Genomic DNA, 144,179 nt, shown 5'->3' on the forward strand with positions numbered 1-144,179 from the left:
CCTTTCCCCAGGTATCCCAAGTACACCAAGCACATGCATACATACAGATCACAACACCTAACTTAGGAACTGACCTGTGTGTATGTGTAGGTGGCTGGTATGTGTGTAAATTAGTGAATACACATATATACACATATATAGATATCGTGTGTGTGTGTGGGGGGGGGTATATGATTTAGTAATCCATGTATGTGTATTGGATGTGCAGGTGTTGGTAACTGGTAACTGATTCTGTCTAAATTTGGGGGGTGTAGCATGTATGGGTTTAAACTAGGGATAGGTGTGCATGAACCTCGAATAATTATTTTGAATGTGTGTGTATCTGAGCTGCTAGTGTGAGTGTATATGCCTAGTAGTGGTGTATGCACCTAGTAAGTGTATGTGTGCTTAATTTTTTATGTGTGCATGTGCAATTGTACACCACACCCTCCTGTCTAACAGCACAATATTGAGATCCTGAGCATTGGCCTGACCCCTCAGGGCAACAAGATTTGGTACTATTAAACAGAGAAAGACGAAACAGGAAGAGGGAGCTAATTTGGGGTCTGAAAGGAGATTCCTGGGGGATGACTCCACTATTAGAGAATGTTGAGACCTGGGAGAGTAGTAAAGAGGCTTGCTTCCTGATTTCCTCACACTGGAAAACTGAAGCTGGAGGATCACAAAGCAGAAACTGGTCCAAGACGGCCAAGGGCTAAGGAGCAGTTAAAGCCTTGCTCCCTGTGACCTGCCCAGGGCAGAGAATAAACAGTACAGACCTTAGAAAATAGTGCAGAATGGGGGTAGCTGGAGAAAGAGACTGAGAAAGAGCCCTGGTGTTGGTTAATCTGAATGTCAACATACGGTGTTTTAGTATTTTTTAAGACTCTAGATATGTAAGGTTTGACCTAGAAACTACTATGCAAAGCCTAAGCAAAAGTGAATGTTATGTGTCGAATGCCCATCTGCAATGATAAGGAGCAGACAGTCTTAGATAGAGGAAGCTTGAAAACAAAAAAACAGAATCAGAGGTACTGGAACAAAGGGCTCATTATAATACTAAAAATCACACCCCGAGGCGGGAAAGATATATGCTAATGGAACATATATGTACGTTAATGAGATACATAGCTAAAACACAGGTATAGAGACATGCTCAGTAAAGAACTCCTTGCATCACTCCTTTATAACCAATTAGCAAACAAGGATGCTTATGAAGATTCAACCTCTGGTATATAAGGGGCTCAGTATTGAATGTGCTTGTGCTTGTCTTGTGAAATTATTCCGCTTGCACCTTTTATTGCTAGCAATAAATCTTTTTTATACTTTCACCCCTGGTATCTTTATTGGCCTTTGCATACCGGGCACGAACCCAGACTTGAGCTGGGGCCTAACAGATACAGGGATGCACGGACTATGTGTAATCTTCAAAAAACATCTTGACACCCATCTTGCTGGGGTCATCTGATCCCAGTAGTCTTTCCTGCCCCTGTGCAGGGAGGCTGGAACTAATGATCTGTCAGGTCCCTTCCAGCCCCTAACAACTATGAAAGTATGAAACTATAGGTGTACTTTTACATTTTCTTCATATTTGCTCAAAATAGGCCATAGTCAACAGGGAGGATGGCATGTGTATGGGGGCAAGGAGAGGTGAGCAGATATGTCAGGGGGAGATGCATGAAATTGAAAGGGATTTCAAGGGTTTTGATGTAGGCAAATGCTAAATGGGAGAGCTTATAGCAGAAGCAGATGCATTTCGTTGGTTCCCCACATTTTTCCTTGGCTTTTGAATTCTGAACAGTACAAATTCCTGGCAGGAATCACAGGAAATAATGAAGGCAGATAGCAGGGAGACAAAATAATATAGACAGAATAAGGCTTGAGCTGCTGTGGGTGGAAAATGGAAGGGAGAAGTTCTCTACTTTAACATTTCACCTCCTCCCAACCTTCTTTCTCTGTGTTCAGAAAGTAACCACCACTGGCCTCTGTAGGCTTGAAATGAACTGTTTTAGCAGGGAGGGTATGCAAAATTGATTACTAATGCAGTTTTTAATTCCCTCCTCAACCCAGTTCTTTTCTAATGAACCAGGAGAAACTCCTGAGATGACTCCTGAGAGACTCCCTGTTTCAGCTATTCCCAATTTAGGCATGCTTTTTTGCCAAAACCCTAAACGTAGCAACATTTCTGCAGGGACCTTCAGCCTTGATTACCTTCATACTCTTTCTGTCACTGCTCACCCTAGGGTCCTCCAATATGTTGTCCCAAGTGTAACTAACAGAAAATTGTAGTTTCCAAATGAGTTTGGCCAGAGTCTTTAGGCTAGACATGGGAAAATCAGGCTGGGCAGGTCTAGTCTTGAGGTATGTAAGCCACCTGGATTAATAGATGAGAAGGTTTAAATCAGTTTTGTGCAACTGGAGTAACATAAAAAAGGGCTGATAACATCTGGTAAAGTAGAGTTAGAAGCATCATACTGGGAGAATAGTCAATACTGTGAGAGTAGAGTGAAACTAGCCAGAATTTTGAATTTCTTATAGTAATCAAAGTACCATTACACTTATTATTAACATTATATCCTCCACAATGGGAAGAATAGATCTATCCATCTACAAAGCAACACTGTGGCTAAGTATAGATAGTCAATAAGTCTGAGGCTGAATTGATTCAATCTTGGCAAGTTAGTCTAAGATTGAACCAATAAGCAAGTGAACAGATATTCACTTTTGATTCTGGAAATGCATCCACTTGCCTGAAGTAGCCCAGGCCAGAGACTGCGGAGGAGCGGGGGGTGCTAGAATATGCCTCCTTGCTTGGCCAGAGCAGACAACTTGGGCCAAGGCTATCCCACCCACCATGGGGGTGGGGGGGCTTGTGGGGGAAGTGCAAAGCATCCTGGGATGCTGGGGGACTATGAGTTATCTTGAATCTGGAGGGGATCTGGGACAGAATTTCAATAAACTGATTTAACCTGAATCAGTTAAGTCTAATACTACATCCATCCAGATTCATCTTAAACCAGTTTTGGCCACTTTGAAAGCAGTTTATATGCACTGTACTTCTGGCATTTTACATATTTGAAGCAGTTTCTGATCTGTTACACCAGTTTATGTTTAGTTTCTGTCCCTACCCTGCGAGTCTACACAGATACCAAATATGCCCATATTTTCCTCTACAGTCTGCACCATAATGCATTACCCTGTTTAATAGAGTGCTCTGTCACACAATTCTTTTCAATATTATCCCATTCCTCCTTCACTTTGGAAGGAGGAATTCTAGACTTCAAAAACTGCAGGATGGATTAAAGGCATTGATCTTTAAAAAGTCAATTTTATTATATAGTATTCCAACTTCAAATATGTGCTTCAGTTTCTCATATGTTGAAAAATCTTGATACCAAAATCTCAGGCTTATGAAATGGAGTTTTTATCTGGCAAGCTCTACTCCCAAATGGTTTACATTTCGATTTAGAAACTATAGATTTGAAGAAAGCTGTTCAAATCTGGTAAATTGGATTGTGCCATTCCATGCATTTCAGATATTATGCCTACAGCACAAAACACTTGGCAAGCGAATCAGACAAGTCTGCTGGAGAGAGCTTGGAAGCTCTTAGGAACTCCTCAATGAACTTCATCTGTTTTGTATTGAATCTACTCAGAGGCAGCAAAGAATAGTGAAGTGAGATTCCTAGGACTTGGGTATAAACAAGAAGATAATCTTAATTTATTATCTGAACCTCATGCAGAAACTAGAGTGAGAGAGTATCTCAAGAATACAGTAGGATGACAGCATGGATTTAACACATAGCTGGTCTAACATACTAAGTGTTAAGCAAAATTTTCCCTCCCGTTTAGAAATGTCATTACTTAGCTATATGAATGAGCGCTTGATCATTTATAGTAATAGCACATCACCAAAAAAGGGAAGACAAACTTGATATGATGAACAACACTTGATATAAAGTAAACCAATATGGTTTGAAATACACAAAATTAAAAAGCATATCCTTTGTTAAATGCAACCCAGAATTTCATGGTGATTTTCTTAGGAGAGAAAGTAAAATTTATTTAAATCCAGCATGCCACAATATGAACATAATTTGTAAATTATTTTTTTAAATTTAAAAGCCTTTTATTTGCTTTGTTTTATAAATATCCCAATGATCTCTCTCTCTCAGAAGTTTTCTACACAATTTGTAGTATAAAGTCTTTTAAAATAGCATATAGCAGAATTCTGAAAATGTAACATTCTATCACAAAAGTTATTTTTACTTGTTCATAGAGCATTTTCATTACTTTACTCTGATTTTTTTCATAGTGAAATAAATGAATTTTGAAAGCTAAAATAGACACTACCCAAAGAACGTGTTTTACAGTATAGAACATTTTACATACATTACATTTCCTACTATATAATTCCAGTACATGACATGATCAAAATGAGAAAAACAAACCAAAATCCTTAAATTAGCACACAACAGAAGAAAAGGCATGCATGCTAATTATGTGCTGTTTTTCAAGTGATTCTGTCACTGACGTTAATCTTGTTTTGTAGCATTCTACACAGTTTTAGATAAAATGTAAACATGCTTATTTCAGTGGTACATACTGCTACACAGTACACATGTTTTTGGACTCTAATATTTATACTGTACATTGGAGGAAGCTGGCACTCTTCAGCTGAGGTCATAGATTGTCATATCAATATGATATACATTTCCCATTTTGTAAGTTATGAATGTAATTTTACCAACATTTTACTGGTGATAAAGTCTAATGCATGGTGATTATTGCAAGAAATGCCAAATTGGTTTAACACATTCTGACAGATGGTTAGTAGGCAAATATTATTCAGTGAGTAATCTGACACACTGTGATCAGCATAATAATAGCACTTATCAATGCATTGTCAAAGCATCAATTTTTAGTGAATAAAAGTTAGAGTAGCAATGTTATTTGTCTTTTGATAAATGAGATGTCCTTTAGTATCTGCTAAAAAAATTAAGCAATAGTGTTGCAGTGCTACTGTTTGGACTCATATATTTTAAATTTGACTCACAGAATTTAATTTACTATGTTTCTCAAATGGATATATTTCCAGTCCTACAAATGCTATAGAGATGATCAGGATAAAATTTGGGGGCAGGAGGGAATGCAATTGCAAAAAGAACAAATTCTATGCTGCTCGGAATTTGTTTATATGACAAATTTAAATACTTTACTAATTATTCTTACTTGTGAATTTAGATATGAATTTCCTGCTACTGATTCTCTGTTGCCAGTGAATAGCTGTTAAAGATACTTTCTTTTACACAGTTATCTGTTGAAGAAAGATTTTTATATGTTGTATTATTTGCTTTTCATTTACTTTATAGTACATAAGCTTATTATTTTAATGTCACCATTGCTTCTGATATTGAAAGGAAAACAATGTATATTGAGACGTGTTCAGTGATTACCATAGCTGCTATTGCATTTTATAAATAACAAGTTAACTTTCATAGTGAACACAAACTATTTAAAGATATTATTGTACGAATGTGTATTGTGTAACAAAATACTGATTCATATTTTTCAAAAACCTCTGACTTTGCAGAGCAGAGAAAGTTAATTTTTGTGCTCAAACCATATAATGGCTTAGATCTGAGTCTTCTCTACAGTGGAGGACTGCTGAAATGTATATAGTTTTTATTGCATTCTGGAACTTGTTTCTTCTCCTCCTGTCACAGTTTTACAGAACTGTACTCAAGTTTTATTTCACCAGAAGTATCCATCATGGCAACTTCACTACAACAACACAGGCACCAGCTCTTCCAATATTGACAGGGACTTCCTAAATGGAAGAAACATTTTGTTTAGTTAACTTTATATAAACTATGATTCACAGATATAAAGCCAAGTAGTTTACTTTCTCTAAAAGCGATGTTTTTCTAGCAGATGGAAATTAATTAAAGAGTGTCTTTCTAAGACTCATGAGATATTTGCTACTAGCATGATTTTTTGCAGGGGTGACTGGTGCCTCCTGAGTTTCTGGGGCACACTGCAGACTGGAAGTGGCTGGCCCAGCAAATTGCAGACCATTGGCCAGAACACAGGTAAAGCTACCTCCACCCTCCAAGCAGGGGAGGCAGAGTGGGCCCAAACCTCAACTTCAGTTCTCATGGGCTGGCTGCACATGGCAGGGGGGCTCCATATCCCAACCCCTCCACCCTAGCTTCTTGATAGCTGTAGCCAGGAGCGGTAGCACAGGGCTGCCCCACCCAGCTTTTTGCTGTGCCAAGAACTGGGGCTGAGGGGGGGAATGAGCCCTCCCCCCCCCCAGGGGGCAGAACTGGCCAAGCCCAGTTTTGTCCCACCCCGAACTGTGAAACTGCATACAGCAAGCTGTGAGGGTGATTCATGGCAAGAGGGCTTCTTTTCCCACAGGGCCCAGTTCAAAGCATAGCAAAAAGCCAGGCCAGGCAGCCCTGAGCTGCAGCTCCTGAATGCAGCTTTCAAGAAGTGGGGATGAGAGAGAAGAGAGGCCCCCTGCCACACAGACCTGGCTTGCTTCTTCTCCTCCACTCCTGAGACCCTAGCCAAGCAGCTGGGAGGGGCGGGGCAGCAACACACACCAAATGGTGAATATCTGCCCAGTTCATTCCTGCTCTAACTTGTAGCACTTTAAGTAAGGTGCAATTGAGTGCTTCCACCAAGGGTTTTTTGAACGTCTGTACTTAGCCTTAACGTAACATCTGTTGGAGTAAAACAGCAGTTCTTAAGCTTTCTAGAATCAAGGCATGCCAGCTCACAGTTTTCACTTGCTTTTTGACTAAAGAAAAGTAATAGAGCAATTCTTTCTGAGTTCTTTGCTGAATCACCCTGGTTGAGGATCACTGCTGTAGAAAACAATAGTGAAAAAATTGAGTAGGCTTAAAAATCCATCCAGTAGAGGGTAGTGGTGACCAATATACAAATGAGGCAGAACAATATAGAATCCATGACAATTTCAGCATTTCAATCATTCTGAAAAAATCCATAAAATTGGATGGATTCCCTTATAACTTAATTTTGAGACAGAGAGCACTACATTGTGAATGAGCACTACATTGTCAGCTTTAGTTGCACTTCAATAGTAACTAACATATAAGGAGCAAATGATATTTATTGGATAACATTGCTCCTTATCTATTCACATTTAATCTGACTTTCATTGTTGTTGTAGGTCTCAAAACAACAGGAAATTTAGACTACAGGAAGTTAGGATTTCATAATGTTGTGTAGCAGACATGCGTAACATGTAGTTGTCTAAGAAAACTCAGCAGTAAATTACAATGTAACCAAACATTTAATGTGGCACCTTACCAGTCTCTGCAAAGTCTACAGTGAAATTGGATTGTTTTGTTTAATATTGATCAGATTGATCTCAGTAATAATCCTTTATGTTCAGTGGAACATATAATGTGGCAAAGGTCACCATAAGTTTGTCTAGAACCCAGGGCCAATGATAATTTATTTTTAATATTGAAAGTGAAAAAGTAAATGAGTTAACCTTTTGGTTTTACATATAAGAATAGCTCAGACACCATTAGAAACAAAGGGATAAGTGTCTTTGAAATGTGTTCCATTTGTCTTTAAAATAAAATAAAGCAGGTTAAGTTATGGTACAGCACCCTTATCAAAGTTGTCATTACTTTGGAAGTATGTCATGCCATAACTTAATAAATATTAGCATTTGTGGTCCCAGATCAGATAAAAACTGATTTTTAATGTCAATAGTTCTGAAATTTGTGATCTTATAACAACTGTTTTCAGGATAATTAGAGTATTTAATGTTTTATCCTCTCAATTACTCATGCACACATGCCACCTAAACACCATCCTAATGTCAGTTTTATCTGAGAATTAGCTAGTGATTATAAAGATATATGGTTATATTGCTATAACCAACACTCTATACTAACAAAATCAAGATAGTACAGTGTCTTGATACATTACAGAGAAAGTAAGTGAGAATTATTGTTCTATTTTTAATGTTTAATGTCTCTTTTTGCCTTGTGAATAATTAATTTAATGCCCAGCTTTTAATTTATTTACATGAAGTTACCTCTGTCCATTCATTGTTTTGTGCATCATATGACTCCACTGTGTCCAGATAAGTATGGCCATCATAGCCCCCTACTGCATATAGCTTGTCCCCGAGAGGACATATCCCAACAGCATCTCTTGGTACACTTAAAGGTGCTGCTGTGGTCCAGGCATCTGTTTTAGGATCATATCTACAATATTTTATAACAATAATGAAAAAATAATAATTAGAGTGAAGCAAGTCAGGATTACAACAATTTTAAAATCTAAATAACTCAGGTTAATTTCATGTGTGGTATTGTTCATCTATTCAGTCTACATTCATACAGACAGCAGTAGAAATAACATGATTAAATATGGTATTTAACCACTAGAGGACTCTTTAAGCACATTAAATATATATTCCCATTTTATGGCCATAGTTCTTCTATTCTTCTTTCAGGTTAGATAAATTTAATTCTTGTAATGCAATCCGAATATGAACAAAGTATCAACCAACAGTATTGCAACATTTATTTAATGAGATAAATGGTTGTTGATTTGAAGGTATAGCTTTATCCCTTTGCTCGTAATTTAGCTGCCTGCATTGTATCATGCCAAAGCTACATTTAAAATACATTTCAATGCATGAGTAAAACTTATCTTGTGTAATTATTAGTGACCTTTTGTAAGATGTAATATGTGGAAAACTTTACATTTTCAGTTCCCTGTTGGCCACAGCACAATAGATCAAGACAGTATCCTGAAGTTAACCTGGTCTAAATCTGAATGAATTCCACTGAATTTAGGAGATTAAGATGACTGAAAGCAGAATTTAACAATGACAAGCCCCATAACTATTTGCATGTTCATCAGTGTTTCACTTGCCTTTCCTAAAACAACACGGCAGAAGACTACAGCAGTAGCGTCTACACATTCTGCCACCAGTGCTTATTAAATAGCCAGATGAGTCATTGTCAAACAGGATGTCACGCTCTTTCCCCAGAGAATAAATGTACTCTCATCATCTGAGATCATACCACACATTAACATGATAAGGGCCAGCAGCAAGCAAAACAATATTATTATTCTTAAATAATAATGGTGTTTGCATTTTTCTGAGACACTGTCTGCATATTTTATCAGTACTTCATATGGAAATTATTTTCAATGATTCTTACATAAATCTACCCTTGTTTAATAAGAACTAATTTGGAAAGTTTTTTCCAAGAAATGTATATACGTCCAACAATTTACTGTCCTTCATGTATAGCTACAAAGAATAAAGCACTGAGGGTTTTAAGTGGAACTTTAAAAGTGCATAGTCACTTGTTAGGCTCCTGCATAGGAATAAAATTTATTTTTTAAAAATTCTTAATTAGGGAGAGCATAAGCTGAGTGGAGCAGGAAAATATATTGGGCTAAATCTTTTCTTTGGCAAAAAATGTATCTTCAGTGAAACATTTTCATTCATTTTGGTTCATTTGAGTTCATTTTGCTTTCACCATATTATACATGCTGCCAGAGAGGGCAAATCTAAAAAGAAATGTTTAATTTTGATAATTTTTGAAATTATATTACTTATTACTTATTTCACTTAAATTACATTTTAGTTTGAAAAAAATATTTTTGAAAAATATTAAAAGAAACTTAAAATACAAATTATTTTATGTCAAAACACATTAATTCATATAACATGAAACAAATGTATTGAAAGTTTTAGTTAAAACATCTAAAACATATTTTTCAGGTTTTTTGAGCATTCAGAGAACTGAGACATTAATTGTTCTCACTGCTGTAAAGTAAAATATGATCTTTTTTAACTAATATATTTCTAAAACTTTTTTTATTTTCTTTTGTTTTGTTTTTTTAGAAAAAAAATGAACTATATCTCTGTTGAATCTTATGCAAATAAATTAGGAGTTTCATCATAACACAAGGCACTCAATTTGCCTTCCAGAAAAAAAACACATCTATTAGTTGTTCAAATTGGTATGTTTAACCACTTCTTGGATACACAAACCAAGCCTTTCAGAGTCTGTTCAAGTTTTTTTTTTACATGACCCTCAAGGTTCAAGCAATTCCAATTAAATTAATCTATATTGTTTTATTCTGCTTAATAAATAAATAACTGAGATGACTGTTGGACCTTTTCACAATCTCGATTATTTACTTACCTTTGTAAAATGCATGCAAATTTCTAGACCTTATGACATGTAAGTTAGACTACCTTGCCTGGTTTTAAAATCCCTTACTTTTAACTAGCTACATCAGAGACCTACATTTTTCTAAGATTTACATAACATTTGGAACACACTTTGCAAATGTAATGTTTTTAGTTAAGATGTTTCCTTTGCAATATAAGCAAATTTATACTTCTGTTTCCACAGAGGATAAAAACATCCTTACCTTTCCACACAATCGGAAAGTCGAGAACAGTGGTTGGAAGCAGGTGCATCGTGACCTCCTACTGCATATAAAAATCCATTGTATGTTGCAACACCAACACCTCCTCTTCTCTTAGACATTGGAGCACACATACTCCACTTGTTAGTGTGAGGATCAAAACATTCCATGGATTTTAAGCAGGAACTGCCATCCCGTCCACCAACAGCATATAACCTATAATAACCCACATGAGGATAAACCAGAACTGTTAACATACACAGCTGCATGCATTATTTTAAGAGGGATTTTATTTGGTTAGTCTCATTTAAAGTACTTTAAAATGCTAGAAATTACTGAAATTTGGTATCTAACAATTATGCCATGTAATTCTTTTTGCTTAATTACTATCCTAAGCCATAAGAAGGGAAGGTTACCTTTTCAGTAATGTAAATAGTTTAAGCAGTAAAAAAAAAAAGAAAGGAAAATTAAAAATCCTTCTTCGTAAGTGAGCTATTCATGGAACATATCCTTAAAAAAACAGAACAGGAAATAATGGTGGGGTAGGGGCAAATTGCCAGTAGTGTTTCCATCAAGTAACATTTTTGCTTGTAGATGTTTGACATTTTAAACATAGCATTTGTTAAACAATTTTACTATGCTTTAATATTTAAAAGATTTTTAATGAACCAAATATTATATGAACAACATTTTTGACTCATCCTTGTCTCTGCTTGGGTTTGAAAGACCCTAAGGCTGATGATTTTTCAGGTACCAGCTGTGTCATCCATTCTGTTCAACATGTTGTGATAATATTGGGCAAACAGTGAGGCAGTTTATACTACTGTATCATTATTCTGTGTGAGTGACATGCTCATTTCTAGAGTCTGAATAATGCTAATAGCTGCCTGTCTTTCCAGTGCCTGAATAATGTTAGGACCTGAATCAAAGTAACCTGAAATTTAGTCCTGATTAGGCACCTATGTTGGAAATGGTGCTTGTCCCACAAATGAGCTTCTTCATAAGTCCTCAAGCCCTTATAGATCTTTGACTGATTTGAAGCAGTTGTGGTGGCATATGAGCTTAATATATCTCATGTAACATTTTTTATGTGAAACGTGTCAGTTATTTGTGCCCTTTTCACTTCAATATTGGACAGGTACCAGTGCTACTTGCTGAGTGCTCAGACACTACAGCTGGTACAGAGTACATCTGTATATTTTCTCAGTGGGGAACACCTGTCAAATTGCATCTGTATTCCAAAGACTGCATAAGTTTACTATATTATTTTGGAAACAGTTTGACTTGCTTATATTGGCGGCTTGTTTATACTGATAACTTGAACCTTGCATGAGGTTGCTACTATATATGAGATAGATCAAGATCTATTTCCCTGGCAAGTGAAAGCGGCATTAGTTATGGTTGAAACAGAAGATGAACATTTAATGAAATCCAACATTTAATGGATAGGTGTTGGTGGTAGATTATTTGTTTCTGGGGTGCACTTTGATTGGCATTTACACAGCTATGGTTTGGTTTTTGGTTTGTTTGGTTTTTAATTGGTGCATTGGATAAATCTCACCTTTTTATAATTATTTTGGACGTGTATATATCTAAATATATAAATACACATATATATTACATATATACAGAGAGATTCTAGGATCCATCCCCCCTCCCCCTGCAAGCCCCTTTATAACACAATATAAGACTATATGCTAAGAAACACGGTAGGCATAGTTTAAAAATAAGTGTAAGATGTGCCTTACTTCTCCAAGGAAAAGGCCAAGTATCCTATTATACATTGGTAGTGTTTATAGTAATTCTTTGGGCAAAATTGCTTCCTACCAAAATGCAAAATGTTTTTTGCTGATATCAGAAACCTGATGGTCAAAAATCTAATTTCAGTAGCGTGCTTAGCAAAAATACAGGTCTAGGGAAATGTTGGAAAAGAAAAAATATTACATGGAAGACTTTTGGTAAGCTGCAATGAAAGTAATCAAAGCAAACATGACCTCACCCTATTCCCTGTCATGCAGTAGATTACCTCACAAAACTAACAGACATAATTTAAATTTAGGGCTCAGTGAAAACAGGCAGCCTATTTCAGGAGTGCTCAAGGGCTTAGCTACATTAGGATGAATTTCCTCTTCAACAAAGCAATTTCCTGCATATCATTCTGGAAGACACTCTGAGGAGCTTTTGGTGAAGTTTATATTAAGGATGTTTGCAAGGTCTTTCCTCTGTAAGAGAATGGGAACTTGAATAGTTCCATTACTCTATTTTTGGTGTGTAAATATATGCATTAAACATGTTCAATGTCTAAGCACAGTAACTTAAATTGTGTGAAGTAATTTAATACCTGCAGGGATAAAGGCATTTAGCAGCTTTGTTTTCCAGTGTGTGGATGTAACCTATCCATGGGTCATAACTCAGTTGAATTTAGATCCACATAAATTAGCTTTGAAATAGGCAGCATGAAATAGGATTGTAAAACATGATATCAGTAAGATCATCTGTCCACACCCCATTTGAGCTCATACATGCCCCTCAAACAATCATGGTTGGAGGATTAGATAAGATGGTACGCTGACTCCAACAGCTCTGTCTAAGACAAGATGGGCCATTTCCCATTTCCATTCCATCTCAGATGTGAGGGAGAAGGAGAAATGAAGGTAAAAATGACCCTGTCCTGTACCAATGTAATATTCACTCTGTAGTGAAACGCAGACATTTATGAAATAGAATACCAAAGAAATTAGTGTGTAAGAGTGGGAAGAATGGCAATTTTAGTTCAAAATGTCTGGATAAAAATTCCAGTTCCATGCAAAGTTCTTGAGAATGTTAGTATCTCTGGAGAGAGATAATTAGCCCTGTTAGTTTGAAGTCAGGCAGAAGGCAGGGCAGGCTGGCACCTTAGGGCACTCTTACTTGTGTCCTGACACATTCTGATTAGAATGTGCCAGAGCAGATTTGATTTGAATCTGCTGAAGCGGTCCAATCAGAATGCTCCAGCATGCTGCAGCATCTCATGTATTCAGCATCCCACATTTCAAAATGGTGGCAGGGGTGCTTTAACTAAAGCTTGTCAAACAACAAGCTTGTTTGACAAGCTTTAGTTAAAGCACTGCAATTTTGAAATGCAGGACACTGAATACATGGGACACTTCCAGCATTTTAGTTAGAGCAGATCCCAGGAGTAGCTCTAATTCAAACACAACTGCTCCCCCCTGAAGCACATGTTTAGGCACCCGTAGAGACTAGCTCATTCAGCAAGTCTACAGCCCACTTCATTAGATGCTACCTCTGGAGAGTGCACATACCATATTTTATTTGAAAGATCCATGTCTAACATCACATGGAATTTAATTTGTCTATGTCAAATGAGAAAGGGGCAAAATAACCCCCTGGTAGGATTAGAAATTCTAGGGATAGTAGTTATTTCAAACTTGATACATAAAACTTTTCCTTCCCTTTCTTTGTATACAATATATTTCCTTTGTTTCTTGTTCTTCTTTTAATTTGGGACTTGCCAAAGCTGCAGTGTGTGTGTGTGTGTGTGTGTGCGCGCGCGCGCGCGCGCGTGTGTGTGCATGCGTGCGAGAGAGACCTCATGGTTATTTTTTTTTTTTTTGTAGACAGAGATTACTGTCAATTTGGAGGGGAAGGGGTTTATAGATGTTGTAATAGCAGTCTTTTGTTGATTTTAACCTGGAAACGGAAACTTTCTTTAAAAAGCTAAGAGATAAAAAGTCTAAAATGAGTGTTAAAATGTTAAGTTCTAAATTAACTGTAAAATTATTCTCAAATTATTGTAATGATAAATAAGTAAAACACCTTTAAAATATAATTTACACATTTAAGGAACATTTAAAAGAAGAAAATACCAGAAAACAAAATAAAGGGGTTTTTTTAAACCTTTTCTTAAGGGGAAAAATGATGAAGGATAGGAAATAATATATGAAAAATTACACTGCTGTCTGAGTAAAGAAAACACATAAACAAGAGCACTTTATCTTTTTGTTTTTACCTACTTGCTATTTAATGCTGCAACCCCTACTGTGCTTCTAGGAGTTGACATGCTAGCAACATAATTCCACTGCCGTGCCTGTGGATCCCATCTTTCTACTGTATTGAGATAACTCCATCCATCATGGCCTCCAACTGCATACATTGGTCCTTCAAGCATTGCTACACCTTGGAAAAAAATTAGAGATAAAGTTAATCTGATACTTACCTGCTAGCCAAAGGATCTGACACTGCATTCATTGCCAGTTTCATTTGCCTTTAAAAATTACTTAAGACTTTTCATAAGTACCTATGACTTTAAAATTACTTATGTCTTTAAAAGTTACTTATGATTTTTCATTTGCCTTTAAAAATTCCTCACACAAATAAAACTTCAGTTAATAATATCTGTATAAAAGCTGATATGTCACTGGGCAAAATGAAAATCATCTGCACAGAATACTCAATGAAAATACTGCATTTCTATAGTTCTGGGAAAAACACTACCTTTCAGCAGATTCTCAGAGGGAAAACAACTGTAACTCTTAGGCTTCCTGTCTCCATGATTGGTCCATTTTGGTCTTTGTTGACCTATGCAATATTGCTGCTGTTAATACTTATTAATGTATACATTAATAAGCTTCCAAGTTATAAAAAGCTCATGTTATTACTATTACATATTATGGGACAGGAAAATGTTTACTCAGTTACAAAAGAAGCTTTACCCCTTTTAGGAATAAGTTATCTTATAAATCTTTGAGGGTTTTTTGTTTATTTGTTTTTTGTTTTTGGTTCTTTTTTGGATTTTATTTTGCTAGGTATAATAACCAAAGCAAAAATTTTTAAAAGGAGAAAGAAAGGAAGAAAGAATTCCAATCTGGCTGCTAACATTATTTTTCTAGATCCATCTTTACAGGCCTAAATATAACATTCCAATTTAAGATTTTTCATAAGAGCTCACTCCATACAAATTGCACAAAAGCTAATAGAGCTTCAAATGCAATATAGCCTAGCAAATCAAGCTGATGTGGGTTGAGGAACCTAAGTTGTGGCATTTGTGTTGTTGTCGTTCCAATTATTTCCCCCTTCCTTTTAATTATTTGCACTATTACAATCTTACTAGGTTTCATTGAAATTAGAGAAGATAAAAACATTGACAGTGTTTAGAATATGAAAGGCTTAGCAGGAGCTGACAGTTAAAAAAAAGCCCTCAGTAAATCTCTATTAGATAACTATCAATACTAAGGTAAAAATTCTGTATGTTTATCGCAACATTAAAGATTAAAAAATCATAAAAAGTAAATTACCACCCTGACAAAGTAGTTAATTAGGTGATTCATGCACCTCAAGATAGAGATCTCAAATGAAAACCCCTTTTTATACTATGTGTATTATTTATTAAGCTACTTGGCCTGTCATATTAACTATCAGTAGCTACCTCTACATGGGCGCTTTTCTGTGGAGCTGACTAATTAGCTTTGCATTAAAGTGTCACTGTCTTCACGTACACCCATACTGGGGCACAGTAAATTAATTAATTGCTGTAGAATACTACTGTCCAGGACAAATGCTATCCTACAGCGGAGCAGACTGTGTCAAAATGCTCATGTAGATGGTGACCAGCTGACTGGGACATGAAGGTGCTACAGTGCGGGAGCTGCCTGTCAGCTAGTCCCGCACTGTAGCACCCTTGTGCCTCAGACAACCCCTCCACAGCACATTGAGCCAAGTTGAGACCCAGGCTGGCAGGCTGACCCCGAGCCCCCTGACAGCCCAAGGCTGCTCTGCCCCAGCTCAGTGTGCTGCTGGCCCTGGGGACACAAGTAGGTAAGTGCTGTGCCTGGGAGAAATAAACTCCGGCATGACTATGCTGGAGTTTATTTCTATGCGCTAATTGTACAAACTTTTTCTGGATCTGAAAAAACAAAACAACCAACATGCTATGCTTAAAACACTTCTGGTGTTTTCTGTCTTTTTATTTGTTTTTTGGTTTTTTATCAAGGACAAAAGACTTCTAAACTTTACAGTGTCTTTAAAACTCTTTTTTTTTTCTTCTGCAATTTCAGACCTAGCCTGCTTGTAGTTAACCTGATTTCTTAACTTCACTAAAATTATCAGCCTACAAACAATTAAAGTAAAGTTTTCCTGGGCAATAATCCCAGGGTGAGAGCAAATATTAAATTAACCCTGTCACCTTTCCCTAATTAGTTTATACCATGAGTTCAAAAGTTCTTAACTTTCACACATGCTACTGGGTATTGCATGTATAAAAGAAAAATAAACATTCATTTATACTAGTTTTTTTATTAATCAAACAGCATCTGTAACTCAATTAAATTACCAAATTGACTAAAATTATACTTTTAATAGCAATCCAGCACTTTATACTAATTTGTATCAACAATGGCTCTTGTCCTTGGACAACACGATTTTAACATTTAATATTTTGCCCCATTGGATAATAATAATGCTCCCATTGACTTCCTTGAGATAAGAATGTAACCCCTAATATGAGAATGATAACCCTCATGGTCTTTAATACCACTCTTTGCTTTTATAATTTTGACAAACTTGGAAAGAACCCAGAGGTGTGGTGTTAATACAGAGCACTTGGCATAAAAGTAATGCATGCCATAAAAACCTGGAGTGCTTATAATATGATCTCAGTAGCTTTTTATTTTTGTTGCATTAAAATAACCCACCTCTTCTTGAACACATCCCAGATTTCCTACAATGTTCCTGTTTTTAACAAAACACAAGCAAGCAGTCCATTTCATAAGAAGCATGCTACAAAGCAATCCAGAGAGAGATATATTCTGGTGTTTTAAACCCTACATATACTGTCCTCTCAAACTTAAATTTGTCTCTGTCTCATATTGTTCCAAAATGGGAGTATACATTTAGATGTTTACTGATTATTTCATACATTCTTTATTAAATGCATATGACGATTTACAGGGGAATCAAGTCCCAAAGATATTAAGCTATATCAGAGTTGTATCAATTTTTGTCAGAATGGCACAATAGATAAAGTAGTAGAATATTTGTTTAAATAAATTAAAAGGAGCGATGCAGTGGGTGTATTAAATGCACTATCTAAAGTAGATCCAGTTAGGTCTACTAAACCATAAAAAAATATATATTTTATTAATCATAATTAGTTACTAATCACTTGAAGCCCTAACTGAAGTCAATGGTACATGTAGGAGTTGAATAAGGAAGGTGAGATATTTCAAACTGGTTCCTTTAATACCAAATGGGATTCTAGAATTTCCTACTGATTTTTTATTTTGAAATATGTATATTCTTTTGCAAAATTTTAGTGCAAATTGGGTGATGTGGAAACAATTGAGGAAAACATTTAAGACAATAGGAAACTGGTTAGCTCTCAAAAATATCCCTCATAAACAATGCTTATAGTTTTGGGTACTATAAACATGTCAATTGACTTTTGCATTGATTTGAATATGGTACAAGGTATACATTACAAAGAAACCGTAACTCTTACCTAAGCCATGTCTGTGTGTTGACATTGGAGGCATTATAGTCCAAACTTTAGTAATTGGGTTGAAACATTCAACTGTATTAGAGGTTTTCAGACCATCTCGTCCTCCCACAATGTAGAGCTTGTTGTCAATTACTGCCACTCCAAACTGTAGCCGTCTACCATTCATGGTACCAATTTGTTCCCAACTGTTTGTCCTAAGATCATATTTCTCAATTGTTGTGGTTCCTGTTAAAAGCAAAATCACTTTGAAACTCTAAATAGATGAGGGCATGGTGCATTAATATATACTTTTTAGTAGATTGTCCATCCCAAAAGAACAGAAACTTTATTAAATTGAAAAACATTGAAAATGATGGCCAGTGGGTACATCTACACATTCATTAATGCACTGTAATTATGGAGCATTAAGTTTAGTGCCTGTAATGACAGGTACTAACTTAATGTGCCATAATCAGGGCTACTGCATATTAGCACAAATGGTCTTTTTGTGATTCTAATGCACAGTAGGCTAAATTTACTGCGCCTTAGCACATTAGCCTGGGTTTTGCCTACCGTGCTAATGTGGAATAGAATTAGTCTTTTGCGCTCAAAGTATCTCATGTAGATGTGCTCACTGATTCTTATAACCAATGCCTGCAATACTTGGGCTGCTGCTGTTATATCTAAGTAATAAATTGCATTAAATCAAATTAATATACTATTGTCATATATTGTCACTGACATAATATTGACACATAGATAGGCCATCTGTAAGTGTAAACTGAGTGCTTGGAAATAAGAATTGCTTGTAAACCTTTTGTAACTTTTAGAAGTTCTGCAGGCTTGTTATATTCATAGTTATAATGACATAATTATTGCCATAAAATATTTTCTTGATTTCCTTAGATAGATAGATAGATAGATAGATAGATAGATAGATAGATAGATAGATAGATCAGCATACTGTGGTGCGTTTTAATATTTGTGCTTCAAATATTACAAGCATACAAAAACTGGAACTAGAGCTCTGCCATTTGGAAAATGTGTGAGTGTCCACTCACAAAAGGGTTTGATACTTTTTAAAAATGTAGGCTATAGGGGGTTAAGTTTTGAAGAAGCACATAGTGGTTATGCTACTGATTATGCTGCTATACTCTTATGGCCTTGCAAGATGCAAGCCATATTCTCACTTATTTTTTCTTTTTACACTGAGTTTTTAATAATGCTATTACTGCAGGCTTCCTACTACTGGTAAGACTTTGACTCCCTGCCACTCAGAATTGGCACCTTTCAAAGCAATGGCTCCTGTTACCCAGCAGCTGTTGCTGCTTCTTTATGTGCTGATTTAGCACAGCAGAAAAGCTACTGGCCCACAGCCAAAGTAGTCAAGGAGCAATTGTTAATCACACCTATAACAAGCTCTAATGTACCTTTGGCAAGATTGGTAGGTTTCATTCACAGGCTCACAAGGACAACCAAAGGAGAAAATTAGAACTGGGCTTCTGTCTACCCCCAATAGGAGTTTGTAAAAACTGATAATTTTTATAGGTGAATCTAAATTGCCACCAAACTTGCAATTAGGGTATTGTTAAAAATAATCCTTATGAAACATTTTAAAAAGAAGGACTTTCTACCAGAGCCTGTTTGGAAAATCTTATTCAAAGATGCTGTGGGATCTGTGAAACTAAAATGACCAAGAATTTGAAAGCTGTATTTTAAATTATCTTTTCATCTTTCTGTATTTTGACTTGCCCCCTCTTTTAACTTGCAACATCATCCCTTTCTTACTTCTTAATAGTATTCCTTTCTCCTTTTTCCTCCTCATGTCCTCAATTACCATATCCTTTGGATTATTTTTTTCATCGTTCTATCCATTTTGTTCTTTTGTCTACAGTTCCTTCTTCTGAATACTCCCTATGCTCTTCATAATCAAAATGGGCTAGTTTTTGCTCCCAGCTCTTATTATAGTAAGAGATTGAAATAAATATCCAGCATACTAACTTAAAAAAACAGCTGAAAGCAATTGCATGTGTTAGAAGGGAGCCTAAGGGAGTCAGGGTCCCAGAATCCATTCAACTCCAGTAAGATTCAGATACATAAACACTTTAGAGCAGTAATTCTCATTCAGGGTGCCATGGCTTTGAGATCCTTCTAAGGGTCCCATGGGGTCCCATGCAAAGTTATCACTGTTAGGTGTGCAAACGTGATTTGCAAGAGAAACCCAGAGATTTAAAATAGAAATATATAGCATTAGAAACCATCAGACCTGCTGTAGTGTTTCTGAATTCTTCTCAAAAGAAGAATTGCTTTGCTATTTTTCTGGAGTCAAAAAATTAGTGAAAATTAAGAGCTGGCAGTTTCCAAGGCATGCCTGGAGTATAAAACCAAGGAACAGAACTACTTCTTTAGAGTAATGCAGCCCAGAACAGTTGTGTTCATTCTTTGATCTATTTCACATAATGATTTGGCTTCAAGATATCATCTGAGAGAAGAACTAACATGTTTTCCTAATATTCTTACTCTCTATTACATAAGGATATCCTTGCTATGAAGGTAGTTAATTCTACCCTTCTCCTGCCTCTAGTGCTGTTGTTGCACTTTACAATGATTATTTGGGTGTTGACTTAAATTTACAAATTCAGCATCAGCTCTGGGTGTGGTAAAGAATGGCAGTATGAGAGTTGGAGGTGAGGAAATGCTGTTCTTCCTAAATATCAAAAGGTGAAAGTTCAAACAAATGGCTCTTTTCCAAGGTAATAAGTGAAAAGTCATTAACGGGAAGTGCACATATCCATTGAAAAGTCCTTTCTTTTTATAGCCTCTATTTGGAAAATAAACAGGAACTTTTTTTTTTTTTAAATGGAAAACCAGTTTGTAAAATAAACTTCCAGTTCTTGGTAGCAGATGATAAACACATTTTCTTGCTACAGCCATAGAAGTTGCATTTTAGTTTAGATGCTAGTGATGTGTCAACATCTGTGTTTCACATTTAAGAAATAGTAGGGTGACCACTATTCCAGGCACTTCAGGAGGTACATATCAATCTTATTAAACATTTTGCTTACTATTGTTAACATTGGTTGTCATACATACATAATGAGGAAGTGAGGTAGAGAGCTATCTTATTTAACACTCTTTTAACCTAAAAATAGAATGGGTAACTATATTGAAATGCTATTAATATTCAACTCATACAGCACACTGCAGTCAAATCTAATGAGTTACTAGACTTGAAACTACTTATAACATTCCATCTTGTTTCTTATTTTCTCAGGAACAAGAGTTCTGTGAAGTAACCCCATAACATTTTAGAATAATCATATTTCCAGACTCATGCATACAGCAAGTGTGAAGTTAAACCAGGGGTGGGCAAAATGCACCTTGCAGGCTGGATCTGTCCTGCAAAGGGATTTTATCCTGTCCATGGCAGGTCCCTCACCCCAACCAGCCGAGTGTAGCGGACACCCTGAGCCGTGGCACGTGTGGCTGGTACTGCAGGGCTGGGGTGGCATGGTGGACAGACTCTGCTTTCCAGTAGCCCCAGCAGTGGCAGCTCCTTCTGGCTGCCTCTGCCAGTGTGTGTACTCTGCCCCCTTAATGGGTCTTCCCCCTTCCCTGTCTTAGCCCCAGCCCCACACTGTCATTGCCCTATGATCCTGACACTGACCCCATCCTCCTGTCCAACTCCCAGATGCTGCTTCCTACATGCCCACAGCTCCATCTCATCCCTCAGCTGAGCGCCCTGATCATGGGGGTCCTCGGCCACTTAAGAAGTTTTGGTGTGCTGTAGCTGGCTGGTGGGGAGTGGGAGTGCTGACCTGATGCGGGTGGGGATGACGCTGACCCAGCCTGAAACAGCTCATCCAAACTCCTTAATTGGCCCTCTGGCCCAAATAATTGTCCACCCCTGGGTTACTATGTTTCTTACTATATTAACTTTTCTGTTTTTAAAGTAATATAAGTTTTCATGAACCTGCATTTGGAACTTTTTTGGAAGTTTAAAAATTTTTCCTTTCATAACGCTATGAAATGACATTTCAACATACAATATATGGTAATCCAAAAAGGACAACCTGCAAACTGAGTTTCTTGCTCATATGTCTAGCATTGTGATTGAAAACTACTTCAGCTATAACAATCAAAATAATTAACCATGGAATACAGCTGTAACAGTCAGTCTCCAACTATAAATTTTATTTTCTTTCAGTCTTGAAAACTGAAATTTTGTTACAAGATCAGAAAAAACAGAGTGAATCTAATTGGAGATTTAATAATAGTTTATTATTAATCAGTAATTAAAGTTTGTTTATATTTAGAAAATGTACATTTTGGGGGGGAACAAAACCTATAACAAACAGTTGCAGAAATTTATCATTGTTGAGTTATACTTTTTCCTTTCCATATTTCAACCTTTTGGCTGGAACTGAAGTCTCAAATCTTCCAGTCTTTTTCCAAACAGAAAATACCATAATTTTCTTGTGACTTTTGCAGCCAAATTCAAAAACTCGAAATGTTTGCATACTCAGTGAACTGAATCTAAAGCCCAGACTTTGAGAAGTAAATTCCCTACTGAGGTATGGTCATAGGCATTATTGGCCAGTACTGTACCCAGGCCATTCCCCTATTCTCTACCTTCTCTTCCCCAACCCACCTCCACATGCAGCAGCTGCTGTAGCTTCCACTCTGACAGAGGGGTCAGCAAAGCAACAGCAGCAGCACATGGTATTGAAGCAGTGACGAGCGGGGTTGCTGTTGAGGAAGATGTCATTTTCTTTTTTTTCTGATGCTGACATGCATGTTGAGCAGCCAAAAGAACACCAATTTTGGGCAGAAAAAAAGCAGGTGACATCTCTCCCAGCACCATAAACTACATTTCACAGAATGCTTCTCACTTACTTGCACTCCTACACAGCAGTGGCTGCACTGCTCTCCCTATAGTTGGTAGATATTGTAGGAAGGTATGGGCTGCAGGAGGGGGATTGGAGAATGAGACACTCCTTTAGCTCCCTTCTTTTAGGCAGTGCCTAGGGTTTATGTCCTGCTCACTCACCCCTCCTTATAGCTACTGCTTTAGGTCTTCCTATTAGAAGGCAGAATGTGACAAATGGATTTTTTTAATTCTTACCATCCTTATCTTTCACTGTCTTTAATAAAAAGTTTAAAATAGTTACATAAATTCCTAATATTATATAATCTCCATGCACTGTCATGCTCATAAGGTAGCCAAACAAACCTCCATACTTGCCTTTAGTAGCATCCATGCCTCCCACAGCATAAAGTGAACCCACTGTAGACTTCCTTGGTTTAGTTCGGGGACTCTGCATCATGGATCTCCTTTCTGGTAGCAGATGATACTTCATAGCTTCCATTAGAAGTTTTTGACACTCAAGGTCATCCACAAACATGGGACTGTTTTCTAGATCTGCTAGTAACTGAGCAAAGACAAGTATTGATCTATATGCACCCAAGTTTTAAAAGGAGAGATGCAACTTGTTAACTAAAACAAAATTACAAATCCTAACCCTCAATTGGGGCCCATCTCTCTTTTTAATGTTGTCTTAGTCCAAATATATTACCTGACATAAAATATTGTAAATATAAGAAAAAAAAATTTTAAGATTATATTTTTATTTATGCATCATGATCAAGTTAAAATTGTGGGGTCAGTCTTACTCTTATTGAAATCAGTAGAGAGACTTGAACACAAATAGTAGCATGTTTTTAACACATGCTTTTATATTAATGCAAAAATGTCTATGCATTATACTAATACCCAGTTTGTTTATATAAGTTTCAAATCAAATATATGCAAGAGTAGTGGTTAATGTGGAACAATAAAACCTTGCCCTTTTTTTGTCACCACATACATTCCAAATAGTCCAGACCAGAGTGATTTGTGTTCCCACTCAAACTGTTTAAAAATTCATTGGATAAGAAGAAAAGAAAAAAAAAATCTATGATTCTGACCAGTTAGGAAGATTAGAGCAAACCAGAGAGAAGAAAATATTTGAGTTATAAACAACAGTAAGACAATGTGAAGTAACAGCTTAATAAGGCATTGCATATTGCATTGCAAGACATATTTGTCCATATATATATTTCATGTACAAATATGTACATATTTCAACAGAAACAAAATCTCACAGTACAAATATCAAGCTGCCACAGAATGTCAATTCACTTCAGAACTGTATGTCCATCACTAATTGTCATGTTGATGATGTGTCTGTTTCAATCTAAACAATGGGGGCACCTCCACAGACATGTTCAGATATGCATGGACATTTGGTTCCCCAGGTACAAGTAGCAGCAGTGAACCCTGTGCTGCCACTACTTATCCCCAGGGAACACCTGTGCCACGCATGCTTTGGTGCGTGACAAGTTGCCTCCCATGGGCTAGGGGAGGCTGGGGCCAGCACAGCCTCAGCAGCCTTACCTGGGGTCCTGTAAACTTCCTGGGGCTGCAGCTGTGGTGATTCTGCCAAGCGGAGCCTGGCTGGCAGTGGAGAGCAACTCCGGGCAGTCAGGCTCCGCTTTTTAGGAGTGCACACCAGCCGAGCGTGCGTTGCTACGTTTTTTTCCCCACAGTTTTTTTTTGACCCCTAGATAGCCAGTGGTCAAAAAAAAACATGGAAACAAAACTTGGTGCAGTGAATGCTTGGGCAGATGCCCTTGCAGTGCAGAGAACACTGGACTGTGTGGTATGTGGCACTGCAAATGTGTTTGCAGCACCACGTATCACATGACCACACTCATCTGGACACGCCCCACATGTGCTTTATTGCACAGTTGACTAATTTAGCTTTGCAGTAAAGGGTCACCATCTACAAATGCCAACAGCATTAGGGCACAGTAAATTAACTCCACCGTAAAATAGCACAGGTACAGTACTATCTTACGGTACAGTACTTAACTCCACCAAAACACACACGTAGAAGATGACAGGACTGGCTGAGGGACAAGAGTGCTAAATTGTGGGGGCTTCCTGCCACCTAGCCCTGCACTTTAGCAGCCTCTTGCCCCAGCCAGCTCTTCTACAGCCGACACCACTACCAGAGTCCAGGGCTGCTCTGCCTTGACTCATACTACTGAGGTCTCAGGCACATCTGTAGAGACCGAACCTGGGAGCAGATGACTCTGGCACAAACTGTCATATTTTATCATGTTGCCTTAATGGCATGTGTAGATGTGCCCAATGATGTACACAATTTTGTCAGTAACAAGGTGGATAAAACGATTTTCCCCATTGTCTGGTATACTCATGAAATTTAAGGGCAATAACAGTTGAGCTTGTTTTTAGTATTCCTGTTTCTAAGTTGCCCTGAAGTTCAATAAAACACTGTTTGCAGAGTTCTCAAGTTACTAGATGAGAAAAATACTATGAAGTAGAATAGTTCTCCCTGAATTTAAGTTAGCTACAGTTCGAATTTTTTTAATGGGCAATTTTGTAGCTAAAATAACAACCTTGGTATTATGCTTCCTTTTTATATTTATTTGTCTTTAATAGTCTTTCTAAAATAAATATTCGTTACTCAGCAATTCGCTAGTTCAGAACTAAATCTCCAGTTCAGAAAAATATATATTTAAACCTTGAATATTGTGAATTAAACATGTTTCTAAGGCCGTAGTGATTTAGATGTATTACCCTTTAATCATGTACTTCCAAGTACCTGTGGTGGAAGCAGTGGCAGTCTAATGTAAGAAAGGAGCATTCCTAGGTCTCGTTGCCTCTTCTGCAAATCATGTCTCACCCACATCATCAAAGCCTGGAATATAGCTTCTTCATCTGGAACATTGATGTCATCGCTAGATAAAAGCTTTGCAATTTCATTTCCAGGAAGTAAAAGAAATTCCTGATTCTTTATTACTTCTGTGAAGTGTTCCTAGAAAGAAAAATATTTCAATGAACTCATGGTTTTAATACATTGGTTCAGAACTTGAGCTATATTTATATAGATTATATTCCTCTTCTCTTATGGAGTCTGAGTAAATTATTTTTCATGATAACTAAGTCAATGTGACTCCTTAATTAGAACTGAACAGATAAGGCAACCTAGTGATCTTTAGGTGTAATATGTATAGGAATTGACTCAAAACAACTTTTAGAGGGAAGCAGTAGGAGAGGAAAGCCAACGAGGGGCTCAAGACAAACTGCCTTTGTCAAAAATCTTTTAGAGAATATGAAAAGCCTGATGATAGGAAACTGAGGCCCAGAAATAAGACTTTCTGGGTGCTGATATCCTGAAAGAAACAGAATTATAGGTGGTGATATTTACTTTGTCCCAAACAATGGATAAAAACACTAAATACTGTAATTGGATGGCGGGGGGGTACATAACTAGTCTAAAAGTGAGTTAGGCCCAGGGCTGGAGTGGTGTTGAAGGTTACAGTTTAAAGAATCTTCCTAAAAAGTGCTTGGTGTTATGACAGGGATAGTAATTTTTCACTTCCATGAGAACTCTCTATTTTTAACCTACTTGATAGTATGTTTTAAAGTTTATTTTAGTTTATATTAATAACAGGATTTTTCATTTAAAAAATTAAAATTCTGTATGTCCAAGTGTCACAGAGCACTGAGGTACCCTGCTCCCAAAGAGGGGAAACTGCTAGGGAGGAATCCCTAGCAGGGATTAAGGAGCCCAGCTGTGGGTTGCCAGGGCAACCAGAGAAGGTCAGCTGACCAGAAGGGGCAGGGCCTGGCTCCCTTATAAACCCTAGGGGCTAGGGTCAGAAGCAGTTTCCTGCCAGCAGCCATTGAGGAAGGAGCTCTCTGCCATGGAAGAGAGGAGATGCCTGCTGAAGAAGTGGTGCTTGACACTGCTGTGGGATGAAGAACCCTGGTAGGCTTGAGCGTGATTATAGCCGGGTGGCTTTTGTTTGTGTTATAGCTTAGGGGCTTGTGCTTGTGTTGCTATTTGCTACACCGGTGGTTTGGGTGAGGCTATCAGGGGTTGGAGGAGGCCTCATAGGGGACCCACAACAGAGTGAGGACCCCAGTGCCAGTAAGGGCGCAGCACTTGGGATGCACAGACCCCAGCCCCAGAGAGAGGGGCAGCTGAGAAGCCCCAGAGAGGGGGCGTTGCTGAGAAGCCCCAGTGCAGGCATGGTGCGCCCTGAGAGAGGGTGGCAGTATTGAGTAGCACCCTGAGAGGGGGCGGAAGCCCCAGAGAGGGGGGGCAGTTACTGAGGAGCCCCGGAGAGGGGGGCGGCGTGACTGAGGAGTCCCAGAGGACAAAAAGGGGCCAGATTGCAACCAGGCTGGGACATAACGTCTATTCCGTCGGCAAGGTATGGACTGTGGTGTAGGGGAGGAAATGGAGCTGCAGATAGTGCCCCCTGGCAGTGGGGCAGTACAAGGGCAGCCTCCTGCTAATTAACTCCAATTAATCAATTAACAACAAGGCATGGCAGGTGAGTAGGCGGGTGGTTGCCTCAGGAACAGGTGTGCGGGCCATGTTTAGGTTGACCCAGAGCGGATACCTGTTACACCAAGTTATACCCATTTTATAGACTGATAAATTTAAAGTTATACAAGATAGGCAGTCAGCAAAAATGTAGATTGAGGATTCAATGGCGGGGGGGGGGAGAGAGAGAGAACGGGGATGAATAGTAGAGAGGTACCTGGGGAGTCAGAGGTCAGGCAGATTATAATGTGTCGTAAATACAATGTCTATATTTAGTCCATGATTTTTAGTATCCAGGAGTTTGATGAAAGGGGTTAATGAAGTGATCTCCCCAATCTCTCAGTTCTAATCCTCAAAGGAAATTTACACAACACTTCCCAGAGACAAACCTATGAACTTCACTTCATCAACCTCCTGGATACTAAAAATCATGGACTAAATATAGACATTGAATTTATGACACATTATAATCTGCCTGACCTCTGACTCCCCAGGTACCGCTCTACTATTCATCCCCTTTCTCTCCCCCAACCCCCCAGCCTATCTCTCACCCATTGACTCCTCAATATACATCTTCACTGATTGCCAGTTTGTATACATACCAGACCAGCTGCTGGCTTCTTTACTTTTCATTCCATCCAGGAAGGACACACACCAACTGCTGCAATTTCCTTAGCCTGATGAAGGGTTTTTGAACCCAAAAGCTTGTTTAATTATTTTTTCCAACTATTTAAGTTGTTCTAATAAATGATATCAGATTCACCCAAAGAACCTTGCCTCAAATTATAAGAAATTTATAGTTTTCCATGTGTATATAAATGAATTATTAGGGGGCCCTCTTAAATTTGTGCCCACCACTACAACAGGGAAAGTGGTGGAAGAGAAAGCAGCCAGACAACCACACCATGCCCCCAGTATCTGTTCCTGTCTCCCTGCCACCTGTCTCTCCTGCCATTTGTCACCCCTCTTCCTCCCCACCCCGAGCTGCCTGCACCCATGACCACTTGCCCAACCTCTGCCTGCCACCTTCCCTCCCAGCTGTTTGCCCTACTCCATGCTTTTAAAGAGGTGAAGTTGATAATACTATCAAAAGAAATAACTGGGGAAGAAGGTTCCAGTCTCTTGGACTGGCTGGGAGTATAGCAGATTTTGGACTACTGTGCAAGTAATGATAATACAAGTAATATGCGGTTTCACTCCTGCCTTTATTTTAAATACCATATTCCATCTTTGCATTGTAAAAGAAGTTTAAATTGTTGCTAAACAAAATAGAGAGTTCTGCTGATCTGAAGCTTCACCTTCTGTCTGTCACCCATTTATTTTGCAAGAGCCAGTAAAATATTTGCATGCCTTCTTAACATTATTGTTTCAAGCACTTTGAATTCTTTATCTTACCATAGTATAAGTATGTGCCACCTTCAGGAGTTCTGTGCAACCCTGAGCATCTCCAAATGAACGAATCCCTAAGCAGTTTGAAGGATGGAGTTGCTTCATAAGAAAGTTGCAACACACCTCAATGACTTGTGACAGTTGTAGAAGACAAGCTGCAGCTAGCAAGCTTTCTATAGTGTCTTCCTTTAACTCTAATATACCTGTATGGTTGACATAAAGGAATTAATGAGTTTAATTCATTTGCCAGTTATTTCCTCACATAAATGTCTCTTTTTGCACTTTCTCTCAATAACTTTCCTCATCTGAAAGCTCACAAGAATAATAGGTGCTAAAATTCATAAACATTTGACCAGCTATGGATGCATGCATGCATGTGTATATACTGCACAGATAATGAGTTTGAATATTTATACTGGGCCTAATTTTATATTAGGCCTAATTCGGCTTTGAAAAGTGAAATAAGGAACAGAGAGGTAATGATCATAGATCTTTTTAAAATAAATACACAGATTTTTTTTTTTTTTAGACTTGTGCGCAACACACACACAACCTTGATAAACATCATTATTGAGGTTGCAAAGCCACATTCAAAAATTAGTAGAATTAAGGTTCCTTGGAAACTGGGACCTGTCTTATTTTGTTAGTATTTCTATGCAAACATCAACATGTTAAGTGATCTGCTAACACAAGAACCCTTCTAACATCTACTTTTACTTGCTTTTACCTTTTAAAGCACTAGCAGTCTAGCACCTGGGTAGGAACCACAGTTCTTCATCAGTTCCCATTCTGAAGCTAATGTTTGAAAAAAGGCATCTCATTCGAAACAAACCAGTTAGCAAGTGTTTGAGAGGGAGAGAATAGAGAATGGAGTGGCAGATTATAGTAATGGGGATTATGTAATAAAACAGAAAAGCTCACCTAAAACTGCAGATAACATTTGGCTGAGTGGGAGACAGCACATCTCCATACCAGAGTGCATACAAGGGCATTATTCTAGATGTAAATAAACTGTTATATTCTGGGAGAGTAATTTTCTATCCAAGGCACAGTCATGAGGAAAGAGACACATTACATGCACATTTAAAAGCTTGGACAGTTTGTGGGTTTGTTTGTTTTTTGGCTTCTGTGGTAGAGTGAGCTTTTATCTGGCTAGTACGGTTTGCCAAAGAGCCGGTATCTACAGCCTTCCAGAGTTTGTATATCCTGGAATTATGTGGATTTTTTTAAATTGGATTATACACTAGAGTAACAGATTTCCCTTTTACAGCATTTTCCCATGAACGTTTCAGAGCATCAGGGAAAGAATAATGTCACAGTTCTCTAGTCTGGTCTTTTTTAGCTGTTGACTATGGTCTCTAAGGTTTATACTAGAAGAAAATGTGGAGGTAGATGGGTATGGAGAATAGTGAAAGAGAATAATAGAATAGCAGGAAAACATGCAGTCACTGTCCTGCCATATTGATCATATATGTATTTTTATTTTTCCTCAGAATAAGAGTTAGTTCATTTTCTTAATTTATCATCTCTAGTTGATAGTGTGTTTCATGAATACATTTTCCCATGAACTATTTGTATATCTAAACCTTAATATAAAATGTGTGATGTGAAAAATTATTTGCACATATGACAATTTTTACCTCTTTACAGAAAAAAAAAAATATATATATATGGGAATTACCTGTATAAGCATAGTGCACCAGAGACTTTAGTGCATCTGGGTCTACCCCTTCCATTTTGATTTCTTCTTGTTTTGCTTCTCTCACATCATTAGTAAACATTGCCGCAAAATAATCAGATACAGCACTAAGAACCAACCTTGAAATGAAAGCATTTTAGGAAAATGTAAATTAGTTGATAATCTAAATAGAAAGCATGAAATTCAGTCCATTATATGATACATATGAGTGTGCAATAGGAATGCATTTTGTAAGACTAGAATATTTCATTGGTAGGGAATGAAGCTCAAAGGGTAATTAAGTAATCCAATTTTCTTTCAGAGTGCTTGGTTGTGCTGTTTTGCTTCACTGGTCTCTTTAAAGCTTGACTGTAGGAAGGGAGAAAATAAATGGATTTTACTGGTTCATCTTTGACTTTCTTTCTATTTACAATAGTGACTAAGAAGCTGTGATCACATTAGTTACCTTGGTTGATGCGCTAATTATTATAACTCTTCATTCATAACTAATCAGAGGCAACATAGGAGCATATATTATCTTAGCTTTTGGAAACATCAGGTTTTAAAGCCTCTAAAAAGCAAGAGGAATTCTACCTGTGAGCTGGAATCTTGTGTTCTCCAACAATGAGAAGAACATCGCACAGCTGTTTTTGCTGGAGATAGTTCTCCATTTTGCGGAATGTCTGTTCTGCATGGTTTGTAGATTGGAAGTATTCATCTGAGCCACCGGTGTTCATTACAGTTGGTGAACAGTTTGTTATTGAAATTCTGTAGAGAGAGAGAGAGAAAGAGAGAGTTGCTGGAGCATAATAGGACAGAATCCACTTTTCACTTGACCTTTAACTGAGTTACAGAAATTGCAGTATAACAGAAATTCTTAAAGAATATTGATCCAATAATACTAGACTTAAAGGGTCATTTCCCATTTCTTTTTGCTGGTTATACTGAAAGACTGAAGATTGTTTTACTCCTTACTTTAATGTAGTTTTCTAAGATAAGGAAACAAAAGCCATGATGGTTGATGGGTTGAGCACTGTATTGGGATTCAGGGGACCTGGGTTCTAATTTTTGCTCTGTAATGGCTAGCTGACAGTGGGAATAGGAATGTCATTCACCTCCCCATCCTTCAGTTTTTACATTCGTAAAACAGGGACCTCTTATAACAACTTTTTGAGATCTATTAATTAAAAATACAATGTAAGAGTAATGTTGTAGCTGTGATGTTCCAGAAATTGTGTGAAGCAAGATTTCTTAGGGTGATATCTTTTATTGGACCAACTGTAAGGCTGGGATAGAGTTATTCAAGCTTTTGAATACAAGGCATTCTTCATCAGGTCTAACCAGAACAAACCAAATGCAGCATTATTCTGTGTTCTTGTCAGACCTGATGAGAATGTCTAGCATTCAAAAACTTGTCTAACTCTATCCCAGCAATACAGTTGGTCCAATAAAAGCCATCAGCATAAGAAATCATTGATTCTTCTAAAAATACAATGTAAAACAGTATATCTAGCACCTAATTCTGCACTAAATTTAGTGGCTAGTTCCCCTGGCTTCTGTGGACCCAGAATCTGACAAGAAAGTGTATTTATTCTTGACCCCTTATTACCATTCAGAGGATTCTTGCTTCACTCTATATTGTATGCATGTGCTCACAACTTATATACTGTATGTATGCAGTACATTTATAGTGCGCACAAATTGATTCAAGTTTGTGGAACAGTCTTTTCACAAATACTTGCCTTTTCATTGAATGTATGGAGGAAAATCAATCCTTGCTGTAACACCTTTTAAATACAGTGGAGTTGCACCCATGATTAATTTGACTACTTAAGGACTAGTTGAAGAGGGGTAAATACCCAACCGTGACTGACATCTAGCATAATTCATTCACTGACCAATTTGCCATAGCTGCCGTAGTTGATTAAGAATGAAGTTCAACCATTTCCACTCTTTCCAATTTCAAATCCATCAGAAAATGAATTATCCCCAGTTCCAATCACTATACAGCTCTGTGTTTGACTGAACCTTATGTTATATATTTGATTGAATGCCTATCCATTCAATCAATCAATCCAAATGTGCTGTATTGTAAAGATAAAAATAAAAGACTGAACTCAGAAAGGAAGCATCAGATAAATAGTGATTCAAATCCCTTGCATTTCATGCATGAGAAAAAAATGACAAAAATGGTAGATTCAAATTGCTGCCAGAGGAGAAAATCATCTCTGAATACCTTCCTTTACCCTTTTAATGTTTTTTCTTTCAAGGGAGTGATCTTGTTTCAAGAATGGAGTAGAAATGGAATGATAGAAAGAAATTACAATTATACTTTGTGATTCTGATTCTTTGATCAAAGTGAGTTCAAGTGACAAGGAGAAAATTGTTGCCACGTTGAGTCCTTAAGAGGATCTTAGGTTTTGCTGGTATTCTGGTTTCTACTATTGTTATATTATTATGGGCAGCCTCAGCTTTCAATTAATCCACAGATTTTTAGATTTAATAGGTAAAGTTTTCTGTAATTATTCTGAGCCGGTGGTGGTAAATTTCTTATGCTTTGTAACAGTTTTTAATTTTAATCAAACTTGACATTTCCCATGATCTGTTTCTGCTTCTTCATTGGAGAAAGTGATGAAACATTGCTCTTATGCCTGTGGCAGGTCCCATGAGAGTATTACCAGGCAAGTGATACGCAGACTTCCAGCCTAGATATTTGCCTATTGAAGGAGAAATGTCTCCATCGCTTACAACCCTCTATAAATCTAGTTGGACATCTCGGGAGGAGACTTCTGGCTTTCATAAGAGGTGTGGGGGAAAATACAAAACATGTATACTAAAGAGATGGCAAAAAATCATAGATTACAAGGTTGAAAGGACCCTTTTATCATCTAGTCTACACTTAGATATAACAACCTATTTTTCAATATTCCCCTGAGTTAATTGCATGTTTGAACTAGAAGCATGTTGGGTCTTCTTGTGGGGGCAAAAACATCCAATCTCCTTTTAATAATTACTAGTGGTGACAAATATACCATTGCTAACTTAATGGCTTTAATGGCTAACTACTGTCAATGTTATAACAGTGTGCCTTATTTCTGGCTTGACATTATTTGGCTTCAGCTGTCAGCTGGTTTATCTTGTACACAGCTGTGAGAGAGAGACCTGAGCAAGTTGGGCAACCATGTTCTTTAAACTTAAGTGCTACTACAAAAATAAATTGTCATACTGGCAGTGGTTCTGAGATGTAAATGTTCCTCCTTTCTTTTTGATGACAACCCTTCTAACTTTCTCACTGCATGCTCATGATGGAACCTAATAAGTTAAATCCTATATTGGTAGTCAAATGCATAGTCATTTGCATTAAAGTCACTAAGAGTTTGTACTGTATATTCTTAGGGGCTAGAAGGGACCTTGTAGATCATCGGGTCCAGTCCCTCTTCACTAGGCAGGAAAACTCAACCGGTGGCAAGTGACCCCAGTGAGGTGACTGTCCCGGCTCCTTTTAAAGATTTTCAGGGTAGATGACTGCACCACCAATGGAGGGAGTTTATTCCACAGTCTGGACACCCTGACTGTGAAGGAGTTATTCCTGGAATTGAACCTGAAGTGGCCTTTCAGGAGTTTGTATCCATTGCTCCTGGTCTTCCCCAGGGGTGTCCTGGTGAACAGCTGTTCACTGAGTTCTTGATGTACTCCCCTGACGTAGAGGTAAGCAGCTACCAAGTCCCCCCTCAGCCTACTCTTCTATAGGCTGAAGAGGTCCAAGTCCCTCAGCCTTTCCGCATCTGGCTTGTCTTGTAAGTCCCTGATCATATGGGTGGCTTTTCTCTGGACCCTCAAGTTTTTCCACATCCTTGTTGATGTGCAGCACCCAAAACTGGATGTATTACTCAAGTTGCAGTCTCACCAGTGTGGAGTTCAGCGGGAGTATCACTTCCTTAGCTTTTCATGAGATGCAATGGATAATGCATACCCACAATGTGGCTTGCCCTGCTGGACACAGCATCGCACTGCCGACTCATGCTCATGCAATGGTCGATTGCTACCCCTAGTTCCCTTTTGGTCATGGCACAGGTCAAGTTGTTGCCATTGAGCTTGTAGGTATTATGGGAATTGTTTGCCCCCAAATGGAGCACCTTCAACTTCTGAGTGTTGAACTTCATCTGGTTCCAGTCCGCCCAACTCACCAGCCTCTCCAGGTCTGCCTGTATCTGCAATCTATCTTCTGGCATGACCATGCTACCCCATAACTTGGTGTCATGCACAAACTTAGCCAGTGACCTTTCCACCCCCACATCCAAATCATTGGACCAGTGCTTTTCAACATCTTTATCGAGCACAGAACCCTGAGAGATACCACTGACCACTTCTCACCAGGACGAAACAGATCCAATCCAGAGAGCTCTCTGGATTGTACCATGAATCCAGTTTTCCACCCACTGAACTGTTGAGCAGTTAAGCCCCCAATCTTCCAGTTTTTCCACAAGGATATTATGGGGTACTAGATCAAAAGCCATTTGGAAGACAAGGTATATAATGTCAACCTTTTCTCCCATGTCCAGGTGGCAAGACACCTGTTCATAGAAGTAGATGAGATCAGTAAGAGACGAACTACCCACAACAACGCCATGCTGGCTGTTGTTCAGAATCTTACCCTCAATGAGCATATCTCACATAGATTCTTTAATGTGTTTGGTTTTTGTTGTTGTTTTGTTTTTCAGGATTTTCCCTGAGATGGATGTTAGGCTGACTGACTTATAGTTGCCCGGGTCCTCCCTCTTTCCCTTCTTGAAGACGTTGACCCTCTTCCAATCCTCGGGGATCTCCCTGTGTGCCACAATTTCTGAAAGAGTTTTTCCAGGGGTTCTGCAATGACCTCAGCCAGCTCCATCAGCACTCTTGGGTGAAGTCCATCTGGTCCTGCTGACTTATAAATGTCTAGCTTTTCTAGTTGGTTTTGCACCAATTCAGCATCCACAGTGGGAAGGCTATCATTCCCACCATGCCCCCTGTGATCCTTATCTCGCATGTCTTTCCCCTTGGTCTGGTGAAATACTGAAGCGAAGTGGGCATTCGGGAGCTCAGTTTTTTGCGGGTTTTTTTGTTTTGTTTTGTTGTTTTTCCTGAGTGTCCGCTACCAACTGTCCCAAAGTGTTAAGCAACGGCCCCATGCTTCCATTCATTTTTCTTCTGCTCCCTACGTACCTAAAGAAGGACTTCTTACTGTCTTTGACTCCCTTGGCTAACTTAAACTCAGTCACCGCCTTAGCTTTCCTGATCACTTCCTACAAGTGCAGACCACTGTTGTATAGTCCTCCTTGAGGACTGTCTCTAGCTCCCATTCTGTGTACACCTCTTTCTTTTTCAAAAGGACCGCAATGTCCCTGTTGAGCCAAGAGGACTGGCCAGAACTTCTGCTACCTTTTGCTCTTGCTGGGAGTGGTTTTCTTTTGTGTTTTGAGGATCGTGTCTTTGAGGAACGACCATTCTTCATGCACCCCATTCGCCTTCTGTCCCTGTTCCTGCATTGCCCCCCACTACTAATTCCCTCAGTCTGTTGAAGTCAGCATTTTTGAAGTCCAGAACTTCAATCCTGCCAGTCGATTTGTCAACCTTGAGGCAGACGGTGAACCTAATTTGCTCATGGTTGCTGTCACCCAGGCTACCCTCAATGTTCAAGTCACACACCAGTTCATCTCCTTTCTCCTAAACCAAGTCTAGGAGAGCTGTACTTCTGGTTGGCCCTTGCACTTCCTGGGTTAGAAAGAGCTCCTCGATTACAGTTAAGAAGCTACATGACCAATCCAACCTAGCTGACTGTTCCTCCCAATCTGTCGGGGTGATTTGAAGTCGCCCATGACAACCAAGTCCCTTGCATGCGCGGCCTGTCTCAGTTTTTTGAGAGAACTGAAGATCAAGCTCCTCTCCTTGGTTTGGTGGCCTGTAGTAAATGCCCACAGTTAGGTTCTGGAATGGAATGTGTTAGCAGTATTGGAAGGGATAGGAGATTAATCAGTAGAGCATGACTTCTTATGTTGCATGACTCAGAATTAAAAAGAGAAAAATGTGTTAGTAGTTGCTTGTCTAGTCTTCTAGTATAAATATTCCACAGTAAAACAGAACCTACAGAAGGGGAATTTTCCTTTAAAGCGTCTTATTCATTTAATTGCATTACTTTTAAGTACACTCTTTCATACCATGTTTTAGAATTCCTTTCACTGCTTGGTTTTCAAGTATTATTAAAATACTTGTACCTGAAGACTACCAAGTCCCTTTAGTTATCTTTGCACCAAACTGTTATATATTCCATTCTTTCAATCTCTCTTCATAAATAAGTCCCTCCAGTTAGCCTCCTAATCATTTTTTGTTTTTCTTGTATTTTCAAGGGAAATCTTTGAATATGGTAAAACTTGTAGTTAAAATATGAAACTAAGAAAGTGTTACAAGGTTGTTGTTTTTTTTTTTTTTTTTCTCAAAATACTCTTATATTTCCATCTTACAATTATTTTAGAGTAGTATTAGTTATAATCTCTATAGAGTTTCTGAACTTAAATACAGCTAAAATGACACCACCAAGATATTGTTTTCCTGCTTGACCAAAATGACAGATTGTGTCCAAAATAGATTGTAAGTATTACAGTATTAGGACCTTGTAGAAATGTGATGTTGTATGGGCTGATGATCTATCAAAAATACCAAACTGTGGTGATCAGGGGTTTTTGTAATGATATTTTCATGTAGTTTGTATCTAAAGCTTAGCATAAGGATTTGACTTTTGAAATCAAGTATGAATGTTAGTTTAATATGCATTTATTTTCTGCTTTAATTTTGTTTGTTTTTGCTCTTGGTTTTTTTTTTTTGTTTTTTTTTTTTTTCTCTGACTGCTCATTGCTCTTCATTTTACTTAAAATTACACCATGAAATAGAACCAGATCAGGAAGCAATTAGACAAAAATCATATAATTCCAGACAAATTAGCTGACTAAATGTTTAGGAAACTAGCACATTGCACTATATTGAAAATTTGAATGAGAATATTAAAGACAGTAATTAATCTTCCTTTTTCATAGTAATGTGCAATATAAATCTACCCATGCTGTTGCCAGAATTGCATAGTTGGGCCAGTGGCAAATGGTCATAAAACCTAATGACTATATATCCTACTTGTCTTTGGAAATCTCTGTTCAGATTCTTTACCATTTAGCTGAGAATCAATCACATCCTAGCATGAAATAGAAATATGTTTATTAAAGGGTAGAAATTGGGTACAGAATAAAACTGTTACTTTAGAAAATTAATACACAAGAAATACATTATCCAAATTCTTCAATAGAATGAAGACCCTAAAGAAGATAGTCAGAAAAATATATCATGAGTTATTGGCCCTTAAATGCCCAAAGTTCATATGAATATTTTCTCAGTAAGTGATCAGAATCAAGGAAGGGTAATGACAAAATTGAATGATCTGTAATATTGCACATAGGGGTATTGGGTGGTATCTATTCATCCATCCTTTCATTTCAGGTGAATAATATTCAGAAAATGTCCAAGAGGCAAGGATTTTTGCGGGTGATATCTTTTATTGAACCAACTGCATAGTTTGGAGAGATTTAGATGAGCTTTAGGGCACAAAATATCTAAGAAATAAGCAGACACAGCTTGAGCTAATTATCGGATAAAACAATGGCATGTGTAAAATGTAAAGGACTCAAAACAAAACCCTGAATATTGTTTATTAGATTACAATTAATAAAGTGATGAATTCAGTATCTGAGTAACAAAAAAATCTTTCTGATTTTATAAAACATAGCTTTATTAGAGACAGAAAAATTGATTAACAGCAACATTTTTTCCTCATAATTTTTATCCACAATAACTTTTTTTTGTATGAAATATATAATGTTCATTATTTTTATCCAAAATACTAGTATTTGTCTTCATATATTAGAAAATAAAATAATTTATATATCCAGGCTGCACTTCTTTAGAGGGTCAACTACCCTGAGATGATGATTTTAAGAATTTATCTATCAGTCCTTTAATGATATCTAGGGTAGTAAACTGTCCTCTTAAGGGGGTTTTGTGTGTGGTCTGGGATGGGGGGGGGGGGTGCTTTACTTAGAGCAGCTTTGAGAGCCAATATAAAGAACCTGTAGCATCACATATATATTCAACATCCTGCACTTCAAAATGGTGGTGGAGCTGCTTTAACTAAAGGTCATTCAATGAGCTTTAGTTAAGGTGCCCGCACCACCATTTTGAAGTGTGGGGATTGATCAAGTCTGCTGCAGTGCATGCTAATTAGCATGCATTGCTACAAATGTCTGGTACGTGTATAGGTGCCTTTAATGGGGTGGAAGTTAAAGGCACCCTACTTCTCCAAAAAAGGAAAATTATAAACTTGTTGAGAACCTCAGTTTCTACCTATGATAATCCTACTAATGTATCTGTAGATTCAAAAGACTGACTAGATCCTAAGAAGCATCAAATTGCTCTATTTCTAAGTGAGATTTGTTTGTTTGTTTTGAAACATAGCTGGGTTTTCAAATAAAAGATTTTTACAATGGGTAAAATAATTTATTAATGATTGATACTATGATTTTACAAGAAACATGGTATGAAAAGATGATGTCTTCCTAGGTTTACCTTATATTCTTGCATAAAGTACACACTATTTCTCTGAAAAACAGCTACTGGACAGTCGAGTGCACATTATATTTGAGGAATGTGGTAAGAGCAGGTTCTGCTACTTACCAGGTGAATCCAAATGTAAAATCTGCAATTATATAGAGTGAGCAGAAAAGAAAACAGGCTTGACTCCCTGGCTGCTGCTAATCAATTCCTTCCTTTGTAGTAAGATACTTTTTTTTTTTTTTTTTTTGTTTCATTCTGCCTTTCAGCAACAAGGTATGTATTATTCTGGTGATATACATACATAAGAAAATATGGTATTTACTTCTATAAAAATGGCCAGAAGTAAAATGTGACTGCAGGCAACTTTGTTACACTCATCTCGGGAGGTACTCTGAGGGATTATAAATTGAAGTAGACTCTAACTCATGAGTGACTGGTGCCAATTTAGTCAGGGTGGTGTATGCCCCCCAGCAACCGTCGGCAACCAGGGGGGCAGCAACCCACAGCAAAACTTATCAACCAATGAGCAGCTGCACTGCTCCCAAAAGCGGCTGTGGCACTCCTGGAAGTGGCTGTGGCACTTCCAGAAGCAGCCACAGCCTACATCCAGGACTCTTGCTCCCTGGCTGGCACTCACAAGGAGAGCACCAGTGCTGCTGTTTGCCCTCCCCCCTCCCCCCCATCCATCGCCTGAGTAGGGAGTGCAGCCTGACAGGGGTGCACTGGCACTCTCAGGGGGTGCATGTGCACCCCCATACATCCCCCAAGTGTCACCATTGCTCTATTAGCAGTACTTATTAAATTTCAAGGTAGAATTCCCTTGATTCTTCTGTTTTTTATTTCCCACCATTTACATCAAATTTCATATGTAAATAAAAACAATATTTTAAAATATAAAAAATGCTTTGAATAGTATTACTTTAGAAATACTTTCTTTCCAACTTACAATTTAAAATAAAGAAAAATCTATTTTTATATTAATCATACAAAATAATCCTTTGTGAGATTCATTGTAAAGTTTTTTGTTTTGTCTCTTCCTTTATTCTCATATGTTTTGGAATTTTTCTACGTCCATTCCAGAGCTTTTAATACAAAATTTTTCAACAACTATTTTCACCAATCTGACTGCCATTTTAAATTCTTTCATTTTTTCCCTTCTCCTTTAAATAAATATAAAGCATGTAAGATTGGTTCTTGAAACACTGATTCAAATGTTCTATATGCTACTAAGAAATCCTATCTTATGTTGGTTCTTATGTTATGCTTATTACTATAATATCTAAATTTCTATGTAGGATGCATGTAAAACTCATCCAGTACAGTAAAAGTAAAAAAAGATTAATTCTTATAGCAGTTTCACAGAAGATATCCTTCAAGACAATAAAACAGCCATAGGGGTCATACATTTGTGTTTTGAAGCTATAACTTTCAAGCCGCAAGGTATCACAAAGGTTTTCAGAATCTGTCAGATATATGTTGTTCATTCCTGAGATTTTTTTTTCCCCTAAATAAATTATAAAGAAAAGTATTTGCTATGAAATAAAGCTGTATATATCTAGTTAAATAACTAGCCTGTACCCTTACTGTCATAACATAAACAATGCATATAATGGAAATTCAGACACATCCTTAACTGCAACCAGGTAGGTAGCATTACATTCTTCATCTTTTTAAGTAAAATGTTTCTAGAGAGTTCTAGAAACTATCCTGCTTTGTAACACGTCTTTTTGGTAGTTGGTATTAATGCTATACTAGCAGGTTTGCATTAAGAGTTAGCTCATTTTGAAGTGGTAACTAAAATCTGTTGAGTAGATGGAACAATAGAATGAAGAATGATATATATTTTTTTTTCTTACCATATCAAAAACACCAAAATACAGAGAACTCAGATTTTGATTTTTAGAAAGATTTTACTGATGAAAAGAAACTAGCATTAGGTATATGACTGAAAGATGCATTATTTTTTTCAGTTTAGAATATGGCTGATGAATGGTTAATCATCTATTCTATTTGTAATGAAAAGGATGGTATGTTTCTTGGAAAATATATTTATTTCCTTGGGAAGTTTGAGAGTTCAGCATAATTCCAACCTTATGAGGCAATCTTTGCTTAATTATCATGGGCATCCTTTATTAATAAAGATTCTACTAGTAGAAAAATACTCACTTTTATAGACCCTAGATTTTACAGGATGAGGTCTATACAACTATCTGTTATCTTTTACACTAAATCTCCTGAAAATCCTGTCCCTGCAAGTATCATTCCCCAAAATAATTATTTCAGACAGAATATGTTCTGAGCATGAGCCTTAATTGTTGTTTAAAGTATGATAAATTGTTCTTTTTAAAATGTCTGTGTTAAAATGTTTTAGCACTGAGTAGATACACACAGTGATAATTCTCTGCTGATTAACTTTCAACCAGAGTTTTCCACTGAATATTATGCTGATGGAATATTAATACTTTTGAAGAAATTTAGAAGTAGTATTTTTCTGCCTGAACATTTGCTTTATTCTTTTAATCTAAATAATGGTTTTAGCTAATCTGCCAATAAGTCACACAAGCACAAACATTTCTAATGCACTACAGGAAAATACTATTCTCTTGATTTATAAAATCTATTTTCAGGATTTCATGATTCCCTATCTTTAGGGAAAATTAGATAAAAATGATACATCTTGCATGTTCTGAGATGCACATATGCTGACCACTGTTTCTTGAGCTGGTTATTAGAAGCTACTTAGCAGGATTATCAAGGTAGCATGGAGTTTAGACAGGCTAATTTACCTTGCAAAGAAAAGTAAATTTGCTGACATGAAATTCTGTGCCACCACAGTTAAACTGCTTCTAGTACCAGCAGCTATTGATTTAATTTAATCAAACTATTTATTTTAGCAAACATTCTAGCTATGCCTAAATTCTAGTGAAATCACACAATTTACAATAACTGCCCTCTTGTGACATAATCTGATGAAGGAAGACTACCAACTATTTCATAGTAAATACCTCCAATTAAAAGGCTGCCTGCTGCTTTGCTACTGTCATGTTTAGCTCATAAATTAACATTTGAGTAAAATCCAGCATTGAAAAGCATCTTGTGAGTTTTCTGAAGAGCATTCATTTTATGGACAGTGTAAGTAAAATTTAAAGTACATTTAACCATGACACTTGCTCATACAAGTATGTGGTAAATTCAATACCTCATTTAGGAATTATGGTATTTAATATAAGATGAGGTTCCCCCCGATCTACCCCAATCAGCATGGGAGGGAGGAAGCCTCTCACCTTATATTCACATACAAAGAAAACTCATTTAATGCATTGCTTATCATTAAACTGCTGCCAAAAGTGTGATTATGCTCAGCAGTGGAAACCAACTATGAAACTGATTAACTATGCAGCCAGCCCTGTGCATGACTATGAAACACATGGCCCATATTTGGCAAACATACTGATGGGAACCTACCACAAGGATAGGCTAGTGCAGCCTATGTGAATACAATATATGATAATGCCTATTATGGGCAATCCCCCTCAGTGCTGACTTTTTCAAGTAGTGGTGAGCTACTACACTGAGTACATTTTGACTTTCTCTTCACTCCCACAGCTGAGCTATGTCATTTCTTTCCAATTTCCAATCATTCCAGTTTCTTCACCTGCCATAACTATCTGGTAGCATCACCAACTGGGGCCCTCAACATTTCACCCAGAATCCCTCTGCCACCACTCTCTCAGCCTGCTGCATATGATTAGTGTGGTCCCACTCTACATGAGGTGGAGCTGAACCAGCTTTCCCTGCACCTCACCTACTGATAATTTTTGGAGGAACCCAGGGCTCATGCAAAGAACACCCAAGTCATGAGTGGGGGCTAATTAGCATTTTTGAGGGGTGGGTGGAGGGGAGTATCTGGATTCCACATACATGCTGAGCAGTGCTGAGCTGTGGGGTCAGCATGGCTTGAAACACTGTCGACTCTACCAGGGCCCAGCCCAATGAACTATATGATAAATTGTGAGCCTTTTGGCTTTGGACTAATACCACACATAGTGGGTGCATTTACATGTGCCATTAAGGCAATGTGATGAAGTTCAATGCAGTTTGCACTAGAGTCAACTGCTCCCAGGTGTAGTGTCTGCACTTGTACCCAGGACCACAGCAGTTTGAGCTGGGGAGGAGCAGCCCCAGGATGGTGGCAGACTTGACGGATCAGCCCTGGGTTTCACATGATGGCATCAGGGGGTAGAGGGGCTGGCTTGGATACAAGAATGCTAAAGTGAATGGCTAAATGGCAGGCAGCTGCCACACCTTAACACCCTCATGCCCCAGCCAGCCCTGTCACCATCTACATGTGCATTTCAGCACACACAATCTGCCAAAGGATAGTATTGTCTATGATGGTACTGTAATTAACTGTGGTGGAGTTAATTAATTTACTGTGTCCTAATACCAGTGCACATGTAAATGGTAATGCTTTACTGTGAACTAATTAGTCAACTCCACAGTAAAGCACACACGTAGATGCACCCAGTTTGTACTACTTAAGTTGGTACGAGTGCTGCTTAAAAGTGTGTTTATCAAGACCCTGTACTAAAGCTTGAAGCAGTTTCAGAAAAAGTAAAACGCATCACTTCTAGATGCACTGAGTCTATGGGTACCTGCAATAATTTACCTGTGTGCAAATTACTAGAGCTATGTTTATTTCAAGGTCAGTGTTTTCATATTTGCCCTTCACTTCCATATGCTTAGGGAGAACAGGGCCTGACAGTAAGGAGTGGGGGAAGGGGATGTAGAGCAAAGAAGTTGCAGGGGGCAGAAAGGAAAGGGGCAGTAGCACTGTAGCAGTGATAGGGGCAAAAATTCAAAGTAAACCTTCAATACTTATGTTCTATACCTGGAAAATTATAGCAAATTCAATTTTTCATATATAGAGTCTAATTACTCGGGTCATCTTATAGTCAGGGTTGTCTTAAATTCTAGTAAGTATGGTAATAAGAGTTTGTGATGTGTAAAATCTTTGTCTTGCCAGGTTTCATATTACTGAACCATTGAAACTACTTATTGTCTCGCATGTTATTCTGGACTAATCCAGATTGATTGATCATATAATCATACAAAATAATCTTATGATGATTTTAGCTCCACAAAATAATCAGTAAAATGGAAGTTATTAGAAGGTGGCCACTGCATAGCAGTCTCACCTTTTTTGGTTTCATTAATAAAGTTATAACAAGGCACTTTAAAATCTATCCTTGCTTATGTGCTTCATAGTCTCAATTTTTCTTTTACCACAAGATATTTTAATATTTTAGTTTCAAACCTACCTACCTACCTATTTCACTTGTTACATTCCAACCATTATGCTATTGTTTCTTTCTAGCCATTTCAAATAAGGTATAAATTATGTGCTGTTTTCTGATTCAGTATATCTTCCAATAAAACTGAGTAGCTGTCCAAGATAACAAGTTATAGGGGTAGAGAAAAAAACATGAGTGCTACAAAACATCCTGTTCCAATAATCAAAATGCAGGTATCTCAAGGAAAGGAATAATCTTAAGAACATTTGATAAAATTCAAAATATTGTATGTAACGTTTTGGAGGCATGGACCATCGTTTCTTTTTCTTTTTACTGTACCTAGCATTCTTTAGTGTGCAGTATGCTATAAGCCAGTGCATGTATATCAACCCTTATTTATCCTTTAGTAGTCCCTTTGAAATTAATAGAACTAAGGTACTACACAGGGGGCATGCCTACACAAGATATTTACTGCACGGTACACTAATAAACTGTGAAGAAAATGTCTCACTGTCTTTAACCTATTTATGCTGGAATAAACTAATTTACTCTGCAGCAGGATAGTACTTGCATTTACAAGTACTATCTTGCTGCAGAGTAAAAAAACTCCACAGCAGTGCATGTGTAGATGCTGGAGAGGCTGGCTAGGGCACAAGGGTTCTTCAGTGCAGGGGCTGCCTGCCAGCTAACCCCACACTGAAGTTCCCTTGTGGCCCAGGCTTTCCCTCGGCAGCACATTGAGCTGTGGGGAGCAGTCCTGGGCTTGCAGGCTGACTGGGCCTCCCTACCAGCCCAGGGCTGCTCCAGTGTGCCTCCACACACTGAACATGAATAAGCTGTGGGGCTTATTGCTCTGCAATTAATTGTTCCCAGAAGCACATTCAAATGGCGTACCCAGGAGCAATAAACAGAGCAATAAACTCTGTAATGAATTCATGTGCAGTAATAGCACATGTAGACATACCCAAGATGAACAAGGGGGCAAATTTTGGTTCTGGAAACCACTCCCTCACTTCATTGATGGCTTAGAGTAACATATATGCAAATCTAAAAAAATAGAAGCTGGTTGCTCAGGTCAATAACAATGACTGAATATCTTCTAAAATGGGATCAGCAACCCCCTGGCATATGTGCCAAGCATGGCATGCGAGGCCAATTTGCTTGGCACGCCACAGCCATCCCCAGCTCTGGGTAGCTGCTGGAGCCCAGGCTGCTCCCAGCAGGGCTTGCAGTGTCCCAGCTGCCTGCTGGGATCAGCTCAGACTCTGCAACTGGCAGCAGCTACCCAGATCCAGGGCCGGCTGCAGCCAGGAGGCTCCAAACACCTGCACCGTTCTCTGGAGCCCTGGCATCAGCTCCGTACCAGCATGTGCACCCATGCATTGAAGCGGGCAGTGGAGGAGGGGCCTGAGGCAGCACAAGCCCAATCTCTCCCCTGCTCCCAGCACAGAGATGGTGACTGGGCTCTAGAGCCCAGCACAGCTGTTTGTAGCCAGTCTGGGCTCTGGACAGCTACAGCAAGCAGCGGGCAGGCTGCAAGCAGCTGCACTGGGATCCACAGCTCCAGCATCAGCTCTGTGCTGGTGATGACTGCACGGGTACCTCAGGGCAGAAAGCAGGACAGCACAGCCCACCCTGAGGCTTGTGGCCCCATGCCCACCACCCACTCCATGTGGGTGCACACACCAGTACAAAGCTGATGCCAGGGCTCCGGAGCCTTGCACAGCTGTTTGGAGCCTCCTGGCTGTAGCCAGCCCTGGCTCTAGGTAGCTGCTGCCAGCCACAGATCCCGGGCTGGGGGTCAAGGGCAGCAGGGCTGAGGGGCAGGGGCTTTGGCTGGGGGACAAGGGGCAGCAGGGCTGGGGGGTGGGGGTTTTGGCTGGGGGGCAGGGAATCCTGCTATGTACCCCCTGCCCTCATTTTGTTTTTCTGGCATGCTGGCACTCCAGCACCTTCCAAGGTAGGCATTGTGGGGGTTTTCAGCACTCTGACCAAAAAACGTTGCCTACCCCTGTTCTAAAATCTGCTGTCTCATAATCCCCACAGTACTCCCAAGGTATTTATTAATGGCATATTTTGCATCTCTTTTGTCATAAAATGTTTGTAATAAACTGAAGGATAAATAAAACAGTCCAAGTAAGATAATGGGAGTGTGGCATTCAGTGTTGTGATTAAAAGAAATAAAAAGTAACTCAAGACAAAATATTCTGCTATTTCCCAGTCCTTTGTCCTTTAAATAGACTTATCATTAATCAGTGATATATTCTGTCTTCCTCTACCTTTAGAAAACTGTTACACATTAGAAAACTGTTACATATTTGTATTTAATTCTCACCATTTTGTGTGCTGTTGTTATGTGGCACATAGCATTGTGCTCACACCTCATGCTTCATATGTGCACTTCCTAAACATCACCTCCAAAGTTGGCTGAACTTGTGTGTTCATCATTTATTCTCTGCTTTCATAAAAACACTTCCAGAACAAAGCTGTCTTTAATTTTTTAATGACACTAGTACTGAAGTAAATCATCAGTGGAAAAGCCAGTATGCAAAATAAATTTATCCAAAATCAGAAGCACAATATTTCTTAAACTTTTGATACCCAGGGCACACTTTTTTTTTATTTCCCCCCCCCCCCCCCCGGATTAAGATTGGTGGCACACTTTGCTCTTACATGCAGAAAGGGGAGCAGGGAAAAGTGGCAGTAGTGGTACAAATGCAATTTGTAGATGTCCATTCCTGGGTCATTTTTTACATGTGCTCCAGGGGTGGAGGGGTTCTTTAATTAGAACCTCTCTAATTAAAGTACCCACTGTGTCTTGTGTATCAGCATTCCCATGCTTCCAAATCAAAGCTTTAACTAAAGCTCATCAAAGTGTTCATTAATTATCACACTCCAGGAGACTTGATTAATCTAAACTTCCACTTTAAGTGTCTATGATCAAAATTTTGATATTCAGAATCCATGCCTTTATATGTCACCTTAATTGTGGTAACACTTAAAGTCCCTATATGCCTAACTTTACAACACTGAAGTTCATTAAACATATAAAATATCTGATTCTGTCAATGGCCATAATCACTTCTGCATTTATAATGCTGAGCAAACCTGAACACTACCAGAATCTATGAACTAGGCATTTCTCCCTATATATCATCTAAGAGACGTGTTGTAATATGCATGCTGAAAACATATCTGACAGATCAGTCTGAAGGCAGAGGATTGGATTCAGTGACAGAGGAGGCATCTTCAGGTATTATTTTCTTATTTTACAATTCAAATTCCTATGCATAACATTCTGTAAAATGGGTATGGACTGATGCTTAATGTTTCTTTCTACTAGAAATATTTTCAGGTCACCATTTGTGCTTCTAAGTGACCTTCCTGGAGTCAGTGGGAACATCTACATTAGATGTTTACTGTAGAGGTGCCTAAGCCACAGTAAGCTAATTAACTCTGCTATAGGGGAATACTTGTAAATACAAGTAGAGTTCTTTAATATGCAGCAGAGTTCTTCAATATACAGCAGTGCACATGTAGACACTGACAGGGCTGGCTGGGACGCAAGGGTTCTTCAGTGTGGGGGCTGCCTGATAGCTATCCCCACACTGGACACCCTTGTGCCCCAGCCATCCCTTTGGCAGAATGTTGATCTGTGTCAGAACAGCCCCAGGCTGGCAGGCTGACCCCCAGGAACCCTGCCAGCTGGGGCTTCTCTAACCCGGCTAAATGTGCCATCGTCTCAGAAGTAATAAACTGGAGTTCATTGTTGTGCATTAATTTCATGTGTAGACATGTCCAGTGTAACACAGAGTGATATATCTTATCTTGATCCCATTCAGAAGATTTTATTTAGACTGTAAAAGTTATATGCCTACTTAATTTAGGAGTAAATAGCAGTAACATCTTTTCATAGAATCAAATAAAATTTGGGTTGCAAGGGACCTCAGGAGGTTATCTAGTTCAACCCCTGCTTAAAGCAGGAACATCAGCTATATCATCCCAGCCAAGGATTTGATCAGCCAGGTCTTAAAAACCTCTAAGGATAGAGATTCCATAACATCTCTGGGTGACCTGTTCCAGTACTTTACTACTCCCCTAGTGAGAAAGTTTTACCTAACATCTAACCTAAACTTCCCTTGCTGCAATGTGAGACCATTGCTCCTTGTTCTGTCATCTGCCACCAGCAAGAACAGTCTAGCTCCATCCTCTTTGGAACCACCTTTCAGAAATCACCTAGAAGTTGAAAGTTGCTATTCAATCCTCCCTCAGTCTTCTCTTCTCCGGACTAAATAGGCCTCATTTCCACAATGATGTGTCACTGGGGGAGGGCCCCTCGGGATGACAGTAGCCCACCCCACTGAGCTCCTAAATTTTGGCCTCCAACAGCACCTCAGACAGCCCAGGCCAGTACCTGCATCAACAGCTCGTCACCTCAGCCCTAGCCATGGCACACAGTCAGCCATGTCACTGCCGGTTGCCAGCAATGCTAGCTGCTTCATGGGGGAGAGAGGGGTCCTGCCCAGGCACCTGCATGCTGACCAGAGTATCTGACCAGAGCTGCATGCCATTTACCACTAGCCAGGACTGAGTGGACTCACTGACCATGCCACCAATGCATGGTAAGCCCCACACTAGGGGGAGGGCCCCCACTCCCTGCCTGGCCTAGCTGCATGCCCCAGCCTCTGGGTTCCCCCCACATAGCATTCAGGGAGGTGGAAGATGGTGCAAAATTTTATTGATCAGTCTGTACCCCCAGAGCTAGGTGGGCATGGGCCTCTCGCATATCAAGGAATGCATTGATGCCAGCAACAATGTCTTCCTTAGCTGTGGGGAACAGGGACATGTAGAACAGCCATAGGTAGCCCTCCAGGCAGCAGAAGAGGCTGCAGGGTAGCCCAGGCTTGTCCCCCTTCACCATCAAAGCTCAGGGTCCCATGCCAAGTACACAGGTTTGCATGGGGCACCATGGCAATCAACAGCAGCAGGGCATAGTGGTTCAGGCACCCCTCAGTCCATGCAAATAGCTCCTTGTGCAGTGCCTATGACATGCAAAGCAGGGGAACACTTGGGGTACAGTGCTGGGGGTGGGGGCTGACCCTGGGGAACCTCCCCAGAGAGGCTTCTTGTTGGGAAGGTGGGGGCATGGGCAGCTCGTCCCAGTATCCAGGCACCATTAGCTGGGTGGCAGCACAGGAGACCAGTGGGCCTGCAGGAGGAGAGGGGGTAGCAGAGTCTGGAGCCATGACAGCAGGTGCTGCCAGAAGCCTAGTCTATACTGCCCTGGGAACAGGGTGAGAGAAGCAGGCACCTTGCAGGCAGCACCCAGTGGCCCACCTGCCTCTGGGGAGTGAGTAGGCAGCCCAGGGCCTGCCCACCCAACTTACCATGGTCCCTGGGTAGTCATGCATGCCTGACCTCTGATCTGAGGCTGGACACTGCATGGACCCTGGTACAGAGCATCTTATCTCAGAAATGGTGCAAACTCTCACAAACAATTTCTTTCTCATGGCTCTGCAAGCCCTGCAGCTACATATATGGGAGAGGCCACAGTTGGCAGCCAGGATGGAGCTTCAGGGTCACCCCCATCCACAGCTTTGGCCCTGAGGATGCATCAGCTTGACCAGAGAACACAGGACAGGACCCTCCTCCTGGAACAGCTGTTGATGGCTTTGGAGGACTATCTTGCAGATGCACAGATCTGGTGGGCAAAGGACATGGCCTGCCGAGACAGGTTGCACGCTAAGGACTTCACCTGCAAGGAGGCATGGGACCAGAGGGAGGAGGTGTGGGACTGGATGGACCAGGACTTATAGGCACAACACCTGGCCCTGGAGCATGAGGAGGTGGAGGCCCTGTAGGTGAAGAATGTGGTCCTGAGAAGGGCAGTGCAGACCACAAAGGGTGCCCATCAGGTGCTGTACACCATTCTGGCCCTGGCAAATGCCTTCGTGCTACCCACTGCCTGGACCCTGACCCTATCTGCACCTGTCCCCTGGCAGCCATCTGCTACTCAGCAGCAGGCCCCATAGGTCTGGGTGGAGATTCAATGCCACCTCCACCACCCAGGAGCCCCACCCCAGTTCTCACCCCAGGTCCCCCACCACCCAGGCCCCCTACTCACCCCAGATCCATGTAGGCACAGAGACAGAGCTGCCTGCAGCAGGACCAGGACCACATGCTGGCCCTGGACACTGGCTGCTGGAGGGGGAGCCACCCATACCAGGGGACCACCAGTCACTGTTACACTGGGGTGAGCCCCCTGCCTGCCGGACTCACCATGGCATGTGCACCCATAGGGGAATAGCCAGAGGCCAGGGTGCTGGCCACCTGTCCTGGGGTTCTACCCCCTAGGTGTTCCCACCCCATGGCCCCCACCCTAAGACAGCACACACACAACCTTGTAAATAGTTTTCAAGGAGAAAAGGGTGTTTTATTGGTGGGTGGGTGGTGGAGGTGTTCTGTTGCTGGGGGAAGGGGAAATGGGGAGGGGAGCTCTGTTTGTTGGGGAGGGAAGGAGATGGGCGCCTGTTTGATGTGAGGGGAATAAAAATTGTTGTTCTTCTGAGATGTATCTGCAGTGAGTGTGGTGCTGAGGGTGGTGGTGTCTATGGGCAGCTATCCAGGCAGTCTATGCTGATTGGTGGAGAGGGGTGGAGCTGCATAACAGACAGCCTGCATTGCCAATCAGTGGTGAAGAGTGGCGATACCAGCCACCTTGAGCTCCCCTATGCATTGGCAGCCTCCCCTTTCCTCCCTGGCAGGCTGTGAGGCCAGGCCACAGCACCATGAAGACTGCTGGCTCCCTCAAGGGAACCAACATTTTATTTTCCATAAGTTTTTTTTTTTGTGGGCAATGCTGGATTTCATCTTTTCTATGAAATCACAATTTTGGTAGGTCTCTATCGCTAATTGATGTGATTTCTTTTTTATTTAGCTTTATTGAAAGAATATAAGCTTCCTTGTGGTTGCCACTTTTATGTATTTGTTTTTTTTTCACTACATATTGTATTCACAAACATAATAGAATGCTAATGTTAAAAATGTATTAGAAAAAATAAATTATGTATGTCTCTTCATTAGAATTGTGGTGATATGACTTTGCTGTACAATGGACACATCTGTGCTCTGATCTTTTGTACATTGTATGAAATACCCATTATTTGCAGAGGAACTGGAGAACAAATGATACAGATATAAGTTAAGTGGAGGTTAAGGAAATTACATAATAGGAAAAGTCTGCAATTTTCTGATCTCATCATGTCTGCACTGCCACATTTACCCACCAACTGGCCCTATCCTTTTCATGGGGTTAGTACTAATGGTGATGAAGACTAAGAGAATAGTCATTGAAACTGGTGTCATTCTTTGTCCAAAACAGTAGGAAAGTCATATATTAAAAAGAACATTCTTCGTCCAAGAAGTAATTTACATAAGTGATTACTCCCTGTCTGTCATGACCACATACTGTCTATTATAAGGATTATGGTGGAATTTATTATAATAATTTATAATAATAATTCCACTATTCCAGCTCTCTTGCAATCTATTTGTGGATAAAAGATTTAATATTTATGTTAATGAATAAAGCACACTGAGAACTGGTCATGGACAGGACTGGGTGAAGTAAATATTTGATAGAACAAATTTTGTACTCTGGATGCAGAAAAAAATAGGGGCAAATGCTCTATTTTGATACCAAAAGAGAGAGCCTACAGTTGGCAGTATCTATATACCGTAACATCTGTAATTATGTGTTTAGTACTTAAGCATTCAATATTTTATACAGCTTTTAAATAAAATTCATATGTATGAGAATAGTAAAAATATTTTATTACTGAAAATTACTACTAAAGCATTACACTCTTATTCACTACAATTGCCTAATCCTTTGTAATACTACAATGGATCTGGTAACATTAGAGAATAATAATCATACACAAAAATATAATGATGAATGCATTTCTTTGGTGCACAGCTTATACTGAAGCGTAAGTTTTGTTAGCAAAGAGCTACTTAATATTTGCAGAATAACCATGGGGTGTGAGCCATGAGGAACAAATATTTCTCAGAGTTGCAGACAAAAGGAAGTGGTGATCTGTCAATAAAGGTATGTGTAAAAGAACTGGCAGGGTGTATGCATGGAGAGGTATAAATAAGAATCCTGGTGGTATACATATAACTTTATATGTGGGCACAGAGATTATAAAGTGTTTAGCTGGGTATTCATATTAAAATAATCTAAAATTAATCCGCATGTGGAGCCAACCTTTTGGCAGTCGAACTCAGGCTTATTCAAATATTTTTTCTGAAGGTGGAAAATTAAACACGGGTAACTGTGTCCCATTTGCTTTTTCAGCACAAGTATATCAAGAGAACAAGATTAGTTTCTGTTTAGCTTATACTGCACTCTCCATTCCTATGTGATGTGGAAATTTCATCCTATTTGAGGTCACTAAGAACATCTGAATAACATATGATAGAATAAAGTGGCATACTTAACCTAATGGTTTAGACATCTCCTTATGTTGTTCTAGAGCCACTGGGTTGGCAGAGCCAACACAAAGGACGTTAATACAGCTGCCATTGTAGAATACCTGGGTTGACATCCCCATTGGAGACATTTTTCAGCAGTTGTGGAGTGAGAGGTGGAGGCTTTTGCCATACAGATACTGGTTGCCTCACCACCAAAATTCTATGTCAAGATCCCTGCTCTGGATGTTTTTTTGGCTGTAGGCCAAGCAATGGGAGCATGGTCAACACACAGAGATTATGCCACTGCCAATCACCCTGCTGCCAGAGGTGGGCTGTCCAGCCCACAAAAAAGCCCCATGATTTGGATCCAACCCAACAACTCAAATGAGCTGGACAGGCCTGTTCTATAATATTCCATTGTCATTGCACAGGATGATGTTTCTGTAGTACATTAAGAGGACCCCAGACTTTGGACTTTTGCAAGGCAAACCACAATACAAACAAAGAAACAAACAAAAACAAAACACAAACAGAAACTTTCTTCTCCTTTAATATTGTGATCTTAACTTTTCCATAATGTTTAAAATATGTTCCTAAATGATGTGACTTCTATCTTTGAAAAAGACAGCAAAGTAGTAATAGTGGTGGTGGTTGTAGTAGCAGTATTCCCAATCTTTTCTCCAAACAAAGAAGGAAAAAGTTACCAATTTTGCAGCTTAATGAATAGAAAAGATTACCATAGTTTGTTTTTTCTATGAAAGTAAATCCCCCATTCTTTATCAGGGGTGTGTGTGTGTGTGTGTGTGTGTGTGTGTGTGTATATATATATATAAAATGGGCATGTTTGGTGAACTTTTTCTTTCTCATTGTTTTAAATCTTGGTACTATGTAATGGGGAATCCTTGTCCTGTTGCTGGAGGAGGACTATGAAGCAAACAGAACTGGTGAAAGTCTTTAAAAAAGGGTCTTTGTAGACTGGGGCAAAGGCAGCTGCAGTAGCCAGTAACTCTGCCCAGCACTGGCCATAGGGGAGGGCAAACCAGACAACTGGACAACTACCAAGGGCCCCACACTTTAAGGGGCCCCAAAATTGTACAACTTTTTTTGCGAGAAAGTGTCTCTATTTGCATTTTAACACTCAGCTATTTATCTAATTCCCCAAAAGAATATTTAAAAGATCCATGATACATAAATCATCCAAATTAACCCTCTAAGGGGCCCCAAATGGCTCTCTTGCCCAGGACCCCAACAGCCCTAAGGCCACCACTGCTCTTCTCTAGGGTGTGGTTGTATGCTGTGGAGGTAGCAGCTACAGGGCAGGCATGTGCCAGGGCTCTGCTTAATAAGCATCCCCTGTGCTCAGGCTAGATAATAGGCTGAGCTAACTGGGAGGTTCAGGGCTTATAAACAGGCTTGCCCTCTACCTGGAGGGTAGTCTAGCCTGGGATTAGGAACAGGTAGGGCTCCCCAGGCAGGCCACAGGGGTACCCAGAAGCAAAAGGTGAACCTTGGTAAGGACAGAGAGGAGTTGTTTGTTTCTATTTTGGACTTTTTTGGGGGGGAGGTGGCTTTTTCCTTTTCCCCTTCAGGGATAAAGGATTTTTTTTTTTTTGAGTGCCCAGTGATGCAGTATTTTTCTGTTTGTTGAAAGTGCTTGCTTACAATTTTTGCTGCTGTTTGCCTAGAGGACTGGAAGCCACTGTGAGAGGACATGGAAATCACATTGCAGGTTCCTTAAAGTACCCTGCAAAAATTCACCCCTTGTGGGAAGGGGGGCATACACAGAGAGAGAGGGATTTAACCAAAGCCCCATCATGGAACCTCATTCCCAGCTGTCTTGCTGCTTCTGAAGACCCAAGGCTAGTAGGCCTAGGCCTGAAGGGGTAAAGTAAAACAGACCCAGCACAGAAGGTCAGGGCCTGGACAATTATAAAAGGAGGAAGCCAAGTGACCCAAAGGAAACCACACTCTAAGGTTTGGGACACCTCCATTAAGTCATGGTTCCATTAAGGCATGGCAGGAAAGATAGGGTGGTAGTTTGGAAGAGCTAGATAGTGGAGACAGGCTAGGCAGCTACAGTGAGTTTATGACCTCCCATCAGGGCTAGTCATACCACATAGTGATAAAGACTTAGCCAAATCCTTAAATACTTCCTTAATTCTTTATAGGCAACAAAGAACCAAGTTAATTGGGAACAATCTAAGAATACAGCACTTTTCAAAATAGGTTAAACTATATCTGTAGTATTTTTTAATGGAATTCTTTGTTTTATACAGGAAATATAAGGAAAATACCATAGTAAGATTAATAACAGTAGTAAATGATTTTACATTGTTTTTTTCTGTTTGTGAGACTGGTTATTATAATATAGAATAGATTAGTATAGTATGATGGCACAGGTTATTGATACCTGACTTGTGTAGTGCATAATCGTATGGCAAATGAACATACTGAATCCATTAAAGGATTCAGTAGCCTTCCAAAGGTGGAGATTCTATAACTTATTCCAATGCTTAACAAACCTCATAGTAAAAAAGTTCTTCCTAATATCTGACAAATTCCACTTGGTACAATTTAAGATTGTTATTTCTTCTCCTATTTCCTGAAACAAAAAAACAATTATCAGATTCCCCTTCAGTCTTCTCTTCTCCAGAAAAATAATCCTAGTTCTTCCAACCTTTTCCTGTAAATCGTGTTTGCTAGACCTCTAATCCCTTTTGTTTCTCTTCATTGGAATCTTTCTAATTTATTTACATGTTTCTTGAAATGTAGTCCCCAAAACTGGACAGAATACTCCAATACGCCTGTAGGATCCTTTCTACCATTTCCCAATGCTTGTTATAGTCTGCTTTTCTGAAGTCCAGTTTATTTATTCTGCTTTCATAGATTCATAGATGTTAGGGTCGGAAGGGACCTCAATAGATCATCGAGTCTGACCCCCTGCATAGGCAGGAAAGAGTGCTGGGTCTAGATGACCCCAGCTAGATACTTATCTAACCTCCTCTTGAAGACCCCCAGGGTAGGGGAGAGCACCACCTCCCTTGGGAGCCCGTTCCAGACCTTGGCCACTCGAACTGTGAAGAAGTTCTCCCTAATGTCCAATCTAAATCTGCTCTCTGCTAGCTTGTGGCCATTATTTCTTGTAACCCCTGGGGGCGCCTTGGTGAATAAAAACTCACCAATTCCCTTCTGTGCCCCCGTGATGAACTTATAGGCAGCCACAAGGTCGCCTCTCAACCTTCTCTTGCGGAGGCTGAAAAGGTCCAGTTTCTCTAGTCTCTCCTCGTAGGGCTTGGTCTGCAGGCCCTTAACCATACAAGTGGCCCTTCTCTGGACTCTCTCCAGGTTATCCGCATCCCTCTTGAATTGCGGCGCCCAGAATTGCACGCAGTACTCCAACTGCAGTCTGACCAGCGCCCGATAGAAGGGAAGTATCACCTCCTTGGACCTATTCGTCATGCATCTGCTGATGCACGATAAAGTGCCATTGGCTTTTCTGATGGCTTCTCATGTTCATCTCGGAGTCTGCTAGGACTCCAAGATCCCTTTCCACTTCCCTACCACCCAGCAGGTCATTCCCTAGGCTGTAGGTGTGCTGGACATTTTTCCTCCCTAGGTGCAGCACTTTGCATTTCTCCTTGTTGAACTGCATTCTGTTGTTTTCTGCCCACTTGTCCAACCTGTCCAGGTCGGACTGCAGCTGTTCCCTGCCCTCCGGCGTGTCTACTTCTCCCCATAGCTTTGTGTCATCTGCAAACTTGGACAGAGTACACTTCACTCCCTTGTCCAAGTAGCTGATGAAGACATTAAAGAGTATCGGTCCAAGGACCGAACCCTGCGGGACCCCACTGCCCACACCCTTCCAGGTCAAAACCGACCCTTCCACCACGACTCTCTGGGTGCGACCCTCCAGCCAATTCGCCACCCACCGGACTGTGTAGTCATCCACGTCACAGCCTCTTAATTTGTTCACCAGTATGGGGTGGGATAACGTATCGAAGGCCTTCCTGAAGTCTAAGTATACGACATCCATCCCTCCTCTTGTGTCCAGGCATTTCGTAACCTGGTCATAAAAAGAGACTAGCTTAGTCAGGCATGATCTGCCTGCTACGAACCCGTGCTGGTTTCCCCTCAGCATAATTTGTCCTGTCGGGCTCTCGCAAATGTGAGCCTTGATAATTTTTCAAAGATTTTCCCAAGGATGGAGGTGAGACTGACTGGCCTATAGTTGCCTGGGTCCTCCTTCCTCCCCTTCTTGAAGATGGGGACCACATTGGCCCTTTTCCAGTCCTCCGGGACTTTGCCCGTGCGCCACAAGCATTCAAATATTCCTGCCAGTGGGTCTGCAATGATGTCGGCCAGTGCCTTCAGCACCCTTGGATGGAGCTCATCCGGGCCTGCCAACTTAAAGGCATCCAGTTCTTCCAAGTGACTCTGCACCATCTCAGGGTCTACGCATGGTAGTCTGGCACCTTGCTGCTGCCTCTCTACAGCCCCAGTGAGAGACTTGTCGTGCCCCTTACTTAGGAACACTGAGGGGAAAAAACTCGTTAAGGAGTTCAGCCTTGTCCCTCCTGTCCGTCACCAATTGTTTCTGCCCATTTAGCAGGGGTCCTATTCCTCCCTGGGCCTTCCTTTTACTCCCTATATATCTAAAAAACAATTTCTTGTTGTCCTTTACTTGGGATGCCATCCTCAGCTCCATGGTAGCTTTGGCCCGTCTAACTGCCTCCCTACAAGCATGAGCAGAGGAGGTATATTCATCTTTGGTGATCCCTCCCTGTTTCCAGTTTTTATGTGCTCCCCTTTTGGCCCTTAGGCTGCCCTGGATTTCTCTGGTCAGCCAAGGAAGCCTCCTGGCCCCTTTCCCTCTTTTTCCTCGCATCGGGATTGTCTCGCTTTGTGCCCGAAGGATCATTTCCTTAAGGCACAGCCACCCTTCTTCGACTCCCATCACTTCAAAACTCCTACTCTGCAGTGCGTCCTTGACTAATCGCCTGAGTTCATTGAAATCAGCTTTCCTAAAGTCTAGCACTTTCAACTTACTAGTTACCTTACCCACTCGACGTCTTATGGTGTATTCTATTATTAGGTGATCACTGTCCCCCAGATGGCTACCGATCTGTAGGTCCACTACCATGTCATCCCCTGTTGCCAATACCAGATCCAGTATGGCATTCCCCCTAGTGGGACCGTGTACCTCCTGTGTCAGGTGGAAGTCCTGTACACAGGTTAGAAACCTGCGTGAACGGTGGGACTTTGCCGCCTGCGTGTCCCAGCAGATGTCTGGGTAGTTTAGGTCCCCCATAACTACCTCCTCTTTAGCTTTTATGGTCTCTGAGAGCTGCCTCAGGAGCCCCGAATCTATTTCTTCCCCTTGGTGTGGGGGTCTGTAGCAGACCCCTACCACCAAATCCCTTTCTCCTTGCCCCCCATGTAGCCTAACCCACAATCCTTCTACTTCCTCATCCTTTGATTCCGTCTTGATGAGGGTCGATGTATATTGCTCATTGACATAGAGCGCAACCCCTCCCCCTTTTTTCTCCACCCTGTCCTTTATGTACAATCTATAGCCCTCAATATGTACCGCCCAGTCGTGGAATGAATCCCACCAGGTTTCCGTTAGCCCTACTAAGTCATAGGTGTTTTGTGCAAGCAGGAGCACTTGTTCATCCTGCTTCCTCCCCTTCCTTTTCCCTAGGATCTTTAACTCTTTCATTTTATTGTCACAGTCACCCAGTTTGCCTTCCATTTCATATTCTTCACCAATCCCAGCCTATTTGTGAACAGCAAATCAAGAAGAACTTTTATAGTTGGCTACTCCAGCACCTGTACCAAATGTTATCCCCAACACACTCCAAGAAAAGACCAAACTGCTTGAATTATCTTCCCAACAGATGTCACAGTAATTAAATTACCCTGTAAACATCAGGTCCTGTCATGTGGATACTTCAGTTAGTTGCTTGAAAAAAGCCTTATTCACCTCCTCCCATTGGTTTTGTGGTCTATAGCAGTGTTTCTCAATCCATGGGCCATGACCCAAAAGTGGGTCACAAAAATGTATGAAATTATCATGGACAAACATTAAAAATGGATCAACAAACTTTAAAAATGGATTCTCTTTTAGAAGAGAAAAACGTGGGGAACCACCACTTTTCCCCTGCAAGCTGGTGATGTTCCAGCCTGCAAGGGGCTGCTTGGGGCCTCCCTACCCCCCCCCATACACACAACCTGCCCCAGACACAGGAGTGGGGGGCTGGGGCCTGGGGACAGCAGGTCAGGAGTGACGGGCACTGGGTTGGGACTAGCCATCAATGTTACAAATGGGTCCTGGTACATAAAAGGTTGAGAACCACTGGTCTATAGCACACATCCACTTTGGCTTCACCCTCAAACCAGAAATTTTCAATGAGCCTACTTCCCACTTAATAGTGCACCTCAGAAGAAATGTCTGTCTTTTTTATATAAAAGCAACACCGCCTCCTTTTTTCTCCCTTCATGCCTTTCCTGAGCAAGTTATCCCCACCCATGACAGTACTCCAACCATGCAAACCTTCCCATCATGATTCTGTTATCCTAATGATATCATTCTTCTGTGATTGTACTTGGATTTCCAATTTTTCCTGCTTATTCCTCATGCTTCTTGCATTTGTATATAAATATGTTAGGGAACCAATTGTCCTTCTAACTTCCCTCAGTGAATACAGTTAAAGTTCACCATATGGCACCTTTCTTAACTTACACTCTGGTAACCATGCTATTTAACTTTATGGGCCTTTGCCTCTATATGCCATTGAAGCAAGCTGGAGTTTAGCAAGCCTAAATACAAAGATTGTAAATGTATAATTCTGTATATTGTCATTATTACAAACTCATAATTTATTATGAAAATCAAACTGGATTCTTTGCTTCTTGCACATCAATAATAAAGATTCATGTAGCAATTATCTCACTGATATACATTCAACCCAGTTAAGTCTGATGGATCTGAATTGGTGTAGTAGAATGAAATGTAGTTAACAGTTCTATTGACAACACATAAAAACAGGATCCGGTCCACTATTTATTTTTTTTTTTGGCTAGATTTAGCCCTGCAGTGTTAATTAGAGTAAAAAGTAATTTAAATATTTTTACACTTTCAAAAACTAGCACCCAGGCAAATATATAAGTAAACAAATATGACAATATAAACAAAAGGGAGCAGATCTGTTGAGCAAGAAGATATTCTTTTTATAGTCTGTTACAGAGAAGAACTGCATTTTAGTTTCATTCCAAAAATGTCAGATTATTAATACCAGAACACTGAAGATGGAAACTTAACTGAAAAAATGTTTATCAAAGACCTTAAATGCTACATAAATGTGTTACCAGAAGAAAGCCCATAGAAAAATGCTATGGAAGAATGATCATACTGTTAGATGTCTAATGTTAGGACAAGGAATAATTGAGGAAGCCTAGGGGAACAAATATTTGAATATAATGACCATAACATTCACTTTTCTTATGAGACCACCAATCTGATAAAATAAGAGCATAAAGGAACTTTTTCAAAAGTTCTTTTGTTAAAATGTAGGTTGAATTTTACTGAAATGATGTGTTAGGTGTCCAAAAGAAAATATCACAGTAAGAAGCCTCCTTTATAACAAAATTTTTTTTGAGTCTGTATCTTCAGTACTGATGAGTGCCTGAATAGTAGTACATAGATAAGTAGTCCTTAGATACATAGGGAGTAAAAGGAAGGCCCAGGGAGGAATAGGACCCCTGCTAAATGGGCAGAAGCAATTGGTGACAGATAGGCGGGACAAGGCTGAACTCCTCAACGAGTTCTTTGCCTCAGTGTTCCTAAGTGAGGGGCACGACAAGTCTCTCACTGGGGTTGTAGAGAGGCAGCAGCAAGGCGCCAGACTTCCATGCGTAGATCCTGAGGTGGTGCAGAGTCACTTGGAAGAACAGGATGCCTTTAAGTCGGCAGGCCCGGATGGGCTCCATCCCAGGGTGCTGAAGGCACTGGCCGACGTCATTGCAGAGCCACTGGCGGGAATATTCGAATGCTCGTGGCGCACAGGCCAAGTCCCGGAGGACTGGAAAAGGGCTAACGTAGTCCCCATTTTCAAAAAGGGGAGGAAGGAGGACCCGGGCAACTATAGGCCGGTCAGTCTCACCTCCATCCTTGGTAAAGTATTTGAAAAAATTATCAAGGCTCACATTTGTGAGAGCCCGGCAGGACAAATTATGCTGAGGGGAAACCAGCATGGCTTTGTGGCGGGCAGATCGTGCCTGACCAACCTAGTCTCTTTCTATGACCAGGTTACGAAACGCCTGGACACAGGAGGAGGGGTGGATGTCGTATACCTGGACTTCAGGAAGGCCTTCGATACGGTATCCCACCCCATACTGGTGAACAAATTAAGAGGTTGTGATGTGGATGACTGCACAGTCCGGTGGGTGGCGAATTGACTAGAGGGTCGCACCCAAAGAGTCGTGGTAGATGGGTTGGTCTCGACCTGGAAGGGTGTGGGCAGTGGGGTCCCGCAGGGTTCGGTCCTTGGACCGATACTCTTTAATGTCTTCATCAGCGACTTGGACATGGGAGTGAAATGTACTCTGTCCAAGTTTGCAGATGACACAAAGCTATGGGGAGAAGTGGACACGCCAGAGGCAGGGAACAGCTGCAGGCAGACCTGGATAGGCTGGACAAGTGGGCAGAAAACAACAGGATGCAGTTCAACAAGGAGAAATGCAAAGTGCTGCACCTAGGGAGGAAAAATGTCCAGCACACCTACAGCCTAGGGAATGACCTGCTGGGTGGCACAGAGGTGGAAAGGGATCTTGGAGTCCTAGTGGACTCCAAGATGAACATGAGCCGGCAGTGTGACGAAGCCATCAGAAAAGCCAATGGCACTTTATCGTGCATCAGCAGATGCATGACGAATAGGTCCAGGGAGGTGATACTTCCCCTCTATAGGGCGTTGGTCAGACTGCAGTTGGAGTACTGCGTGCAATTCTGGGCGCCACACTTCAAGAAGGATGCGGATAACCTGGAGAGGGTACAGCGAAGGGCCACTCGTATGGTCAAGGGCCTGCAGACCAAGCCCTACGAGGAGAGACTAGAGAAACTGGACCTTTTCAGCCTCCGCAAGAGAAGGTTGAGAGGCGACCTTGTGGCTGCCTATAAGTTCATCACGGGGGCACAGAAGGGAATTGGTGAGGATTTATTCACCAAGGCGCCCCCGGGGGTTACAAGAAACAATGGCCACAAGCTAGCAGAGAGCAGATTTAGACTGGACATTAGGAAGAACTTCTTCACAGTTCGAGTGGCCAAGGTCTGGAACGGGCTCCCAAGGGAGGTGGTGCTCTCCCCTACCCTGGGGGTCTTCAAGAGAAGATTAGATGAGTATCTAGCTGGGGTCATCTAGACCCAGCACTCTTTCCTGCTTATGCAGGGGGTCGGACTTGATGATCTATTGAGGTCCCTTCCGACCCTAACATCTATGAATCTATGAATCTACGAGGAGAGAGCTTGATTACCTTTAGATATTTTCAATGTCTTTAAACATATTTTTGTATCCTTAAACTTCAATTATACTCTATGCGTTATTTAGATTTTATGGTTCCTGGTACAATGTTACTTTACCATGCCTTGAAATTGTAAAATTTCTCAGTCATTTGACCTACTCAGTTTATTTTTATTCTTATAATTTTATCACATTTGATTATGATGATGATATTTTCATACTTTCTTGGTTTTTGAAATATTTGTTGTTGGAGGTTTCTATTTGCTATGTTTCAGTTTGTGTAATTTCAGTTTAATTGAGTGCATCTACATGTGCAAATGCTCCTGGGTGGGCTTACTCTAGAATAATTTATTCAGCAGTTGCGGAGCTGGGACTGGGAGATAAGACTCTCCCAACCTGGCTTCATGGTCATAGAGGACTCTCATGTATCATGATCACAGAGTGGAGGCTGGGAGCTCCCTGCTGCTGAGGCAGGGGGACATTGTCCCTGCCCAGGCTCTGGTGATGGAGCCTGCACCAGAAGCAAGCAGTTCCCGGAGGCAGGAAGCAATCTCCTGTCCCCTGCTGCCCAACTGACCAGGAGCAAATTTGCTCCTGGTCAGCCATCTATATGTGCTGTACTGTGCAGTAATAACTCCTGAGTCAATATTCTACTTGTATTTACAAGTAGCAAATTTATTTGCAATTAAAGCAAACTACTGCACAGTGTCTGCATGTATAGACTGCGATGCTTACTGTGCAGTAATTTGCTCTAATCTCAAGTAAAGCATCTCATATGTATGTGCCCACTGAATAGAAAATGTATTCACCTCTGATATTGCTATTTTATATTTTAGCATATCTAGTTTTCCTACATAACACTAGAATGTAAAAAATCAGTAATTAGAACTTCTGTTACAAATTTTAAGAACAGAAATACCCCTGTAGATCAAAATTAATGTGACTTCTGCATGATTTCTGGCAATATATTATGCTGGACATGCAGAAAGAATGATAAAATATGAGATCTGCAGCTTAATGATGCCACAACTCTATTAGATTAACTCATCTAGAAATTATTCAGTGATAATACTTACAGTGCAAACAAGCCATGGCAGAACCCAGCTCAGGTTCAGACAGCTTAATGTTAACCACCTACACCTGAGTTGGGTCTTGTGTATGCAGGCATTCACTACTTTCCAGGAGGTGTGGGCAACTGAATTCAATCAGTCAGGAAGGAGAGGAACTATTGGGATCAAGATGGAGCTGGCAGATCTGGGGGAAGTTGGTGGGTCTGATGGGAGTTGGAATGTCCAGGGGGGTGAGGTTATCCAAGAGGGTAAGTGGGAGGACGGTGTGCAGGAATGGTCAAGTCAGGATCAACAGAGGTTAAAACAGCACAGCGCAGGCTGTAGCTAGAGCCTGGGCTTTCCCAGCCACAGGGCTGTGCTGTAAATGCATTCACTAGTCCAGGTTAACCCTTGCTATATAGGGTTAACCCTTTTCTGATCTCAAGTTACTTGATCTCTGAGGTGAACCAATTTTACATTGGGCATGTCATTTTTAGGGTGACCTAAACCCTGTGGATGCTTGTACACTGGGGCATTTAGATTGCACTAACCAACAGGGATTCAGCTGAGAGCGTTTCATGATATATGAAGTTTATACCATTATAATATGAGCTGCAGAAAACCTTGCTTAATGCATCACGGTATAGCGACATCTAATCTCAGCTGAGACCCTTAATGAAATTTTTACATAAAACAATACCAAAACAAGTGATGTGGTAATCAGTTAAACAGGGGAGATAAGAGGGAAGAGATGGCACTTCAGAAAGAAGAGGTATTATATACAGAATGTTGTGATTGCCCATGGTAATTGGAAATCTTTGTTTCCATAGAAACAATGGCACCCAGAAATAACATGTGATGTTGATGTATGATACCACACTCACCTTATTTGCCTGATAGCAGAACATGGTAGAGGGATTCAGAAGAAGAAAAAAAATTGAGAAATCAAGAAATAGTGGAAAGATATGGCTAAAGGGTGAAACAGAACAATATAATATACAATTTATTAAAAACTTTTTACATTTGTTCTGCAGTTGAAAATAGTTTGAATGGAAGAGGATGCAAACAGGAGAGAGGTGTAGAATAGGCAAAGGGAACAAGATAAAAGAAATGGAGGAGGGAGTGGAAAAGAAGGAGCAAAACAAAGACAATGAGGGGATGTGGGGTTGGAGGAAGATGCACAACAATTTACCGTTTTGACATATTTCCGAGAAAATACAAGGACAAGATCTTTATCATCTGCAACCTCTATGTTCCCTGGGAATCTGTGGACAACTTCGGAAAGTGGACTCAACTGTGAGTCCATCACAAGATGCAATTCTGCTATTTGGGGGGAGTAGTTCCTCCTCTTCCTAATCTATGGACCCAAAATAAAGTGCATTCTCTCTCCAAAAAAAAATTATCCGACCTTTCACCACTGTAGGCATGAAAAAGCATCTTACTAATAGTAGTTAGAACAGGATTGCTTAGTGAGTGATCATTTGGTTGATGAATGTATGTTGGAGCCCCTCTACATATGCAAATAAAGGCATGAAGGGATCCACACAATCATGTTTACACAATCATGATCCATGCAACCATGTCTCCTCCCATGCCATGCATGCATGTCAGGTGTGATTGTGGGATTAGATCCCATAATACCTTATTGATGGTGCAGGGGGAGCCAGATGCCAAGCTCACCTTGCACAGGCAAGAAGCAGCACATTCCTGTGGCTGGGAGCCTCTTCAGCTGAGGGGATCATGGCCATAGGAAGCACCATGCACCCTTCTAGATGGGAGATTACAGGAGCTATAGTTTCCCAGACCCATGGGCATGTGATATGTGCCCACAGTTGGGAGACTGCAGCAGCTTGGGGACTCTGGGTCCCAGCAGCTGTGAGGTGCTGCCAAGATACAGAATCCACAGTTGTTGGACACTGTGGGGCTGAGAGACCCCTCAGCTGTGGGATTCCCATCCCTGGCTGTGCATGGTGCATCTTTGTAGCTGGGAGCCTGGTCAGTTGATGGGGCTTTCAGCCACAGGGAAGACCCTACTACATGTGCAAATTAAAACTGGATAGCAACTAGCTATAAAGTTAGTACACCTTTTATGGTGTAATAGGTACTTGCATGCATAGCTGGTCCCAGGTCTTGCACAATTAACCAACTGATTGTGCAATACCTATGACCCGTAGAGGGTGCCTGAGAATGAATGTGTGGAATAGGGAAATATATAGCAGTAGTTCAATGGTCATAGCCACAGTACATGGGTAATAAAACAAAGTGGAAAAGTATCTAGTTTCAACATTTTTAAGTAGGACATGACAAGTATAGTCTTTTCCTCCCCAACAAACTTGATGTCCTGCAGTAAGACAACAGTAGCTATAAAGTTAAGTATAATGGCAGTCATTAAATTTGTCTCTCTTCCTGACCATTCCATCAGGACAGGAGAGGAAATCATCTATTTTTAAGGTTTGGGTACATGAATGTGGCTAAATATAAAACCCTTTCTTGTGAAACATAGAATAGTGAAGATTTAAAATGCCCTACAGCTCCTTAATCCTGTTAGAACTCTCTCAAAAATGCTCTTTCACCTCCTTGTCCCTGAGAGCTGTCAATTATATGTTCAAGAATATATCTGTTATAAAGTTTAGGTCCCTGATTCAGGAAAAAAGGGTGAGTAGCATTTATATGAAGGGCCTCATGGAAAACAGTGAATAATCATAAAAGTTTGCATTCAATAGTAAACACTTTTTTTAGTATATTATTAATTAGGTGAGTCAGTCCCAGTCAGAAGTACCATTCCTAATTTCTAGCATTATAACTAGTGAGAGAGACTGGTTAAAGGTACAGCTGGGCAACGTATTTGTTACAAAGTGGATATCTGATGAACTCAGATCTTTTTGTTATTGTTCTGAATATATCATGATTTCTATACATGCATGTATTATTTGTATATGACAATTACCTCTGTTAGGGTGACAATAATTTGGATTTTGGGGAGCACTGGATTTGCAGATGAATACAAAGGCATTTTCCTGTGTCTCAGCAGAGCTGCAGGTCACTAGGCAGGATGATATATTAAGACTCACCTTGCAAATGCTTAGGCAAGCAGTTTTCTAACAAGGTCATAGTGTTAGAGCCCATTGTGTAAGAAGAATAAGATGCAGTCCACCAGCTGTCATCAGGAGACAAAGCAGAAGCAAGACCTTGGAGATGGTACTGAAGTCAGCAAGGACCAGAAGGAACCGGTGATTGACCAAGAGAACCTGAGTTCATGGCCTCACGCAGGGGTTTAGGTTTGTTTACATTTCATTCCATCCAGGAAGAGCACACACCAACTGCTGCAGCTTCCTTAGCCTGACGAAGGGTTTTTGAACCCGAAAGCTTGCTTAATAACTATTCTCCAATCATTTGGGTTGGTCTAATAAAAGATATCAAATTCACCCAAGGAACCTTGTCTGGCCTTACGCATGCGCTCTTCATAGAGAGACATGTAAATGAAGGAAACGCATAGGAAATTCCATGCTAATGAAGTAAACAGTAAACAAGGAGGAGCTTGAGATGGGAGGAGAAATGGGTAGAACCCAAGGAGGGACATAGGTGGAGTAAATGTTAATATGTATAAACCAAGGTATATAAATGTAAAGAGAACTAATGTTCAGGGCAGGTCCCCAGTTTGCTGTTTTTTTGGGACCTTTGCCCAAAGCTGTCTCCATTCTAAATAAAGCTGTTGAGAGCAATGTGTACAAGTAGCATTTTCTCCTTGCTTGCTCTGGCTAATAAGTACCAGGATCTATGAGTAATTGGATCGTTGTCTCCCTAGTCATTGGGCACCGCATGAAGTCAGGGTCTAACAACTTCTTTGTAAAATTCACATAATAGGATTGATTTTCAACTGTTGATTTTTGGTTTTAACAATTATTTATGGTGTGTAGTTACTCGAAGCTAAGTCACCTGATAATATTTTTGCTTCCTGCATAGACAACTAGCTCTAGACAGGAAAAGAATGAATAAGGAATGATAAATAATAAACAATACTTTCATGGTCATAATTTTCTCTAATGAGCAATCCATTCTAGGCATATTTTTAAAACATTTACAGTTTATATTTTTATTAAACTCATAGCCAACAAATATCCATAAACAATAAGATCCTACAAATAATAGCAAAGCAGTTTCAGAAACATATTTTTAGGATCTCTTTTTTATTATTTTACCAGCTCTAGTTGATTATAATTTATTATTTATCATTTTTAAAACTCTTCAATAAGTTAAATGATAACTACTAGGCTACCTCTTCATAAGGAAAATTGGTTAAAATGATTTTTTTTTTTATTCCTGAAGAACCTGAAATGTGTAGTCAGGATGGATTACTGAACAGCATAGCTAGAGACAAAAATTACACATAAAATGCTATAAGTGATTGGAAACCAGTTCAAATCTGTAGCACAACAGAAATTTAGTAGCTATTAACCACTTTCAAAATGGCTGAAACTGGTCAAAATCTACCTGGATGGATGTAGTATCAGACTTCATTGATTTAGGTTTAGTTTATTGGTTAATTGGTTTATTGAAGTTCTGTCCCAGATCCCCTCCAGATTCAATTTTAACTCACAGTCCTGCATGGCATACCAGGATGCTTTGCACCTCCCTCAAAAACCTGCCCAAAGAGGGTAAGCCGGCTAGCCTTGTCCCAAGCTGTCTGCTCCAGCAAAGCAGGGAGGTGTGTTCTAATGCCCCCCAGCTCCTGGCCTGGGCCACTGCAGGCACGTGGCTGCATTTCTGGAATCAAAAGTGAATGTCCATTCACTTGCTTATTGGTTCATTCTATGCAGCTTAGACTAACCTACAAAGATTGAATCAATTCAGCCTCAGGCTTTTTGACTGTCTATACTTTACCCACTTCTTTCAATTTAAATATACTCTTGCATACTAATCCATCACATACATTTATTCACAATCAAGTTAAACTCCTTCTTTATTCCATTCACCCTTTACAAAATAAATGACTCCTACTAATTTGAAAAAGTGAGCAGTTAATTATATATCTAATGAGAATTCAGAATCTAATATGAATTTGAAAAAAAAAGCCTTAGAGCATGTTGTTAGTATTTATGTAAATACATATCTGCCATCTAATTTTTTTATGGGTAACCTGTAAGTATTTATGAGGAAGAAAGAGTAAATATTTATTGCAATGAATTAGTTATAACAAATAATTTGATCACCAAAGAAGTAATGTAAATTAATGTTAACTAGTTGAGACTGAATATTTCTCAATTCAAAATACTTTAAAAAGACCACAGTTGTAGTTTACCCATTCCAAAATGTGAAGCACAGGATTAAAAGTACAGAACAACAGTTATGGACTAGCAGGCAGTACTTGCATCAAAGTCCTGGCTGTATAAAATTTGAACAAGTTCAGTGAACTCTGATAACACATTGCTAAAGAAATAGTAAATTCCAAGAATTAGGCACAGTGGACAGGATAGCCTGCTGGGTTATATATCTACTATCCTGAATTAGCCGGAAATCATTTACCCCAAGAATTCCCAAAATTGTCACTTTTAAACCTTGCATGCAACAGCCAGAAAAATTCTTCCTGAGACCAAATTACTGATTTTAATGAAGGTGGACAAGACCATTTAGCTACCAGTCTCTGAGTTTTCTAAATATCAGTAGAGCACTAGCACACTCCAGTCACAAACACTCATACTTGACTGTGTTCCATGTCCAAATACATATGATGATGGTAGAAGATTTGAAAAATGTCTCTTAGTGCCTACAGGGGTGTAGGTTGTAGCCGTGTTGGTCTAAGGACATGTGCTCTTAGTGCCTACTACATTGCATCAATTAAATCTAGCTGCTTTAGGTAGCACATGAGCATGAACAGACCACCTAAGATCTAAAAATTCAGTATACATTTTTGTGCCAGCCGTAAAATAATTTTTTCTGCATTAAATTACCTTAGAAGGATGACATAGCAATATCCAATTACAAGTTCCAGGAAGAATTACTTGCTACAGCTGAGTATTTTAATGAATATCTTCAAAACTGATTTTTTCAAAAGGAAGTTAAATCCTGGCTAAGTCTCTGATTACTAGAGTGTCTTTAAATCAGGAGCATCATAAGATTATTGTGTGTTTCAAGCAGTTGATTATCTAATAGATTTTTTTGGATATTAGGCATTTTTATTTTGTAGTTTTTCATTCGTATCAGGTAATATAAAAAGTTAGCTTGGAAAATACATGTTTATTTCAAAGTTCAGTTCAGGTTGAATCATTTTAAATGTCCATAATGGAAAATCCTTTTTTCCAATATTATGATACATAATAAGTATCCTAAATATGCTGCTGTATTCTTATTATATATTTTTCTAGTTGTAATTATTTGCAAAATAATTACAGGTTCGAATCCAGATTCAGATGTTCTTAAAGTGTGTGAATGTAGTTGTGGGATTTTGATCTGGGCCCATCTCTGCTTGTAATGATACGAGGACAGCTCATGGAAAACCAGAAAGGCAAAAAATCCCTGTCAATATGTAACTAAACAAAATAGGATTTCTGTTAAATTTTGTGTAAAAATCCTCAGCTTTTCCTTCTCTGCCTAAAATAACCTCACAGACTAAGGTTATAAGAGTAGTAATATTCAAAGAAAGAAACATTTAAAAGCAGTTGATCCTTACTAACAGACGGTATTAATCAAAGTTCTCAGGACCTCGTTGTACAGTACTTTTGGGCAGCTCTTGGACTTTCTTAACCCCTGGACTGTCTGCACATTAACATCTGAAACTGGTTTTAAGCACTCATTATTGTCTCAAAGTGATGCCACTCCAGGGCAGGATTATCTCTTATCCATGCTAGCCAGTTCATGTTAGGGCCTTGTTACATGTTGTACTTTGAACTGCACAAACGTTGATTAGTGTTAGTGCTAGCTTAGAGTTTGGAGCAATCACAGAATAATAGAACCATAGAAAGTTAGGGTTGGAAGTGACCTAAGGAGGTTATCTCATCCAACCCCCTGCTCAAATCAGGACCGGCCCCAACTAGATCATCCAAGCCAAAGTTTGTCTAGTCGGGTTTTGAAAACCTCCAAGGATGGAGCTTCCATCACCAAGCTGGGTAGCTTGTTCCACTGTTTTATTACCCACCCAATGAAAAATGTTTTCCTAGTATCTAATCTAAACTTCCCCTGCAGCAACTTGAGACCATTGTTCCTTGTTCTGTCATCTGCCACCAATCTAGCTCCCGCCTCTTTCAAACCACACTTCAGGTAGTTGAAGGCTGTTAAGTCCCCTCTGTCTCCTCTTCTCCAGACTAAATAAGCCCAGTTCCCTCGGCCTATCCTCATAAGTCTTGTCCCCCTGCTCCCTCACCATTTTTGCCACCCTTCACTGGACTCTCTCCAATTTGTCTACATCCTTTCTGTAGTGGGGGGTCCAAAACTGAACACAGGACTCCAGATATGGCCTCTCCAGTGCTGAATAGAGGGGAATAATCACTTCCCTTGACCTACTGGCAACACTCCTAACAATATAGCCCAATATGCCATTTGCCTTCTTGGCAACAAGGGCACACTGCTGGCTTATATTCAGCTTACTGTCCACTGTAACCCCCAGGTCCTTTTTTGCAGAGCTGCTGCCCAGCAAGTCAGCCCCCATCCTGTACTGGTGCATGGCATTGTTCTATCCTAAATGCAGGACTTTGCACTTGTCCTTCCTGAACCTCATGAGATTCCTTTTGTCTCAATCCTTCAATTTGTCTAGATCACTCTGAATCTTAGCCCTACGGTCCAGTGCATCTATTAGTGTCCCCCAGCTTGGTGTCATCTGCAAACTTGCTGAGTGTTCGCTCTTTGCCATCTTCTAGGTTGTTGATGAAGACATCAAACAAGACCAGCCCTAGGGCCAACCCCTGGGGCACTCCACTTGATACCAGCTGCCAACTAGACATTGAGCCATTGATTACTACTGATGTTTCAGCCAGTTTTCTCACCACCTTACAGTCCATTCATCCAGCCCATACTTCCTTAGCTTGCCTGCAAGAATGCTGTGGGACACTCTATCAAAAGCCTTGCTAAAATCAAGGTACACCACATCCATCAGTCTCCTTGCATCCACTGAGCCAGTCATCTCATCATACAAGGTAGTCAGATTGGTCAGGCATGACTTGCCCCTGGGGAACCCATGATGACTGTTCCTGATCACCTTCTTCTCCTCCAAGTGCTTAGAAATGGATTCCTTGAAGATCTGCTCCATCATTTTTCCAGGGACTGAGGTGAGGCTGACTGCTCTGTAGTTCCCTGAATCCTCCTTTTTCCCTTTCTTAAATATGGACACTATGTTTGTATTTTTCCAATCATCCAGGACCTCTCTTGTTAGCCGTGCATTTTCAAAGATGATTGCCAATGGCTCTGCAATCACATCAGCCAACTTCCTCAGCACCCTCAGGTGTATCCTATCCGGCCCCATGGACTTTTATACATCCAGCTTTTCTAAATAGTCTCTAACCTGTTCTTTCACCACTGAGGGCTTCTCACCTCCTCTCCACACTGTGCTGCCTGGTGCAGTAGTCTGGGAGCTGACCTTGCCTATGAAGACTGAGGCAAAAAAAGGCATTGAGCACTTCAGCCTTTTCTGCATCCTCTGTCACAAGATTGCCTCCCCCATTCAATTAGGGATCCACACTTTCCCTGATCCTCCTCTTGCTACCAACATACTTGTAGAAATCTTTCTTGCTACCCTTCACATCCCTTGCTATCTGCAACTCCAACTATGCTTTGACCTTCCTGATTTAATCCCTGCATGCCAGAGCGATGCTCTTATACTCATCCCTAGTTATTTGTGCAAGTTGTCACTTCTTATAAGCTTTGTTTTTGTGATTTAGGTTCCTGAAAAGTTCCATGCTAAGCCACCCAGACTTCTGCCTCACTTGCTTGTCTTCCTGTGCATTGAGATAAGTTTGTTCTAAGTAAGGCTTCTTTAAAATACAGCCAGCTATCCTGGACTCCTCTTCTCCTCAGTCTGGCTTCCCAGGGGATCCAGCCCATGAATCCCCTGAGTGAGTTGAAGTCTGCTTTTCTGAAGTCCAGGGTCTTTACTCTGCTCCTCTCCATCCTTCCTTTCCTCAGGATTCTGAATTCAATCATCTCGTGGTCACTGCTGCCCAAGTTGCCATCCAGTCAAACCTAGCATTCTAGAAACTTCCTCTAACTGCCCCTCCCCCCCCCCCCCCCCACACACACACCTTTACAGCTCTGACTTGTCATTAGAGTTCTGGTGAGCAGTGAGATCTCTTCCAGCCCTACTCTCCGATTCTCTATATTTCACCCATTCCTTGTCCACAAAGCAACAGTGTTCTAAATGGTGGGGAGGGAGACAGCAGAGTTCCTCAAGAGTGAGGCTGAGGGATTCAGCAGGGGGCTGTGTAGTGAGATTCCTGCCTGCCTGCCTCCAGGTTCCTGTTCCCAGTACCCGCGTGATCCAGGCTCACTGTCACACATCCAGGTGCATCTCCCAGGCACGTGCATCATAGAATCAGAAATGTAGAGAATTAGGGTTGGAAGGGACCTCAGGAGATCATCTAGTCCAACTCCCTGCTCAAAGCAGGACCATACCCAACTAGATCATCCCAGCCAAACCTCTGTCTAGCCAGAGCTTTAAAAACCCCACATATGGAGAATCCACAATATCTCAGTATCCTGTTCCAATGCTTTACTACCCTCCAAGTGAGAGAGTATTTCCTTATATATAACATAAACTTCCCTTGCTGAAACTTGAGACCATTGCTCCTTGTTCTGTATCTGCCACCACTGAGAACAGCTAGCTCCATCCTCTTTGGAACCCCCCTTCAGGTAGTTGAAGCTGCTATTAAATCCCCTCTCTGTCTCCTCTTCTTCAAAATTAATTATCCCATTTCCTTCAGCCTCTCCTCAGAAATCTTGTGTCCCAGGTCCCTAACCATTTTCATTGCCCTCTGCTGGACGTGGGGCACACTGTTTGCTTATATTCAGCTTCAGGAACTGTCCACTATAACCCCCAGATTCTTTTCTGCACAGCTGCTGTTTAGCTAGTTGGTTCCTCAGGCTGTTCCCAGTGCCTGGACAACTTCACCCTGAGGGGAGCTAAGCTGCTCCCTAGCCTCTTTGCCCCCTGGCAGCCCACCAGTACATGTGGTGAGTGGACAGACACCACTGGGGTGGGGAAGAGGCCCAGGCAGCAGCCCAAGGAAGCTAGTGGCAGTGGCAGCAGAGGCAACAGTATTGGGCAGGGACTCAGGGCCAGAGTTGGCAGCTGCAGTGGTGGTAGCTGGTTCAACCAGCTCCACCCAAGTTGGCTTCACTCCACAGTTAGGAGCAAAGTCCACCCACAGCCAGGTTCTATGTCTACACAGGCAGTAGCAGACCCCTGTGTCCACAGCCTGGATCCACCCATAGCCACCCCTTCCCTGGGAGCAGGCTGCCCCATCACCTCACAGCAGGTACTACCAGCTCTCTCCATGCTACATGTGGATCAGGTGCAAAGAGAAGGTGCTGCTGAAACCACAGGGTTGGAGCTCAGGGTTTGTGGGAGCCTAGCCAGGTCTGGGGCCTCTCTGGGCCTGAACATGCTCTCCTCTTCTCCCCAGGGCTTGATAGGGGGGTGGGGCATGGGGTCCAGCAGTGGCCACCCACACAGACAGGCTCAGTGCTGGTAGGGAAAGGTACCCCAAACTGCCATTCCTGAACCAGGGGATGGAGGCAGGTGAAAATAGAAAAGCTGCTGCTTCAGTCTCTGAGCCATTACACTGAGCAGCTGGGGGTGTAAGAGCCCAAAGAACAGGAGGGTGCGAGAGTGGCCACTGGATCCTGGGATACTAGTGGATTTCAACTTGAATGGCACATCTGTGGAGAGTGGTTACATGTTAATAGAACAGAATCTGGGTTGTGCAGATGAGAGAGAATTCTGCCTTGGAGTGGCATAACTTTGAGCTACACAACAAGTGTTTTAAGATATCTAAAGGTATTAACATGCAGACAAATCCAGGAGCTAAGAGCTCCAGGAGATGCCCAAAATTAACATGTAATAAGGTCCTTACACCAAGGTGTAGCCTGCCCACTCTCCCCTTCCCTTGCTGGCCCAGGTCAGGCCCACTGCCCCCCTTCACCCTTCTCAGCACCACAGATCCCCACTGATTGCTCCCCTCTCCACCCTCTGGTTACTTGTGCCTGCTTGCCCTGTCTGTGGTGGGGGACCAGGCAGGAAAGGGCTAATCTGTCTACCCAGCCACCATAGCTCTCTGAGCAGGCTCCGCTCTGAGAAAAGCTCTCTGCCCAGAGAAGAGCAGCAGCCCAGCAGAGGACTAACCCTTCCCTGTCTGATTCCCTGGAACAGACAGCCAGACAGATAGAAGTAGGTTGGGTTGGGGGGGAGGGGGAACTACGGGAGCCCTGGGGGCAGGGAGCAGGGGAGAAGCCCTGAATGGGAGGGAGGTATTCTTACCTTTCAGTCCTCCAGGCCCCTGCTGGGCTGAAATGTGACTTCAGACTTGAACTAGCACTAAGAGCCTTGTAACATGTTACATTGGTTGTATCTCCATGAGACGCTGACTGCACAGTCATTTAGTACTTGTATAAAATGGAGTAACTATGTAGCTGCACTGAGGAACAGCTTTTTCATCCAGTTGACTGCACAATAGCTCATGACTACTGTGCATCAGTGTCACGTCATGCTTCCTGCCATGCAATGCTACTACGTAGTAGTCATGAACTACTGTACAGTCAGCGTCTCATGTAAACGCGGCTGCTGTACTTACATTATAGTACTTCCCATCATTATAAATTTATATAATGTTGCAGCAGAAACCACCAGGAATAAAACAAAGGATTATGAGCCTACAGAATCATGTATGATTCAAGAGAGTCTGTTATGCATGAATGTATAAGTGAAGCATCCACTATGATATTTTTGTTTTAAATGTATTTTAAAAATATACAGGGGTACTTTGTGAAAGCTATTGAGTACAGGGTGAGGGAGGAAACCCAGTGTAACCAAGTATAAGCAGGACAGATGAATACCAGACAGGCAGAGCTTTTATTCCAGTGCTCACTACATTTCTCTTGCTAATTGCATTAAATTCAGTTCTGAACGCACTGTAATGCTAATTGAAACAGTGTAATGAAGCTTTAATTTAAACATAGCTAACTAGTAATTGAGCTAGATAGTGAATTGTTCAGAAAGGTTATTAGAGGGTATATGTCTGCATCCTACTGCTTAATCACACTTCACGTGAGCTTCATGTATGGAGTCTTTTTTGGTAAAATATAGAATAACTAGAATAAAATAGATTGGGAAGTCTAAAATATAGCAAAAATCTGTTCTAGTGATACTAGTTTTCTTCTAGAACTAACATGAGAATCTTTAAATGTATGAAAAAACATTTAAGAAAAAATGATGCTAAGACAGATTTCCACCACATGCCTGTCCAGCTTTGTTTAGTTCCAGTTAAAGGAACTGTTATCACAAGCCGTTGCTTTGCATGATGGGAATCCTGGGCTACTATATTAGGAAACTGAACAAACTTCTGTCACCAAATCTAATAATTAGGTATACAAAATATTGGTCTGGATATTTTACAGAACACTTCTATTGGAGTACATAAAAGGTTAACATTTTTCTGACAGAAGATCAAAAGTTCATCACAAGTTCAGGGTTGCCTAGGTAAGGTCTTAAAAGAAAAATGGCTGGCATCACATGTGGTCAAACTCCCAACCCAAATGACACAGTGCCCTATTTATAGATGGATTAACTGGGGATGGCCTTCAGCCTGAGTCCAGGGTACTTTTCAGACTCATGCCTCTGGCCCCATAGTGAAACATCTCAACTGCTTTACTACCATACTCCTGAAGATTTCTGAGAAAACACAGACACTTCTATGTGTTGGATTTAAAATTCTTGTTATATCTATGGTTCAATTCAATATTATTTTTTAAATATAAGATCTCAAACAGAGCCAGAAAACAAAATTTTCACTCTTGCATCTTTTAGTGCACTGGGAAGATAATTCGGGAATACTTTGTGAGAAATGTGCTCCCTAAATTAAAAAATAAAGTTTTGAATACTGCAATTAGGTTACTTCATAATAGGAATCAATTTTCCTTCTTTTTTTTAATCAGCATAAAGAGATTTAGTACTTCTGAGCTCTGTAGCTGCACATTTTGGCATTTCTTTCTTTCTCTACAAGTTATCAAATGATAGTCTAATAAATGAATGGTCCACAACTAGACAAGAGTACTGTGGTTTCTATATTAACACCACTTAATATCTCACTAATATTATAATGATCCATTATAAATGTAATTTTTAATCTATCTAGATCATAGTTTTGATTTCAGTGACTATCTTCTCTCATTCACTTTATTGATAAGATAATTTTTGTTACGTTACAGACTTAATAAGAAAAACAAACAAAAAGGTATTACATTTATGAGCAATGTGTAGTTAACATATTTAAGCATACTTTATATACTACAAATTGAGGGGACAGCCTTAGACTTTCATAAAATATTTTTGTGGAAGGTAAAAATAGAATCATTTTCTAGGATTTTTTTTTCCCAGACCACAGATCATTCTGCTCTCCTACCCTTTAAACTGCCTGTATGGACATCAGAACTAGATACATCTCCATTGTGCTGAGCACAGAAAAAAAATGGTTCAAGAAAAACTGCTGCCCCAAACAGCTTTTAATTTAATATGCAAACCCACATGGACCAAAATTGGAAAAAATAAAAACCTGAAGTGAGAGAAATCTAAACTGCAACATTATAGCTTTAAAATAAATCTTTTAAATAAGTCAAAGCCCCTGAAATCATTGAATCTCAATGGTGATGGCAAGAGATATAAAATGCAAGAGGAATCTACTGCAAATATAGGAGAATAAACACTCAAATACAAATTCAAATATTATTTATTGGCCGGGGGAGGGTGCGGGGGTATGGATTTGTAATTCCTTAATGCTCCAGTAAAATCCAGAATTATATGATACGCTGAACCCTGCTGAGAAGCTGTGCTAAACATACTGTATAAGCAGAGGTTTCCTTAGCAACCCTAGCCATATGTAAGATCTCAGAATAGCTTTTCTCCCACACTTAGGATATCTTGTGGTTTAGTGATTCACACATCAGCTTTCATTTTCATCTAGGAGTCTATGGCCTAATCCTGAAAGGTTCTGAATTTCCTCTATTTTTGATAAATATCAACTAGTTTGAAAACATCAGTACCCTGAAAGATTGTACCTCTCCTCTTTACTTCTAATTTATAGGTGAGCTGAAGCACAGAAAATAGTGGCAATGCCTGCCCTTCGCTGATGAAAACGGTCTGAGTTTGGACTCTATCGGTTAATATTGTTTAAAAACTTGTATTGCAATAGAAAATGTAAGAGTAATACAATGAGTGGATACTTTTGTGCTAATTAATGTCATGGGAAATATGAACTATGACACAGTGTAGTACATACATAAATAAATATTAATAATACTTTTCACCTCCTAGGCACCTTTCATACAAAGGCTATCTTCTGCAAACATCGATTAAGCCTTACAGTGCCTTGAGAGGTAAGTAATTAATAGCTATCTTCAACCCAGGTAAATTGAGGCACACAAAGGTTTGTTGATATATATTAGCAAGACAACAGTATATTTGGAATAGTCCTGAGTTTTAGATCCTAAGGTAGCTAGTTATAAGATGACACATTTAGATAAGAGGCTTGTGGTGCATTAGGTATTCTTGTCAATCATCTAGCTAACTAGGTGGAGAGGGCTTTAAACTACATCTTATTAGGGATGACAACAAAAAGCCACTGGCTAACATGCAGTTAGGATTGACATGTGGGGGGAATGAGAGAAGGAAATTATTTCCAGAGAATGGATGGAAAGCCAAGAAAAGGTTAAAAGAGATGCAAAAGGAAAAACAGCAAGGCAGTCTTCACAATATCTTTAATGTTTTTCTAGTATTGTAAGAAGTTTGGGGAACAAACAAAGTCAGTATTAAGCAAATTAAGATTGAATTGGCATTGCAAGAGACTTGATGGGATAACTCCTATGCTCCTGTGATTAGAGTATCAGTGCTGAAGGGTAGCGCTTGTTGCAAAAGGCACCACATAAGATAGAAAAAGACAGAGAAGACCTTGCATTATGGTTCAACAATGTCTGTGCTTGCTCTGACATCTAAGAGGAAGTGAATGTCAGATCTGTTGTGTACATCTGGGTGCAGAAAAAAATGCTCCTGTTATGATGCAGTCTACTATAGATTCTAGAAGAGGAGGTGAATAACATTTTTTTCAAGTAACAAAACTATCTACACTATATGAGCTACTAATAGTCATATCTGATATATTTTTCATTCAATAGATCAAACATATTAAGGTAAAGATCCTGTCTCACATGTGACATATCTAAATCTATGCAGCCATTTGCTTCATCTCCCCCCTCCCCTCCCCCCCGGCGCCCAATAAATGCATCTCTCCTCAAGAAAGTGATCCTATCCTATCCTGAGATTAGCACAGAGATCTTTCTTTCTTTCTCTCTTTCACAGGCACTCTTATGTACCTTGAGAGCATGAAAACAATGAACAAGGAATTTTCAATAGGTAACCAATAGAAAATGCCGGCATAGGGTATGGATGACCTCACACCTGTCTGGAGTCTGTCTCAGACATTCAGTTTCTTCTAGGAGAGTTACTGATGTCCCAGGAGATGTTCAGGCTTTTTCTCCTAAAGAAAAATGATCACTCCAGGAGAAAAACAATCTGGGAACAACTAGGGGTAAATAACTCCCAGGAGAGTATCTGTGACTTCTCTCAAAGAGAGTATCATCCTCCAGGAGTCTGCCCCTATCACTCCCATGGAGACTGTGCTACTCATTGGACCCGGCTGTTTCATCTGGGAGCAGAACATGCCCCCTTCGTAATCCCCATATTATGCTGCAGGGAAACACAGGCTGACCATGGGTAGCCTGGGTCAGCCAATCAGGGCTGTTCTATACACTGCTACCATCTGTTGTCAGGCTGACTGAGGGAGCCTGCAGAGTATGCTGAGATGTATGAACTGCCCACCCCCATGGCTGCATAGTGTCAGTACTGCAATCTCTTCACTCTTCAGGGCCTCAGCATCGAAATGTCTGTATACACAGCTCTGGGTAAATTTCTTTACTAGGAGAACAAACCTGGGAGAATTCTCCTAGATTATTTGAATGCGTGTATGTTGCCTCAGGCTGCACATGATACACCCCTATCATTTTAGAATTCAAATAATCTGGAGGAAGACATTTCATTAGGAAGAAAAGGAGGACAATGAGAAACACACCTGCCTTTTGATGTATACCCTAGTGCTTAGTGCATTCATTGAGGACTGGGAGATCTGGGTCCTAGGCCCTAGATGGCCTGAATGACAATGTGAACCAACATCTCTGACTTACCAGGAAAGAGCCTTAGTCAGAAGGCTAAGGGCCAGAAAGTATTTAGGGTATCTATCTTCCAATCTTTATGTACACCTGGGCCCATGAGCAGAGAGAAATACAACCACTGTGAGGCTATGAAAGATGCAATCTTATTCTGTAGTCCAGTGAAGAGGGCATTCCTTTGGTAGGGGGGGACCCCTGGGTTCTGCTTCTTGTTTCTGATGTCATTTATGCATTTTACACCAACTAGTCTTTGGATAAAATGCAATAAGGCAATGGAACAAGCTTCCCTAGGGAAGATTTAGAATTTCCTTTATCAGAGGTTTTCAGAAGGAATCTAGATAAGTATCTGTCTGGGATGGTAGAAACATGGATTTGCACAGAGGTTTGGGCTTGATGAGCCTGAAGGTCCCTTCCACCTGCATCCTTTCATAATTCTAAACCAGAGTTTGGATTAGAAAGCATGGGCTTGATTATACCAATCATTTACAAAATGGGCAAATTCTATAGATGTTTATTACACCAGTTCCTAAAGTGTACCTAGTTTGTTTGTTTGTTTGTTTGTTTTTAATAAATAAAAGCCAGAAACTGTCGGTTACTCACTTTTTTAATGAACATTTCATTTTAATTAAAAGCTAAATTGCTTCAACATCAAACTAACTGAATAGGAGAAAAGTTTAAGGGAAGCAATTTTCCAAGTTGTATGTTGAATATAAATTGCTTAATCTTTATGGCTATACTTTATGGTACAGATGTTACACTTTGCCTGGTATAAGTGCTGAGAAAACTGGTCTACACCTGTAACCATACAGAAGTTCAGTGCACATACATGGGTTTAAGATTGACCTGGATGAATGTAATATCAGACTTAAGTGATTTAGGCTAGGCCAGTCTATCAAATTTCTATACCATATTCCCTGCTGCCTCTGGTTATGTTGCAGTCCTGGATAGTTTTATGGCCTCCCACTCCTTCCCCCCTCACTCATGGTAGGGGCACAATTGTGGGATTTCACATTAGATTCAATCATATCTTATTACTAGTGTATGGAGAACCCAATCTTAGGCTCCCCCTGTATCAGAATGAAATAGGCACCCATAGCTGGGAGCCCCCTTTGCTGAGGGGGCTCCCAGCCACAGGGGGCCATGCACAGCCAAGACCCACAGTCCCACAGATGACAGAGCTCTGGGTCCTGGCTACACATGGGGTGTAGCCGGAACCAAGAACTCTGTGTAGACCCAGGGGTTTCACAAATCCCCTGAGCCTTGGAGATCAGGGCAATCATGATCCCCAGAGCTTGGGGGTTGCACCCTGTGGCTGAGAGCCCTGTCAGTTGATGGGGCTCCCAGCTGCATGGGAGACCATGTTACTTGTACAAACTGAAGCTCAGTAGCAACCAGCTATAAAGTTAATACACATTTTTGAAGTCTAACTTTATAGCTGGTTGGGACTTTTTATCATGTGATAGCTACTTTGCACATGTATCTGGTCTCAAGGTAACTGAGCAATTAACCAGTTAATTGCATGATACCTATAATGTGTAGAGGGGACCTTACTGCTTGACAAATCCTTTTATATCATTAGTTTCTATCAGCCTAGAAACTAACCTGCTATTTAATGAGTCCAAAGAAGTAACTATCACTTATGACTAATCATCTATCTCCCAAACAGTTAAGTGAAAAAGCAATGAATAGCTAAGATGGTGGTGAGATAACTGAAAGCTCTTTTGGAGATTGTTGTGGAAGGGGTTTTACACATCAAATAGGTGAAAAATACCTGGCACCAACTTGTTCTCCCACCACCCTCACTGCCTTGCTGAACAGACAGAAGCCTTATGGGGAGTGAAACTATAGGAGTCAGCCTGCATATTTTAATTAATATTGAACTGAGTATGAATGATAAATACATTTTTGGGGAAGGGGGAGAAAATACTGAAGTGGGTGAAAAATTATTTGCACCCAGCTAAAAAGTTGCCATGTACATGGTATGACTGAGGCAGTGGTATTCTCTGATGACAGATTTGAGGAATTATACCAGGAATATTTCTAAGGTTACTTCCTGTCCTCTTCCCCCACCTTTCATTTTGTTCTGGTTGCTGCTTACTAATTAAAGGAAAAGGAGTCACAGCTTCATCAATTTAACTTATCAAGTCAACAGGAATTTGCATAAAGAGAAGAAAAATGACAAGGGTTGCATAGGCACTGGTGACATGTAGGGGGTGCACATGGGTGCACATGCACCTCTTGAGATTGGCAGTGCACCCCCTGAAAGATGTGCCACAGACACTGCCAATGGTGCCTGTTGGCAGTTGCAGCTCACCACCCCCCCACTTGCCACAGATACTGCCGGAGGCATCTGTGGGCAATTGTCAATCACCATTGGCCACTGCCAACACTGCCAGCAGCATCTGTGGGTGGTCAGTGACTGCTGGTTGGTGCTTGCCATCCTGCACCCCCCCCCCCACCACTGACACTGCCATGGCTGCCTGCAGGAGCTCCCCACTCACCGCTGCCATGCCCCCACCACCTATGGACAGTTACCATGCCCCACAGCCTCTGAGGCATGCATTGTTCATGTGCATAGGAGTTTAGTTAGTATTGTCTTTTGCTGGCAATACTAAGCATAAGTATCCTGAGGTACATGTGTAACAATCCAGGGTAGTTTCAGAAGTCAATTCCTTCATCTTAACCATCTTTCTTGCTGCCAGCTGATGACTCTACTCTTGTCCTATCCTGTAGATATTGTCTCTGTCCTGTACTGACTTGGCTTTTCTGAACAGTCAATGATGAAGATGGATAGACACTACCTATTCTTCATTTGTCCATCTGCCTGAAGGGTAATATGGCCAAATCTGTACTTTTTGTTTGTTTGTTTTTTGGGGGGGGGTTCTTGTTTGGGATTAAAACATCTATGAATATGCATAATTTTATGCACTTAATATATACACAGTAGTATCATTAAGTTGCATATATATGTGCACATATATAAGACTGCAGATCAATGCAATACAATAGTTTAGGTAGGAAATATCTTGGTATCAATGAACTTACTAAGTTTTTTTTTATAAGTACCAAGTAATTAATCAGATATAGCAAAAAAAAAAAAAAACCCAACAAAATAAACTGAAGACCTTCAAAACAGAAGGCATTCAACTGATTAAATATGGACTGGAAAATCTATATTACATGGCCTAAGCTATCTTGCTTGTCTTTTATATATTAAGGGGCCTTGAAATTCTTGGTGGTACTACAGATATGAGCCACATACATTTCTAATGTAACTGCATTAATTAGGGAGAATGTAAAGAAAATATTTTTTCTATTTCTGTACAACCTGCTTTGTATGTATAATTTGAAACTATCTATATGTAAATAAGGCTAAACCTGTACTATATATGTGAGAGAGGTATTTCTGCAACAAAGTAAAGTTTACTAAATTCATCATTGGCAGCCTTTTGCTAGCATTTGCAGGAGGCACAGGAACTAAAGTAGACACAGATACTTCTATTTGCCTTTTTAAAAGGCAAGGTATGAACCCTATACCTAGTCAACCTTGTATCCATAATGTCCACAGTAGTGGACAGCTGGATGAGTTTCTGTGTAGATTATCCCAATCTTATTGGAAGATAGTTACTGGAAGTCATTGCTAAAGGCCACGTTCCTTGATAATCAGAATCAATATTATCTGCATAAGAAGATAACTATGACTAAGAAGTCAATACAATTGCACTTGGCTATAGAAATACAATACTGTCATTTCATGTGGCATAAAAAGCGTAGGACTACCAAATTTCTCAGTTATGATGTGAACTTTTTTAGCCAAGAGTGTCTAAGCTTTTGTATATCAGTAGAAAATCTAAGAAATTTCGGTTTGTACCAAGTCATATCCAGGGGTCTAACTTTCTCCCCGTGCTGAGAGTTTGCAGTGCAGGGAACATTTTTTTGTTTTCACATGTGCCTGTTGCCCCGCCTCAAAGGGGTTTGAGGCGGGGCAAGAGGCACATGCGCACTCATGTGGACGTGTCCTAAGTGTACAGATATTCAGGCTTTTTTCTCTCAGGGCAAAAATGGTCTTTCCAGGAGAAAAATTGCCTGTGAACAACCAGGGTTAAATTACTCCCAAGAGAGTTTCGTCTGGGACAGGAAAAGCCTGTAAATGCTGTCACTGCACTTCTGTCAGAAGAGATCATAGGCACCCTGCATCCTCTCCCTCCACCCACAGGGAGACACTGTGTCACTTGCTGAACTCTGCTGCTCCAACTGGGAGTAGAACATGCCCCCTTCACAATCCCCACATTGTGCTGCAAGGAAACACAGACTGACCATGGGCACCACTGTTCTGGGATCAGCAGTCAAAAGTCTGTACATATGGCTCTCAAGTTTTTTTACCAGAAGAACAAACTTGAGAAAATTCTCCCAGATTGTTTGAATGTGCATATGTAGCCACAGTGCAGCAAGGTGAAATAGGGCAGCAAAAGAAAGAATACATGCCCAAACGGTTTTCTAAAATTTTGAACATTTCTAAGGTAGGGCTATGCTGCTGCATAGGTAAAAACACAATGACTAAATAGGATATGTTTAGGCAAAGTCTAAGCATCCCTGCAAACCAGGAATACTTACAATAAGCTTTTCATCAATCATAAAAACATTGATTTAGCGTGTATTACAAAACGGGATTTGAAATATGCAATCCTCCCACTAAAATAGTTTTTCTCATGAGATTCTACATACTTTTACCTAAAAAAGATTTATATGGGAGAGTTTATAAAGCTAGATACTAAAAATGTCAGAATCCTCTAATGGAACCATATTCCACTGAAATATGTATTTATGTATAAATCACAATCATCTGGAAATTAGATTGCTCTTGTCAGAATTTTACTGGTAAATGAAAAATGTAAGAGACAGTCCAGAGTTTCTACAACATCAAATGAACATGTTTATAACATTTTATTATGAAGTGCTATCATTTTTTTTCATTTCAAATTACTGCTTTTAAATTACATTATTTTAAAGTACAGAATCAAATTATTGAAGCCAAGTACTTTAGTTAACCCTAGACATTTTTAAAGTTATCAGTGGAGAATTTAAAAAACTCATCTTTCATTCCAGTTCTGTATGAAGTCAAATTTAATATTTTTAAATGCTTCATAAAAAGGAAGCTTCTCAAATAAAATAGATTAAAGCTTTACTATCATTCAGATTTCTCTTTTTGACTTGAACTATATAAATATTTGACCCTTTAGATTTTATGACTGTTTTCCAAATCTGTTTAACAAACATCCAGCAAGCATTTTTTTTTAAATAACAGTTTTCAGGTATTCAAGATCAGAAAAAAGCTATTCTTCCTACAGTCACATCTCAAGTATTCTTCATTACATTGGTGAATGATTTAGAAAGTTAAAGTTTAGGTGTTGCAACATTAGATGTGTAGTGAAATCATAGGATAAAATAAAGTACTTATACCTTCATTTAAAAATAAAAGTGTGTTCCTGGATAAGATTGCCAACAGTAGTTTCTAAATGTAATCTTTACAATCAGAAAAGTCATGTAAGTCTGAATCCTCACTCATAGCAAGGGATACAGTTAACAGACACAGCATCTAGAGCACACTGGTTTCTCATATGTTTGGCTAAATGTATCATGGACCATTTCATGTACTAGTCAAAATTGTAAAGTGGTTGCCTTACCACTATTATCTTTGTCTTACTACTCATAGTGACAATTAGTGGGTAGCCTACTCAAGTGAATAATGATATAATGTATAGGTGGCATTATTTTTGTGACCACTTCATTATCCTATGCTATATTCAATTCATATATCAAAAATCTGTTTTTTTCCTGTCAGTAGTTATTAACAGCTCTGGAACTTTACTAACTTGGATACCAAGACTTGTAATCACAGTACAGAAAGCTATTTAGTATGGACATACGCTTATTAAAGAATTTCTGTATTCTCTCTCTCTGTCAATATTTTAGGATTACAGTATTCACAGATTAATATCTACAGCCATTAGACTGCTTCAGGGGTAGCTGCATGGATTGATTTTAGATCTCCATTAAATCATCTAATTAGGCAATCATTCACGATGTGTTGCGTCATCTGAAAAACTGCACCACAATTTCAACTCCATTGTTCTTTGATGCTCTTATCTTCATAGAGCTTTTTGGCGTATTTCCAGAAGGCTTTTCTAGATTTGAGCCTATCTGATGGTGGCATAGTAATGTCCTTGTTGATTAGGAGGTTTGGGTTACCAATGGCCTTATGATATTCCCTCATTCCTGAGGCATCACTGTGGAGCTGTGGGGGAACAATGTTCTCTATGACTGGAAGCCATAACAATGGTGTACTTTTTAGCATTCCTGACATAATCCAGATAGCTGCATTTAACTGTGTGTCAACCATCTTTGTGAGTATGCTTAGGTTCCAGACTGGGGAACAATATTCTGCTGCAGGAAAAAGAAGCACTACAGTGGCTGTTCGAAGCATGGTTGCATTTGCTCTCCATGTCATTCCAGCCAGTTTATGCACAAGGTTAACTTGTGCTTTCATTCTTTTTAGCAACATTCTGTAGATGTTCATGAAAGGCAAGGCTTTGATCAAGAGTTACACTAAGGTATTTTGGGAACTTCTCATGCTTAACCTCTTGTCCACAGAAAGTGGTGGCAAGTTTCTGGTTGGCATTGGCATTGTTTAAATGAAATGATGTGACAACAGTTTTCCTCAGCTTTGGGCAGAGTCTCCAACATGGAAAATACTCTGTTTTTATATTCTATTTTTGTCAAGGAAATTAATGATTATCTTCTTTTTCTATTAGAATCTGATCTTTTGCTTTTGCAAAATTAAGATGACATCAAGTGTCATTGAACATCTGTGAGCAAACTTAAATGCATGTGGTGTGAAAGCTCCTACAGAAGGATGCTTATCAACAGGAAATGTGACAGTCTGTGCTGGTGGAAAATTAATAGGATATTTGGATGAGGACAGGCATATTGATCCATTATCCAGTATGTAGTATTTCACTTTCCTCTGAATACAGTTTTAGGGATAGCAAAACTATCTAGATGATAATGGTGGTGATTATTATAACTGTCAAAAATATCAGCTATTTCAAATGACCTTTCACATCTAGTAAATTTCTTATTTGTAAGACAACTCTTATAGCCATATATAAGAATATCTTTTCTCTTTTTTCTTCTTTTTTTCCCAAAGAGAGCTTTACTCTTTATAAGTTCTTAAAATGAAGAATCAAAAACAGCCAAACAGCTGAATTGGAGAAAAACTATTGGATGATGGACTGTAAGGTGGATAGAAAGCTGGCTGGATTGTCAAGCTCAACAAGTAGTAATCAATGGCTCAATATCAGGCTGGCAGCCAGTATCAAGTGGATTGCCCTAGGGGTCAGTCCTGGGGGCAGTTTTTATAGATTTTATAGATTTTTGAGGTCAGGAGGAACCGCAGTAGATCATCGAGTCTGACCCTCTGCCCTGGGCTGAAAAGATCGCTGTGGTCAGATGACCCCAGCTAGGTGCTTGTCTAGTCTCCTCTTAAAGACCTCCAAGGTAAAGGAGAGCACCGCCTCCCTTGGAAGCCCATTCCAGGTTTTAGCAACCCTCACCATAAAGAAATTTTTCCTAATGTCTAATCTAAATCTGCTCTCTGTCAGTTTATGGCCATTGTTCCTAGTAACTCCAAGGGACACCCTGGTAAACAGAGTATCCCCTATTTCTTGCTGCTTCTCCCCCCAGTGAATTTGTAGATAGCTACCAGATCCCCTTAGGCTTCTTTTGCAGATACTGAAGAGATTCAGGTCCTTCAATCTCTCCTCATACAATCTCACCTGTAGGTGCATAACCACACAAGTAACTCTCCTCTGAACCTTCTCAAGGTTATCCACATCCTTCTTGAAGTGCAGTGCCCAAAACTGGATGCAGTACTCCAGCTACAGTCTTATCAGTGCTGCTTAGAGGGGAAGTTTAACTTCCTTTGACTTGCTCATGATGCACCTTCTAATGAATAAAAGAGTGCAGTTGGCTTTACTCAATATCTTCATTAATGTTCTGAAAGATTGGATGGATTGCACCCTAAGCAAGTTCATGGATGACATCAAGATTGGGGGGGGGGGGGGAGTAGTAAGTACACTAGGGAATAGGGCTAGGATTTGGAGTGACGTAGACAAATTAGAAGATCTCATGAGGTTCAACAAAGACAAGTGCAAAGGCCTGCACTTAGGATGGAAGAATCCCATGCACTGCTCTAGCTGTATGACTGACTGGATAAGCAGCAGCTCTGCATGAAAGGACCTGAGAGTTACAGTGGACAATAAGATGGATATGAGTCAGTAGTGTACACTTGTTGCCAAGAAAGCCTAGCAATGTACTGGGCTGCTTTAGTAAGAGCGTTGCCAGCAGATCAAAGGAAGTGATTATTCCCCTGTATTTTGCACTGCTGAGGAGCACTGTGCCCAGTGTTGGGAGCCCTACTATAGAAAGGATGTGGACAAGATGGAGAAAGTCTAGCAGAGAGCAATGAAAATGGTCTGTGGGCTGGGGCACATGACTTCTGGGCTAGGGACAGACATTACATTTAAACCAAGTTAAGTGAAGAGAAAGTAGTTTAAACCTATAACAGAACATAAGTTCAGTGCACATAAACCAGTTTCAAAATGGCTGAAACTGGATTAAGATAAACCTGGTTGAATGTAGTATCAGACTTAACTGAACTGAGTCAAACTGGTTTATGCAATATATGTCCCAGACCCCTTCCTAGTTTAATTTAAAGGAGAGTCCCCCAGCATCCCTGGGCTGGGCTGGGCTGGGCTGGGCTCTTTGCTCTGGAGAAAAGGGCTGCCCCCACCCCTCTGCTTCCTGGCCAGAGCTCTGGTAGAGACTGTAGTCACAGCAGGATCTACCGGGCTTTCCCCTGCCCCCCCACCACTGTCCAAGCAGGGACCCCGCTTCCCACCCTCCCTCCCTCCTATCTTCCACAGTACACAAACTCTAGGCATGTGGTATGCTAGCTAATTCAGAGAGGTGTGTGTGTGTGTGTGTGTGTGTGTGTGTGTGTAATTTCACTGGGACAGGCAGACAAAACAGTGTGTGCTTAGGACTTTTTGCAGCTAATCAACAAGTCAGCTGGTAATGTCCCTCCCTTCCTTCCTTGGAAAAAGCTGTTTAAGAGCTTGAACTTGTCTTTTGTTTTGTTGATGGACAGCTAAATGCTGTATTATTAGCCTCCTGCTGGCTCTCTTGCATGTCAGATTTTCAGATAGTATGAAGAAACAGGGAGAGGGAGATTGAAAAGCTCTGTATCATCAACAGATGCATGTACTACACACCACCTCCCCGCCTTTTGCCTCAGAGTGCTAACCGGGGTTTGGGGTCTGACAACACTCCTGCCCCTTGAGCAGTAAGCGAGTGGGGAAAGGCCTGGGATTGTACAGGCAGGATGAGGGTTTAAACTTCTCCCTAATCAGAGGTCCTACTGGGGTCTGCCCCCCACCCCTCAGCTCAGCACTATTGAAAGGAAGGGAGGACTGCTCTTGTGCCTCCTGGCTTCTAGCTTTTACCACTGCAGGCATGTGCCTGAATTTTCCTCAGTCCAGAGTGAATATCTGTGCAGTTGCAAACTGTTTCAATCAATGCATGTTAGACTAACCTGCAAAGACTGAATCAATTCAGGCTTTTTGAATGTCCCTAGCCCTGAAGAGAAGCTGAGGGAACTGGGTTTATTTAGTTTGCAAAAGAGGAGACTGAGAGGGGATTTGATAGCAGCCTTTAACTACCTGAAGGGTGGTTCCAAAGAGGATGAAGCTAGACTGTTTTCAGTGATGACAGATGACAGAACAAGGAGCAGTGGTCTCAGATTGCAGGTTTTTAAGGCCCAGCTTGACAAAGCCCTGGCTGGAATAATCTAGTTTGGGATGGTCCTGCTTTGAGCAGGGTGACCTCCTGATTTCTGTGATTTCTATTACCTCCTCTTCTCTGATTCTATTGCTTCACAAGAGAGAGGGATTTCTTGAGTATAACTATTTTCCTTTAGGTTGTTTGCCACTTTTAAAGCTACCTGAGGAGCTATAAAAATCATAGAAAATTAGGATTGGTAGGGACTTCAGGAGTCATCTAGTCTAACCCCTGCTCAAAGCAGGACCATCCTCAATTAGGTCATCCCAGCCAAAGCTTTGTCCAGCCGGGTCATGAAAACATCCAAGGATGGAGATTCCACCACCTCTCTGGGTAACCTGTTCCAGTGTTTCTCTAGTGAGAAAATTCTTCCTAGTATTTAACTTAAACTTCCCTTGCTGAAACTTGAGACCTCTGCTCCTTTTTCTGTCATCTTCCATCACTGAGAAAAGTCTAACTTCATCCTGCTTGGAACCCCCTTTCAGCTATTTGAAGGCTGCTATTAAATCCCCGCTCAGTCATCTCATCTCTATACTAAATAAGCCCAGTTCCCTCAGTCTTTCCTCATAAGTCATGTTCCCTAGGCTCCTCGCCCTTTTTGTTGCCCCTCCAGTGGACTGGCTCCAATTTGTCCACAACCTTTCTGTAGTAGGGGGCCCAAAACTGAACACAGGACTCCAGATGTGGCCTCACCAGTGCTGAATAGAAGGGAATAATTGCTTCTCTTGACCTGCTGGCAACACACCTATCAATGCAGCCCAGTATGCTGTTGGCCTTCTTGGCAACAAGGGCACACTGATGGTTCATATTCAGCTTATTTTCCATTGTAACCCCCAGGTCCTTTTCTGTAGAGCTGCTGCCCAGCCAGTCAGCCCCTAGCCTGTATTGGTGCATGTGACTTCTGTCCTAAGTGCAGGCAGGACTTTGCACTTGTTCTTTTTGAACCTCATGAGATTCCTTTTGGCCCAATCCTCCAATTTTCCTAGGTCACTCTGAATCCTAGCCCTACCCTCCAGTGTACCTACTACTCCCTGCCAGCCTGATGTCATCTGCAAACTTGGTGAGGGTACACTCTATGCCATCTTCCAGGTTTTTGATGAAGACATTGAACAAAACCGGCCTCAGGACTGCCCCCTGGTCACTCCACTTGATACTGGCTGCCAACTAGATATCAAGTCACTGATGACTACCCTCTGAGCTCAATGATCTGGACAGTTTTCTATCCATCCTACAGTCCATTCATCCAGCCATCATCTTAACTTGCCTGTGAAAACGTTGTGGGAGACCATATCAAAATCCTTGCTAAAATCAAGGTACACCACATCCACCATTTTTCCCACATCCACAGAGCTAGTCATCTCATCATAGGAGGCAATCAAGTTGCTCAGGCATGACTTGCCCTTGGTGTATCCATTCTGACTGTTCCTAATCACCATTTTCTCCTCCTAGTGCTTATAAATGGATTCTTTGAGGATTTTCTCCATGATTTTTCTAGGGCCTGAGGTGAGGCTGACTAGTCTGTAGTTCCCTGGATCCTCCTCTTTCCCTTTCTTAAATATGGGCACTTGTTGTCCTTTTCCAATCATCTGGGAGCTCTTCCAATCACCATGAGCTTTAGAAGATGATGGCCAGTAGCTCTGCAATCACCTCAGCACCCCTGGGTATATCCTATCCTGCTCCATTGACTTGTAGATTCAATTAATATGTGTTATGCATTTAAATCCCCAAAGCTGAAATTTTCAAAGCCATACATCTGTTTAGAGGTCATATTTAGTCATAGTTAACAGACAGCACAGGTATCCTGATACCACAATTTCAACTTTTAAGAAGAGATTGAGAGAACCCTAATTTATTAAGTAAACAAATTCAAATTTGATGGAGGTACCCATTTTCACAAAGGCAAGTGCAATAAAACACTTATTATTTTGGGGCACAATCCTATGTGTTCAGCCAAAATTAAAAGGATATTTTCTAAATTTCTTAAAAAGTCACATCTCTGAAATGCACTGGATAGTTTACAATGTGCTTTCAAAAATAAATTTCTACTCAGAATAAACCCCCATGTGGAAAATTAAGACACACTGGGTGCATCTACATAAGATGCTTAACTTTACATTAGCATAATTTACTGCAAAGTAAGCATGTGCATCTACACATGCACATGCTTACTTCACAATAAACCTCCTTAATCCTGAATAAATTTGCTACCTGAAAATGCAAAATCTCCTGACCCAGGGCTCCCTGCCAGCCCCTGGACTAGCACCTAGGGGATGTCTGGAGCTTCCCCCAAGCGGCAGCAGGGGCCCATTGCAGGGCTGCAAGGAACTGGGTGAAAATCTACTCTCTAATCCCAGCATGTATAGATGCCTGCCCAAAAACTTTAACTCCAGAGTAGGTTACATCACAGTAAATTTGGGCCATAGTAAATGCCTATGTAGATGTGCCCACTTAGTTTTTGCAAAATCAGACTTTGGTCAGATATCCTGAATGTATTAAAGCAACATAGGGAATAAAATGGAAAAATAAAATCTGATGAAAGAATGCTATGTGAATTGCATCAACGCACACATTTTTTCAGGACTGAAAAGGAAGAAAGTACATACAATATAGCTGCATATATCAGCATGAGTTTTATAATATGCCAGTAGGTGACTGGAAAAAGAAAAAAGGTACGGACTGCTCATCTTCCAATTATTATGCTAGGAATAAGAAAATTAGTGAAGCAAAATGGAAGAGTTGAAAACCAATCAACTGAAGCAAAAATCTGAAGTAATAGCTTGGTATTGAATATTGAATTTCAGTTAACTAGTTATATGAAAACATTTGGCTAGTACTGAAGTGACTATATAGATCTGTGGAGACATGATATATTTATAAATGCAGAAGAAAGTCATTCTGGGAAGCAAAATGAAACCTGACTAGTAGGGCTGTGTGAGGCTTTGGACCATGCTTCAGATCCGGAGAAGCTTCAGCTGCTTTGGTGTCTGAAGCAGCATGCCTGGATCAAAGTTTGGGCTTCATTAGGCTTTCTGAAGTGGTTCAGAGCTTCCAAACTACTTTGGAAAAGCTTCGGAGCTGTCTCGGAGATCTGGCCATAGGGTATAATGGGAAATCAATGAAATATGTATAACCTTGTTGTTTTTTGGATTTGGATGAAACTTGCAGGGCTGGTAGCCCCTGCTGAGAACAGGCAGCCTTCCAAGTTTCAATAAGATCAATACAGAAGTTCAGGGAGAACTGCACCCCAAATTCTTGAAAGCAAAACTCATGTCACATCTGTGTTACACCACAGGGGGGTGAAATCTTCAGGAATGGTAGCCCCTGGTGAGGCCATGAAGCCTGTCAAGTTTCAAGAAGACAGGTGCAGGGGGTTGGGAGGAATTGTACCTCAAGCTGCTGACAGGCAAAACTCATGACATAGATGACCCTGTGTGTGTTAAGGCGCAGCGAGTTGAAAACTGCAGGGGTGGTGGTCCCCACTGAGGCCATGAACCCTGTCAGCTGTCAAGAAGATAGGTGCAGGGGGATTCTTCCTTCTGGGGCCTGCACCTCTGGCTGCTGACATGCAAAACTCGTGACTTGAGTGATACTGTGTGTGTTAAGGTGCAGGAGGGTGAAAGCTGCTTCATGGCTGAGGCCACGAAGCCTGCCAACTGTCAAGGAGATAGGTGCAGAGAGCATCTGGGGCCCTGCACCCCTAGCTGCTGACAGACAAAACTCCTGACATGGGTGCTTGTGCAACTGACTGTGTCTGTCTTGGGGCAGCTGATTGTCTGTATTGATTATTTCCTCTCCTTAGTCTGTGGTTTTGTAGGTGTTAATCCTTGCTCGTTAACTCGTTATGTAGTAGCTAGGTACTGTGTATTGAGTTGGTCCCTGAGTGAATCATGATTGATTGGTAACTGGTAACACAGTAGCTTAGCAGTCAGGCCTGCAGTAGTCCCCACCTCCCCTGTGCCCCCTCCCCCCCGGTGCCCCAAAACAGACACAGTTGCACAAGCACCCATGTCACAAGTTTTGCCTGTCAGCAGCCAGAGGTACAGGCCCCCAGAACCCAGAAGCCCTGCACCAATCTCCTTTACAGCTGGCAGACTTTGTGGCCTCATCAGGGGCCACCACCCTTGCAATTTTCAGTCCACTGTGCCTTAACACATACTGAGTCATCTATGTCATGAGTTTTGCCTGTCAGCAGCCTGAGGTGCAGTTTCCCCCAAACCCCTGCATCTAACTTCTTGAAACTTGGCAGGCATTGTGGCCTCACCAGGGGCTACCACTCCTGCAGTTTTCACCCCCATATGATTTAACACATACACCTGACATGTGTTTTGCTTTCAAGAATTTGGGGTGCAGCTCCCCTGAACCCCTCTGCTGATCTTTTTGAAACTTAGCAGACTGTATGCTCTTAGCATCAACTACCACTACTGCAATTTTCATCCAAATCAGACAAATAACAACAAAGTTATAGATATTTCATTGATTCCCCATTATACCCTATGGCTGGATCTCCAAGGCGGCTCCGAAGCTTCAGGGCTGCTTCAGACAGATCGAAGAGGGAAACCAATCCAGAGCTCCAGATCAGATCCATGGCATCCAAAGTGGCTGGATACAATGCTGGATCAAAGAGCTGCCTACTCGCACAGGCCTACTGACTAGTATCTATCCTGAACAATGTTTGTGAAAAATCGCTGTACAGCTTGTTGGAAAGAAAAGAAACAGTAAGGAAAATGGTATTATAGCCATTCCTGTGAAGTTCCTAATAGTAAGCTTTTGTAGGCATGAAGGTGTGTATTGCTTTAGTACAAAGCTACATCCTGGATCCAGTATAAGTCAGAGGACAGAAAAAAATCAGTCTAAATTTGTATCCTAAAATCCTTCAGGATTTTCCTTGAAATGTCTGGTACCACTTCTAGATTGTTTCTTTTGAAGGAGAAGGCTGACAGCTTCAAAGAATTCTGGTCTCTTTAAATCCCAAGTCTGAAGTTGACTTTCTCCATGAACATTCATTTTGAAAGCACTGACCTCTTTATTGTCCAGTCTATGGGTGCAATACTTTAGATTCCAGACAAGACACAAGTTGGCCACTAACACTATGCCTCAAGTTCATGTAACAAGCTCTGAACTAGCAGGAGTTCACATGTGTTCAAGGCTTTAATTCATGCAGTCACTGGAAAGTTTGCAATCAAGTGTTGATTCTTTGGCATTTGCAAATCCTCTAAGTATACCTTCTGCTATACGGAAGCTTTATTTCTAAAATTTAATGTTTCAGTGGTGCATCCCACTTTCTCTCTTCCTGCCCACCCCCCGCTGCCCCCCTCCATCTGTCTGCAAATTAAGAAGGTTTAGCTCAGCACCAATTGAAATTTTAACTGGCTTAAATGGCTGCTTTATTTGCCATGTAAGGACAGGCTCCAATATCTCATTAAGCTATTGAATATGATTCTATTCAGGTTAGGTTAGTGGAGTTTTTATCTGCCATTATTATACTTTAATGCTTATCTGCACATTTATTGTTCCTTCAATACATTTGCATATGCAATTTTTACAAGAATAATTGAAAATGCTATGGAAGTCCCATTTTGGTGAATTGGACCTGTTAACATCTCCCCCTCAAAGAGTCAAATACTCATTATTGTGGATGATTCTGGAAGACACTATGATTTCTCTTAACCTGTTTCTCTGGTAATAATAGAGCCAGGATACCTTTGAACATTTCTGATTTTTGACGAACAAAAGAGTTCAGACCCTATGCAAACTGAATAGAACTGAGAGCCACCAAGCTATTCTCAAATATGATTCCCTCAGAATTGAAGGGAAATTGGTGAAGTTGATAAGTTGTGATGCATGCCTGAACAGACAACAGTGCTCATTCATCTCCCTGTCAAGAAGCAATTCATCTGCTCCCCATCTGGCGAGCATGAATGGGAAAGACACACCTTAATTGATGACCTTAGTAAAAAAGATGGATGTTCATGAGAGATCACTAAAAGCCTCATTGGCTTGTCTGTCTGCCAGTTGTCAAGTGAGATCATCCAAGCACAAGACTTTTTGCTAGAAGTCAGAATAACAAATGTCTGATTTTTTCTTTTGTTCAGATGGGGTCCATAATCTTGCAATTTACTTCCTTTTCACTGTTGGAAAGGACTCCTTTATGCCTTGCCTCCATTTCCTCTTGACCCCAGAGCACTGAGGTAGATTCTGCAAGATAGAGTCAGGGTGAACTTAGTCATCTCAGCATGCACAAGGGCAAAACTGTTCTGTGGATTTTTTTTCATAGATTATCCATTCAGTTTTCTACTGAGTCAAGCACTTTTCTTCAAACAGGATATGGTGGTATGTCTGCACTTCAATAACCTTCATCAGACAGCACTGCTGCTGGGTTTCTAAGGCAAGGTGTCGTGGCTTTTGCTTTTGTTTTTGTTTACTGATGATGCTAGGATAGTAGTACTGGAGTCTTAAAAGTTATTTTCTATTCAGTTGCCAAATAGAAGAGATTTTAAAAGTCTGCTCAACATAAGATGTCTTGGCCTAGTCCCTTGCCCTTTTCCACACTTTCTGCTACTGTTAATCTTTAACAACTTCCTACTTGTTTTTAACTTCTATTTAAATGCCCATTCAGGAAAAGGACTTCTGCAGACAGCAAAGAACTCAAAAGGAGTCAATATGCTACTTGACAGTAATTGTTGCTACAGCAACCCTTTGATTAATACTGAGGTGTAATCAGGAAACTTGTAGCAAAGTTGTATCTATCCCTAAATGTATTATGCCATAATTTCATGCTGTAGAGAGATTTGTTTAGGAGATTCAGAAGACCATGGGCTTGAATTTTTCACAATTGTTGATCGCTACCAATAATTTTGAATGACTTCAGTTGAAATTGGGGTTTCCTAGTACATGTAAAGAAAAACCTGGCCTGGGTATCTGAACAGTTACTGTCATAAAAAAAGTGAAAATGTATCTATCAGTTTATAATACCAAAATCTTTATTTAAAAAGTAATAATGGTCTAGTCTGTTCATTTGCTAGGAACTATAAGGTGTCAGTTATTTTATTTTTATTCTTCTGGTTAGCTTATAAATTATTGTGTGGTCTGTGTATGATGCTATATGGGATGCAAACATATGTTTTTCTATGCTGTAAATTGATATTACAGCTAAGTTAAGATTGCTGGAGTCTATTATAATTGCAACCCCATGCTCACATATTTTTATTTGATTAAGTTGCAAGTTTAACTTTGGGCTTCTAATCTATGGTTTTAAACAAATAAATTAAGGTATTTCCCTTTTAAATGAAACTTGAAAACATCAACTCAAACACAGAAGACTTGTATCTTCCCCCAACACTTCAGTGGAAAACATACCAACTTGAAAAGCAGCATTATTTCACATTACTAGATGGAGGGTTTTGGTCTTTTGGGGGCGTTTTCCAATAATTTATGTAAAATAAAAATGCAACATTTTTAAAAGACTGTAAATGGAAACAGATCAGGCAAAGGAGTTAAATCAGATGTGTTGAGTAACAGAATTCTGCTGGATCATGACGGAATATCTATGTACAGAATAGATAAGTAAGCATATTTGATGTTTCCATATGCAAAATTAGTAATTTTCATAACTGAATTAATTTAGTGATGACTTTTCCCCCTTCTTCACTTGATATGGGAAGGATATTGAAATACATGGTTCTGTTTGGTGCTCCATTTGTTTTACAAAAATCTGATACAATTCCTGTCTTGTTGGTAATGTTTTCATTTAATTAAAAATTATTTATATGCAACTTGGATTGTTCTTCAAGAGTCAAAATGTCACTAAATACTTGTGAAACAAGATATATAGTTCTCTGTTTATGTTTTAGATGTTTTTTATGCATTACAAATGATTAAGAGCTATATAGGTCAGCTAGGTGAAGGTCTTAACAGGTACTGATTTGCACCCAAAGGCAATGTATTTATCTGTATGTACTGATACCTATTTGATTTTTTGTGATTCATTTTTATAACATTGCCTGTTAATATCCTACCTGTGATGAAGTTTCAGGCAAGAAACTTCAAAATGCAGTCTTTTGTACAGACATACTTAAGGAATCACAGATGTTCACTTTGCCACATAGCACAACTTGAATAAGAACTGCTAAAAATACACAAACTGTCAGCTGTTGAACTATGAGTAAACTAGGTGTGTATTTTTTAGTTATAGTGTAAAGAAGTGTTATAGCACACCCACAACATTTTAAAAGGTCACATTAAAAATACACTTACTGTGTCCAATTTTATGAGAAGCCTTACTAGCCTAGGCAAAATTGCTTCCATGTATTTAATGCTCTTGGTGTCTATTTTGAAAATATGGTGATTTTTTTTTTTTGGTTTTGGTTTTTTTGCTAATTTATGTCATGCCTAATCAAAGCATTTGCATAAAATACTTTCCCCTTAATATTAACATTTTCAAAAGAACTCATGCTCTACGCTTCCTGCTTTAAGATCACAAAGCTAGAAGTAATATCTTATTACCTAAGCTTGCTTAGTCTCTCATTATAACTAACTACCTGTGAAAGTAATGTTATTTGAAATAAACCTTATAAAAGCCAAGTAAAGTTGCTCCCTTTCCACTTGGTTCAACGTTAATGATAAAAGTGGCAGTGAGGATACTATCGTAATAGTGGCAAGAACACAATTTGTACAGTTCAATGTTTCCCATGTGTCAAAATTGCACTTATTAAGAAAGTCAGAATGAGGACAGTATTTTGTGATGGATCAGTTTGTACCATGAGTGTGCATAAGAATTCAGGGCAAGATAACAACATGCTCTTCAGTGCTGTTGTAAATGGTAGAAAAAAAACTTGATAAACTATGACAGTCTTATTCATTAAGGAAGTAGGTCTGAAACAATGAGATGTTAAAAATAAAATAGATCAACATTTCATGGTAAGGTTTATATTATTTTGAATGTAAACTTATTTTTGCTTTTGTTAGCAATGTCTGTATTTTTATATTTCAAGTTTAAGAAATGCAGTAAAGACCTCGTTAGAAACAAAGACTATACTGGGGAGTAACTTTAAAAGGAGTATATCTTTCACAGCACTGACAACTCTCCTACCTCTCAGTGGATTTATCTGTGTTTTCCTCTGTGATCATCTGCAAATCCTGTGTGTTTTTCCTTGAATCCTCCTTGATAAAATTTTCTTCTGTGCTTGCTTTGTGGATATCCTCATTAGTCTGTAGTTGTTCTAATAGGTTTTGCTGATGCCAGGTTTGAATAGATCGGTGGTGTACAGGGGTTGGACCTGGTACCGGTGCCAGTATATTGTGGTGAACAGGACTGTTGTTTTTCTTCAGCCCATTTCTCTCCCGAGAGTGACTCTTCAACCTGTTCTGAACCGGTGTTCCTCTATGTTCATATCCTTCCTGCTGAAGGCAGCCTCCGGTGCCTGTGGAGCCTTGTGAGGGGTGAGTGAACCACCTCCAGCGTAGCCTTAGGATCTGTTTCACATCAAACTCCTTCTTTCCAGAGACTGACATTGTTGCAGGAAAAAAAGACAAAGGGATATCCTTTAGAAAGGAAGTGTATTCTTTGTTATCTCCTTGTCTTTCTCTGCCTCTTCTTAAGAAAAGACAACAAAAGAAGAAATACTAGTAGCCCTTTTTCCCCCCCTGATTAATACACAGCAAGCCCTTCAAGCTGCTGCTAAGCTGCTGCTAACTGTATAGGTGGGAATCCATACTGACAGGATGATGAGGTCAGACCTTAAACAAGTAAATCAGCTTAGCACAGGAAAGCAGCTACCATAACACTACCCAGCTGCTAGGCTTATACACTCTCACAGCACTATTGCACAGCTCTCTAATATATAACCTATCTTCACATGCTCCTAAGGGATCTTAGGCAGCAACTTAAAATGCAGGAAAGCACACACAAATAAAGTGGGAAGACTTTCTTTCCCATGAGGTTTTGCTTGAAGCTTAATAATAAACAGTGCTGCATTTTACAGATGTATTCATGGTGCACTCAGTATGTTCTCCTTATGAAGATTTTTGGTAATGATCAGTAACAAAACTGTGAAAGCATCCTGCAGTTCATGCCTTTCCTTGCATTTATTGCAACATACTTCATTTTACTATGTGAAATTTATGTAATTGGCTTCAGAATGGTATAATGCTTACTTAAAACAGGCAGCATGTACAATACATTGCACAGTATTTTATGAAGAAAATTCTTATGTTGAGATAGAATTCCATATATAATTCTGACTCACTGTGGGTACAAGAAAAGAGAGAATGCTTGCAAAAGCAGATGAGAACCCTTCCATAAATTACTATCTGTGAAAAACACAGCACTTCCTGGCTAAGTGCCTGTGTAAACACCCTCTTGCCATCCTGCCCCTCATTCTCACAGACTATGCAAAGGGTAGTTTTATTATAATTAATATTATTATTTTGATAGTATAGTGTGCACCACAACATGTTTTGAACAAATTCAGTAGATTACACAGATTCACTGTTAGTCATGCATTAATATGCAGGATGATGTAAACTGAATTATAAATATTATATTGTAGGACAATGTAAACAGTACTGTAAATACTATACGATAATGCATATAACATCTGGATATACAAACACATGCAGTCTTAGGGAAAAACAAACAGCTTGCTTGTTCTTTCTTTGTAGCAGTGTCTAAGTCTACGCCACTATTTAAAGATTATTAAATAATAGCCAGCAATATGAAAACCTCAAAGGAATGAAGTGCAGTTTGTATAAGTACTGAAAATTGGGAATGCTGACCTAAGCTTAATATAGAACTCCCCCATTGCCAGTGTTTCTTTCTGTTTTTTCAATATACCTACACCATTCTCTCTCAATGCTTCTGTCTTCTTGATGTCCAAACTGCCTCTGTTCAACAGTCCTAAGAGGCTCAAATCTATCTTCCCTTCAAATATGTTACTTTTGCCTTGTGACCCTAAATTTGGGGGGACAGGTAAAGTCAAAAGAGAATTGGGGAGTAAAAAGCAAAATGAATGCAGGATAGGACTGAGGAACCATCAGCCTTTTTATGCTTGCATGTTATTTATTTACTAGATTTATATCCCACCTTACCCAAAAGGCTCAGAGTGTCCATTCCTACTCCCAAGATCCAGATTAAGAGTTGTATTCTATTATGTTTTGGAGGAATGTGAAAAAAATTAAGGAGCACTGACTGAGAGGGTTTCAGGAAGGGGAGAAAAGTGAAATAATAGAGGAGGAAAGAGTGATTTAGAATGATAAAGGAGAAGAGGAAAGTTTATTTGCAGGAAAAACAAAATGAAAATTGAAGTCAAGAAGACAGACACCTATAAAAATGGAAGGAAGGAAATGGCAGGAGAATAGATACTTTGAAACACATTTTCCCCTATTGTTGGTGCTAAAATAATATAATAAAATATTGTTAATATATGATTGTGTCAGTCAGAGGAGGTTGGTAGTTAACAAGTGCAGGATCTCATTTTGGAGCACAACTTGTCTAATTGTTTGTTAGCTATTGAGCTGGAGGTCATAACTTGCTTTGCTTTTATATAGATCCTTATTGCAAGCAAATTTTATTCTCATATTGATACTTAATAGAACATGAGAATTTGAATCAAGAACAGCTCAGCTCCAGCGCAGGCTGGGTTCCCTCCTGGGCATGGAGCACATAGAAACTCTTTCCCCTGCCCAGCACTGACATTGCTGCATGGCTCTGGGAAGGAACAGAGCCTGAGGAGCATCTGACAATAAGCAAGGGTAGGGTGGAAGAGGCAGAGGCTGCAGGGAACAGGGGGAAAAGGGTCAGAGATTGTGAGGAGCTGGGAGTATGGGGGTGCAAGTGGCAGAGGAAAGAAGTGGAGGGAGCGGAGGGCAAGGGAGCCACCTGACCCCCCAGTCACTATTTTCCCTGTTGTAACAGTTGGAGGGGAATGAATGTAAGACAACCTTTCAGTAAATAGATTCTATCCCTGGAATATTAAAACAAATTTATAAATTTTCCATATATAGAATCTATTTTTGGGGGCGGAGGGTCCATGGTAAGTTCAGGATTGACTTAGATTCAAGTAAAATATAGTGCTTCTTAATTCTCACTGAACACTGCTCAAGTACCATTTCTAATTTCCTTTTCATAAAATGTTATGCATTTGAGAAGTTTATCTGTATTTTCCTGAAAAGTGGTCCTTATGTCTGATTTTTTTTAACCTGTTCCCCCCTCCCCGCCCCCTACTCTTATGTAGTCAAAAATATTGCAGTTACTAAAAGAAATATGAGCACTAGCCATGCACATCTTCATTGTTCATATGCACATACTTTTTGGTAGGGTGGCTACAATTCTGCTAGAAACAGACTTCTATTGTTCTTCTGCTTGCCGTGGCTCCCACCATAAAATGCATGCCACATGATAAGAGAACTCCCAGGCTAGCTATGATAGTTACCAAAATTGGTAAAACTCTTCTACTACTAATATTCTCATATTTAACAATGCTTCTCTTAGTAAGGATCAAAAACAAATACTTATATATATCTTGTATAATGGTACAAAATTCTGTGTAAAAAACATGGCATGTGCTACAGGGAAGTTATTCTCTATAATCGCCATTGGTTGAATTTATTTCTGGTCAGTGAGGACTTATATTGGATTGAGACTCTTGCCTTAGATGCAATTCATATCACTAATAATAGTATGCCTATATTTGGTTCCAGTTATACATCTCCACTGGAAAGCTAGTTAACAATGTTATGACATTTGTCAGAAAGGTAAAGCAAACTTAATGATGATGATGATGATGATATAAAATATTTTTCATTTTTATGAACTAGTCCAGTCAGCTGTGCAAACAATTCATGATCTATGTTGTAGATATATGAATGCCTTTATTTTCTTTTTAATTTGGTAGTTGAAATTCATTTCCTCCATCATATGACAGTTACATTATCTTGTGATAACTTACATTTTTAAAGATTAAGTTTGCTAACTGTTGGATTTCAACATTAATACCTACTCTGTGATATTCTCCTATTACTTTTGAAGAAGCAACAAAGAACACATGCCAATTTTTATATATGCCTTAGCACAATACAAGTACCACATTAGTGGCTATCCTATACAAATTAAAAGGTTAAAACATTAAACTGTGGGTAAAAGGGAGTTGAGATTGACAGAGAATCTATTTGTATTGCTATATCAAGTTACTGAGCTATAGCAACAGTTCTGTCAGTTCTGCTACAACTCTGCTATAGTTATTCTATATTTTGTCTTACAGAGCTTCAACATTTATATTAATATTTCCTTTCTTCCTAATATTAAAACCTTTTAGCAGAACAAGAAAACCACACAACTTCAGTTTTGCTTAAGAATATACTGCATATGTTCCTGTTTGAGTTGCAGATTATTTTCTGCTAATTCAGAACATGTTCAGACAGATGAAAAGTTTAACATGAACACATTTTGAACAGCCTATCTTAGAATACTATCTGGAAACTTGGAATACAGCTGAAGTACAGAATAAACTCATTATTCTTACACAACTAGTGTCCACTATATTTTATTTATGTTTTATTTATGTAGGCCCTGCCCATGTAGGTTCCAGTGGGACTCCATGGGACCAGGGCCACTGGTGGTGGTGGCAGCAGCCAGGAGGATCTGCTGCTGCCATGTCCATTATGGGGGCCACCACCACTGAAGCTGAGCAGCAGCTCCAGCCCTTCCTCAGATCCTGCACAGGCAGGGCCTGAACTTCAGGCTGAGCACAGAGGCCTGGACTTGGTCCTGGCCCTGGATCACTGTGCAGGCCCCGCTCTGGACCCACCTGCCCAGGTCATGATGAATGCCAGTGGCAGGAAAAAGTGGGATCCAGAGCCCGAGCCATGGCTGTCCTGCAGCTTCTCCCTGCTGCCTCCACCCATGCCAGCCCACCCTTACCCACGCCAGCTCCCCTCCTGCCCCATCCAATATAGAGAGGTTTTGGTGAGCTGTTGCATGGGAGCAAGGGGTGCTGACCTAGACCACAACAGCTCCCCAAAAGACCCTATATGGCCCACAGGCCCAAATAATTACCAACCCCCAAAATCACTTCATGTTGAGCTGTACCCAGTACCTGATGTTCCTTCCAGATTGGATGGGATTCTGCACACTCCTCCCACCTTTCTGCATTGATGTTGAATGACTTCATATTATTTTTGCACACATCATGGTGCCTTACTAAAGTACTTACTTTAGCAAATCCCTAAAACCCCTTTGAGTTCCTCATTCCTGCTGGCACTCAAAGGGCACATGTACATGTGGTGCTACATTGCCATAGTGACATGCAATGGCAACATAACATCCACAGGTGTCTACATGTGACTAACAGCTACTTTGTCACAGTGGTGTGTTCCCCCATTATAGCGCGCTGCTACGGTGAAGTAGCTGCTAAAAATAACCGTGGCACAGTACTGATAATTACTGCACCATGCTTTAGTACTTCCAAAAGCCGTAAACCGTACTTCCAGAGCAGTCGTACTTCTGGCGCAGTATAACAATGTCACTGTAGGGCATCGTACAGATATGCCCAGAGTCGCACACATTTTGGTTTTGTAAATATTTACTTTATCTACTTTATTTTGCAGGGATATTTCTAACAAGGCTCAAATCTGTAGATCAGAAGGACATTTTTATTGAGTATCATTAGTCCCAATCCTACCTATAGTAGACAAGGTGAATTTGTGCTGAACAAGCCATAAGAGAGATACAATTTTGCTCTTATTTAGATAATTATACACAATTCAGACTGCTTATTTTCACTTATTTGAGCTGGAAATGTCAAAATAACAGGTTATTTTATTATATGTCCATTATTTATTCCAACCATAATCTCATGTTTTGTAAGAGTTTTAGTACATTTTTATGTACTGTTATATACTTTTTATCAAAAATTCAATTTGGAGAAGCTTAAACTTTCTACCAGAAAGTGTTTCATGTAAAAGGTTGATCTTTTTCTTGACTTGTGATAAAAATGTGTTCACCAAAATAGCATAAGTTATTAATCAAATTTCATGGAAGAACAACTGTGGAAAAAAATTCCATTTCCTTCACATGGAAAAAAAATCTTGCGTAAAATGGGGGTGGAATTACTTTATCTCCATAAAACTTTAGAAAGGACTACCTGTTAGAAAAAAAGCAGTTTAACCTTCACTACTTCCTCATCTTCCTATTTTTAATGATAGCACTGAGCACATGCCTTACTGACACTGTTTAGTTTTGTTTTTTTCTCAGTAGTAAGGTATCAAAGTGTAATTGAGCAATATTAAATCTTGTGTTGTCAGGTTTTTGTGGTACTTATGACTGAAAAGTCATATTTCAGATATGCCCCTGGTCACTGGTAGTATTTCAGTAATTGTAAAGGCTTCTGTTTGGGATTATGGTTGTTAGTGTGACAATGATACAAATATCACTGAGATTCTGATGAAACCTATGTTATATGGAGCAGAAACATAGTAATTAAAAACATGTAGGGAGAAGAAATTAGCGCTCATTGTTAAAAGTATGGAGCATTTTTAAGGTCTGCTGACATGATGATTTCACACATGACTGATATAAACCCAAGATTGTGGTCTCATGCAAATTTGAGAGAAAGACAACTGTAATGTTGAGTCACATTCAGCATCTAGATGAATGAACATTTCTACAGAACTATGCTTCCTTTAACTTCGGCTCTAAAAAGTGTGAGACTGGAACAGGTAATCCTAAGACATTTTAGAGTTCATGTGCTGATATTTGACAAAGACAGACAACTAGGAAGGGACCATTCAAGGTGCAAGTCAATTATACATGTTACAAAAACTGCATCATAACCTTGTGGACCAGCTGCACAGTCCCCAAAAGATAACTTCTAGAGGTCCTATAATTCAAAACATAGGAGGAATGTGCCTAAGGACTATTGCCTTTTTCAATGTGAAACTTTATATTCCCTCCTGCCATTCCTCCCAAGAATCCTTCCATTAGCTTTAAAAGACTGTGGCTTTCTTTAGAAATGTCCATTAAGTTATTAAGAAGCCTTTGTTTCTGATGAGTCTGAACCTGTTTTGGAGATTGATTGGTTTAAAAATAGTGATAGAAAGATAGAAAGTGGGAATCTTCAAAAGTTTGGATCAGCAAACTGCTTTAACAAACCCTTTAAAGATGTCTTTTATTAATCAGAGTGCTAATAAGATCAGAAAAGAGTTTTAAGAAGATTAAAGCTGTAATTCCTTATTAAGGATCCTGAATGATGTTTTAGAAAATTACTTATATTATGAACCTTCTGAATAACTTTTCTTGTCCCCCAACTATGTCTTAAGCACATTTCAGAGCGGACTGTAGAGTTTCTCAAAATAGGTAAATACTAGAGGTGCACTGATACATCAGTTAGGTTTGTGTGGACGGTAAATAAGGTGGCTTCTTTCAACATCTGTGACCAGAGGAAAAGGACAGTCTGCAATGCATGGTATTTGGATGGGATCCATATTGTTAGAATTCATTTGTGGAGTGCCTTTTACAATGTTTCTAAAGCAATAGCATCTGAAATCTTATTAAATACAGTGAATACCTGGGATATTAAGTCAGTTTGTTATAATGCAAAATTAAGAGGAGAAAGGAACTGTCTATTGTATCAGTAATAGTCATAATAAATTCAAGTTTATTTTTTAACAGAAGAAGTAAGTCTTAATAAGAGACGAATTTTTTGTAGTGGAAAAACTCCTACAATCTGTTGCTTGCTATGAAGGTATGGTCAGTCGGTCAGTTCTCAACTTAAAGAATGATTATGGGATATAAAAAAATCAGCTGGTCTTTTTGCATATCTAGTGATCATTATGAGACTTGAATATAAATACTCTACAGCAGGGGTGTCTAACATTTTTGAATGTGGGGCTGGATCATGAACTTTTTATCTCCCAGTGGGCCAGCGAGCCATATTCAAAGACTTCATGGGAAGCGGTATCACATCACCCCCGCCGGCCCCCCCCCCCGAAACGAAAATACAGTGTTTATTTTCATTTCCCATCACAGCACCTCAGGCCTCAGAAAACAGCTTGGAGGGCCACATGTTGGACAAGCCTGCTTTACAGCATATAGCACTTTAAAATCAACTGAACAAAATTAGTTGATATGCCGGTTAATCGCAATCTATGACTCATTCTATCAGAAGTTCAGTAAGACCACTCTAAAGATAGTCTGTATTTATGTGTGAAGAATAAAACAAATATATCACACTCACCATTTTATTTAGCACAAAGTTCATGTATTGCTGGCCCTGTCCAGAAAAAAAACAACCAAGTAAGCATTATACAGCATGTCTGAGTGTAACTTGCTAGTTGGGACTAGTGAAACTGGGAAAACAATTTCTCCTTTCTCCAGAACTATTTTCACAGTTTAAATTTTCTGGAAAATATATAAAGTGTTTAAAAAAAGAAAATGCCTTGCTTTTGAAGAAGGAAGGAGGTATTTCTCAGTCCCTATTAACTTTGAGTACCATGGAAATATCAGATCTCTCGGTAATGAATGGAAAGGTTAATTCAAATGAATTCATCAGTTTTTTTCTTTAGCAAGATATGTTCCCAAAGTGTTCTAAGAATTCCAAGTCATCCAAAACACGTTCCTTGCCTTCCCCCTTCAGTGGTCTGTAATTACCTTTTCATAAAGCTCTTGCATACATATTGTTTTAAATAATACGTCTTCTTTTCTTACTAGCATATAAACACAATGAAATGAATACATGAATTGAATTTGTTTGTCATATATTGAAATGTGCTTAAAATCTTATTAGTCAGTTATGGTTTGATTATATGTTGCCTTTAGTGCTCATACTTTAGAAAGTTGCCCCTGAGAAAATTATATATACTATGTTCAGCTGGAGATGATATCCATAGATCCACTAGCAACAAAAAGCCAATGTTATAGTTATATGCAATATGCTATACTTCTGTTGAGTATTGACTTTTTTTTCCTTTGCGGTGGTGGTTTTCAGTCTACAAAAAGTTTCCCCTGCAAATATACATATACTGGTTGATTGTTAAACGTGTTACCAGCTGAAATGTTCAGCCCTTCCTTAAAAGTCTTATAGGAGATGGCAGAGTACTTTTTCTTTCACTAATATTCTGCATCAAAGTAGTAAATAATTCCCTTGAGGATGAGGTTTTAAAAAGTCTACAGCAAGAGCCATAGTGACATTCAATTCAGCACAATCTCTATTTACAGTCTTGTTTCTAACTTACTGTGTAAAATACAGCCTTTTTTCTTTTGCCAGAGAACCTGGTAAGTAATGCGATAGCTTGCTTTAACTCTTAATTACTCCAGCAAATTGTATGTAATTGGTATATTATTAATTATGCTTTGATGCTTAACAGTGATAGTGGATACTCCATAATGGACTTTGATCTATGGGAATGATAATACCCTGAGACATGCTATCTCATTTCCAAACTTCCAAAGACTAAAAATGCTATTGTTCTTCAAGAATATCACTCAATGCCCATTTGACTCTCCTCTAATGCAGTTTCTAATTTAATTTATTATATGGCAGTCTCTGAAGGATTAATTGGTCTGTGTCCTTTGAAAAATTAGTGTTTTTCCTCTCATAAGGAAGGCCACAACTCATTAATATATATAGTTGTCAACTTGGAAGTCTCTATCTCTCTTGTTAGAAAGATAGGGAAAAACACTCCTTTATAGTATTCCTAGGCATATTCATCACACCTGCAGTGCAATTTAAGATAGCAGCTATATAATGTGATTTAATAGTATGACCATATCCATATTAGAGGCTGTGGAATTTCCACTCATCAATTTCTTCATTAAGCCCAAACTGTTGTGGCTCAGTTGGAAACACTGTTTAAAAAAGTTATGTCATTTTGATAGAAAAGACTCCAGATAATTGAAATATTCTGATCACCTTCAGTAATCTGTTGCAGTGGTTAATTACCCTCACTGACAAGTTTTCACATTCTTCCAATTTAAACTTTTCTGGCTTCAACTTCCAGGCATTTGATCCTGTATTACTGCATAAAGAGTTTAATAGCATTCAGTCTGTCCTGTCTCTTATTAGAGAGACTTTATTTAGATCCCATAGTTCATATACTATGCCGAGTTGTTCTCTGCGCTTTCTCCAGTCTTTCAATGTCTTTTTAAATTCTGGATGCTGAAACTGAACATAGTTTTGTATCTGAGGTACAACTCTACTGAAGATATGACTGCTACCTAAGCTCTATGGAAATTTTTTGTAAAATCAAATTAACCTGTGTTTTCCTATATACCAAGAGGTCACTTAAGTGAATGGAGGTGCACTAATTTACACACTTATGAAAATCCATGAATGGGCTAACGGTAGATGATATTTTTATTGCCATGTTGTTCCTTTTGTGGAGTAAATGTTTCTAAATGTTTATTTTAGTAAGATTATGAAATAAAAGAATTGGATGCATCATTAAAATATAAACTGTCTATAAATTTTGAGTAGGGTTGGAAAGATATTTAATAGGTGGTGCTTATAAGAAATAATGGCCACAAGCTAGCAGAGAGCATATTTAGACTAGACATTAGGAAGAACTTCTTCACAGTTCGAGTGGCCAAGGTCTGGAATGGGCTCCCAAGGGAGGTGGTGCTCTGCCCTACCCTGGGGGTCTTCAAGAGGAGGTTAGATAGGCATCTAGCTGGGGTCATCTAGACCCAGCACTCTTTCCTGCCTATGCAGGGGGTTGGACTCGATGATCTATTGAGGTCCCTTCCGACCCTAACATCTATGAATCTATGAATCTTTTCTACCTATACAATTGGTCCATTAAAATATCATCAAAAAACCCCTTGCTATAAATTTAGAAAGTTTTCTCTTAAACCCCCAAAATTGCACTTTTTAGTGTACATTTCCTTATTGCTTGCTGACTTATTCCCCTCCATTCAGGCCAATAGAACAGTTATTTAGAAGACAGAGAGTGCATCTACTGATGTACAATTAATGCTATATGTGTTTACTGCACAGTAATTTACTGCACAGTAAACCTGCCCTGGACAGGAATCTACATGTGCAACTATTTGGGAGCAGATTTACTCCTTATATGCTTCAGGCCTCCTTTGGTCCTGCTCTGCCCCTCTGCTGAAGCCAGAAAGAGCTGGAGGCTCCAGCCACAGCTGTCTGGTGCCAAGAGTACTCATTAAAAGGCAGTCCCATGACGTGCTCCCTAGCTACCTATGTTTCTGGCCCAGACTAGTCTATAGCGTGCTGGCACAGCCCTCTTCAACTCTGTTGCCAGAGTATGTGCCCAATATGTGATAGCTGCTCCACCCCTAGACTCCAGGAATGACAACCCATGCCCCAGGCTCTGGCTTGCCACCCTGCTTACTGCACTTCACCACCATGATGACTGCCACATGGCTTAGGTCAGCCTCAGTCCTGCCTGCCTCCTTGTGTTGCACAACCAAGTGGCCAGGCTCACCATTGCATCTGTATAGCAAAACCCCCAGTTTTTCTTTTTTTTTATTTATTTTAAAATGCATTCCCTCTCCTTCCCCAACCATTTCTGACTTTTTGTCTCCCTCTCTATTCCCTATAGATAAGTACAAGTAAACTAAGATGTAGGATAAGCTTTAACATTTTATTTTGGGTAGTAAGTTTTATTTTTCTCTCCCCTCTTTGCAAATAAGTTCCCTGCTATTTTGATATCAATACCCACTGTTTTATAAGTGATAATTATTATGTTTGTACTGCTTTTATATTGTGTGATTACTGTAAGTTAGCATAAGTCGTGTCAAGTTTCCATTTTGTATGTCAAGCCTTCGTCTTGTGTCCTCTGCCCAGGCATCACCTGTGTTGCAACTGTATGAGTCATGTATCCCTCCCATGTAAATTGGTTCCCTGATGAATGAGAATGATTGGGAATGATTGAAATACAATGGTAGCAGGCCTCTACTGAATGGCCTGTAACAACCAGGCCATCACCTCTCATTGATTCATCCAGGAACCAGGAACAGAGACAAGAACCCAGCATTTCAAAGACAAAAGACCCTGCAGAAGCAGCAACTCTACCATTGTACCCGAGCATTACAAACACCCAGAACTGCACATCCCTGCATGGAGCACACATGCTCAGTACACCAGGGGCTGACACTTGCCTGGGAATGCCTCCTGTCACTCAGGTCACACAAGGTCTGCCCGTATAAAGAGGGGCAGTGAAGACAGACCCAGTGGGACACCCTCTCCATCTGGACCAGCACTATGCCACACCACCTATCCACCCAGAGGCCCTGCCAGCGACCCCCACTCTGGACAACACCTACTGGACAAGGACCCCTTTCCAGCCTGGATAGGTAGCTATCACCCCCACCCCCTCTTCAACCAAGGACTTGGACTCTGCTTCTCTTCCCTACCTGGACTCCAACCCTTCCACTGAGTCTCTTTCTCCTGCTGCCATAGTGTGTGTGTGTGTGTGTGTGTGTGTGTGTGTGTGTGTGTGTGTGAACCAATAACTTCATGGGGCTGTGTAGTGTGTTGTCTGTTTAATAAAACTGTTATTTGGACCCCTAAGTTGGGTTTTGCTTTACTATGGTTTGGCCCTGCTTCAATCTCTGCTCCTCGCCCCTCTAACTTCTGTCTCATTTCTCTCTCTCCTGCTTTTCGCTCACTGCAACCTCCATCACCTGTCCTGAGCTCCTCTCTGCCTCCAAATCCCCTGTTTCTTTGCCACTATCTTATCCCCTCTGCCTTTTCCTTTTCCCCTGAGCAACCAGGTTTCTGCCTCAGTTTCTTTCCTGGTTTGCCACCACTTATCACCCTCCCCAACAATATCTCAGCTGTCTGCCTCAGTTTCCAGCCCCAGCCTACCTTAAGTAAACCCAAGCCTCAATTTGTCAGCCAGCTTCTCTGTAGTCCACCGGTTCTAATTCTCATTCTGGCAACTTTCACTCCCTACACTTTAACTCTCTCTCTCACCTGAACCTTCCCCACGGTACCCCAAGCACACACACACACACACTATACCATCCAAGTTAGGAACTTACCTGTGTGTATGCGTAGGTGGTTTGTATGTGTGTGAACTGCTGAGTGTGTGTGTGTGTGTGTGTATGTGTGTATATGTTATTGTGTGCATGATATACGAATTAGTGATCTGTGTCTAACTTTTGGGGTGTATAGTGTATGTGCTTGAATTAGTGATAGGTATACATGTGCCTAGGCTGGTTTGGATGTTTATGGGCCTGAGCTGGTAGTGTGTCTGTGTATGCACCTAATTGATCTGTGTGTTTGTATATGTGCAATTGTGTCATATCCTCCTGTCTAACAGCACAATATTGAGATCCTGAGAGTTGGCCTAACCCCACAGGGCAACACTGCCTGGCCTCAGGTTAGGGGTCATGTATGCACAAGCGACCAGGGACCATGGTAAGTCAGCCAGGCAGGCCCTGGCACAGGCTGAGCTGAACCCCCCATCTCCACATGTTCCACAGGGGCAGGTGGGCTTCTGGGTGCTTGCCACAGGCAGTCTATCTTTCCCACCCCCTTCCAAGTCAGTACTGGCCTGGTTCCTGGCAGCACCTGCTGCGAGTGCTCCAGACCCATTACCCACTTCTCCTGCAGGCCAGGCAGTCTTCTCCCTTGCTTACAGGCCCATGGCACACAGGCTTTAGGGGCAACAGGCTCCTGGCCAACTGAAACAGAGAGCTGGTGATGCCCCTGCCCTCACCACAAGGGGCTTCATGCCTGCACCCTGAGTGTGCCTCTGGTGAGAGTGGCCCAGATGTGCTGTGATGAAGAGTTTGTGTTTGCATGGACGTACATCTGCCCAACCCACTTTACCCTGTGGCTGCTGATTGTCTTGGTGTCCCAGGCACAGCTGAGAACCTGGTATGGGACTCTGAGCTTCCCTGCAATGTTTGCTGCTGCTTGGAGAGGGACCTGTGCCTACATTATGCATCCCCGCCCCCACTACTGAGGATGACATCACCACAGGCATTGGCACATTTCTCCATGTGTGAGAGGTCTGTGGATGCATATCTGAGGTGTCACTGGTTGCCCAATAAAGTTTTGCACTGCTTCCCACCTCCCTGCATGCTGTGGGAGAAAACTCTGGGGCCAGCATGGAGCTTGACCAGGTCCGGCAGGGAGGAGGGGTGGAGACAGGGGTGGGGGAGTGTGTGGGGAGGGTCCTCCTCCAAGTGCAGGGCTTACCATGTGGGCATATCAGGCATGTCCAGTGACCCCAATCTATCCCTGCTGGCAGTGATGATGTGTGGCTTCTGGTAGCATCCTGGGGTGCAGGCACACAGTGCCCAGCTGGATGTGCAGGTGCCCCCTCTGGGGAGGAACTGGAGCTTGTGTGGGTGGGTGGTGACATCCTCAAGCTAGCTTCCTGGGCAAGGCTGCAAACCCAGAGCTGGTGGGGCAGGCACTGGTCTGGGCTGCCAGAACTGCTATATGATGCTGGGGGGAGGGATCATGATGGGACATGCTCCTGGTGCCCTGAGGGGTCCTCTCCCACTGACTTGTTGCCACTGCCAGGCTGCAGCAGAGACTCTGGCAGGCTGCTTGTGCTAGAGAACATGGCACAGATCCACCCAGGTTCCCAAGGCATGAGGCTGTGATCCAGGCACCACATATAAGGCATGGTCCTGCAGGCAGCCCCCAACTGGCAGTTATAGTTGTTGACAGACCTACTGCTCCCACAGGGCCTTGATATTTATGCAGCACTGGCATTTATGCTGACTGGTCGTTCCCACACTCCCACACGTGGCCCATGAGGCCCTCACAGATGTGAGCATTGGAGTGCCTGTCCCAGGCAAACTAGCTCTGCACCTTAGCCTCATGCCCATAGTGCAACAAGTTCTGTGGTTGCATCCTGGGACCAGTTAGGCCGCCAGGATGTGGTGTGTGGTTTCTGAGATGAGACCCGCATGGTTCCTTCGATGGCTGTCACAGGCTGCAGTCAAGAGCCTGGGTGCTACTAGGCCTGGGCAGGTGCCTGCAGTGCCCAACACAGGGGCACAATGCAGGACAGGCAGGCAAGAGGTGGGGCTGCGCTGGGGGCCAGCACCAGGATCTGTGTAGGTTGTCATGGTTGGCTTGGGGCCACAGCTGTAGGACTCACTGGACACAGGCAGGCAGCAGGGGCCACTGCAAAGTTATAAAGGCCAGGCTGGAGCAGGCAAAGAGCTACCTCAGCCCTGGGGCTGGAGAACCTCTGAGCTCCATGGCCCTGGGGCTAGCCTGAGAGTGGCTCCCTGGTTGTGGGGCAGACCAGGAGCAAATTTGCTCCCATTCAGCATCTATACATGTGCTATTGCACAGTAACTATGACTTGGTTAATTTGGTCCCTGCATTTGCAGGGAGCAAGTTAACCATGCAGTAGATTAATTTACTGTGCAGTAAGTGCCTGCATGGTGATGTGTTACCACACAGTAAATTATTCTACAGTAGATGTGCTCAGAATGTACAAATTTCAAAATACACAAATGGAAAACATAGTGTTTAATGAGAGTTAGCATAACCAAGAAAATAAATTAACTCTCTGTTGTATGTATAATTACAATTATTTATCATTTATTTGATTTGTTTTCAAATTTCATAAAGTATCTGCCATGGATTATGTGATTTTTTTTTTCCACCAGTACCTTGTGATCCTTTCACCTTTAAAGACAATGATAAATCTCTAAGATTATATATCCATATATCCTTTATTCAGCTAGAGAATCTAAAATACTGTTTTTAAAGCTTATTATGTGGATTACAGTAGCACATAGGAGCCCTTCATAAATTAGTCAGACCTTAGGGTATCTCTTTAAAATGCTAGTGTTCACTTTCTTTATCTTCAAATAAGGAAAAGTGCTGGTCTTGCACCTTTCTACTCATTCATGGAAGTTGGGAAAAAACTTTAAATTAAATTTACTTTCAGTTGTCTCTGTAAGAAATAATGAATTAGTGCCAATCTTATTTTTCTTCAGGACTAAATAAAATGAAATTGGATTTCAGATGACCAAGAGGTGATCCTGGAGAAAAAATAGAATACTTTAAATACATAATTAAAAATTATGTACAATGTTCTTTTTTTTTTCCTTAAGGTTTGATCTTTTGCTTCCTTCAGCCATTGAAGTATAATAGAGTGTGTATCTTGGTAGTAGGCTTCTACAGTGCAAAAACCATTTTTTCTTTTCATGGAGGACTTAGATCATTCCCATGGATGTGCATATGGGCAAAGATAGATGCTATAATTTCCATAAAGCAATGGCAATAATATTGGTTGCACTAATTTAATGAGGAAAAAAATTATGAAGGTAAAAAGATTCTGACTAGTAAAAAGATATGGAGTATATCATTTCTAAGTCACCAGTTCAAATTTAATTGAAGTCAGTACAGGAAGAAGTCTGCAATATGTAAGATTTTTGTGGCATGCAATAGGTGAAGTAAGCAAATTTTCATTCAATTGCCAGAATAAAGCTGTCTACATAAAGCAAAGCACTGCACTACCAATAGTATAAAGTATTGTAATTCCAACAGAGTAGCCAAGAATTATTGTCTCTATCTAGAGATAGTTGCAGGCCATTGGGGCATTGCAGGTTAAGGTTGCATTGATTGAGAACTGATTTCCATATTCTCCAGTACAAAAAAGTTAATAATATTTTAGTCTAGTGCTGCCAAATGAACAACATTATTAAGTGGATACTTCATAAAAATCTTTTTAACAAATAGCAATTTTTCAGCACATTCTAGGCGTGGGGTATTTTTTTGTTTGTTTGGTTTTTTGGGGGCGGGTTGAAGGTAGAAGAGGGGATACAGATTTCCCTTGATTTATGCAGGTTCTGTATATGCAAATTTGCTCTTATACGATGATCCTTTTTATACCCCAAATTCATTATATGCGAAGTAAACTCACCCTTATGCAATCGGCATAGCCCTGCCCCCCAGCAGGTAAATCTGTGGGGGTAGGGGAAAGAGCTGTGGGGCCAGGGCCCCACTCACTCCAGCCCCTGCTGTAGCTGCTCTGGGAGTGGCTTACACCAGCTGCCTGAAGCTGCTGGGCTGCACTGTGCCCCAAACTCCCCAGGGCTGTTTGTTCCCACTCACCCCAGCTCCTGGGCTGTGTCGTGTCATGGTGCAGGCAGCTGGTGTCAGCCACTCTTGGATCTGCTGCAGCATGAGTTGGGGTGACTGGGATCAAGTGGAACCTGGGGAGTTCAGGGGCACAATGCAGGTCAATGGCTGCAGGCTGCTGGTGTTGGCTGCTCCTGGGGCTGCTGCAGCAGGGGCTAGGGTGAGTTGGGAGAAGCAGAGGCCTGAGGCTGCAGCAGGGAACAAAGCAGAGAGAGCTGTAAGTAGTTATGGGATGTGGGGGAGAGGGGCAGGGCTCTTGCTTCTGCCCACACCCAAGGAGGGCTACTGTGCGGGCCGGGTGAGGTCCGGGCCCTTTTTCACGCCCCACGGGCTGTGGCCAGCAGCCTGGGCACGCTGGGTCGGAGAAAAAAGGCGGCACGCTAGAATTAGTCACGGATATGTAATGGTTGATTCAAGATTGTTTACTTACACTGAAGATGGTCGCGGTGTAGGCTGGACAGTTTCCCAGGCACAGCTCCGATTAAATCCTCGTTTGAGGACTACAACAAGCTCGGGTCTCTCCCACGGAGTTGTTGAGGCTCCGTGGGTCCTTTTGTGCACAGGGAGAGGGATACGTCGAGGATTGCGAACGGCGACGGGGAGAGGCTAGAGGCTCATCAGACCTCTATTGCCTGCTTGAAATGCACTGGGTCCGATAGGCTCCGCAGCACTTAGAGATCTTCACACAGCATGAAGATCCCTTCTCCTGGTGTTCGTGGAGTCCTCCAACTTGGGCGGAAACCACTCAAGCTTTTTATACGGCTAGCAAGCCAATCACTAGCCGCCACGTGTGAATAATTTAATGCAAGCCAATAATGGGGCTCGAATTATCATACAAATGGTGGGAACTCTTTGCAAAGTGCATTTCTTAACTGCAAAGAAGAAATGCACACTGCAAAGAAAGATACAAATTGGCGGGAAAATAATTCAGTGGCGCCAAAGCACACACAAATCAAAAATCACACCCTTGGGTTGTGACAGCTACAAGCTGAGGGGCTGCACCAGGCTCTTCCTGGCGAATGTATGCCCCCGGATCTGCATGTGGGACAAGAGTAGGCTGCTGCTGCAGGTTGAGGCCAGTGGTGGCACCGGACTCTTCCTGGTCCTTGGCAGTGGCACTGGAAGGGCAGGTTGAGAGGGCTATGGAGAATTTTGGGGTGCCAGCAGCCCCCCTCCCAGCATTGCTGCCCTTCTCGAGTGCAGGGAAAAGCCCGGTGCTGCCTCTGGCCCCAGCCAGCAGCAGCAGCCTGCTCTCATTCCGTGTGCAGATCCAGGGGCGCCTGGCACAGCGCCCCAGCCCTCCCAGGGTACATAAAGCAGCAAGAGCTGTGCACCATTGGCACATGCCTCCCATCCACTTACAGTTCCCTCTGCTTTGCTCACTTCTGCAGCCCCGGGAGTGGCTGATGGGCTGCGTCGCACCCTTCTCCCCATCCCTTCCCTAGTCCAGCCTTATTCCTCCTTCCCATACCACCTTGGGAATGTATCCCTATTTCTTACATTATAAACTGGGTTCCCTTTATGCACATTCAATTTATGTGCAGTTTTCTGGAAACATGTGTACCAGATAAATTGAGGGAAACCTGTATTAAGGAGGTAACACTTGCTTGAAAATGGATATGTTTTTTTTCCAAAAGATTTCAATTTCATTTCAAATCAGAATTCTTTCTTAGCTTCAAAATAGTAGTTACAGGTGCAAAAATGGAACAATCTATATAGAAGAATGAAATTTTAGGGGATAAGAATGCCAAACAGCTGCACAAGTTGTGACCAGTTCCTATGAGGTTATGGGAACACAAGGTTGACCTGTAACTGTGTGATGTCACTGTTACATCTGCTTCCTTCTTAGTGATACAAACACAGAAAAACCTTTGCAACTCTAACCGTCTTTTCTTCAGGGTTAGATTTACAGAAATGTATCTAATTTCTGTCACTACAAGAGAATGTAGATGTACATCATACAATTACAGAATACCAGCTGATGTGCAATTTCACGTAATGACTTCCCCATCCCTTTTAAAATAGTTTAAAGTTATTTGTTTTTATCTAGAATTCTTTTTTCTAGAGACTGAATATTAAAGTACTTTGTTAATATGAGGGAATTTAGAAAGGTAATTTTTTTTCAAACTTTCTCAACAATCAAAACAATTCCTTGTCAAAAAGAAAAAAAAATGAAAACATTTAATAGAAATTTGAGAAGAAAAAACCTCTCCAGTCAACTGCAGGATGTTGCACATGTGGTAGAGTGTAGTCATTTGCCATTGCACTGTATTAGGAGCAGGTGTCCTGTCTTGATCCTATCTTCATAAAATTAGCCATACTAGTAAAGAAAAACAAATGCAACCAAGTGATTGAATTTTATGGTCAAATATACACGTCATTTCAAATATTAGTTTTCAGGACTTCTTATGGCAACATACTGTGGCACCATTTGAATTGTGAGTAGAAGAGGTAAACTGCATCTGCAGTGTTTTCAGATAAGTACAGTTTTCAATATTTAAAATACTGTCATAAATTCATGTTTCATTCTATCACCTATACATCAGTGAAAGGCTCTTGTTGCCTTTGGGGGATGATGAGAAAGGGGTGGAAGACCCCTCCCATGGCATGGGTTGTGGCAGGGACAGCCCACTATGACAACAAGAAGAAAACCCTTGAGAATAGGGCAAACTTACCTCCCACAGGTGCAGCTGGGCTGAATAAGCTGCAGAGGGGTGGAGCACCCACGCAGTTCATCAGTCATTTTTCTCTGTGGCTGGGGCCATTACAGCCTGATGACAGCATCAGAGAATACTGCCCAGCTGGGATAAAAGCTGGCAGCAGGGAATCAGCTTGGGAGGATGCACCAGGAAGGTAGCTGCAGGACCAGCCCCCAAGCTGAGCAGGGGCTTCCTGACAAGTACAAGGAGGGGCTGAATAGGGACCCAGCAGAGGGGTCCAAGACATAATTAAAAGTGATATGTAACTCCAGATGGCAAGGGAGTCAGGCTGGAGGAGGATGCTGAAGGATGGCCAAGCTGTCAGATACAGGACATATGAGTGGGGAGTAGGCTGAAGCCCCTCCCTGAAGTTTCAATTATTTGTTTATCTTTTGTTTCACTTTGAAGTCCCAGGGCCAAGAGAAAGGCCCATAGGATGTATGCTGAGGGTTGAGAGGGCCGGGCCCGCTCAGTGGACCCTGATGCTGATAGGCCAGACCCATCACCAGGGTCACCTCACTGCCCCAACAACTCCCATATGGCAGAGAGGAAAATTGTTGCGATCACTGAGGGCCAGAAAGATGGAGAGGGATTGGGACACAACACCTAAGTGGAGCCAAACTGTCCATCGTTTGGCTGTCCCAAAAGGCTAATGCATGGCTGGGGATAGGGGAGGTGGAGCCCCAGGAACACCCACTAGTGATGACACCCAGTGCGTCCCCCACTGTAGAAGGGAATCCCACTATGGAACATAATATCCAAAACATGGCAGGTGAGTATTGGGGTATCCCTCAGGGAGAACATGACCAAGCCTCAAGGCAGCAGGAGCAACCTACACGACAGAATCTTAGTGCCCAATCCAGGGCTGCACGAGAGAGGTTCCACAAAGCCAGGAGAGTGCGTTGCCCATGGTAGGAAGGAGAAAATATCTGATTCTGCCTCATGCTCTTTTCTATCCTGTGCCTAGGAACAGACCCAAGTCTCAATATTCTAATACTGTTTATTTAAATCCAATCAGAGCCATACCACTCAGACTTGTTGGTATTCTCATTCATCTGAGTCTATAGTCCCATTGGCAGCATCCCAGTATGAGGGGCATCACTGATGTACCATGAATAATTGTTTCTTTTGTAAGAAGATGCATTCTTCTTACCTGGGCAGGCGGGGCAGCCATTTCCCCAGCCAGCTCTCCCAGCCCTGGCAAAGTCTGCCTGATTCGTATTCAGCCAAATCGATTCAGGACAGTGATTCAAATCATCAAATTGAATCACTGTCCCCTGAATCAGCCAAATCTGAATCCGAAGCAAATACTAGTCACTTCGCCCAGTCTTATTGGACATCCAGATTATCCAGGACCTGGAGTGTCCTGTACTGAAAACCTGTATTTCCTATTTCTCCAAGTTCTTCTGGCTCTGTATTCTCTGATAGCAGAGGTAAGAGTGCCAATTATAAAAATACCCCTCCAGCCATTACATACAGTACCAATATCTCTTATTTTTTTTTTTTTTTTTTTACCTTTTTGGTATCTCATGCCTTTCCAGAATGGGAACAAAACTGAACAAGCTTGTCCTTCCCTCTTCATTTAGGTCACACTCTACTAGAGCTCAGTTGATATCTATAGCATAGAAACTTGAAGTCTAAGATTTATCAGGAAACTGTTCAGGCATCTTGAAATTGGATGTGGAGGGAAAATACAACTAATTGTATTACTCATCAGTACTCCACTAAGCTTTCAATAGAGTTCTTCAGCAGCTTTGAAAACAGTTTTTAGATCAGAACAAGGTATCAGGCAGGTTTTATAACCATTATTTTGAAAAAGACTCCTATCTTCCTCCACTTTAAGAGACAAATATTGGTTAAACAACTAGACTGAGATTTGTTTGAGCAAATTCTCCAAAAAGAAATTATCTGAGATTCTGTTCTCCAGAAAGATCATATAAAACACACTCTTGGATATTTTTCAAATTTCATAGTTTCATAGTTTGATAGTTGGTAGGGTTGGAAGGGACCTGAGGAGATCATCTAGTCCGACCCACTGCTGTGGCAGGAAAGAGTACTGGGGTCAAAGGACCCTGGCCAGATGTTCATCCAGCCTTTTTTTAGAGACCGCCAGGGTAGAAGCCAGCACCACTTCTTTTGGAAGTTGGTTCCAGATCCTAGTCGCCCTGACAGTGAAATAGCAACTCCTAATGTCTAGCCTGAAACTATCCTCCACTAGCTTGTGTCCATTGTTTCTTGTAACTCCTGGGAGTGCTCGGGGGAACAGGGACTCTTCAAATGCCTGCTGGTCCCCCTTGACTAATTTGTAGACTGCCACTAGATCCCCTCTCAGCCTTCTCTTTTGGAGGCTGAACAGGTTCAGGTCCCTCAGCCTCTCCTTGTAGGGCCTGCCCTGCTGAACCCTGATCATGCAGGTGGCCCTCTGGACCCTCTCCATACTGGCCATATCCCTCCTGAAGTGCGGCGCCCAGAACTGGATGCAGTACTCCAGCTGCGGCCTAACCAGTGTTGCATAAAGGAGGAGGATCACCTTCTTGGACCTGCTTGAGATGCATCTGTGGATGCACGACAAGGTATGGTTAGTCTTCCTGACCACATCCCCACTTTGTTGGCCCATGTTCATTGTGGCATCAATGATGACTCCAAGATCCTTTTCTGTCTCAACACTGGTGAGAAGGGAGTTCCCCAGCCTGTAGGTGTGCCACTGGTTCTTCCTTCCCAGGTGCATTAGCCTGCACTTCTCAGTGTTGAACCCAATCTTGTTCTCATTGGCCCACCCCTGTAACCTGTCTAGATCCACTTGCAGCCTGTTCCTTCCTACTAGCATACCCACTTCACCCCAAATCTTAGTGTCATCTGTGAATTTGAACTGGGTGCTTTCTACCCTCTTGCCCAAGTCACTGATGAAGATGTTGAATAGTGCGGGCCCAAGGACCGAGCCCTGGGGAACCCCACTGTCCACATCCCTCCAGGTTGAATAAGACCCGTCCACCACCACCATCTGGGTGTGGCCCACCAGCCAGTTAGTGATCCATCTGATCGTGTAGGCATCAACACCACTGTCTCCTAGTTTCTTACTGAGAATGGGGTGAGAGACCATGTCGAACGCCTTCCTGAAGTCCAGAAAGACTATATCCACTGCAACACCTGCATCCAAGGACTCGGTGACCTGGTCATAGAAGGCCACCAGGTTGGTTTGACAAGACCTGCCCCTAATGAACCCATGCTGGTTGCCCCTGAGCATAACCTCCCCTGTTGGCCCTTCCTGGACATGTGCCAGGATAATTCTTTTGAAAAGCTTCCCCAGGACCGAGGTAAGACTCACAGGCCTATAGTATCCTGGGTCCTCCTTCCTCCTTTTTTTGAAGACGGGGACCACATTGGCCCTTTTCCAGTCCTCTGGCACATCGCCCGAGCACCATGAGTGCTCGTAGAGCTGTGCCAGAGGTCCCACAATGACCCCTGCTAGTTCCTTCAGCACTCTGGGATGGAGATCATCAGGATCTGTGGATTTAAATACATCTAGTCCCTCCAGAAGTTCCCTGACAAGGTCCTCATTAATCCTAGGCCTGGGTGTGCCACCCACAGGGCCCTCAGGGGTGCCAGTGGGGGAGATATCTGGGTCCCTCCTCAGAAATACGGAGGCAAAGAAATTGTTGAGTATGTCAGCTTTACCATCAGGTGAGATGACCAGATTTCCTAGTGTGTCCTGCAGAGGCCCCACATTACCTGGCACCTTCTTTTGCCCCCCTATGTATTTGAAAAAGGACTTCTTGTTGTCCTTGATCTGGGCCGCTAGTCCCAGTTCCATTTCTGCCTTGGCCTTCCTGACCGCCCCCCTACATTCCCGAGCTAGCAAGGTATAGCCCTCTCTTGTGATGGCCCCTCCCTTCCAATGGGTGTATGCCTCCTTTTTTGTTTGGAGATGTTCCCGGATGCTTTTGGTGAGCCATGGGGGCCTTTGTGCCCTCTTGCCCCCTTTGACTCATGTAGGCAATACTTCCCTTTGAGCTTGGAGGATCATCTCCTTAAGGAATGACCACTCCTCCTGGACACTCAACTCCCTCCTGCTCTGGGACCTCAGTGCTTCTCCCACTAGTTTTCTCACCTTGTTAAAGTCCGCCCTCCTGAAGTCAAGGGCTGTTGCCTTGCTGGAGGCTTTCACCACCTTGCGCTGGATGGTGAATTCCAGCAGATGATGATTGCTATTGCCCAGGTGGTCAAGCACCCACAGACCCAATGCCAGGTCATCGCCCTAAAAATTTGAAACCTAAAAATAAAATTAAAAGAAGTATAGAATGCATTTTCACCCAGTGGATATATTTGCTAAAAGATTTCAGGCTCAATACACAATGCATATTTACCTACTGTGGAATCCTATACAGGGGCATTTTATTTACTGTTAAGTGATATCTATATTGTTTGTCTTTTGAACAGTACTTAACATGCTCTGAATGTTCCACAAACTAATTAAAAATGTTGGGTAAGTTTACACTAAAATATGAATTACCATTTACAGGCATATAATCAGAGTACAGGTGTTATAACCTCCATGGATAGTTGATATCTCCATGTGTAACATATCTCAAATTTTCCATTTGCTCACTAGGATAAAAGCCGCTATTCACTCACTAATTATTAACACTGAATAGTAAACAGTACAGAATGGAACTGACATACCCCTTGACATAGCTGGTGTATAAGTTTGGCACTTATCAGTACAGATATTCATCAAATAACATTTCAGAGTCTTGACAGATTAAGGACTTATGCCTAAGGTCAGTCTTTCATTCTCTCAGATCTAACATTTATCTTTCTGAGAATGGCTTTTGTTCATTGTCACTGAAGCCATACAGAGTGAGGCCTTTGTCCCTAAGAGTGGGAGTAAGAAAGGTGGGCTGTATTTCAGTGGTGAAGTCATCTTAAGATTTGTATGAATCCCTTAAGTGTTTCTGACATTAGAGAAAGCTGTTACATATATCAATAATTAATAATGATGTGAGAAATGCATATAATTTATAGCACTGGGGATAGATGTTTCTCAGAGTCTCAGATGGGTCAGTCCTATTTATGCACAACTTACGTGCCTAAGGATGGAATTTTGGGTTTAGTGATGCAAGGACTTTAGCCAGTTATATCTTAATTCCATTAGCTGAAGCCTTTCTCCTGAAAGGCTTTATCTAGTCTTCCCCACATGTTACACACACACAGTTTTGCAACTTACTGAGTGGCAGAGATACAAACAAGTTCATACATATATGCACATGATGTCAGACAAGTCATTATAATCTTGCAAGCAGGCATGCAACTTAAATCAGGAGAAAAGAAAACAAGTTTGACACTGTGGCAATTTTCTTTCTTTTATTGTACTGCAGTTGGATTAACGAAGCACTTTCCTATCTAGACCATAAAAGTATTTCTCACCAGTTTGCCCAAAGCATTATCAAGTTTTATACAACATGGATGACTGAATGGAAGAGAAGTCAGTAAATATGGGAGGGTAAGCACATACACAAGATTAATTTCCATAGAGTACCTGCTGTGTAGTAAATCCTCACCCTTGTTTACCTCATAATTTGTATGTGTATCCCTGCTGTGAATCAGGGAGAAAGAACCAAAATCATGTGACCCATTATGGCTATTCAAAACAACAAAAAATGCAGAACTAAAACTCATGCAAAAACATTCTAGAACCATAATAAATGCTAAAGTTTGTATGTTTTAAACTATTTTTAAGTTGAAAATATTTTTCATTAGTTTTGCCAAATACCACTACCTTGAAGAAAAAAAAACTTTTAAAAACACTATTAAAAAAAAAGTTACCTCTTGCTTTCTTTTCCACACAGTAGCCATCACCCATCTTTAGAGGTGAACACTGTTTTATTTTGGTATTCATGTCTGAAAGTATCTGAGTTAGAATCCCTTTCCTGGAGAAAGAGGAAGGAAGAGATCAAAGAGAAAAAACAAAGCAATTAGCCCACTGAGGAACATAAGGGTTATAAAAGCCTGTTCAGGTAATGGGCTAAGAATCTATCATTTTAAGAACATACTTGATCTCAATCTTCCTTGACACCTATGGTGGAGAGGGTGGTTATTATGATGGGAAGGAATAGCATTTTACACTGGCTGTGCAAGATGGGTAACCTCAAGAAAATAATTAATGAATGCTACAAAATCGGGAGCAATAGAAAACATTTTGGAGCAAAACACAACTTAAAGGGATTTTGATAAACTGGGGAACTGGACTGTAGACAACAAATGTGAACAAAGGTATGGATACAGAATGGGGAATAACTGCCTAGGCAGTAGCACAGTCAACAGACAGCTATTGATTGTGGTAGATCACAGACTCAATATAAATCAGAAAAAAAGTACTTTTGGGTTGCATTCACAGAATCTCTGTGTGACATATGGTAGCTATCTCCTTAATGCTGGTTAAGACTCAGGGCTTTGTTACACTGTACACTGTAAGCCACACAAACATTGATCAGTGTCAGTGCTAGCACTTTGGAGCAGTCACATATTCAGGCCAGATGAGGCCTAGAGGACTGAAAAGTAAGAGCCTTCCCCCTGTCCATTCTGGGCTTCCCTGCTATGTCTCACAGTTCCCCTGGTTCCCCCTCTGCCCCGACCTACTTGTAGAGCTGCCAGGATGTCTATCCCAGAGGAGCAGACAGGGAAGGGTTGACCCTTTGCTGGGATCACTGGACCCCAGCTGACTTCCTGCCTCTTAGGCAGGGGGCTGAACCCGATGATCTTGCAAGATATCTTCTAGCCCTCATGTCTATGAATCTGTGAAAAACTGTCTGCCAAGTCACTATGGCAGGCTGGTGTTCCTCTCAAAGCTGAGCCCATGCAGCGAGAAGCAGCAGTAGTGGCCCTGTAGTCAAGTTAACCCTTTCCTGCCTACTTCCCTGGAATGGACAGTGTGGGTCTGATCTGGGCCACCAGAAGAAGGGTAGTGGGTGGGGTGTTTACATTAAGCCTAGGGTGGATACACCTTAGTGCAGCATAAGCTCGATAGCACAGATCAGGGATAATGCTGCTCTGGAGTAGTGTAACTTTGAGCTGCATAATGAGTTCTTAAAACTAGTTTCAGATGTTCATGCATGGACAGTCCAGGTGTTAATAACTCCAGGAGCTGCTCAAAATTACCCTGTAACAAGGTCCTCAGCTACACAAAGGTGTAAAGAAACTGCAACAAGCAAATGATAAAGATAACAGGGTTTGAATGTAAAGCATTTAAAGAAAAGATGAACTAAATTACAGGTAGTTGAAGAAAAGGAGATTTGGGCCAGAGATGGAAGTATTATATCAGTTTCAAAATATTTGATCCAGGTTTTCCATTCACCACAGAAAAACATGGATTTTCTCATTTTAAGGAGAAAAATGCAGATATTCTCTTTTAAAGGAGAAAAACAAGGGAAATGGTTGGCTTCCCCTTTCAGCCTGGCAGAGTTACAGCCTGCAAGGGGCTAGGGGGAGCAGGAGGAAGGCCAGCAAGCAGGGGGCACTATGTGCATGTGTGCGCACACACATGCACGTGGCAGCCAGGCAGCATGAGAGCAGCTCTTGCAGCTCCCTGCAGGTAAATTGAAGGGGTGGGATTGAGACCCTCATAGTGAGGGAGGGGCAGAGAGAGGGCGTTGGGTAGGGCTGGGGGTGATGCCCATCCTGGGTGGTGCTTGGGGCCAGGGGCTTGGGCCCCAGGGCTGGGGTGGGAATGCATAGGCACAAGACCAAGGCAGGGAGTAGGACAGAGCTACAGGCAGCTCATCTGGGAGGTGTCAAGAGGGATTGGGGATGGAAAGTATCCCCCAGACATGTGCCTGTGGCAGGGATAGATGCAGGACAGGAACCTGGGTCCCCAGCCCCCTTGCCCTCCCCCCCTCCCCCCACAGTAGTGCCTGAGCCTCAGCTGCTACCTATGGGAGGCAGCAACTGCTGCAGCCCAAGCAAAGCATGGAACCCGACTCCCCCTCCCCCAACAGGTGGCATGGCTGGTGTGGAGCTCATGGTGGGGGTGCTATGTGAACTGCCTGCTATGGGCTCAGGGCTCCCTGCTCTGCTGCCCACCCCTTGGGGCCCCCAAAACTGAGTGGGTAGGATCCAGTGCAGCAGGGGAGAGTGGGCTGGGAGGCTCTGTGCCACTACTGGGAGCCTCAGGCCGCCATGACTAGGCATCCCCTGCCCATCCAGCAGCAACAGCAGTGGTGGTATGGATTTGTGGTCCCTGCTGCTGCCAGTTGGGCAGGGCATGCCATGATAGCCTGGGGCTCCCCACCCTGCTCCACTCTCCCATGCTGGGTTCCACCCTCTGGGCTCCAGAAGTCCCTGGGGGGAGGGCAGCAGGGATGGGACCCCTGATCCTGCAGTGGGCAGCCCACATCCACTCCTCTCATGAGCTCCACTCCAGCTGTGCCACCCATGCAGGAGGGGGAGCCAGGCTCTGCTCTCCAATCTAGCCACAGCAGCTGCCAGCTCACACAGGCAAGAACCAGGGCTTGGGTTCTTGCAAAGCACTTTAGAAGGGCCTGATCCCATAACAATCTGAACCCTCAGGTTCAGATAAAGGCACTCCAAAGTGGAGATAATTCATTAACTTGTGTCAACATGCACCAGGAGCAGGACTGGACCCCGCACTCTTTTAAAAGTTAAGAGTCTGCCTGAAGAAGGGTGTTTGTGCCTGAAAGCTTGCAAAGAACAATTTTTCCAACTATTGAGTTGATCTAAAAAAAGATATTACATCTACCCAAAGAACCTTGTCTGCCTATGTCCTTAGATCAATACAGCTACAACCAACAACCCTGAAGTAAATTTGGTTACACACTCATCTTACTGAAACCTAGTCCTTTCAGAGAGTCCTGCCAGTATTTACAGAGATCAGCTTTCCTCCTTATCCTTTCAGTCTCAACAGCTGGGGATTTGGATCATCCTTAAGCCTGCGAAAACCCCCAAACCACCTCTCTCTCCAAGATACCTCCTTAAATACTTCCATACCTCCTTAAACATTGTCCCGACTCCTTATGAGTAGGTACCTACCCAATTCACAGAGGCTGCCTCCATATTTTATGGTCCCAACACTGCATCCAGGAGCCATTTTCATGGCAGAGCACAAATCCCACCGCATCCCCCTGACTGGCCAAGGGACCCAGGAAGTCTCACCTCTCTGGGGTGGGACTTCTGGGGCCCCTTGGCCAATCACAGGCATGGGGGAGTGCACCGTGCTCCACCACAAAAATTTCCCCCCTTCCCCCTCTGCCTTTCCTCCAGTGCTTCAGAATGCCATGTCTCCCTGCCTCGGTTCAGAGCTCCCTTCCCCCTCCCCATTTACCTGCTTTTTCATGGTCCCCGTGCTTTTTGTCTGGAACTGAGCTTTTTCATGAGAACCTATCAAATTTGTGGTTTCTGTGAAAATCACATAATAGTGAATTTGGTAGGTCCCTAATCATGAGTCTCAGAATTCTTTACAGACTTCTTTCCTGCCAGGGCCAGTTGGAATTCCTGTCTCTGCCCTAGTAACACAGTGACAAGAGAGACTTAGGAGTTTTGCCTACCCACTTTTCTGTAAGTATGTCTTCCTCATTTCCTTTTGCTAAACCATGCCCCAAATCACAAAGATATATACAGACAACATAACATAATCCAGACAGAGATAAAAGCAACAGAAGTGAACACAGCATAGCATTGTCTTTTCGAAGAGACCACACATGCCATATCAGTAAAACAAACATAAGTATTATGGTGGGGAGTCATGATAGAAGCGTTCCACAAATTAGCCCCACACCCTCCCTAAGTTCCACTCCAGTCCCCTTTCCCTGCCTGATATGCTACTCTACTTTCTGTTTCCTACCCTCTGCTCCCTCCCTGATCTACTGCTCTGGTTTCTGTTTCCTGCCCTATCTGCCACTGTGCTGTCTCCCCTTCCTCAGTCTGCCACTGTCACATACAGAGATTGCTTGTGCCACTTGTGGTGAATGTGCCACAGGTTGGCCCTCCTGGACTGCCAGTGCTATAACAATGCATCTGGGCACCCAGGGCACAGAGCAATGGCATCTTCCAGTTGCTAGTGCACCACTAGCACAATCACATAGCAGCCAGTGGCAGCTGATTTCCAACCCCCCTCCCAACTCAAATTGGCGCCTGGGGAAGTTGCCATTGATGCTGCACCCTAGTTTAACTATTGGGTCTACTGTCCATTTGGACAGAATGGATTTGCTTCTCCCTGTGCTCTAATCTCTTTTCTTTTCCTCACTTTTTTATCTCAGCTTTGCTTCACACTTGCCTCTGTTATTTTTTTCCTATTTCCTATCTCTCACCCTTTTTTCCTTCTTTTTTATGTTTAGCTTAGTCTCTCTTAAATAGACTTCCTGTTGAGAAAAAAATATGTGGCACTAACATACTGTTCCCTTCTGTCTTTTTGTCCACTCTGCTTGTGTGTTTTGCCCCTTCCCACATTACTGCATGATATCATATTTAGATTTTGAGGTCTTAAAATTTTTGAGAACTGCCTCATACTTTATGTTTATATAGGGCATTGGAAGATGGGACTCTGTTCCTGGTGGTCCTTGGCTGCTACCTAGACAAACATGTTTAATAATGTTTAAGGAGTTATAGGATAATACAAAAGTAGGGATGGAGAGGACCTGACAGTTTTATCTAGTCCAGTCCCCAGCACAAGGTGGAACTATCCCTGACTAAATCATCTTCAACATGCTCTTGAAACTTCCAATGATGGAGATTCCACAATTTCTCTAGGTAGCCTGCTCCAACATTTGACCACCTTCATAATCAGAAAGAGTCTCCTAATCTCCAACCTAAATTTCCCTTGCTGAAGCTTGAGGCCATTGCTCCTAATCCTGTATCCTATGGCCACATAGAAAAGCCCATATCCATTCCCTCTGTAATTGCCCTTTGGGTATTTGAAGACTGTTATGTAATCCCCTGTAATTCTTCTCTTCTAATTGAGCCTGGGACCACATCAAGAGATGAGTTACCACCTGCTCCAGGCCAGCACTTGAATCAAAGGTGCACCTTTTATTTCCCCATGCTGATGGGTGGTGAGGGCAGGGGGGAAAATGTTTTCTTAGATTCAAGTAATATATGGCCATTCTGAGTTTCTGCTTGGATAGAACTAAAAGTTGTATCAGCCCTTATTCTTTATGTTTCAGCCTTTTAATTCCTCATGGTCTGTATCTATTCTGAATTCCATTGGGCATTTCTACATGTGTTCCAGGAGGCTTGAGGGGCGGGGCACTTTAGTTAGTGACTGAGCTAATTAAAAGCACCTGAGCATCACATGTATCAGCCTCCTTGAGCTGAAAAATGGTGGCTGGTTTCTTTGAACTAAAGCTTATTGAACGAGCTCTAGTTCAACACCTCACCACCATTTTTCAGCATGGAGATGCTAATACACATAATACTAGAGTCTTCTAGAGCATGTTAATTTCCATCCTCCAGCAGATTTGATTAATTGCATATTAATCTATATTATACACATGCTCTAGGACACTACATTAATGTGCATTAATGTACATCCTCTCAGTTAAGGGAACTGGTTCAGCAGCTGATCCCAATGAGTTGTGGCCTCAACCTGGAAGGCTATCTCTAGTGGTGTACCAGGGATCAGTGCTTGGGCCTATGCTCTTTAACTTCTTTATTAATGACCTGGATAGGGGAATGAAAAGTGCAATGATTAAGTTTGTGGTTGATACCAAGCTGTGGAGACAAATGGGCATATCAGAGTACAGGTCAAGGATTCAGGAAGACCTCAGCAGGCTGGTTTTATGGGCTGAACAAAACCATATGATGTTCAACAGGGACAAATGCTGGGTCCTTCATCTGGGTAGGAAGAACCCTCACCATATCTATATAATGGATGGTGTTCCACTGGCTGGCACAGCATCTGAAAGGGACCTATGGGTGTCAATTGACCAAAGGATGAATATGAGCCACCAGTGTGATGAAGTTGCCAACAGAGCAAATAGAACTCTGGCATGCATCAGCAGATGTATCACCAACATATCAAGAGAGGTGCTCTTCCCTCTTTATTCAGCATTGGTGAGGCCACAGCTGGAGTACTGTGTCCAGTTCTGGGCACTGTACTTCAAGAAGGATGTGGACAAGCTCAAAAGGGTGCAGAGAAGGGCCACCCACATGATCAAGGGCCTGGGGGATGGGCATTATAAGAAGAGACTTTGGGATCTGAGTTTGTTCAGCTTGACCAAAAAGGCTGAGAGGTGAATTGATAGCCGCCTATAAATATGTCAAGGGAAAACACCAGGATCTAGGAGAACAGCTTTTCAGAAAAGCCGCCTCCCTCCCCCCAGGAAGACATGGACCAATGGATACAAGCTAGTCAAGGAAAAGTGTCAGCTGGGCATAAAAAAACCTTTCTTTTCCATATGGGTAACTAGAATCTGGAATACATTTCCAGCAGAGGTGGTGCAGTTGCCGTCTCTGGTGGTCTTTAAGAGGAGGCTGGACAAATACATCATTGAGTTTGTTTGAGCCCAATTACCTGCTGCCCATGGCAGAGGATCAGACTTAATGATCTTACAGGTCCCTTCTGGTCCTTCTTTCTATGATTCTATGATTAAAATAGACTAATGTGCATTAAAACACATGTGTAGATGCACACTGAGGACACCTATACATGTTCAATGAGGCACTGCTCTGATGTGCTGTATTTACATTAATAATTACATTATTAATATTATTACATTATAATATTACATTAAGTATGATTGAGTCTACTGAAGCATGGTAAATACCACACTCCAGCAGACTCTAGCATCTTGTGTATTAGTGCCTCCATGCTGAAAAATGGCAGCAGGGGTACTTTAACTAAATCTTACTCCATGAGCTTTAGTTAAAACACCCCCACCACCATTTTTCAGTGTGGGGACGGTGATGCATGAGATGGTCTGAGCACTTAAATTAGAGCTGTTCTCAGAACTACTCTAATTAAAGTCCCCCCCCCCCCGCCCCAACGCGAGCATAATGTATAAATGCCCTAAAGTTCCTGGCTCACTAGATTTAAAGTTAATGGTCCCCTAGTTAACTTTGGCTTTCCTGATTTATTCCACCTGGTCACTGAACTGGCTGATAACCTTGTTTTTTTGATACTGTGAATCTTTGGGAATAGGTAGATAGCATCCATGTTCCTAAGGTGAAAAGCTCAATTAATTTTAATTCAATTATTTGTTCTTAAAATTATTTTTATTGTTGCTGTGGGATTAATGATGAAAGAAAAGTATATCAGCATAGTATCTGCTCCCTTTTGTTAGATTCAAAAGACAGATCACCTTTCAATTAAAATAAATAAATAAATAAATAAACCTAAATAATTCTGGCACTTGTCTTCTAACAGCTATTATCCAGTCCAAGTCAAACAGGAATTTCTTTTTGTTAAAATATCTGCTTTATTATTTTGTTGTGTATTTGTGAAAAGGCTATGGAGAAAGACGGCAATAAATTAAAAAAAGAAAAGAAAACTTGCTGCACTTCACTAACCTAACAGCTTTGCTGATTCTCCTGTTTTCGGTGATTTTCTCCCCCCTTGATAAAATTGCTTTCTATATACAGGAGCCAGCCTCACCGCTTTTATGTCTGACTCAGTCTCATCATTCTGGACTGCAGTCTTATTTCCCCCTAATAAATAGGTAAATGCAACAGAAAAGGTCCCTCCTCCCCTCCCCCCCCCCCATATTACTATATTGTATAGTTTAGATGGAATTAACTAATGCTTTTGGGTTTTTTAAGGGAAAGAATGCAAAAAACCTATGAAGTTTTAGGAGTACTGTTTAATGAATTATAGTGAAATGCGCCATATTTTGGACCTTGGTAGCCATCAGACAGATATAATAAAAGGGTGAACTATGTTGCTTATTACATATAGTAATAACACTCATTCTCCTTTTTACAACACCCCTACATAACCAGACTTGCCTATTCAGTTAAGGCATCTCATTTTTTTGATTGAACAGAGTGAAATATCTTTTTTTCAACTTCTTAATGAAATCTAAGCAAAACTATTTTTTTCCTCAATAACTTACATAGCTTTTATTTGTAAATGTTTCATTTAATGCTGTATAGCTACTACACCAACATAAACATAAATTAGTAGAATTAATGTTTTCAAAGTAGGATAAGACTTCTTCCGTTCATTTGTCTCCCAACCTATGATGAACAGCAAAGCCATGTCCACACGTTGTGTGGATGTTTGGTTCACTAGAGACAAGCAGCGGTGGCACATCTTGTGCCACTGCTACTTGCCCGTGGGGAACGCCCATGCCACACATGCTCTGGAGTGCAGCAAGCTACCCTGAGTGGGATAGAGGAAACTGGAGCCAGCACTGGGATGGCCCAAGCGGTCTTACCTGGTGTCCTGGGGGCCTCCTGGAGCTGCAGCAGTGGTGATTTTCTGTTGTGCGGAGCCTGGCTGGCTGCTGTAGTGCAGCTGTGGGCAACCCAGCTCTACTTTTGAGTGGTGCACGCTGTCCATGCATGCACTGCTCCACTTCTTTTTTTATATCCAGGGATCTAAAAAGCCCACCAGAAAAAAAAAAATGTGGAGCAGCACACACACAGGCAGCACTCCCTTGCAGCGTGGAGAATATCAAAATGTGCAGTATGTTTGCGGCACCACATACTGCACCAGTGTGCTTGCCTAGATGCAGCCCAAGAGACTGCAACATAGCAATGGAATGACTTTTAAAAAAAAATCAATAAATATCCAGTTAAGAATTGTTTTGCTTTTTAATCCCTAACATAGTTAAATGTAATCATTAGTTTATATTGTGTCTTAAAAAATGATGACCTGGCAGTGGCTTTTTTGGCAGCACTTTGCACTGAAGTTCCACCAATGCGTGCTTCATTTCCCTATTGTTATAACTGTGGAGATGGTGGCAAGATAATTCAGAGAGCCAATGGAACTCTTTTCCTCCTGGTCAAAGTTTAAATCAGTCTCATGTAAGAGTTTAGTTTAATCCATAAATAGAGTTTGCTCTGGAGCTAGATGCTTTAATGCCACACTTTATAAGATTGGCTTAAAGGACAGTTCAATATGTGAGTGTGGTGATGCGCCACAGATTGTTGACCACCTCCTCACATATGCAGCATAACCTTTGCACCAAAGTTGAGGACCTGGCAAGCATCAACAATAAAGCAGTAGTGTGGCTCCACCACATTAATGATATGTAGATGGAGAAATGAAGTATATGAGAGAAGAAGAAGGTAAAAGAGTTAGATACAAGTTGGTAAAACTCGTGTTTAACTGACAGCTTTTAAGGTTGGAATGATGTTATATGTGTGATGATCTGGGAAATGTGCAAGAAGAAAGGTTTTGGGGTGGGAGGGTTGCTATTGTTTTCTTTTTTTTCTTTATGGTGATGTCTCTTATTCGCTCAAAAAGCTATATAGAGAATGGGATAGTATAGGGAGTTAATGATGTTGGTATCCTGGGTAATGCTTCCTATCTTTCTTAGTTTGGACTTTCTTGCTGTGTAACCTAAATTTTAATAACTGAAAAAGGGCAACACATATATCTATATTATGGGTCAATATAATTTTTCAACTTGGACTAACCTTCTGAACTTATACTTTATCAGCATCTCAGAGGTGTGACATCATTCAAGTGTGTCATTTTGAATCTAGCAATTCAAGCCACCCAGGTTTTACTGGTACGCTGACCATTCTCACTTTACAAGTCCTTTCTTTAAACTTATAAACCTCACCCATCTAGTAAGACTGGTCTGAGATGTTTCTGTGAAGTCAACAGTACGTTATTAGTGCTAACGGATAATTCTTCTTTCTTAATCAGAGCCTCTTTCTAGTTAATTGCCCCCCCCATCTAATTAATATTACCATGATAACAGTCTTCTTTCTGTGTCTGTGTCCATGCTATTGTAATGACCTCCTGATACTGGTTTTAAATCTTTCCAAAAAAATTCCATTTCTCATGCACAGTTTATTTGTGAAATGCTTGTTATTAAAAACCAATGAACCTTAGTAAGAGTGTGATGTTGCAAGTATAGATCATATTTATAAACATGAGTACTGAATTTTGGTAATTGATAATAGAGCAAGAGATGAAGGGTAATACTACATAAACAATGGAATAGTTCTCAGTGTGATTGGGTAGCAGTGCTGTCTTAAAGGGATGGGGGAAAAAAGAAGCTGAGTGAGCTTCAGCCTGGGGTTTGCCTAGACTGAGCTGCAAGGGGCGCTGGTGAATTGGAGTCCCCCCCCCCCACCTTTGTAAACTCCCACCCCCTCCCCCTCCATGTCAAGTTGGGCAAACCCCAGTCCACAGCTCCCTCCCCATCATTTCTCCCCTGTTCTCTCCTGCAGACATTTAGTAAATGTTGAGAGTAAAGCCTTGATATGTTTTTAAATAAAAAATGGGTACATTTTTCCCCGTTAGTATTATAAATTGTATCTTTTTAAAGTTGTTTACCTATATTCTTACTTTGCATGCTTCCTTAATGGAGATAAAGTTGCTTCAGGAAGCCCTTTTACCTATTAATTTCCCATTTCCCCGAAATTATCATGGGTGCACAAGCCAAGGAGGTATCAAAGCAGTGACATTAAATATCGACCTAAAGACGTTAAACATTAGCAATGACTTAAAGAAAAGATGCATATAGGGTAAAGTCATTGTTAATGTCTAATGTCTTTAAGTCAACATGCTAGCGCAGCCATGATAATTTTATAGGTTGATAGTCCACTTATCTGTGCAATTTTGTCTACTGTCCTAATGAAGGGTTTGGTCTTCTCGTCGCCCTCTTTGTCCAGGCCATATACATGATGCTGGTGCTTGTAAACACTTATCTTCTACATCTCTCCGTGACACCTACCCCCAAATGCTAGGCTTTGTTTGGCTTTTTTTTCTGAAAGACAGCTCCACGTGCAACTTTTTGTGGACTACAACTATCCTATATCAGATGCAGTCTCATGACAACTTTTGCTCAGCAAATTCTAATTGTGACATCATAATTAGGGTTTAAAATAGGGTTTTTTTCTCCCAGATCTAAATCATGATTTGACTTCTTATCAGGGATTTGGACAACTCTCCAACATTACAAGATTGGCTCTTCAACATTGGACATGTTTTTTATGTACTGTTTGCAATATATATTTTAAAACCTCTCATATTTTGTTCTACATGGAGAAAAATACTTCTCAAACTTTTCAATATAGTTCTAGTTAGCTTCCTCTGTCTGAGTTACTTTAAAAGTATTTGAAAATATCCAGTAATTTCCACCTAATATTCTTGGGATAAATCCATCTTCTGCCTTTCTTCCTTCTGTTGCTTAATGCTTCTTCAGCTGTTGTTTCCATTTAGGAGTTTGTTTTATATTTTGGGTAGCCAGGAGCTGTTAAATAATTGATCTGAGCCAAGTTTACTTTGTTTAAGCTCTGAACTCTAACTGCTTGGCATTGGATAACATGACTGTATAAACAGCAGTATAACCAACAAGGTTTGCACACTGAGCAATACCTTGCCAGCAAAACATCTTATATACCCTTGGGTTTTGTCATTTCTAAGATTCCCTCATGAAACTTTTCCATTAACATAATCATTCCCTTAGGTAGCAATGGCAGCATCACAATAGATCAAGCAATATTAAAATATAAGCAATAGAAAAATAACAGGAGAAACTGAATACTTTAAATAGTTGTGAATTTAAGCTCATGCCTTATTTATCTTACTTTTCTGATGAGTCATTTAAACCAAAGCATTAGAGAAGAAATTTATCTGAAGGAATATACATTTGTCAGTTGAAGAAAAAAAAAATATAGAACTAGATCTTGATGCTTATAATGAGCTTTGCACATGCATGCAGTGATCCACTCAGAGCCCACACGACTGCCATGGTTTTAGCTTGATTTTATAAGCCTTAGGCATAACAGGCCAGAAATTTTACATTAGGTATTTGCCAGAAGTGCTCTGCTACAGCATTCCAATTGGGTCTATTATCTCACTCCATTACAGGCTTGAGATCCAGTACCTCTTAGGACTACAGTAGTAAGGCCTGCAATCTAGAGCAGATAACAACTGCCTTCTACATCTGCAAGGGAGTAGCAGACCTTGGTACCTTTTACTGTCAGTTCTTTTTTTTTATTAATGGTAACAATAAATAAGCAATCTTCAACTGCTCTGCCGTAGCAGCCATAGGAACAGATGCATGCTGTGGTAAACTTGTATTTTTATTTTGATTAATGCAAGAAAATATAGTTTCATAATCTGGACCTGTTTAGTAGTAAAAGAGTTTTGATTTGTACTATATAAATAATTAGGTGTTTTGCCCAGCTCCAGGTTACTTTTCTTTTGCTCTCTGTCTTGTCCTCATGGTTTGTTCTTTTTCACAATTCTTACTTAGATTCAGTTATTGTCCTAGCTTTGCCTTGTCATAAAGCCCTTTGAGCTCTTCAAGGTATGTCTTTTAATAAAAATGCTTTGCTACAAACTTATCTTCAAGGGATTATACCTCAAAGGGTCATGCAGTAAATAGTGAGGGAAAGCTCTGAACTTTGAAGTTGCCAACTGCTTGCCAAGACCAGCTATAAGAAGCTGACATTTTGCAGAAAGACACTGGCTTTATCTGTTTTTCTCTTTCATTGACTTATGCAGTAGTTAACAGGAAATACCACCAGGTTTCTCTGGTATACAACCCCTTGTCTGACATGCAAAATAAGAGCTGGTACTGAAAACGAAACATCTGTGGCAAGCTCTTCTATATGTATATCCAAAATCAACCTTTCCCGTCTTAGTACAGATGCACAAATGTGGAGGCTGCCAGAAATGCAGTTCCCCACTCTAACTCATGGTACTTTACATAACGTGCCTTGAATTAGTGACAACCCTCGCCCCCCCATGCCCACCAACCCAACAGATGAATGTCTGTTGATCCAGGGGGGAGGGAGGATTGAGCTCCATTTTGGAGCCAATCCAGCACAGAGGCCTGCTTGCAGCCTCTCTCCCCTAGCCCTCCCTCTCTCCCTCCCTCCAGCTCTTGTACTGTCTGCAGGAAGGAGGGGGAGAAAGCTATGGACTGGGGTTTGCCCAACTTGACATGGAGGGGGAGGGGGTGGGAGTCCACAAGGTGGTGGGGGCTCCAATCCTCCAGCGCCCCTTGCAGTTCAGTCCAGGCAAACCCCAGGCTGAAGCTCACTCAGCTTCTTTCCCCCCATCCCTTCCTGCAGACAGCACTGAAGGAAGGGCTGGGATGCATCAGCCCAGCCGCGATCCTGCTGGTGGATGGATCCTAGGGAGTGCGAGTTCCCAAACATGCTCCACTTTGAAGTGACTTCATCTAATCCCTCATTAGATGAGGGTTCATTTGTCACATAATCAGACACTTTTAAAGCACTCTACAGCCATGCACATATGTCATGGCATGGCTGTAGAACACTTTCAGGGGGCTGATCACGCAACAAATGTCACTTCTGTCAGTGCCCCATATGCCCTTCTCAGCTAGCAATCAATTTTTAGATTTTTTTAAAGGGAACCATTTTTACTATGGCTATATTTAAATGTTCTAGGACATTTTTTCCCTAACCTCTTCTTTGTAGTTTAGAGTCAGATATTCAACTGTCAGTTCTACACAACTCATTCTTAGTTGTCTATGCAAATAAGTTAAAATGATATGCATGACAGAGTTTCATTTTTACATTAGGTAAGTAAATGCTCCTTTTTGTTGAGAATGAGATGGTGAGTTAATACCCAGGGAAGTTAAAACTGACCGATCCTGGTAATCCAAATATAAAAATATGCATGTAATATTTTATTCTCAAAAGGTTAATTATAATATGCTAAACCATAACTTGCACTCAATATAGATAATAGATAACAATTAATACAAGCTTTGATTTGTATTTTCTATACACACTCATCATAGGCAAACCTCTTATTACTTAAAGTTACCTAAGTATAATTTAACGATATAAGTTGTTAAATTATAATGATGAATTATAAGCAAGGGCTTCTTGCAGACATTAACAACCCCCCCCCCCCCCCCAAACAAAACCCCAGTGCTTTATGCCAAGTCTACTGCATGCCCAGTTGAGGCAGCACATTACTTAGACCTGGTTCACCCAACATCTGTATACATTAGGTACTTTAGTGAGGCCTCTTTGGTGTTTTTATCTAATAGCTGATTGAATTAGCAACTAGATAGAAGTGTCAAAAAGCCCCACTGAAGAACTCAATCTCAACAGAAACTGCAGAGCCAGGTTGTACTAACACACTACTTCTTTCTGTAAAGTGCTTTTTGTTTTGTTTTTTTTAACATCTGCAAGCAGCCGAGAAGGCAAGATCCTTCCCTTCTACTACTGAGATTTCAGGTAGTTAGTAAACAGTCAAGCACAAGGAACACATACTGCTGCCTGTCAGCTGCTGCAGAGAGCTTGGGGGCAGGGGGAGGGGAGAAGCATAAGGAACTAGTTCAGGCAAACTTGTGTTTTTAAATCCATTTTATGATTGTTAGCTTCTTCACCAGAGCACACAAGGCTGTACGCTGGAGACAAGATTGGTTGATTGAATCAGAGCACAGTTCATTGTACACCTCACTTTTAAAAAGCAAGATGAACTGTAGCAAATATCAAAATCACAGGATTGCTGTTTTGCCATAGTAACAATTGAACTCCAAAAAGCAGTGGGCTAAATCTCTTTGTTGGTTATATGGTAGTGGTTAAAGAAAAAAAGAATGTAAGAGGCAAGGATGTTTTATGATATTTTTCTTGGACCAACTGTATAGTTGGGACAGTTGTTGGACAAAGTTTTGGACAGGCCATAAAAAGGGATTTGATCTCCAAAAGCTTATCCAACAATTCTCCCAACTAACTTCTAAAATTTGCTGTTTTAGCCTTTCATTCAAGCTCAAATGTATGAGTCAGTCATAGAGTTAACTGAATGTTAGACATGATTTTATGGTCTTGGTCCACAGCAGGTTAGTTGCTTCTTCCTGGAAGTTCACTGTTGGGACTTGGAGAGACAGCTTTGAGTTAGCATGGATTGCCTGCAGATACTCTTATGCTTTTTAGCCAGGGAGGGGCCATATGAATGGATCACTGTTCACTTGGGAAAAACAACTTGGGAAGCAGGCATAGTTTTGTTTTTTTGTTTTTGTTTTTTCCCCCCAGTAATAGGAATAGAACTATAGAACTATTAACTGTCCTAGAAGATAAGTTAGGGTAACAGGGAAGCAACTGAACTAATGCTTCTACATCATTGTGGCAGGCATCCAGTAATGTTATTTGTTTCCTTTTAGCTAGGGACAGACATTACACACAAATTGGTTTAAGTAATCAGAAACTAGTTTAAACCTGTAACAGAACAGACATTTAGTACACATAGGAGGAGGTGCTGGGATGCATCCACACATAAGCCAGTTTCAAAATGGCTGAAACCCATTTGAAATAAACCTGGTTGAATATAGTATTAGATTTAACTGATTTGACTCAAACCAGTTTATGCAATGTCTGCCCCAGACCCCTTGCTGGTTTAAGAAGTACCAAAGTTCCCCAGCATCCCAGCATGCTCTCTGGGCTGGGTGGGCCTCTATGCTCCACAGCAGATCTGGCCCCTCCCCTCTGCTCTCTAGCTGGAGCAGGGACCAACCCTCAAGGAGACACCAGCTGGCATGGCCCTGTTAAGGCAAAGTGGGCAGGGAAGGAGTTAATTCTTCCCTCCTTCCACTCTTCCCCTATTGCAGCCAGGACCTGCCTGTCTGTCGGGGAGCAGAGGGGAGGGGACTGCAGCGGTGGACCCTGGAGTTGGCAGGCTCCTGCTGCAGGGAAGGGATAGAGGAAGGAATTAACCCTTCTCCCTGCCCCCTTTACCTTAATGGGGCCATACTGGGTTGGTTGTCCTGCAGGGTGGGGAGGGTGGCTCAGTTTCATTCTGGTGGGGACTCTTCCTCCTCCTTCTCCTCCCTTCCCCACACTGCCCCAGGGCTGGCAGGGGGGCTCCATGTGATGCTGTCTGGCCTCAGAGCAAGGGCAGGGGCAGAGAGAGGCTCTCTTCCATGCTGGGGGAACTCTTCCTACTCCTCCTCCCCGCACAGGGGCAGCAGGAAAATGGAGCTCAGTTGGGCAGGGTGTGGTGGTGGGGGTGTAAGGAACCCCCACCCTGCAGCCCCCACATGGTGTGCAGCAGCCTGGAAGCAGCAGCAGGCAGGAACATCAGGATGCTCATGCCTGATGCAAGTGTGGCTCTGGCTAGCGCTGAGTGGAAGAGGGAGCTGAGTTTACCTTATCCCCGAGGCTTTGCTCCCCATGCTTGTAGCTGCAGCTCTCGCAGTGGGAGAAGCTCCACACTTGAGCCAGCTATCTCCCCCGCTCCTGGCTGTGCCGTTCTTGCACTCTGCTAGGAGTGGAGGAAGCACTGCCCCCTGCTTCCCCATGCAGTCCAATGTGGGGCTTCCCCTCTGTGAGTGTGGAGCTGCAGGTGTGCAGTGTGGAGCCTGGGAGATTTAAGTGACTGGGCAGGCTGTTTGGGGCTGCACTTCTCACCCCCAGTGCAGCGCTGGATGCCTCTATCCCCCAGGCCTCCATACTGCATGCCTGCAGCTCTGCACTCATATGGGGAAGCCCCATGATTGGTCATGGGGGGAACCCGGGTTCCCCCCCCCCCCCCCCAGACCCAGGAGGCACCAGTCAGTGAGCTGGGAGCCCCCCTGGGTGCTCCCCAGCAGACCTGGAAATGGACCGGAAGTGCTTCTGGTCCACTTCCCGGTCTGCTGCCAAGTGCACTTGGGAGCCCCCCGCACTCCTGTGGGATGCTCCATCTGCCCCATCATCACAGCATTCATGAGCCTCCTGGTACCTAGGGGTATGTAGAAAAACATTTAAAGCTGTGTCTATGTCCAAATTGCCGAATCTCTCCATATTGATTCGGAGGTTACTGATTTGATTCAGAGAAATTAAAGGGTCCTCTGATTTGATATGGATTTAGAGATTCGGTCACCTAATCAGGCTGAATCTCTGCCAAATTGAATCAGGGACTGAAGCTTCACATAGCCCTAATTATTATCCTTTTAAACTCTGAAATCACATGGAATTTTAAATATTCCAGTCTTTGTACATGTAATGCCAAACAGTGTAACAGAGCCTAAAACTTGAAAATAAATTGTTCAGTGTTTTTTGGAGATACCCCTTACCCAGGCCATTTTGTCTCTGTCTCTAAGTGTACATGAGAATTTACTTACTGTGGAAATAATGTAATATCTGTATATTAAGTAATTGTAAAATCTAGAGTAAAAATATTGGTTCCATTTAATTTGCACTATTTTTTCTATAGCTCCAAGCCTCTTGTTGTGCCTGACCTAAGAGATGCTACAGAATTATTGCCTATTACTTAACCTAGCCCTCTAGGTTACTCATTCTAATATAACCTTCTTGGCTTTGGGAATAAATGTGTTTCTGAGAGCCTGATGGGAGTATAGAACTATCAAGCCCCTGTTCTATTCTGTTTAGACTATCTATATTTAAGACTTTGATATATTGGTTAGGATGACTTGGGTTGTTGGGGGTTTTCTTCATTATTTATAAAACTGAAGTATTACTGTTTAAAGGCTAAGTACAGACATTCAAAAAGCCCAAGGAAGAATTAAACTAAGTTACGCAGTTTACTGTAAATGGCCATGTTAATTTGCTAGTGAATAGTATACATATTCTACACATTCACCCTTTGTGGGGAGCATGCAGGCTGCTGCACTGACTGAGTGCTGCAGGTTGGGGGCAATTCTGTATGACTCCCAGCACACCCTCTGGGCTCCTTGGGGTGCCAGATACTGCCTAGTATAGCTGAGCACCTAGGCCACCCTGCTTTGGCTTCCAAGCATATGCAAGCATGCCCTTACCCCCCGCTGCAACCACCCTGTACTCTGGGACCCTATAGCTGTCAGCTAGAAAAGCCTTGCAAAACCCCAGGTGCCCATGGCTTAGGTACTTGTGGGAAGTGGCCAAGCTGTAGAGTTCGCAGGGGTTCCTCTGTGCAGTCCCAGTCCTGATGTTTTGTCCCCTGCAATGCCAACCCACCAGAGGTGAGTTGCCTGCATTAGATCCTGCTCAGGGAAGCAGTCCATGATGGGGTTTGGGTGGCAGGGTGCCTGTCTCTGGCCTCTGATATGTGGTATGTGAGAGCCAGGGTCAGGCTCCGTGGGGCTGTGCCTGAACATGGGGCTTCTCCTGAGCTGAGTGCCAGGTGTGTGTGTACATCATGGGGTTGTTCATAATGGGGCATGGGGGTACAGCCTGGGGATGCAGCTGCCCAGATCCTGAGGCTTATACAGGGGACATGGATGCCCTCCTTCCCCCTCCACTGCTTGCCTGCAGCTGGCAGAGACATAGGCAGGAGGCAGGGCTGGGGACAGGATCCCTGCTGGCTCAGCTCAGGGAAATCTTGGGGTTGGGGCTCACTGGGCACTCAGCAAGAGAAGCTGAGTGCATGCCAAGTGCTTGCATGCCTCCTTGCAAGGAGAGGCTTGTGAGAGGCCAAGGAGGCTGGGATGCCAGAGGACAGCGATCTAACTTGAATCAATAGGGGATCTTGTACAAAAGTTTCATTCACTAGTCTAATTTAAATGGAACTTCTGTACATTTATGGGTTTAGGTCTAGTTTCGATCACTTAGACTGGTTTGTGTGTAATGTCTGAACCTGGCCAAAATGTTTTGTAGATTGATCTGTGTCCTTTAGAGATGTAGAGAACTGTAGTGTATTAAATGGCACTTGACCTGTGCCATTTAATACTTAATACTACTGATTTTTTTCCTCTTTACCTCCAGTCTTCCCAAATAACAGCTGTTTCTACTTGAATCTCCTGACTAGAGTCATTTTAAAACCAGTCTGAACAAAGATCTTGAAATGCAGTGCAGGAGCATACAGTTCCAGAAGATAAACTATATTTCCTTTTTTTACAACCTACAGTGATTATACAGCCCTGGAGTAAAATTTGCATCTCATTTAAACCAATTGAAAAATTCATTGACTTTGATTATAGCCAGAATTTTGCTTTTGCACTTTAAATTGCTATCTATCTGGTAGGAAAAACAAGCTCTTGTTTCTGTAGGAATAATAGGTCTAGCTTTCTATCCTAAGATATTTCTATTTTTCTTCTTTTTTGGTAATTATATTTTACTTGGTTAATATATGAGAGTGTATAAGTGATGGGATTTATTAGGTTTTTTTAATTGATGTAAATGAAGTTTTGCCTACCTAGCAAAGGATGCAGAAAAAAGTCATAAAATCCTGTCCACATAACTATAATCTTGCATTAAACATTATTAAATTTAAATGGAGCAAGATGCATAGTTCTAGGAAATAGTGCTGCATTCCTCTGTACATGTCAGGAAATCAGGATTAAATTTGCTTTTCCATTAATTATGAAATAGTTTTGAGTCTTCTTTAGCAAAAATGGTGATGGCTTGACTTGATTCTCATTTTGAATAACTTAATATTTGTTGCCTAACATTGTTCAGTTTAAGGCATAGTCATAATATATGTATCAAATTGCCACGAAAAGCTTAGTTTGCCAAAAACGTCTGAAATGTTCTTTATTTGCACTGTGACATTTTCTTGGAATTAAATTTAAATCCTGAAAGCAGTTAAGCATATGAAAGCCATTGCAGGATTGACTCCTAAACTGAGTCCAGCAAATATATGGATGTTGCTAGATTCTTGTGCCTTTGTGGAACCCCACTGACATCAGAAGGGCTCTGGACAAGTACAATCATTTGTCT

The 144,179-nt window shown here is 41.1% G+C and overlaps 1 protein-coding gene and 1 long non-coding RNA gene across 2 annotated transcripts; one reads left to right on the forward strand and one right to left on the reverse strand.

The window, feature by feature from the left end:
• Positions 1 to 3,671: 3,671 nt before the first annotated feature.
• Positions 3,672 to 99,495, reverse strand: KLHL4 (kelch like family member 4). Its single transcript, XM_006269542.4, has 11 exons — positions 98,742 to 99,495; positions 30,968 to 31,141; positions 30,377 to 30,513; positions 28,702 to 28,898; positions 25,573 to 25,785; positions 23,148 to 23,334; positions 17,924 to 18,148; positions 14,442 to 14,604; positions 10,432 to 10,644; positions 8,063 to 8,234; positions 3,672 to 5,809 (listed from the first exon to the last, which is right to left on the reverse strand). Exons 1-11 carry the CDS (start codon positions 99,161 to 99,163, stop codon positions 5,750 to 5,752), a joined length of 2,163 nt encoding a protein of 720 aa, XP_006269604.1. The 5' UTR covers positions 99,164 to 99,495; the 3' UTR covers positions 3,672 to 5,749.
• On the forward strand, positions 26,651 to 80,344 carry LOC132252152 (uncharacterized). Its single transcript, XR_009463955.1, has 3 exons — positions 26,651 to 26,742; positions 77,850 to 77,911; positions 78,891 to 80,344. It is a non-coding gene; the product is annotated as an uncharacterized LOC132252152 (long non-coding RNA).
• Positions 99,496 to 144,179: the final 44,684 nt, after the last annotated feature.

Source organism: Alligator mississippiensis, chromosome 8, assembly GCF_030867095.1.
Source record: "Alligator mississippiensis isolate rAllMis1 chromosome 8, rAllMis1, whole genome shotgun sequence".
In the NCBI taxonomy this organism is placed as follows: Eukaryota; Metazoa; Chordata; order Crocodylia; family Alligatoridae; genus Alligator; species Alligator mississippiensis.

Excerpts from the sequence above, each read along its gene's own strand:
- KLHL4 (XM_006269542.4), bottom strand. The coding sequence starts at position 99,163 with ATGTCAGTCTCTGGAAAGAAGGAGTTTGATGTGAAACAGATCCTAAGG. Across the intron at positions 31,142-98,741 it reads ACAGATAAATCCACTGAGAG|AATTTCAATAACAAACTGTT; the intron begins GTAGGAGAGTTG and ends CTCTCTCTACAG. Across the intron at positions 30,514-30,967 it reads CACAAGATTCCAGCTCACAG|GTTGGTTCTTAGTGCTGTAT; the intron begins GTAGAATTCCTC and ends TTTCATTTCAAG.